Raw genomic sequence first — 144,179 nt, 5'->3', positions numbered from 1 at the left:
TTTCGTACTCCGAGTGACGGAACGCGTCTCAATTCCCCAGTCACCGACACTCCGGACCTTCCATGATGGAGTTAGGTCTTGTTGTATTTTCATGTGCATTCATTCTATATTGAGTTGTGCAATTCGACTCCTCGGCCATCGTGTCTCGATATGCGTGATTGGTGGCACGAGGATCAAGGCATGCATATATCTGTGAAAATACATTGCTATGCCCCTTTCCTGCTCTCTGTTGCAGCAAAATGAAGAATCAGCAACTTTTTAGAGTCTGGCACGCGTTTCAAGAATAACTGCTAAACAGAGGCTAATTGGGGCATCCCGGTGGATTTCTACGCAAGACAGCCCAGACATGCATCATTCATCAGCAGCAAGGCAATCCCCGGCTTGCACGCCAGTTTTACAGTTTTCTTATTTAATTTGTTAATTAATTAGGAATTTGTACATTATTCGGACTGTAATATTTGGATTGTAATATTCTTTTATTCGGGACTGTATATTTATTCGGACCCTCTGTGCGAGGGCACAACTGTAATAAGTGTGCGTGAGTGTGATGTATGTCTTCCAACCCCATGTCTTTCTTCCCTTTTATTTACCTGCTTATGATGCTTAGATTAGGCCATATTTCAATTAGCATACAGTATGATAGCATGTTTGCATTCATTCATCTGTTTTACATGCACCGGGCTCGGCGCATCATACTAACTGCATTGTATTTTCAATTCCAAGATTGAATACATGTTAGCTGTAGCATTCCATATGCCATGTTTAGAATAGCCGAGCCTGCTATAGTTGCATTCTTGCATGTGCTGCATTAGGCATTTCTGTATACTTAGGATCATACATGATTTCTAATGTAGTTTCTGTTTTGGCTTGGAGTACTCGATAAGCTTTATGCTTTAGCATCCTTGCATGCGTGTGAGTGACTGCCATGAATAGCATGCTTACCATGAGGTTATGTGCTTATATGATATAACTGCCTGAATGCCTGTGGGTGAAGGTTGGGTTACTTGAATTGGAATAAATCATCAACTATTTGTTTTAAGCCCACTAGATAGTGGCAAAATCATCTTTTTCTAAGCCCACCTGCGGGTGGCAAAATCTGCATTTTAAGCCTACTTGCGAGTAGCAAACCATCTTTCAAATAAACAAATATGAAATGTTTTGTTCCAATTCGGGCGACCCAGTCTATACTTATATGCTGTGTGCATCACATAGTAACCTAGGCTAATAACCGGAATAAGGACACACAAAGTTTTCAAAAATAGATATCATAGTTAGTAGAGGCCGATCTTTGATCGGGCGAGCGGGGGTGCTCACGAAGTGACCTTCCCCAATTGTACCCAAGTTCCCGAGCCGAGGCAACTTTGGTGATGACGGACACGTGGCCTTTGGCACCGAGTCAGGGTTTCCTAAATTTCCCATTAAAAAAACATTTAGGTGGCGACTCTGTATCTGGCAAAGCAGTCCATGTTTGGCACTTCTTTCAAAAAAAATCTGTTTTTTTTCTCAAAACGATTTGCCGGATTTGGACTCTTTGGTTCAGACTTAGAACCGTGACAAATTTGAGAGTCCTGAGCTGTAGTGACCCCAATATGAACGGAACGGGAGCTCGTTCCTCCCGGGGCGTTCGGGGACGTCTACAGATGTCCTTGTAGGTACATCCGATGATAAGTATGTTTGCTCGCCAAGTGCTCGAAGTCCTTAGTGGAACGCCACAACTTTGAGCCTTTCAAACCCTGCATCCATTTTGTCTCATTTTTGGACCATGCCTTGGTATTTCTATCCTGCAATCTCTGGTGGTCTGCCAGCCATCCTTGGAGGCTGCCGGCCATCACCTATTGTCTGCCGGCCATTGATGTGCCTTGCCTACCATCAATGATGCTTTGCCGGCCACCAGTGTTTTCTGCAGATATTTTATGCTAGTTGTGCCAGCTGCTTGCACAGATGCATGCATCTGTCCATACGTGGAGGACTAGATCTCTTTGTATAGATTTCATGTTTTCTATATATAAGGACCCCCTCTCTCATGTTTTGGGGTTAGAAAATTTTAGACTCAAAATTTTCCTCTTTCTCTACAAATTTTCTACACTTTTGCCTACAATTCCTACACTCTTGCCTATACACCCTTAATCAAATCCCCTCATCTCTGAGCTGAGGTGTTCTTGGGCTTGGTTTGAGCTCTAGAAGGTGGTATTTGCTTGGAATTGTTGCTTGGAATCACTTTTCTCTTCAAGAGGTATAATACTAGCTTCGTAGGCTTGCTTTACATACTTGTATTCCTATCTTTTTTTCATTGTTTTGGGCTGTTTTTGAGTTGTAAAAAAACCTGTTTTTATGGGCTAAAATTGGTGTTTTTGGCCATTTAAGGTTAGGGGGTGGTTCATCCCTCTTTATTCCTTGTTCACAAAGCCTTTGCACCTTTGTTTCCCATTTTCAAACCATCTTTTTTTGGGCCTTTAAACACTAATTTTAAGAGTGTTTTCAGTGGTAAAAATCAAGTTTTGAAGTTCAAAATTGGAGGGGTTAGCCTCCCCTCCTTGTGTCTTGTTTGTTAGCTTAGTTGGTGTCATGCTTTAGCTTATTTTTCTAGCTTGTTTTAGCTTTATTCCAGCATGCTTTGGGCTCTGTTTTAGGCAATTTTAACTCTGTTTGGGGTTGGTTATTGCATTTGAGCTTTGTTTTGCATAGTTGTAGTGTAATAGTCCTCACAATCTTGGTGTTTTAGATCTTTAGACACCACTTCTTTGAGTTGATTGCATGTTTCGGTGCTTTTTCATACTCATTTTTAGCATTAATCATCTCTGCAACCTCCCTTTTTCTTGGCTTTTAATTTTTCTTTGAAAGTGGTTTGAAGTCATTTGTTTGCCTAAGTGTGAAATTGAGGTTTCGTACTTAATGGTTTAATCCCTTAGGGGGTTCATTACCAACGGTATGAGACTTCTTTCATACACAAAGCAACTTGTGTTTTGAGTCGTCTTTCCATTAGAGGACTTTAATTCACCTTTTGGACTTAATTGGATTAAAGAATGGTTGGTAAGTTAAAATGAGTAACTAACAACTTGGGACTAAAATTGAGCAAGTTAATAACTTGTGTGTTGTGTGTTCAATCGAACGTTAATTGAATACAAGGGAAATTGGGACATTTTATACTCAAAGTGATGAAATATGTCAACTTTCCTAGGTCTCCATTGCCCTTGATCATGCATGATAGGGTGATGGTTCTTGCATATCTTGTTTTGCATTTATTGAGCTTGCACCTCTTGAATCACAAGCCATCATGTAATGAAATTGCTTGGATTGCTGGTTTGTGGCTTAAGATCACAACTCCTTGGATTTGTTCATGAAAAGGAGGGGTGAATTGTGCAGACAATCCTTAGGAATAATACCCTTTCTTTGCTCTGTTTGTCCTCTGTTGCAGCATGATGAACCAATGCATCAGTGGCCAACAGACCACTATCCATGGCCGGCAGGGTACCATTGATGGCCGGCAGGTGGCCGGCAAGCTCTACCAATGGCCGGCTACCCACTGATGCAAACCTCAGCAGAGTGTTGGTAAGGTGCAGCAAAATTGTTCTGGAAGTGTTCAAATGTGCAAACAGAGGCTTTCGAGAGCAAATCGAAGGTCTTTTCGGGCAGAAACCGAGCATACACATACATATCTTTCATTCACCGAGGCCAAGCAGTAATTAGTTTAGTCTAGTTACTTAATTAAATTATTAGTTGCAATTGTCTTGTAATTATTTAATTAGTTAGTTAGCTAATTAGTTCAAAGTGTTGTAATAATTAGTTAATTAGTTTAGCTATTTATTTCATTTTGGTTTGTAATAATTAACCTAATTAGTTTAAGTAGCATAGCTTAGATTAGATTAGCTTAGTTATTCATTTGGACTCTTCTTCGTGAGAGCGTAATGTAATAATAGGTATGTCTTCCAACCCCACGTCTTTCTCCCTTTTATTTAATCACTTTTGATGGTTAGATTAGGGACATATTTCAATTAGCATACCTTATGTTTGCATCCATTCATCTTGTCTTGCATGCACTGAGGCTCGGCGCATCATTCTAACTGCATTGCCATTTCAATACTTCTTTGAATACATGCTTAGACCACATGTTTTGAATTGATTCATATGTCGCATTAATAGTCGAGCCTATTAATTGCATTTTTTGTATGTGTTGCATTAGTCATCTTGTATCGTTAGGAATCATACATATTTTTGTAACTCATATCTTCTTAGCTTAGAGTACTAGGTGAGTTTTTAATGCTTTACCATACTTGTACAAGTGTGAGTGATTGTCATGATTAGCATGCTTGCCATGAGGCTAAATGCTTACTTTATATACTATTTGAATGCCTGTGGATGAAAGCTTGTTGTCTGAATTGAAACGACTCAATGAATGTACGTTTTAAGCCCACTTTGTTTGGTGGCAAATTCGCAAATTTTAAGCCCACTTGAGGTGGCAAATTCAAACCATTTTCACAAAACAAACATGAAATTGAGTTGTTCCAATTTGAGCAAACTAGTCTATACTTGCTTGTGCACATCATATAGTAAAGCTAGCCTAAAAATCGGAACAAGAGCACATAGTGCTGATAAAAATCATATCATGATTAGTAGAGGTTGATCTTTGATCGGGCGAGCAGGGGTGCTCAATTCATGACCTTCCCCCCTCGTATCTGAGTTCCCGTGCCGAGGCAACTTTGGAGATGAAAGACACGTGGCCTTTGGCTCGAGTCATGGGTTTCCTAAATTTTCCCAACCTAAAATATTTAGGCGGCGACTCTATATCTGGAAAAGTAGTCCAATTTTAGCATTTTTTATTCTAAAATCGATTTTCTAAAAGATTTGGTGGATTTGGACTCTTTGGTGTTTATCAATTTCACATTGCACTTGTGAGATTATATTCAGAACCACGGGAGTTCGAACTGTAGAGTTTTCTTTCAAACCTTCCGAAAAGGGGCTCGAAAAAGTCGAGCTACACCTGCACCTAACTGTACTTTGGCAGATGGTGAACCACACAAGAGTAAACAATTACATTGGTAATAGCAAAAACATCAACCACAACGACGACGTCAATATTAACAGGAACGGGACACTTAGGGTCAATAATCACATTCCTGCAGCCCTGGCCAACTTACTCGGGAATATCAAAAATCAAATTTTGGAAGAATTAGGAAGGCTGAAGAGCACACATCCATATGAGAGGACACATCTATTCTCCGAATTTCACAAACAGTGATCGTTGATCTTCACTGGCAAGCTCGATCCTAAGATCGCTGAAAACTAGATTCGACAAATCGAGAAGATGCTGGAGACAATAGAAATAGTTGGACATACAGACAAGATCGCTCTGGCCATTTACCAGTTGGAAGGCGAGGCAGACCATTAGTGGACCTTAATCAAGGAATCTAGGGACATAACGACTATGACTTGGGTGCAATTTAAAGAATCGTTTCTGAGGAAGTACTTTCTACACACTGTTAGACATAAAAGAATTCATGAGTTTCAATTGCTAGCACAAGGCACGATGATGATGACCCAATATCCGGCGAAGTTCGAGGAATTGGCTCATTATGCAACTCCATACATAGCCGATGATGAAAAGAATGCACGAAAATTTGAGTGGGGTCTAGACCCTATAATCAGAGAAAGGGTTTTTCCCTTGCGACTTCCCACTTTTGCGGATGTGGTGGACATAGCACTAGACGCAGAACGAGGGGTGGTAGATACCAGACAGATTTGGAGCCTGAAGAAAGAAAGTCAATCCCATGTGGGACTAAAAAGAAACAACCGAAGACATACAGTAAAAAAACTGTACTCTAGGGCACCATAGCTACAACAACAACCACAACAGCAGTACCAGAAGGAAAGCTTTCGGGTAAGATCAGCTTGGTCGATCCAGTGTTAATATTGCCAGCAACTGGGGCATAAGAAGAATGAGTGTTCCCAACTTGTCTAGTTAGGAAATTAAGGAGAAGGTATGAGAGCAAACACATAAGGGATTAGCGAGCAGAAGACATGGAGAACAAGTCAGGTCCAGCCAGTCAACAATTCCAGAGGGAATGAGGCAATAAAAGGCCCGGGCTCAATAATAATCAGAGGCCAACCGGTAGAATATTTGCACTACAAGAAGAAGAAGACGAAGACCTCACTAAGCAATACCCTGGGAGTGAGAAATACAACACATATGAACCCGAGGAACTGCAGTACGAGCCTTGAAGAATGTAACTAAGCAGTTAGAACTCCTTTGTAATGACTTTTTGTAGGTGTAAATTTCCTTTATTTAATCCAGTCCTAGAACTTTTGGGTACACATTTTGTTCGTTGCATTCATTCATATCTACAATATGTGTTAGGACATAGGAATTATTTGTGTAATTTTTGAAACTTGAAGATACCCGACTCCGACCTCATCTTAGAAATAGATTCGCTACTCGTACCTTATAAATTATCAATAGTTACCAAACAAATGAGATGACTCACCCATCTAATGGAACACTTTTATTATTTAAGGGCGATAGATTAGTTTCCATGATTCAACTTAACAAATTGACAAACGCAATGGCATCAGCAAGGGATTAATTCTTAACAAGAGTATAGATCACCAAATCGGGAATTTGGCAATACAAGCCTTCACACTGAAGCAACAACGAACAATTCAGAATTTTCAAATAACACGGAAGATTAACGTATCTCATTACATCATTAATTGGGGAGAAATTCGATTCAAAACGCTATTATTAGAATGAGACCAATGGTGGCTTGGACAAAAAGGAGAAGAACTTAAGAAAAAAAGATGACCCATCTAATTAATATATGTCGCCATAACCTACCTAGGAGTGTAAGGATACAACGTGGACCAATTACCTACAACATTTTGTGACATGAAGAACGTATGAAATTTCAAGGATGAAATTTATTTAAGGGGGTAGGTTGTGGGGCCCTGTAGCTTGACTTTTGTGCTCCTTTCGAATACGATATACCTACAATTCGGACTTCCGTGGTTTTGAATCTGATCTCACAAGTGCAATGTGAAATAGATAAACACAAAAGAGTCCAAATCCGACAATTCTTTTGGAAAATCAATTTTGAATCAAAATGCCAAAAATGGACTGGTTTACCAGATACAGAGTCACCACCTAAATGTTTTGGAGAAATTTAGGAAACCCATGACTCGTGCCAAAGGTTACGTGTCTGTCATCACCAAGATTGTCTCGGCTCGGGGACTTAGGTACGAGAGGGGAATGTCATGAATTGAGCACCCCTACTTGTCCGATCAAAGATCGACCTCTACTAATCATGATGTGATTTTTATTTATATTATATGCTCTTGTTCCAATTATTAGGCTAATCTTAGTATGTGATGCACACAAGTATAGACTAATTTGCAAAAATTGGAACATTTGATTTCATGTTTGTTTTTTGAAAATTGTTTCGAATATGTACCACTTAAAAAAGTGATCTCATATGAACATTACTCAAATTGTTCCAATTCAAGCAATTAGCCTTCATCCACAGCCATTCAAGAGTTATATCAATTAAGCACTTAGCCTCATGGTATCATGCTTGACATGGTAACAATCACACTTATGCAATATGCTAAAGCAATAAAGCTTACCCCCAATTCCCGAGGCGAGCAAAAAGAGAGAAAATAGTTGGAAAAATGTATGATCCTAACTAATGTAATATGCCTAATGCAACACATGCAATATGCAATTAGAAGTCCGGCTACTAGCATAGCATACGAATCCATTTGATAGCATGTAGTTTTAAACACGTTTTTAACGAAGTATGTAAACTACAATGCTTTGTTAGAATTATGAGCCGAACCTCATGTATGCAAAACAAATGGAGGCAAACATGGGAAATGCTAAAAGAAATATGATGTTCAAAGCTACCCATCATAAGCGAATAAATAAAAGGGAGAAAGACGCGGGGTCACAAGACATACACATTATTACATATTGGCCCTGCCACAAGAGGGTCTGAATAAATGGACTAGCTACTTAATTACCTAATTAACTAACTATTACAAACCTAATGAAATAAATTAACTATGCTAGCTAATTATTAGAAATTAGAACTAATTAACTAATTACAATACAAAAACAACTAGCTACTTTAACTAATTATTACAAATTAGAATTTAAACTAATTAATTGGCTACAAGGCAACATTAATTAACTTAAGTAATTAACTACAAGCATAATTTAACAAGCCTCGAGAGACGAGGGATGACTCATGCATGTACACGGATTTTTCCACCTGAAAATGCCTCTGTTTGCCTGCCAAAATGCTTATATTTTGCAGTCAAGGAATTGCACTGTTTTTTACCTCCGCCTCTGCTCTGTTCTGCAGAAAAAGGGAACTACCTGACTGAAAAACAAAAGTGGCCGGTAGGCCAGAAGTTGCGGCCAGCTGCCCACTAATAGTGGCCTACCGCCTACTAATGTTGGGTTTCTCCTATTGCAACAGACAACAAACAGAGCACAAATAGAGCATCGTCAGGGGATGTTTGTCTACCCTACCTCTTCTTATCATCAAACAGCTCAAAGGAGGGGTAGGCTCGATTCGCAAGCCATCAATCGATGCAAATTCATTGCATGATGGCTTATGAACCAAGGGATACAATTTCAATAAATGCACAATGAAAGACTCATGAACCTCCTCCGTATCATGATATTGATCAAGGGAAGCGGTTGACATCGACTCTTGAACCGTTTTCATCACTAACAAGTATGAAACGACTCTAGACTCAATAGATTCAATTAACATCCGATTAAACCCCAAATCATTTTATTATCCTGCTCCATTTTATTCCAATTTTAACACCTCTTTTAATTACATTTCTATTCATTAGTCATTTTAGTCCAAAATGAGCATTAAGTTCACTAATGGAAAGAAGTGTCAAACAAAGGGTTGTTTTGGGCATGAGAGAGATGTCATGCTGTTGGTAATGAACCTCCGAAGAGATTAAACCATTAAGCACAACGATCTCTATCTCAAGCTTAAACAAACAATCAGTTTGAAATGACTCTCAAAGCAAAGAACAAGCCAATAAAGAAGTGAGGTTGCAAAGGTGATTACATGTGAACACAAGTATGGAAAACAAGAAATAAATGCTATCAACTCAAATAGGTTGGTGGCTAAGGCCTAAACCACCAAATCTGTGACGACCATTACACTACAAGCATACCATACAAAGCATAAATGAAATAAACAACCTAAAATAGCTAAAAACATTGCTGGAAACAACATGGAAAAGCTTGAAAAAGTTAGCTAAAATAATGGAGAAATTAAGCTGTAAACAAGCCAAAAAATGGGAGGCTAACCCCTCCATTTTTGGGACTTCAAAACCGCACTTTCAGCCTCGGAAAGTCAGTGGTAAAAAGTTGGAAAAAAGTTGAGGAAATGATGGAAAACAAGTGTAAAGGCTTAGGAGACAAGGTTCAAAGAAGGGTGATTAACCCCTCTACCTTTAATAATCTTACATCACAAGCTTCAGCCCATAAAAATAGTCCAAAAATAGTTCAAAAACAATAAGAAAAGATAAGGAAAAAGTAGTGTAGAAATGCCCAAAATTATACCTCTTGAAGCAAGCTAACTCTTTTGTTAACAAACCTACAAGTTCTCACTCTCAAGGGCTAAGATTTGAGCTCAAGAACCTCAACAAGAAGAGCTAAATTTTTTGTTTAGGAAGTGTAGAGAGAGTGTGTGTAGGTTGCACGAGAGAGAGAGAGAGAGAGAGAGAGAGAGAGAGAGAGAGAGAGAGTGCTATGCAAGTTTTTGGCCTTAAGGAATTTTTCTAACCTAATTTCAAGAGGGGCGGTCACCTATATGCTACATTGATTCGTTACCCAATTGGCCTCGTTCATTTTGATGTCATATTTGCATTGAAATTATCTAGTTGCCGATGCGAGACCTGAAATGTTACGTTTGTATGTCACATTCAAACAGTAAATGATTTGGATGCTTGACATCTGCAATGTGTCCAAACAGGTGTGACATTGGTATTATTGTTATGAACCCATCTTAGTTGACATTATGTATCGACCATGTAACACCCATACACAATCTAAACACACATTTACGTTGGGCGCCTAAAATTGGTCTGATCAAATTATTAGATTGGTAGTAGATTTTGTTCCCCTAAAATTAACCTCACCAAGGTCTGATCATCCAAAATAATTCCAATTTCAAAATTCAAATCTCCAACCATATAGATATAATATCAATCTATGGTAACATTGGGGTTCCAATATATGGTATTATCGTCAATCAATTAATTACATAGTAATATAGGAGTAAATGTATCCATAATAAAAATACATAACTTATAGAAATATAAGATTTTATACAAAACTATATGAAGTACAAGTGTTCTAATATAATTTAGGGGAAATTACCAGGAAGTCTTGTTTGAAAAACATGTAGTCTATTTAGTCCCATAACTTTTTGCTTATACCCAAAAGTCCTATAACGTTATTATTCTTCTTCTCTGCCTCTCTTCTTCTTTGTCTCTTTTGCTCTTTGTGTTTTCCGGTGATCATTGACGGGTAACCATATCTTACTTCTTCTCTTTCTCTTTCCGATATATAGTCACCGGCAACCGACGACTACAATCGATTGGGATTCATCGACAACCACCGATGGCCAACTACTTACATCACTCTCACCGCCAATAAAGAAGATATGTTTCCGACGATGAAGATAAGTAGATTTACATCAAATCTGAGTAGATCTACATTAGATCTGGCTAGATCTAAACAAAAAATAGTTGCCAGAGTATATTCATCTCTCCATATTCGCCTCTCTCCTTCGATCTTTTTTTTTTTTTTTTACATTTTCTTTGTTATATACTTCTCTTTTTTCTGTTCTAAAGGAGAAATTTTTTAAGTTTTGAACAAGTTGTTTTCGAGTTTTAGTTACAAGTAGTGAAAATTGTAAAAATTTGTAGTATCAATTTTTTTTGGTGCTGTGTAGATTTACATCAGATTTGAGTAGATCTACATCAGATCCGGCTAGATCTAAACAAAAAATAGTTGCCAGAGTATAATCCTCTCTCTATATTCACCTCTCTCCTTCGATCTCTTTTTTTTTTTTTATATATTTTCTTTGTTATACACTTCTCTTTTTCTGTTCTAATGGAGAAAATTTTTAAGTTCTGAGCAAGTTATTTTCGAGTTTTATTTACAGGCGGTGAAAACTGTAAAATTTTGCAGTTTCAAGTTTTTTTGGTGCTGGAATGAATCATGGTATAAAAGTGTAAAATTTTACAATTTCATAACAGTCTTTAAAACCGTAAAATTTTACAATTTCATAACATGTTTTTCAGTTTGATTAATAAGAATAAATACTTAATAGATTTTTACTTTGAAACTGTAATATTTTACAGTTTCAAAACTTACTTTTCAGTTTGATCTATATTAGAGATTATTTGCTTAAACCTTACAAAAATTGAAAAATAGTATATGTTTTTTCCATTGTTGCTATTTTTTGTCGTTCTATTTTTTTTCTTTTAGTTTATCAATATTGAGCACATTTTGCTATATTTTTTCACTCTAATTTCTCCGTTTATTTTTTTTTTCCGATGATATTCTGAATATTCCGGTGAATCTCCAATAATGTTCTTAACGTTCCGTGAACGTTCTGAACATTCCGGCGACTTCCATTAACGTTCTTAACACTCCGGTGAACTTCCGACGATACTCTGGAGATTTCCGGGCAATATTCCGGCGACTTTCCGATGATGTTGAATATTCCGACGAGTCTCCGATGACCGTTTGATGGAAGTTTGACGGTAGTAGAATGTAACAGCATCTGTAAATTTGTAATAATAAAAAAAAAGATTTTTTGGTAACAATTAAAAATATATAGGACTAATTAGTGTAATTATTTTGTTTGAGAATTAGATAGATCTTGAACTTTATATATGAGACTTATTAGTAAATTCCCCTATAATTTATAATTAAATTCCCCTAACAAATACATGTGAAACTTACCTATGTCTAATATATAAGAAAATATGCTAAAAAAAAGTTGGGTCAACAATAGCTGGCCCAATTGAATAAACATTTTGGTTAGCAGCCGTGATCCATACACCCAGTGGGGGTCGCGCCCCCAGTGACGTGGCGCGCCCCCACTGGCTGAAAACTTATTAAAAAAAAAAAAAAAAAAAACAGTTTTTTTTTTTGGACCAATCCGGGGCCGACACCTCACTGGGGGTCGACCCCCAGTGGGGGTATGAAGCTTTTTTCTTTTGGTTAGTATAGTGTTACTTGGGGCGAGTTGAGATTTTGAGCTTCTTTATTTTTCGTAGATTACGCTTTGCTCCTTTGAAATTTTGCCATTTTCTCACTGTGGCTTTTTTTTTTTTTTTTTCACTTTGCCCGTTTATATTTTAATTTTTTTTAATTTACTTTAAAGATTAATTTATTTTCAAAATTAAATAAAAAATAACATATTAACAGTCACATGACCTAAAAATATTTTATTATTATATATAACTCACACCTCTAACACAAATTCAAATCTCAATACAATAATATGTTTTTATGCTACATGGCTGTTAATAGGGCATTTTCTGTTTAATTTTGCACAAGAATTAATCTTATGATTAAATTGAAAAGAACTTAAAACATAAAGGATAAAGAAAAACAAAAAAAAAAAAAAAAGAAGGATAAAGTGAAAAAATGACCAACCTTTCAGAGTGCGAAATGTAATTTTACCCTTTATATTTCAAGGTGGCCTTGGATGAGGGATTTTTGTCCACCTTGACCTTTCATTTATAAAATATAAATTTTAATTTTTATATCACTTAGGGCTTGTTTCAGAATAAATTATTTTAGTAGCTTTTTAAATTTTTATAAATTTGTATAAAAATAGAGAGAGTGATATCACAATTTATATTGACTTTTTAATTTTTTGATTAAAATATGTAATCATCAAATGAGACCTTAATTATATAATAAACTAAAAACATATAAAACTAGAAATAAGTATATATACAGAAAAAGATTCATATAATCAATCTCATTTGATTAAAATATGAAACTTTAGTTTGATTTGGTCGTGTTTAAAAAACTGTTTATGGACTCAATTCAGACATTTGCTCTAAGATTGAAATTTACTAAAGATAATACATGATGCGGTTATAAGTTTCTGCTTCCCGGGTGGATGGGTCGGACCGGTCCAGGCTCTTCAGACTCTAGCTCAGGGTGATGACTCCGTCAAGTGACCTGCATGCAAGCCCAGAGGGGAACGGGGTAGTCCCCCAGTGAACCTTCCAGTGTGAGAATTAGTAGAGTAGGAGAAAAACTGTGTAGAGAGAGATCGAGAGAGAGAGATAGCTTAACCTTATTCTTGTCCTCCTATCCTTGCTTATATTCTTTTGTTATCATTTTTCCTGTCTCTTGTGACGTGCTTTTCTTCGCCGAAAGCTTGTGCCGTAGCTTACCTTGTTCAGGGTGATGGAGGCTCTGTTCCGGCGGGGGGGGTGCTATCATAATAAATGCTGTGATGGGATGCATTAATGGTGATGTGTTGTGATAATAACTCTGCAGATCTTTGTCTGCTGATGTGGCCCGTGTCCCACCTGCCATGTGCCCAAATGCCATTGGCCCTCCATGTCTAGATGGCCTCCAGCTGTCCTGGGCTTTGCCAATCGGGTTATGCCATTGGTCCCAAGCGATGGGTTTGGGGTGGTTTACTGTGGGCCGTATGCCTTATGGGCCTATCCATGTCAATACATATGTAGTACTGCAAGTTTGACTTGACTTCCACCATGTATTCTTTTAGAAATGTAATTGCCTAACGTATTTTATAGAAGAAAACAATGCATACCTAGAAATGTTTCAAAAAATGCTTACAATGTTATGTTGACTGCATGCTCATCATTCATTTTAATTACCATTACACCCTTAACAAAATTAATATAACATTGTAAAACTGTATTTTGGACATTTTTTTTTTTATATGTTGCATTTAATTCTGAAGACATTTATTTGGATGGACATGATATAATAATTGAATTAATATATAATCTAACAAAAAATATAATTCAATATTTTCTAAAGAAAATTAAGGTTAGAATAATAGTCCATCTGTATATCAGGAGACTATTGAATCTCAAGATGATGAGATACAAAATGAAAGACTAACTAGATGTTTGGAGTAATTAATTAAATTGCAAAATTGATAAGATTTTATTATTATTATTATTATTATTTTGTAATTCTAAGTCAATTCCAACATGAGGCAAGATACACAATCCAAATTGATAATTCTAAAAATAAAAATCTTAAGAAAGATAATCCCATCTAAGTCTGTGTCCAAATGAACATAGCGTTAAGAGTCTAAAATTGATCGCCACAGTTCCATTGACTAATAATGTTAGAATAATCACGTGTATATATATGTAGGGGTGGCTATCAACCTGGTGGCTTGCCCAAACTCAAACTGTCCATCCCAACATGATATTTTCAAGGTTTGAGAAAATTATTTTGTCCCCTAAAATAGAGCCCAGTTAAGTTTTTGAACCCATTTAATTTTTGGGTCAGGCTTGAGATGATAAATTCTAGCTCATCCTGGCCCAACCAACCCATTTATAAAAATATTTTTTAATTGTTATAATATTGAGTTACATAAAAAACAAAAAAGAAAAAAAAAAAGAAAAAGAAAACTTGTAATGTATTGAATATAAAAAGTTATTTTAGTGTTCAATATGGGACAATATGAAATACAGTGTTTTTTTTTCTTTTTTTTCTTTTTTTTTTTTTTACTCGATTCACTATTAATTTTATTTTGATAATTTGAATAACTTATTTTGTAAAGTATTACATGCATATAATTCTTATAATCAATAATTATGATTTTTTTTTAGTTTATTATATTTATTTAAAAAAATAAATGACATTTTTTTAAAAATATTTGTATCTGTTGTTTTATTAAAAACAAACATGGATCACACTTCCCAAAGCACAAATCCTTATATACATGACCTAGGCACAATTCTTTCGAACAGACTAGTCAAAAAACGCATCTATCTCTCAGCCACCTGGGAAGAAAGATCCTGACATAACACATCAAATGTCCTCCACCGCCACCACCACATTCTCCGACGTAAACCGAGACATTGTGGAGGCTCACATCCTCAGCCGCCTCGACGGCCCCACCCTCGCCTCCGCAAGCTGCGCCTCTTCCCAAGTCCACTCCGCCTCCCAACAAGACCACATCTGGACCACCATCTGCCACTCCACCTGGCCCTCCACCGCCACTCCGCTCCTCCGCCACCTCATCTCGACCTTCCCCGGCGGCCCCCGTTCCTTTTTCTCCCTCACCTTCCCTTTCCTCCTCCCCACCACCACCGCTGCCGCATCTTCTCCGCCGCCGGTCCTAATTTCCGCCGTCGACATACACTACAAGAACAAGCTCATATTCACCAAAGTCCAGGAGACCGAGACCTTGACCGGGTGGTTCCGGTGCTCCCCTTTCAGAATCGACCTCTTGGACACCAAAGACGTCATCCCCACGACCGTATGCCACCCCGACAGCGACGAAGCCTGTGCAGAACTGGCGGAGGAGATAAGTCTGAGCTGGGTTCTGATCGACCCGGTCGGCCGGAGGGCGGCGAATCTCTCAAGCCAGAAGGCCGTATCGGTGGAGCGCCACTGGCTGACCGGCGAGGTTCAGGTGCGGTTCGCTTCAATCCTCGCCGGCGGGAACCGGAGGGGACCCACGTCGGGGTTGGTGCAGTGCGGGATAGTGGTGACGTGCGGTGGTGGATCGGAGGAGGGGGCTGGGATGATGCAATTGAGGGAGGTGAGTTTGCTGGTGGAGGACATGGATGGAATGCAGTTGACGGGGAAGGATAGTTTGGTAATTCTACACAACGCTTTGGAAGGGAAAAGGAAAATAAAATATAGGGAAGAGGAAGGGAGGCGGAGATACAGAGAGTATTTGGAGAGGAAGAGGGAGAGAAGAGAGAGAAAGTTGAGGAATGAAGGGACCTTGGATATGTTGTGTGCTGCCTTTGGGTTTGGAGTCACCATTTTTGCTGCTTTTTGGTTGTTCTTTATCTGCAGCTGACCAAAATTTATTTTGTTTTATTTTTATGTATGGAGTTACTTTAGTGTAGAGAAAAGGATATAAAAGAATGATAGCACTTTAAATTAATTTTTTGCAATTTTTGTAAACTACACTTATAAACAAGGAAAATTTATCAATCAAAGGTTGTTTCAAAAATTTTTTTTAATTTTTTGATCCGTGAAAGTTGATAGTTAATTGTTAAGCCTCTGTTTGGGAAGTGGATTGGCTTTTTGGCTTTTTAATTTTTTTGACTATTTTAGTCTGGGGCTAAAAAACTTGATTTGGGAGGGACTTTTTGACTTTTTGATGAGGTGTCATCTTGTTAAATGACGAAATTACCCTTTTTCATTTTTTTTTATTTTTTTATTTGGGTTTGGATTTGGCATATTTTCGGTTTTTTTTTTTTATATACAAATTTGGCTTTTTGTTGGGAAAAAAAAATTTTTGTTTTTTTGTTTTGGTATTTTTTTTTTCAATTTTGGATTTTTGTTTAAATTTATTTATTTATATATTTTTGAATTCGGCATATTTTGGTTATATTTTTTTTTAAATTTTTTTATGTTATCTTTCGATTTCGCGTATTTTGCTTTTTTTTTTTTTTGGGGGTTTGGATTTGGCTTTTTTTTTTGTGTTTATTTTCTTTTCTTTTTTTCATATGGGGTGTCGATCTGCCGACTTTTGATTAATTTGTTTATTTTTTATTTTTTTTTATTTGAATTTGTCATATTTTGGTTCTTCTTTTTTATTTTAATTTTGTTTTGTTGGGGTTTCGATTTTGCCTTTTTTGTTGTTTTTTTTTTTTGAGGGGGTTTCGCTTTAGCATTTTTTGCTTTACGTTTTTTTGTTGACAATTTTTGTATGTTGTGTTTCGATCTCCCGAATTTTGCAAATCCAAATTTTTTCTTTTTTATTTTATTTTTATTTTTTTTTTGTAGTTTGGCGGATTTTGCGTTAACTTTTTTTTTTGTTTGAAATTTTTTTATTTTGCGCTTGGATTTTTCATATTATGCTTAATTTTTTTTCCTGTTACTTTTTTTCATTTTGGGTTTGGATTTGGGGTATTGTGCTTAAATTTTTCGATTTTTATTTGGGAATTTATGTTTTTGTCTTTTTAATTTATTTTTTTTTTACTATAACTATGTTTTTTTTTAACTATGTTTTTTTTTTGTCTTCGATTTTTATTTTTAACTAAGTCTTGTTTTTTTTAATTGGTATACAAAAACTTTTTTTTAATATATTTATGTGTTTCATTTATTTGTAATTCACGTCGCACATGACAATTTGTGTATTAGTTTTCTTTCTCATTTATTTTTATTTGTTTCACCTTTTTTTGTTTTTCCAAAAGCAAAATTCGTATGGATTGTTGTTTTTTGAAGTTAGGCACGTCAGCAACTGGAAGGGGTTACATTCCCGTGGCAACTCATACATATTGTACATGATAATATATTTGAATACAGTCTGTTCTACGTGTGTCATTACGTGACGACCATACGAACATTATTTCGACTACTATATATTTCCTAGCATTCCGTTATTACGCATGTAACATAATTTGTCACGTATGTGAAGGCGGACCAATGCCATATGGGGGTCCTCATCTCCAACCATTAAACCACCCTCGTCATGTTCAACTTCTGGTATGGCATTTACTATTGTCATAGCCTCTTCCTCGTCACAGATTGGCTGAACAGTTGTTGGGTTACCTGTGTTTCGCCGTATATAATTATGTAATGCCATTGACGCACCTACTAACTGAACTTGCACATTTGCAAAGTCATACCGAGGCATGTCTCGAATAAACCCCCATCGATTTTTCCAGGCACCGAAAGTGCGTTCCACGACACTGCGTAAGGACGAGTGGACTTTGTTAAATAATTCCCTTGGCGTGTTTGCCATCGCATTTCGTGCAATACGCCGGAATTCTTGTTGGTGGTAACGGTGGCCTTTGAATGGTGCTAAGTAACCAATCCGGTTTGCATAGCCAGAATCGACAAGATAATATTTGCCTGCAGACATGACGACAATGTATGACACCAAAACCAACATTCTGCGTCATTTTCATATAACGCTTTGTCAAGAAATAAGTATTTGTTAACAAATCTAATAACATGACCATGTGTTACCTTCGTCAGGATGTGGGAAGGGGACGTTGCCATTTGTTAGTATCTCGTTGAATATGCGACTATCATGCATACTTCATTCCCATCCACAAGAAATGAATATGAAACACATGTCAAAATCGACAGCGGCCATTATATTTTGTGTGTGACAGTATTTCCTACCGAAATATGTTGCCGCATCTGGCCCCGTAACCCATGCACTGACATGTGTTCCGTCTATTGCGCCAATGCAGTCCTGTCAACATGGATCATATGTTTTGTTTCGTAACTTTGTAACAAGTGTTTCAAATTTGTCACGTGCAGTTAATAACAAAAACCATATATATTGTCTTGATTTATATGTCACTCATGCTTTGCTGAAGTACCTTGAACGGTAGGTATTTTCATCTAGACCGCACGTATGGATGTATACGATGCTAACTGTATGTGGGCCGGCAATGGACAACAGTGAACTCTTTCATGGAATTTAATACGTTATGCACGTGCCTCGACACAGTCTCCCCAGAATGTTGGAACCGTTCCTGGATTTCCCGATTTTGCTTCCCTTTCAAGACATAGATAAACATCGCAACGCTTTCTTCAACAGCTAAGCCATGTGGACGTTGCGGGACTTGTAACCCAAAATCATTTACTAATGTCTCACACAATGCGGCAAAAACTTCCTTCGGCATGCAAACATTTTCCTCAAAGTGACCCATATGCCCCGCATATAGTTCGCATATCCATGTATTTCCGATTAGTATAGAAGTGCGACATGGCGTTTTATGCATGTGTTTTTGGTACCATTCTGTCGCCAACTGGCATGCTTGTAGAAATGTGCAGTTCTGTTCTTGTTGCAGCTGGACCGCCATTTGATTAAGCATTTCCATTATTTCATCATGGTTGCTTCCATCCTAAGGATTCATCGCGTCTTCGTTGATGCAAAACCTACAAAAGTGGCAGCCTTTCAATTAGTTGGCACGTGATTCATTGAGTTAAATTATATTGAATTTTGCAATTATACAATGCCGACATTGTTTTTAATGAAAGCAATGCTGTCACCAATGTCCTTTGGAACGCATGATCATATGAATTGCAAAAAAAAAAAAGAAGCTGTTCAACGTATGCTTTACAGGGGGGCCATGGTTGTAACAACCACAAAACTAACAAAAGAACTTGCGACATATAGGCATTCAGAAGCGTGCATCGAAAACGTAATTCCCTGTCTTAAACGTAGCGACACAAAATATTAAAACGTAAACATCCCATTCATTTCTCAAAAACGAAGCACAACCATGCTTCCGGTCCGTCAACCCATGCACTTACCTAAAACTTGTCACTGCCCGTAGCTAGCAAGAAGAAGAAAAAAAAAAAGACAGAATGCAAAACATGCACACACCACCATCCTGTTTTAGTACATAGCCAACAGTACCATAAGTCTAAGTTTTAAAAAGGAAGAAAAAGGCATGCATCTTCAACACTCGTAAGACCGTAGCATCACATCCGCCTACCCCCAAACAGGTTTGCAAATGGCCTCGACGCAGTACACTGGAGCTGCTTCTGTGTAAGCCAGCCAATGATGCGGTCGTCATCAGGCTGGCACATCATGACCTCCCGGTAATCAACATTATCCATAAGTGTGGAGGCGAAGTGGAATAACGGTGTACCAATCAGGGACGGAATACTGCTCAGTTTATGCATGCACTCGGAAATAGTGTACAGTGATTCGTTGCCTGTGAGGTGCCTGACCGTGACCTGCTGATTTTTCGAACGCACCACATCTGTCATTCTGTTCATGCTCTCCACAATAACAGACGCACCACTTGTTGCCTTCTTCGACTTTGAAACACTTGTTGATGGCGTCTTTCTCCGTTTTGCCTTTTCAATCGACACATGCTCCAGTGAAGAATCAGAATCCACGTCCTGTACTCCTGTGGGTATCGGATCAGCAAATGGCTCGGCTCCCAAACTACGCACTGAATCAGATGAGTCCGTAGCAGCTTCAGGAAGGTTCTCTCCCGGGGTCCAATGGTGCTTCCCAGTAGCTGCTGCCCCCATGAAAACCGTCTCCATCAAGTCACGGTGTTCCAACGTTTTCTTCCTGAACTTCGCACACACCTTGTTGATCTGCAGACATGTACATGTGTAAAAGAGGTTGACGTTATATTTCATATTCATAAATTTTATTGAAGTTGAATTAAGAAGTAAAAAATGTACTGGTAAATGAGAAATATGAAACTTGTTTCTACATGTACTTACTGATTCCATCTTGTCCCACCACTCGTCAGGTGCCTGAAACAAACCGGTGTCATAGTCAAAGCCTATCCCGGACACTCGCTTGCTTGAATCCATCAACTTCGTCCACGCTTGCCACTCTTTCTTCAAGCTCATGTACTTATTCTTCAACTGTTTAAGTCCATGTTTTTTTCCTGTTTTCCTCTGAAATTTCCTTGACAACGACTTGTACCCTGCCTGGCTGAGGACTAAGAATGGCCGATTTCCTTTACTAATCTCATTTGCAATCAACTGGAGGAAAACTCGGACTGAGTTACTGTCCCATGAGGCCTTGTGGCTTAGCTGAGTTTGTGTCTCTTCAAGACTGGTTGACTTGTCACTGACAACGCCTTTGCTTTTCGAGTGGTTACGAGGCGAAGTACGTATGGAAGCCATTACTAATGTACGGTTACAAAAGATTACCATCACAAATTTGGTTGTTATATACACACGCACAACAGATGACACATTAAAAAAAACAAACACAGATATATGATGCTGAAGATGAAATTTGCATATACCCATTGAAAACACTTTTTACGTACGTACACAGGTTCCATGGAAGTTAGTAGTGGACATAAACATGATAGTTAGTATTACGGCTCCCATATGCGACAACATAATACCATCGTACTACAAACATACTAACTACATACTAACAACATATTCAACACATACTAACGTCTTTGTACATACTAAGAACATGGTAACGGTGCTTACATACGGCACAACAAAATAACAACGACAATGCAGAGCACATACACAATGGTCTTAAGCACACGCAAGGATTGTTGAATGTCTATGACATCAGCCCGCAATTGCATGGCAATTTCATCTCCGACTGATGCATAGCCTTGGTTCTCATGGCTTCGTTCTTCACACCAACCAATCCAACTGACACAAGGCTGATGAGTGAAAAGTATGGAACTATTAGTTTCATGGGTTGTTAATGTTCATTAAGTTATGACCGGTAAAGATTGGGTCACTCACCACAGGGCGGGGACATACAAAGTAGGAACGCCCTGGATTCTTGGTGGACCTAGAAATCCTAACAATACACGGGCCATATCCACAGGCACACATTCGTCCTGGCCATGTACTGGAAGTTGCAGTAGAGGTAAACGACGCCATGCTACGATTTAATATAAAGTAAATTGACATGAATAAACATGAACACGATTGCGTACTCAAATTAATAAATCTATGTTGTAATATATTTTGATAATATTTTTTATGATAGGCAGCAAAATGGATTGGTGAGAAAATATTTGTACTACATTTTTTATGATAGGCAGCAAAATGGATTGGTGAGAATATATTTGTACTATATTTACGTTTTTGAATATATTTATGATAAAATTTTTCATACTTACATGTAGTCATATCTGTTTAATAAAACTTTTACACTCTTTATTGTTTACCTCTAAATTTGTAATATATAATATTAATACATTAGTAATATATGTCTAACATTTGTTTAAGATATATTGGAAATAAACTATTTATTTAATATATTTTTAATATAAATTTGATATATTTTGTAATTTGTTGGTAATATATGTACATAATATATGTAGCTTCCTTTCCAAATGTAGTTGGAAAATAGTTATGGTGCTAATTAATTTATTTTTTAGAAATGAGAATTGACCATTTCGTGTTGAGTTAAAAATAAACGCAAAATAATACATCTAATCTGTAATATATTTTCAATATATATATTTTTTTATTTAGAAAACGTTTTGGAATATATTTATGATATAGTTTTTCATAATTACATGTAGTCATATCTGTTTAATAACACTTTTACACTCTTTATTGTTTACCTCTAAATTTGTAATATATAATATTAATACATTAGTAATATCTGTCTAACATGTGTTTAAGATATATTGAAAATAAACTATTTATTTAATATAATTTTAATATAAATTTGATATATTTTGTAATTTGTTGGTAATATATGTACATAATATGTGTAGCTTCCTTCCCAAATGTAGTTCGAAAATAGTTATGGTGCTAATTAATTTATTTTTAGGAAATGAGAATTGACCCTTTCGTGTTGAGTTAAAAATAAACGCAAATTAATACATCTAATTTGTAATATATTTTCAATATATATATATTTTTTATTTAGAAAACATTTTGGAATATATTTACGATATAGTTTTTCATAATTAAATGTAGTCATATCTGTTTAATAAAACTTTTACACTCTTTATTGTTTACCTCTAAATTTGTAATATATAATATTAATACATTATTAATATCTGTCAAACATTTTTGTAATATATTTTTAGTCAACTGTTATTTTTCTATATTTCTAACATAAATTTCATATATTTTGTAATTTGTTGTTAATATATGTACATATATCTACATTCCTTCCCAAATGTAGTTCAAAAAATATTTACGGTGCTAATTAATTTATTTTTTAGAAATGAGAAATGAGCAGTTCGTCCTGAGTAAAACATATATGCAAATTAAGACATCTAATTTGTAATATATTTTCAATAAATTTTTTTTTTCATATTTTGAAAATATTTTTTGAATATATTTATGATATAGTTTTTCATAATTAAATTTTGTCATATCTGTGTAATAAAAGTTTTACACGCATACATTTTTAACTCTAATGTATTTTTAATAAATTGTTTGTTTAATATATTTCTAATATAAATATAATATATTTTGTAATTTGGTGTTAATATCTGTAGATAATATATCAACCTTCATTCCCAAATTTAGTTGGAAAATATTTTTTATGTAATTAATTTATTTTCTTGAATTGAGAATTGACCATTTCGTCTTCAGTAAAAAATATACGCAAATTAATACATCTAATTTGTAATATATTTTCAATATATTTTTTGGCTCTTTTGAAAACATTTATTCATATATTGATGATAAAGTTTTTCATAATTAAATTTTTACATATATGTGTAATAAAATTTTTACAGTCTTTACCTTGTAAATCAAAATTTCTAATAAACATTTCACATATATTTTTTTAATATCTTCGTAATATATTTTTAATATATTGCTTAATTGATTACAATTTTTAATTTTTTTCTTTTTGGGCCACAAGTTATATATATTTTGACAATTTGTTGTTAATATCTGTAACTTGTAACCCAGAGTTGGAATTATTTTTTTTATGTAATTAAAAAAAATTTCACAAATGGGAATTGAGCATTTCTATTACGCAACAATCAGGGGAATTGAGCATTTCACAAATGGGAATTTCTAATTTCTGTTAAGCACAAATGGGAATTGAGCAACTCAGAAATGGGAACAGCATTTCTTATTTATATAAAAAAAAAATGGAAGATCTGCATTTGAAACTATAACCGAACAGATATTTCAATTCTACACCATATTTGCATTTCCGAACTTGTTTAAACAACGGTGCCTTCATACATATGGCCCAAATTTGTGATTCTGAAGCTCTATAAATCAGACCAACTATTTGAATCAGATCAGATATTATATATATATATATATATACAAATCTGCCCCAAATTTGTTGGATGCGAACAGATTTCGAACATCACAACAGATCTAAAAGAGGAGATTTAGGGATGAGACAGATCGGTGGCCGGTCTGTGTATAATGTAAGTGTAATCAACCCAATAACGACCGTGAGCCAATAGATCGGCCATGAACCGATGCTGTTATGAACATAAACTACGCAGATGGGAAGAAGAGAAAACAAATCAAATAGGCCATAGATCATCACCTGCAGATCGGTTTGAGTGTGAGAGAGTTGGTTGTTGTTCGCCGCCGCGGTTTCGATCTCCGGTTGCGGTTTCGTCTGCCAAGGTCGGTCCGACCGCCTCCAGTACCTCCGTTCTTCTTCTCCTCTGCTTTGCAATGGGTGTGTATGAGCTCTAATGTGAGCGTCTGTTTGCAGATGGACAGATTTTAGCCTCTCGGGGCAATTCGGTAAATTCGCACGAGACAGCCTCGCCCAACACCCGCTCAATTCCATTTTGTCGTGACTTGGCTAATTAGCCTTTTTTGTCGTGACTTGGCTACTTTAGCCTGGGATTGGCTTCCCAAACAGACGCTAAGTTAGCAATTTGGAAGAATTAAAACTCACATCTATATACCTTCTAAGGATTGTTTTGAGAAATTGGTAAAAAGTTAGTTTTTGACTTTTTATCAAGTTTTTTGACTTTTTTGAAAGTGATTTGAGAAGTTGGTAAAAAGTTGATTTTTTACTTTTTAGTTTAATATTTATTTATAGTGCCAAATTAAATTAAAATGATCAAAATACCCTTATCCAACATAAGAGATTTTTATTTTTATTTTTTTTTCCGTAGGCCCTAATTTGTAATTTTAGGATTGCGTTTTTTGGCACTTCCCAAATGAATTTTGTTGCGTTTTTGGCAGTCACATTTTTTAACATTTTGTCTAAAAACGTGGCTTTTTACTATATTCCCAAAATGACACTAAGAAAATCTTACCATCCTATTTCATTTCTCAAAGTGAAACTCAAGACCTCTTCTCTATTATTAATTTATAATAAAGTTTATATTTTTAATTATTAATATTTATAAAATTTATTACATATTTTTAATTATTTTTTAAAGCTATCTCTGGTGTGAAATTTCTCCCATAAGCAATAAGGAAATAGATTAACATGCTGAGAATAATTCCTTGCTTTTTTATTTTATTTTTAAGATGGGCAGAATAATTCCTTGCTTGAAGATCAGAATATATATTGCCTCCGTTTGGGAAGTGGGTTGACTTTTTGGCTTTTTTGGCTATTTTAGCCTGGGCTAAAAAGCTTGGTTTGGGAAAGGCTTTTTGACTTTTTGGCTTTTTTGACTTTTTTTGTGAGAGAAGAGTGTAATGATTATGGGTTGGATGTGATGTTTTGTTTTTTGTGGTTAAAATAGCCTATTTTGTCTTTTGTGGCTAAAATAGTCAAAAAAGTCCCAAACTCTTCTTGCCAAACGAACCCATTGTGAATTAAAAAAGAGACAAGTTTAAGTTTTTGGATTTATAACTATGAATGGTGAAATTATCTTCGTATATAAAAAAAAAAAAAAAAGTAAGATGATGCGTTCACTCTTTCATTTCGTAAAATGAAAGAAATTAAAAAAAATCAAAGTCAATAATCACCTCTGACGGTAGATCAGGACAACCCTCCAATAATCAAGTTAAATATTGATCAAGCATCATACAAAGGACTTGTTTGTGAAGTGGTTATTTTAGAAATTTTTTGATTTTTTAATTATTTTAATAAGTTATTTTAGTTTTTATGTTTGGGAAGATGAGATGAATTTTTAGTTGAGTTGTGGTATTAAAAAGTCTATTAAAATGATATTTGAATTTAAAATGACAAATTTATCTCTAAATTATAATTTTTTAAATTGATGTAAAAGAATAAAATGATAATTTAGTTGTTGATGATGACTTTTGAAGCTGTAACAATGTAGGCACAGCCTACACTGTTCGGCGCTAAACTTTTTTTATTTTTATTTTTTAAAAAAATTTTAAACAATTTTACTTTTTCACTTATTTCTTATTTATTATAATAGTCTCAACCCATCACTCTCGAACAGCGCCGAAATAGGAAATGAATATATGTAAGTCTTTTTTGGTTACCTAAGAGTATGTCCTTCTTGTTTTACCTGACTTTCTGACTTTCCTTTATAGCTGATTGGTTCTCATCGTGATGGGTCCATTTCTGATCAAATGGTCCTTATGTCAGAAGTCACTTCTGTTAGCGGCCAAATTATTTTCATCGTAGGCCATTAGATCTCTGCTCATTGAATGGCCAAGATGATGTCAGGGCATACTAACCAAGCTGAATTGCACACTGCTCGTCGGATGGAAAAATGATCGGACGGTGCTTTCCCCTGTCAATGCCAGTCTAAGACATAGCCCACCTTCTGTGTTCCTCATCATTGGATTAATACACATCTAACGTCTTTGCTTTTGAGATAAAATAAAGTTGGGACTACTAAAGTACCAGCTTTAAGGTTACGTTAATGGGGTGGTATTACTATAGGTTTTATTTTACGACAATGCTACGTAGCTCAAATAAAGTAGCTCAAATGGTCAAAACGACGTCGTTTTGAGTACAGAACAACATAAAAATGGCCAAAACGACGTCGTTTTGGCCATTTGAGTCACTTTTGAGTCACAAAATTTGAGATACGAGTCATTTTCCTTTATTTTAATATGATAACTTGACTTTTAAATTTTTTTTTTTTTTACATTATCAGCTCATTAAAATTAATATTAACGCTTCTTAATTAATGATCTATTCACCACTGTTTGACATGTTACGGCCCGACCCATCATTTTACTTGAGTAACACCGACTAGGTCTGTCCTTATTTTTACTCTCCACACCGCCTAATGCTAATAAATGAAAAATAGTCTTATTAATGGGTCTCAATAATAAAAATAAAATATCAAAATATTTATAATTTCAATACACATTTTACCAAAAATATAATTATATTTCTTTACCAATTATCATTTATTATATTATTTCATATTCTTTAATTATCTAATACAAAATCATAATACCCTTCTGTTGACTTTTTTGGCTTTCGAAGGTTAGTATTATAATTTTAAACGTGTCAATAAGGATCAATCAGTCCTTACAGAAGATTAATTGTCAACCAATTATCAGATGATTATTTTTTAGTTCTTTCAGCCTCAACGAAGAGAACTTTTACTGGTGACTTTGTTTAGGAGAATTTAACAAACAACAATTAAATAAAGAACAATTGTAGCATTTCATTAAGTAATTCAGTCTCGTAGAGGTTTACAGCAACAAGCTATTTGAAACAACTCCTATGAATGAAGTGCAGTGCAGAAATTTGAAGTACAGAAATGTAAAGAACAAGAAATGTAAAAACTAGAAAGAAAATAAAATAGATAAAATTGCTTTCTGGGTCTGAGTTCGGGGGATTCTTTTTGGAACCTTCTCTGCTATTTACACTTCTCAATGATAACCGTCGAATTGAGGTTCTAACCGTCGAATCATCCCTCCATGATCGCTAATCATGTTTTCTCACAGTTAGCTCCACTACGCCATGTCTGCAGTTAGGCTTCCTTCCTGATTTTGAATTTAAATATATGAGTAACCGTTAAAGCCATGCCATCTTGCATCTCTTTCCGGATCCAATGCTATGCAGATCCACAATAACCAATATTAACTGTCACGTGTGTGATTACAATTGAAGATTTGAATTGTCTTCTCATATTGCCCTCATCTTGCCACATGTTGAATTGTGATTGGCCTGTACAAAATATGTTGCCAACATTACCCCCCGCACTAATATACCCAATACTTAGTAGATCAAGGCATTTTATCCACGTCTTAGAATGTGCATGGGCTTGGCATTTTTCTAAAAATGCAACCGTCAGTTATCAATGAAACATTTGCATTAAATTCTCTTCTATCCTTTGAACATTTCCACTATCTCAGTATTCGAAAAGACTGGTATAGCTTTCATGGCCAAGTAAACTGTGACGCCCCGAATCTACACTATTGGTTGCAGTCAAGGGAGAGTCACTAGTGAGTCCTATGGTCAATAACCAAGTAAGATCTCAGATTGCCGGAGGAGTCAAATTAGCCTCCCTTCTAAGTCCGGCTTTCTTAAGCAGCACACTACCCTTTTGACAGATCTTAAAAGGTATTGACACAAGGTCTCATAAGCAACGATAAGGTTCATACATATAAATATATAGAACATAAGTACATAACAACCTCGAATATTCTTAATTCCAAAGACTTGTTCCATTACATTACATCCCAAGAGAAACTTAAATCTTCATATGAGTCATACAAAATATCGAAAGGAATTTCTAACTTTTCTAAGATAGCCAAAAGTCTTCGAAGGTTTCAGGTTTGTCGTCTCTAGCTATAAGCTCCTCTTCGGCACCTGGCATGACACGCCGTGAGCTTTGAATGCCCAGTAAACACACACACACCCCCATCCCTTTTTCCCAGTCCAATACACAATCACAAATATAACATCAAATAGTAAAGCATGATACTCAACCAAATAAACAAAGGGTTACAAGTTAGATGTTAGTAAACTAGAAATCCCCCAAAGATATTTCGTCCTCCCAACCACAAGAATTGGACACCAGACTATTCGGAACTCCCCCTTTTGCTGCTTTGTTGCAGAACTAACCTCGGATGCCTACCAACGGTTATATACCGCGTAGCGCCGACCGCAGGGCCTCAAAACGGATAGCGAAAAGAAAAAGTTTTATCTCCTGAATCCAACCTCATCCTTCCAGAAAAAGTTTTATCATCCTGAGTGTCCCATCCGGACCCATCCTTATCTCACCATTCAAACCGTCGCAAGGAGTCCGAATACGTCCGTTCCATTCCAGGGTTTACGCGACAACTGCTTGCGCAAGACTTTAACTTTCAAATAGGGAACGCATCCCAAAAATCCATATATCACATATTCTCATCTTTTCATTACTCAAGTGCTCGAAAACCCAATACCCTCCCAATTAGGTTTCCCGTTGAGTTAAGTGTTTTAAAACAAGGTTAGTCCAACTTAACCAGATAAAAATGTCCACACAAGCATGCATCCATAAGGTAAAGAAGATAAGGACATAACATAACACATACAATATCATGCCAAGATATGATCATAAGCTAATAAACATTTTTATGAATACAAGGGCATAAAACGTCCATGCATAACAAATTTTCCAGATTTAGCATCACATAAAGATTAAAATGAAAGGACTATTTTAGATATTCCACCGGGCTTGGTCTTCCTATGGTTCGTAGAGAATTTGATCTAGTTTCTAGAACATTTTTCGGAAATGGGATTACTTTTCCAGATTTTAAGTTATTTAGAAAATGGTCCAGTGCTGTCCAGAATCTGTCCAGATCCGTCGACTGTTACGAAAACTTGATTTTATTGCAAATTGCTTAGTGTTTTTTGGTGAAACCAATTTTAGTTGAAAGCTAACTCCTTAAGGAAGGTTTTGACATAAAATAGAGGTCCAAAATAATTTTGTACATTTTTCCAGAATTTCTGAAAGTGGGCTGCAAAAACAGATTCTAATGTAGACTGTCCAAAACATGAAGATTTGTGAGAAAAGGGTTCCACCAAGGGAAAGTTTCATTTCCTTTGTGAAGAAAATATGCTAACTATCACATGTTTAACTCAGAAAATTTGTTTGAAAGAGTGCTCTTGAAAAGTTGAGAGATTGGTACAAAAGAAAGATGGTTTTGTGCCAAAATGGGAAAATACAAGAGAGATGGAATCAATGCTTAACTTTTAGCATTTTTAACACAAGTAACTCATCAATAACAGATCTAAAAACATTATTTAGAACCCTTAGAAACATGTATTTGAAAAAGGAAAATGAAAGAGAATGTTGTGTTGTGGCTTACTTGCTAATTTTGCACAAGAAGGCTCTCTTCTTCCTCCCTCTTCTTCTCTTAGACTTTTCTCTCTTACTCTCCTCCCTCTCTCTAGCCAAAATGTGTGTGTGGGTGTGGTGTTTGTGCTTGCCAAGCTAGGGGAGGTTGGTATTTATTGACAAGTTTTGATGCAAAAAGTCCTAAAAGCCCATTAGTTGGAAATGGATGGAAATGTTAGAATTTGTTTGAAGTTTAAAGGAAAATGGATGGTTTGGGAGGATTACCCATAGGTTTAGGAAACAATTGGTTGATTCTTAGTTAGAAGAAAACTAGTTTTGAAAACATCACCCTAGGTCTAGGGTACTAGGTTGTGTTTTCTAGAATTTCATGATGGTGATTCTTGGAAATTGGTTTCTCACTTTCTCCTAGGAAGGCTTGCCATAGGAAAGGGTGAAGGGGCTATTATTTTAATGATTTTAGGTATTAGGGGCACAGTTCTCAATGTATACATATATATAGATTTCAATTGATTGATGGTACTAATAGTATTAGGGTACATGTACTATTTTTTGGGTAATTCTTAATAAAAGAAATGAGGGCTTGGAATTAAACTCATGTATTGGAACCTTATTTATGTATTTAATTATGATCTAGTTAGGTTTAGGGCTAATTTAAATACTCAAAGCAAATCTTTATTGGTACCAAAGTCATTATTGCTCCAAGATTCAAGGGATTTGTTTGTACTAAAGTATAATGATGATGGCTAGTCATGTCCTCGAGATTTGGGGAGATTTCCCTATTTATTTTGTGTACAAATCTTGGAAATTGTAAAACATAATGTTAAAAAAAGTTTTTAGGGTACAAGTGTATATATAAATATATAATGGTACTTGTTTGAGGTCAATTTGTGATTTAATAAAAATGTGAGGGCTTGGGCTCAATTAAAATATCTATTTCAAGTGAAGAGTTAATAAATTAGTGTTTAGGAAAAATAATTCGGTTTGTATTATCTTGCTTTGAATTTAAAGGTAAATAACTGAATGAAGACTGTAAAAACTAGAAGTTAGGGTTTAGAGAAATTAATCTAAAATTTGAGAGTTAAATAATTAATATTAGAGTGTTATGATTTTAAGCTTCCAGGGTCGATTAGGGTTTGTATGGGTTCGTCCGTGATGCGTTTTCGACTCTAGGGTTTAATTTGCGAGCAATCAATGAGTTAAGGGCTTTATTATAGTTACTCAAAATTTTGGGACCTAATAAGGTTTACAAAAGTTAGGGGTCTTACACAAACATTTTCTTACCTTGATCAAGCATATGAAGAGTTGTTTGATAATGTTTTTGGTCCTTGAAAGAACCTCCATGCATTGATTAGCCACATTTATCCACCTTCCTATATTCAAGTCAAGAAAGCTTTTGCAAACTATTGACCTTTGGATTATGAACCTATTGTCCACAATTCTTTAAACCAAAATTTTTCAAACATGGATATTGGAAGCTTTTCTTCTTACCCACAGCCTTCTGCATGGGATGAGGCTGCAGATTCTTCTTCTTCTGAGGCTTTTGGTTGGAGAAGTTGGCCAGAATCTGAGGAGTCCAAGTTAAGAGAGCGAATCAATCATCACTTTGTCGAATTTGTTGATCCTCTAACTTTCCCTCCCTTTGCTCGGAGCTCGATGGTTTATCCATATGTACCCATCAACCGCCGACGCCGTTTGGAAGAGAATTTACTTATAGCATGGTACACATCCTCCATGCCTACGAAGATAGTATAAGTCACTCGTTGTCCAGAAGAGGCACAAGGGTACAACCCGTCGTTCTTAGCCCGGAAGGCAAAACTTTGCTCTTCTGACTGGCTTGACTGCGTCAGTATCCTCCAGTTTCCTCCTTCTTTCGAGATGGAAGCTCTTGCACTTCCTCTTCCACAAAACCCTCTCTGGATAGAAGAACTGAGACTTACTCTTTTTTAGGACCAATTTCTCCCCTTCTACAGCCCTTCATCTCTCCCTACTATATTTGAACGATATCAAGCCCAGCTTCTGCTTGCAGCCTTTTCTTACTTGCCCTTTAATGTTCTCGAGGGTGATGTTCCTCTTAAGAACTTTCGATAGGCTTGTGATGTTATGACCCGGGGTCATGTCCTCAACCACATCGCCCAAGCAGAGCTCCAGATGCTTTTAGACCAACTCCCACTGTTTCTTCATTGGCATCAAATTTTTGTGGCCACCATTCGATCTTTGGACCAAATCTCAACCTGTCGAGTTCATACCCGGTATGAAACAGAGAACCTTATCGACGAATATAACGATTTCAAGAATAAAAACTCTACATACTGGGATGACTTGGACATGGATGAGATAGAACAAGGGTTGAAAGAAACAGAGTTTGAAATAAAGGCTGAAAAACTTTTTTATCAAATAAGAGCATATCAACTTCAACAGCCTAGCCTGGAGAAGATAGAAGATAGAATTAAAAAGGAACAGAAGTTCATTGATCACAGTTGGAACAAATTACATGACCTTGTCATTTACTCTATTCCCTATTTTTATGAACTTGAATATGTAGCCAAGAAAGGCTTCTGATGTAATTGCTTTTGTCTTAATAAAGTTAAGATGTCTTCTCTTTATTTGACATGGTCTGATTTTATTCTATTTGTCAAAAAACAAACAGAATCAGGGTTTCAAATTCACCAATTTTGTCCTTCAAAGCTTGATTCGATCATATCCAATGAAATACTGGAAACCCAATTTGAACTTTTCCAACATATGGAGTGCAATTGATAACCTTTGCCTTAGGTCTCTTTTCAGAATCAGAGCTTCAAATTCAACAATTTTACCCATCGAAACTTGATTTGATCATATCCAATTCCCCAACATATAGTTAATACAATCAAGCAGTTTCAAATTAACTATTTTTGCTTCGAACAAACAGTCTACACTTTCCAAAATATGATAAAAAAGTGATTGCACTGTTTACCCCCTCCTTTAAGGATTGCACTGTTTTATTCTAAAAAAGTGATTCCTTTTGTATACTACTATACCAACTATTGGTTTGAAACCTAGAACAAACAAATTCTAACTGTAAGGTATTTCAAACTTTGCTTTAAAAGATTTTACTCTCATCAAGAAACCTAAAGGCAGGTCTTTAATCCTTTTGAAGTAAACAAATACCTGGGCATTCATGCACTCTTAGGTGTTCGAAGTCAACTTCCTGCTTTCGAAGCTGTTTGTCACTAGATTTTGGTGCCAAAGCTTGGCTTCGAAGCCAAACATTTTATTTTGAAGCCAATATTAGTATTTTAGATTTGTTTCCCTCCATAACTATCAACATTGAGAGGAACTTTTCGCACCCGTACCTTTAGTACCCTTTTTTTTTTTATGAATTCTGCCCACTTAAAACAACTGGGTGTTTTTCAGACAGAAAGGTTTAAAAATCCTTTTATTTTGCGTTTCTAACTCACTTGGTCGCCTAACACACAAACCCTTCATCTTCATTGGCTTTCTCTTTCTCTTTACTCTCTTTCTCAACTTCGTCTTCTGAAAAAAAAAAAAAAAAAAACTCCTGTCAATGGCTTCTTCTTCCTTGAAAATACCGGTTGTGGAGCGTGCAAGTCCATCTGTAGCCTTAAAAGGGATCATTAATGAAGAATATGATAAATATAAGGCTGGTGAGAAAAGTGCCATCAACGGATGCATGTTCATTCCCCGTCACCATGAGCAACAAGAATATGTGCTTGGGCCCATTTTTGAGGAGATTTCCACTGAGCTTCCAACTTTGTATCCACGTCTTGAAGCTCATTGTCTCCTTTATGAAGGTGTTTTTCAAAATGTTTTTCTCATTGGCAATAGACGTAAAGTCATTTTTCAAAGTAACATTTTCTATTGTTAAAACACCCACATCATTTGAAAGAGAAGTAACTAATTTCTTTAATTTAGAATTCTTAACACAAATATTTCTAAATATGTTATGTAATTCATTGAAAGCACTTTCAAGTTCTACATAATTAGAGATTACCTTATCTTGAGTGGATTATTCTTCTCCAATAGCCATGAGACATAGGTTGGCTACTCCATCATTTTCTCTCCAAATGGCTTCCTTTGTACTGCCATCCATTATTGAAAGTTCATGAGCCATGAGTGAGCCTAGGAGTTCTTCAATGCCTAATTTTGTTAGGTCTTTTGCTTATTGGATAGCTGTAACCTTAGCTTCCCATTCATTTGGCAAAGACCTAAGTATTTTTCTTACAAGCTCATCATTAGTATAAGATTTACCAAGAGATTTTAGAGTACTAATAATATTGGTAAGTTTATAAAACATCTAAAAAATAGATTCAAATGATTCCATAGTAAAGAGTTCATAATCATGAATAATCATGTCAATCTGAGACTTTTTTATTTGGCTAGTTCCTTCATAGGTGATTTCAAGCTTATCCCAAATCTCTTTAGCAGTAATACACCCAGAAATTCTATTGTACTCATTTGCATCTAGTCCACACATAAGAATAAGCTTGGCTTTAGCATTAGTTTGAAGGATTTTATAATCACGCTCATCAAATTCATTCTCAAGTTTAGGCACACTGATATGGTCTGCTACCTTGGTAGGGATTTTAGGACCTTTAGTGATAATGAGCCACAAACCATAATTGGTAACTTGAAGATTGAAAGTTATTTTTTCTTTCCAATGAAAGTAATTACTACGATTAAAGAGAGGTGGCCTATTGTTAGCTTGTCCTACAAGAGAGTAAGTAGAATACATGGTTGCTATGGATCAAAAACTCAAGATTGTTAATTCTAAACAAGAACCCCAGGCTCTGATACCAATTGTTATCCAAAAATCAACCTAAGAGGGGGGTGAACTAGGTTTATACAAATTAAAATTAATAATACCCCAATAAAATTAACTACTAGTACAATAAATTATTAACGAGCACAATGATGAACTTAGCAGTAAATGATCAAGCAAAATAACAATACTAACATACAGGGTAACTAAAATGATTAACACATGAATATTACATAGCTATAGCAGTAGTAGGAAAGTAAAGAGATTAGGGAAGATGAGACAAACAGATTTATAGTAGTTCGGCTTCAACCAAGCCTACATCCACTCCTCAAGTTTCACTTCAGATTTTCCACTATCTTCTAACTTCACAGGGGTGCTAGCAACCTCTTTACAAATGGAGCAATACTCCGCGGATTTTACATAAATTTCACAAGCCCAAACCCTTGCAAATCTTAGGTGATTCACAATCACTCTCAAGATTTCAAGAACACAGTGTTTGCAGTACTTTTACAAGATGAAATGGTATTTTTGCTTTTAAAGAAAGCTTACAATAAATATCTCTCAAAGATAGATATATAAAATGAAGCTTTGATTTTTCTATAAATCTCACACAAGAAAGATAAGCTTAAAGCTATAAGGCTCAGTATATAATTTCTGAGAGAGGATGTAAACAAAAATTGAAGAACACTTCTCAGAAAATTTTTCAGAGAATAGATGTGAGTGATTATAGATAAAAGAATATTTTCTGATTTTTCTTGTCATTTGTTTACATTAGAGGCTTTGGTATATATAATAAAACTTATAGCCGTTATAGCCGTTGTATTTATTTGAATTTATAGCCGTTTATAGTCGTTGTACTCCATCATTACTAATTTGAATATCTTCCACTCTATCATTACTAATTTGAATATCTTCCACTCTATCATTACTAATTTGAATCTCACACAAGAAAGATAAGCTTAAAGCTATAAGGCTCAGTATATAATTTCTGAGAGAGGATGTAAACAAAAATTGAAGAACACTTCTCAGAGAATTTTTCAGAGAATAGATGTGAGTGATTATAGATCAAAGAATATTTTCTGATTTTTCTTGTCATTTGTTTACATTAGAGGCTTTGGTATATATAATAAAACTTATAGCCGTTATAGCCGTTGAATTTATTTGAATTTATAGCCGTTTATAGTCGTTGTACTCCATCATTACTAATTTGAATATCTTCCACTCTATCATTACTAATTTGAATATCTTCCACTTAAACCTTTTGAACTGCTGTTGTGCTGATCTGTTTGAACCTCTATTTTGGACTGTTTGAACTCCTGATTTAATCAAATATTAAATACATTCTAACAACATTTAGGATAAAGGTTTAGGTGAGAAATAATGAAACAAAATAAATTTTTATTTTATTAAAACATAAAATCATCAAAATAAATGTTGATTATATTTTTCTCTTTCAAATAAATCATCAAAATAAATTTTGATTCTATTTTTCTCTTCCAAATAAATTAAAATATAATTAAATAAATCATCAACATAAATAAGTCTAAAAATTTTATTATAAAAAAACTAACATTTATTTATTCACCAATTTAATAAATAAATGAGTTAAGTGGTCCTATTTAGGCATAGATTAAGACAATTCTCTAATGATGAGGTCATGATCAAACTGAGATAAATGTTGAGTCAGTTAGATTAATTATGTCACTTCTAGTGTCTAAAACAACTATAAATTTTCAAGTCAACTCTTATATATTTTATTTTAAAAATAACTAACATATATTTATTCACCAATTTAATATATAAATGAGTTAAGTGGTTCATACTTAGGCATAGAGTAAGACAATTCTCTAATAATTAGGTCATGGCCAAGTTAAGATAAATGTTGAGTCAATTAGATTTTGTCACATTTTGTGTCTAACACAACTATAAATCCTCAATAATTCTAAATATAAATATAAAAATTAATCAAAATTTTCATTTTTTTTAATAACAATGCATAAACATGTATATATTTATTATTTTATTATAAAAAATACTAATGTATATTTATTCACCAATTTAATAAATAAATGAGTTAATTGGTTCATGTTTAGTCTTAAACTAAGACAATTCTCTAATGATTAAGTCCAAGCCCAGTTGAGATAAATGTTGAGTCAATTAGATATGTCACTTTTAGTGTCTAGTAAATATTTTGCAAACTCTTATATTTTATTATAAAAATTAGTAATACATATATATTCAATAATTTAATAAATAAATAAGTTAAGTGGTTCATGTTTAGATATAGGCTAAGACAATTCTCTAATAATTAGGTTATGGCCAAATTGAGACAAATGTTGAGTCAATTAAATTATGTCACTTTTAGTGTTTAGCACAACTATAAATCCTCAATAATTTTAAATATAAATATAAAATTATATCAAAATTTTCATTATTTTAATAACTATGCATAAGCATGTACATATTTATTATTTTATTATAAAAAAATACTAACATATATTTATGTACCAATTTAATAAATAAATGAGTTAAGTAGTTTATGTTTAGGTATAGACTAAGACAATTATCTAATGATTAGGTCATGGCTAAATTGAGATAAATGTTGAGTCAATTAGATTGTGTCACTGTTAGAGTCTAGCATAACTATAAATCCTTAAGCCAACTCTTACATATTTTATTATAAAAAATACTAACATATATTTATTCACCAATTTAATAAATAAATGAGTTAAGTGGTTCAAGCTTAGGCATAGACTATGACAATTCTCCAATAATTAGGTCATAGCGAAGTTGAGATAAATGTTGAATTGATTAAATTATGTCACTTTTAGCATCTAGCACAATTATAAATCCTCAATAATTTTAAATATGAATATAAAATTTTATCAAAGTTTTAATTTTTTTTAATAACTATGCATAAATATGTACATATTTATTATTTTATTATAAAAAAATACTAACATATATTTATCTACCAATTTAATAAATAAATGAATTAAGTTGTTCATGTTTAGGTATATAATAAGACAATTATCTAATGATTAGGTCACGGTCAAGTTAAAGATAAATGTTGAGTCAATTAGATAGAGTCTAACATAACTATAAATTTTTAAGCCAACTCTTACATATTTTATTATAAAAAAATACTAGCATATATTTATTCATCAATTTAATAAATAAATTAGTTAAGTGGTTCATACTTAGGTATAGACTAAGACAATTCTCTAATAATTAGATCATGGCCAAGTTGTGATAAATGTTGAGTCAATTAAATTATGTCACTTTTAGTGTCTACCATAGCTATAAATCCTCAATAATTTTAAATATAAATATAAAATTTTATCAAAGTTTTAATTTTATTTTTAATAACTATGCATAAACATGTACATATTTATAATAAAAAACACTAATATATTTTTATTCACCAATTTAATAAATAAATGAGTTAAGTGGTTCATGTTTAGGCATAGATTAAGACAATTATCTAATTATTAGGTCATGACCAAGTTGAGATAAATGTTGAGTCAATTAAATTATGTTAGCTTTAGTATCTAGCACAACTATAAATTCTCAAGCCAACTCTTATTCTTTTGTATTTGTGAATGATGTCATAGGAGAAACTATAATTTTATGCCTAAGTAGACATATTTTTAAATTTTTACAAAATAGGCAATGGGTAGTTAATAAATTGACAAATATAATTTATTATATTATTGGGCTATCTTTGACATAAAATAAACTAAATTGCAAAATTTATAAGACAAAATGCATTTATATTTCATTGTAAAAATAATTTTTGTAATTTTATTGCACTTTTTTAAAAATACATTCTACCATAATTTGTTTATTTCTTATAAATAAATTTTATATTATTATTTAATTTCAAAATTAATTGTTAATTATTGATTTAAACCCGTGCATAGCACGAGTATTATGGTTTATAAAATAATTTAATTACACCCGTGCTATGAAAATCCATTAAGCAAAGGTGAGTGAGAGAAAAGAATAAGAAAAGGACCAATGTGAGATGCCAGAACTAGCAATTGTAAGAATCTAAAAGTTGTACTTGGTAGGTAAATGCTGATTTCACGAAAGATAAGAGGATAAGGGTCACTAATAATTCATTGTTTGTCATTTTTATTTTGTGATTCAATTTTTTTATTTAAACAATTTTTTCTAGATTGAGTTTCAAAAAAAAAATTTTATTATTACTATTAGTATTATATGGCATACTAAAATATTAAATAATAATAATAATAATAAAGTTTACGATATCATCTAATATATGGAAAATTAAACTTATGACACCCTTAGAAAATAATAATGTATTTATATTTTATCATATGTGTAGTTTTTATTCTAAAAAATAGAAATTAAAAAGTGTAATTTTATAATTTATCATAATTTATGTTTAATTTTTTCTAATTACATTATGATTTCATGTTATTGTTATTTAGAACTTAAAACATAGCATTAATGGTGGGAGAATGAAAAAAAAAAAAAAAAGAACATAAGTGAAATTGTGATAAAAATAGTTAATATTTAATTAATTTTACTTTTTACTGTTTAATATTAATTTTAAAATTAATTATTAATTATTTGCTTTAAAACGTGCATAGCACATATATTACGCTAGTATATATATAGAAGGGAAAAAAAAAATCACATAATCAATCTCATTTGAGTAGAATATGAAACTTTAGTTTGATTTGGTCTTGTTTAAAAAAATATTTATGGCCTCAATTCAAACATTTTGCTCTGAGATTGAAATTTACTAAAGATAATACATATGTAGTACTGCAAGTTTGACTTGACTTCCTCCTTGTATACTTTTAGAAATGTAGTTGCCTAACATATTTTATAGAAGAAAACAATACATACCTAGAAATGTTTTAAAAAATGTTTACAATATTATGTTGACTGCATGCTCTTCATTCATTTTAAATACCATTACACCCTTAACAATATTAATATAATATTGTAAAACTGTATTTTGGACATTTTGTTTATATGTAGCATTTGATTCTTTAGACATATTTATTTGGATGGACATGATATTGTAATTAAATTAATAATTCAACAAAAAATATAATTCAATATTTTGTAAAGAAAATTAAGCTTTAGATTAATAGTCCATCCGTATATCAGAGGACTACTGAATCCGAAGATGATGGGATACAAAATGAAAGACTAAACAGATGTTTGGAGTAATTAAATAAATTACAAAATTGATAGGATTTTATTAATCATTTTTTTTTTTCCGTTACCCTAAGTCAATTCAAACATGAGGCAAGATACACAATCCAAAATAATTGATAATTCTAAAATTAAAACTCTTAAGAATGATAATCTCATCTAATTTAGTGTCCAACCGAACATAGCATTAAGAGTCTAAAATTGATCACCGCACTTCCATCGACTAATAATGGGGCCGTTTGGTGTAGCTGTTAAAACAGATTATAGATTATAGCTTAACAGATTATAGCTTATGACTTTAATCAGAAGCTGTTAATCTGTTTGGTGTAGCTGTTGGATTATAGATTTAAGTTGCTGAGTAGTGTTTGTTAAATAAGCTGTGAAGTAGCTTTTTGCTGTGTAAATGTCTTTTTTACCCTTGTTAGTTGTAAATTGAATTTTTCTAGACTTTTTGCTATTAATTACATATTAAGAGATCATTCCAACACCAAATTAACATAACCCTATCATTTTTAAATAATAATACAATGAAATAAATATTACACAAAAATAAATTTATTATATTTTAATAATTATTTCCTTGAGAAATTGACATTAAAATCTCATATCTTCTTGAATCCATCTCATAATCATCATTACGAACTGGATGCCCATGTCGGTCTTCCCCTACCACTGCTTCCTCGTCAACAGGGACATACTCAATATGTTTATCATAAGAGTCAAATGGAATATCCCTTAACTTAGTTCGTCTAATGAAGTTGTGGATCGCCATAGTAGCACAAACAAGTTGTCGTTGACAAACAAAATTATAATTGCATGGAATATCTTTCACAAAAGGCCATCTTGCTTTCCAAACACCAAATGATCTTTCTATTACGCTCCTGAGTGATGAATGTGTTTTGTTGAATTTTTCATGTGCAGTTTGAGGAGGCCGATGGTCAAATTGAGCTAAATGATATCTCTCCCCTTTGTACGGTGCAAGATAACCCTTTGTGTTTGGATAGCCAGAATCAACCAAATAATACTCATCTACAAAGTAAAATATGAACTCATTACAAATATAACTAATATAGAATAAATGAATAAATCTTAATTTGTGTTACATACATACCTCCTTCTGGATATGGAAAATTATTGTTTGGATTCCTAATTGTATCCCAAAAAATTCGCGTGTCATGTGCACTTCCCTCCCAACCAGGCAAGCAAAATGTGAAACACATGTCAAAGTCACACACTGCCAATATGTTTTGTGTAGCATATCCCTTCCTACCTATGAAACGGGGTAAGTATTCTGCTTCCACATGAGCTTTGATATGTGTTCCATCAATTGCCCCAATGCAATTCTACATACAAAAAATATCAGAAAATATTTTTTTTAAGAGAGAGAGAGACAGAGAGAGAGTATTTGTAGTTACCTTAAAATGAGGGTAATATTTTCGGCTATTCTTTATGTACGGATGAACCCCATTTCTCTGCCAAGGCTTCACCCAATCCACGGACATTTTCACACACGCTTTTAAAACAGAGTGGAAGTATTTTGAAATAGTTTCACCCGATAATTGAAATCTTTCTTGAGCATTTCTATTGTTTGCATGTTGACCAACAATAAATACAAAAATAGCAACTTGTTGTTGAACCCCAACTTTTTTCCCACTTTGTAGTTCATAGTTAGTCTCTAATAAATTACACAATTGATAAAAAACATCCCTGTCCATTCTAAAATTTTCATATATTCTTGTAGCATTACCATGTTGCAATTCTAACATCCATTGATGTCCTGTGAGAGCAGATGTCCTACATGGTTGTTTATTTAGGTAATTTTCTGCATAAATTGTTCCTGCCACTGCTGCTGCCATTAAGTAGGGATTCCCATACGGGTGATTTGGTTGTTGTGAAGATCCAGCGACATTGTCATCATTATCATAATCACCATCATTATCATAATCACCATCATCATTGAAATTGTCCATCTTTATACTGTATAGAAATTAAGGTAAAAAATCAACACCTATTCCTATTGTATAAGGGTAAATGTTATGAATACAATATAAAAGTAGGAGTTTCTACCAAACCTAAGTAGTTTCAAAACTTATTTATCATGCAAGTTGTTATGATTTATTTTTAAAAAATGACTTTAGGTAAGAAAATGTATTTTCAATTCAAGACATCACCTAAAGTCCTGTTTTCAAAGTACTTTAGGTAAGAAAATAACTTAGGATGCTAATTATAATAATTAGAATAATATAATATGAACTCTTCCATGATTACATGAACTCTTCCAGAATAATTTTATGCATAATATAATATGAATAATTTTATGCATAATATAATATGATTACATGAACTCTTCCAGAATAATTTTATGCATATGATAAATAATTTTATGCATAATATAATATGCTAATTACAAATAACTTAGGATGCTATTTATGTATAATATAATATGAACTCTTCCAGAATAATTTTGCCAGATCCCCATACATCATTCTCACTGACCCATGCATAAATATAGCCTACCTAGATCATAATAATCATATGCATAAATTAATTTAACACACAAAATAATAGAATATAGACACAAAATAAAATTAAACAAACATCAGCTGAATACCTGCAAAGATTGAAATGCCTCTTGGTTGTTTAACAATTCGGAATGGCAAACAAGTTCACCATCACACTATATATAGACAGTGTAATTGCAATATTCATCATTTAAATAATATCTTTTTAAAATTGCTTTTCAACTTGCAGGCAAATGGACAAAATCACAACTTGCAAAATCACATGACACACAAGTGGCCAAATACAACTTGCAATAATACTTCCTATTCCATCCGTGAAGGCACAACTTGCAATAATACTTCCTATTCCATCCGTGATAGCACAAATTAAACATAATTCACTGAGGCAAACATAAATATAACATCAAGCCAAATTAATTAAAGATAGTCCTAATAATGTTTTTTAAAATAATAAAAAAAAAAACACTCCCACACATTCGCACAATGAACTAATCACGAAAACCAGGAATGCGAGCCTTTTCCAAAGCAATTTCGAGATTAATAAACTTCAAACGCAACACATCATTAGGCAAAGCCATGAAAGACTCACGAAGTGAGGGTTTCATGAACAACCTTGCAGCCCAAATTAAAAGGTCATCGTCTTCACTAACGCCAGAGATTGTGCTAATCTTAGCCAAACACTCAGTTATTGTGTGCGGATTTTGCATAGAAGCATTCTGTGTACCAGTTGAAGATGATGCCTCCACAGCATCGACAATGCGATTAAGTGTCTTACTCAACTCACCGGCAACCGATTGTTTTTTGTTCCCCTTTTGTTTCTTTGATGGACCCTCTTTTTGGCGACGACATTGGTTGCTCAATTCAGATGGATGAATTTCCGTATCAGTATCATCACCAAGTGGGGTGTGAGATCCCTCAGTGTCAAGAAACACTCCAGAGCTTGGAGTGTATGCCCACTCACCAGTTGCAGAAACATCAGAGAATAGTATGTCCATGTCATCGGCCAATGTCAATGGCTTCTCACGAAATTTGGCCGCATCAGGATACCTCTATAACAAAATATGGACAAATATTACAAATATATAAATTATAAAGCTCAAGTACAAGTGACCAAGAAAAAAAAAATTAACATAATTCACTAACCTGTAGCTTCAAATTCCACCAATCATCAGATGCCATGATAGCTCCAGTCAAGGGATCTAACCCCAGCCCCGTCTCACCTCTCAATAGATTTTTCCAAAGACCCCACTCCTTTTTTAAGGTATCCCAACGATTTTTAAGCTGAATGCGAACATATGACTTTCCAGTAGCAATTTTGAACTTGTTAATAACTGCTTCCCAACCAACCCTATCTAAGTGCGTACCAGGTCTGTGACCTGCTTTCACTTGCTCCACACAAAGTTTGACAAAAATTTCAGTAGATTTTGTGTCCCAATGTGCCTTTAAACCTTGTGAGGGTTGGGAGTTTTGGGAAGCTTTTCCTTTACTCTTTGTAGTTGTTGGAGATTGTGATGGTGGTTGGGAACTCATTTTCTATTAAAATCATGATTCACCAAAGACAACTCTTTCAGAAATTTGATTTACTTTAAAGGGCCAGTTGAAATAGTCAAAATTAGTCCTTATGTAAAATCAGGATGATATTACCTATTCTATATATTTAATATGCTATATAAAATCAAAATTAGTTCTCTTGTTCATAATTTAATATGCTATATATTTAGTATTTATTTTCTGTTAGTAATCTTTTATATCTAAGATATGAGAAAAGAATATAGTTCGAACTACCTTCTCTACTCATGATCATCATTTATTTTCCAATGATTATATTGCTGTTGTATGTCACATGTAGTATTGAGTGCTCATATCTAATTCATGATGCTCTAGTAAATCTAACATTAGACACAAAACCCAATTTGACATTCTTATTAAAAGAACCAATGCATGTTTGACACACATGATTATTATTCATATTTATGATATGTGTTGTATTAAACATGAGAGATGTTCTAGTTAGGCATTAAATTCTGAAATTTATGAAACCAAAACACATCCACTCTGAAATTTATGAAACCAAAACACATCCACTCAAGTCATTTATGAAACCAAAACACATATTTATGATATGTGTTGCATTAAATTCTGAAATTCTGAAATTTATGAACCAATGCATATTTATGAAACAGCTCTCAGAAATTTAAAACAAACAGACAGATCTAAGACAAGGACAATTAAACAAATAGCCCCAAAAAATTGATGAATTAGCCAAATTGGGTGCGCACATATGCAGTTGTGTGTTTTCTTTTATCAAAGAAAATTTAGTTTAAGGCATCCAGGCCTCTAGATGTGGAGCTTGTATGATTTATTTGGAGGATATTTGCTTTCACAAGGATGAGTGAGTTGTTTTAGAGCAAATGAGAGTGTCCTCAAATTTGTGGTACGCATAATTAGAAATAAATGAGAAGCTAAATCAAAACTACATTAAGAATGTATTATCAAAAAAATAAAAAAATCATCAATAAAATATGCATTAAGAAAATGTGGATATTCACAGGGGAACAGATTTTTGTTACCAATGTACTCAGATTTTTGTTATCAATTTTTTTCCTTCAATGTTGTTGTTCCTTTATGTACACATTGGGTGAATTTTCGGAGAAAGATATAGTTAAAAAATAAAAAATAAAAAATTTTAAGCTGCTGCTCAATTCGTTCTATCCCTTCACAATTGTCACCCAAAACAGAGGAAGAAAATGCAAATATGGTCTCTGGTTCTCAAAAAGTAGAAGAAACAAAAAAAACTTGTCTAAACAAAGTGGTTGGGAATCCTGGTAATGGAAAAAAAAAATCCTACAATTTCAATTTCTTGCCTATTCTAACAAATATTTTCTCGTATACCAAACACAGAAAGCTATAATCAACATCATAGGCTCCACCACCAGCCACCGGCAGAAAATACACATAATCAATAATTCTGTGATTAGTTTGTTATATATAATCAACATTAATTTGTTTGTTATATATCAAACATAACCAAAACAAAATACTAATGGCTTCCAAGTACATCTGGCTCAGTAAGCTGTGATGCTGAAAGATACACACACACACACATACATACATAAACATGCATGCCGCCGAGCAAGAAAAAGAAAAATCAAATATGAAGGTAACGAACCAGAGTCGGAAACGAATCAGATCCGCACGTCGCCGGAAGCAAACCAACGCCGGAAACAAACCAGAGCTTCACGCCTCCGGAACTGAACCAGATCGCAACTTGCTGCTGCGTTGCTGTGTTGCTGCTGATCTCTTGCCAAAGACAAGATTAGGGCAAAAAAAAGAACATATATAGGTGGTATAAGGGTAAATCTTTCAAAACACATAGGACATTTAAGTCAAATGCCTTCCGCGATTTACTAGCGAGAATCTGAAGCTGGTTGAACCAGCTTTTGAAATTTCAGCTTTTTTCTCCTTGCCAATAATCTGTAGAAGTTGAAGCTGAAGCAGATACCAGGCAACCAAACAGCTTAAATTAGCTTTTTTTAAGCTAAAAGCCAAAAGTTGGGCAAAAAAAGCTTCACCAAACGGCCCCAATGTTAGAATAATCATGTGTATATATATATGTGTGTGTGTAGGGGTGGTCATCAACCTGGTGGCTTGCCCAACCTGTCCATCCCAACTTGATATTTCCACGGCTTGAGAAAAATATTTTTCCTTATAAAATAAGGAAGAGATAAGTTTTTGAACCCATTTAATTTTTGGGTCAGGCTTGGGATGATAAATTCTAGCTCATCTTGGCCCGAACTGACCCTTTTATAAAAAAATTAATTTTAATTTTTATAATATTGAGTTACATAATAAACCAAAAAAAAGAAAAAAAAAAAAAAAACTTGTAATGCGTTGAATATAAAAGTTATTTTAGGGTTGAACTTGGGATAATTAGAGTGTTTTTTTTTTTTACTCGGTTCACTATTAATTTTATTTCGATTATTTGAATTATTTATTTTGTAAAGTATTACATGCATATAATTTTTTAAATCAATAATTATAATTTTTTTTCAAGTTTATTAAATTTATTTTTAAAAAATAAATGATATATTTTTAAAAATATATTTATCCTTTATTTTATTAAAAACAAACATAGTAATATAAAAACACAGTTATCAGATAAAAAGTGCGAGTCCGGATCCTCTGCCGTGTTTGTCTGCAGCTCTTCCTGCGGTGTTACCAAAACGACGTCGTTTTGATATTTTTTATTTGTTTTTCCTTTCCTTTCCTTTCCTCCTTTATTGTTTGCTCTGAAAGGTCTCAAATGTTTGTTTGAGAGACCACAACAGAGAGGCGAAGACAGGTGATCGGACGGAGGTGAAACAACATCAGTCGGCGAGTCGGCAAACTTTGGGTTTGATTTCTCATGTGTTTGATTTCTTGGGTTTTCTGCTCAAAAAAAAGATTTCTTGGGTTGAAGAAAGTTGTGAGCAAGAAAAAGCTAGGGCTTGCTTTGAAGGGTATAAATCTTTGAAACTTGCAAACGAGATTGACAGAAGAAAATATTCCCACTGTGTGGTTTTCTTTGAGGATATCTCTGGTACATTGAAGCAAGAGGCACATTGAAAAGCCCCCAAGTTGTAGCCCAAGATCTATAGGGAGCAGTGAGTTCCCCAACCCAATAACCCATGAAGTGATTTTGAGTAATTCAAGGTGTGAGCTCAAAATTATTCGTTTCGGGGGAGGTGGTGGTGGTTTGGGTTTGATTTCTTCTTGGGTTTGATTTCTCATATGTTTGATTTCTTGGGTTTTCTGTTCAAAAAAAAAAAAAAGATTTCTTGGGTTTGATCTTTTGTGTATGATTTCTCATGTGTTCCTTTTATTAATTTTCTCAATGGGTTTGATCTTGACTCATCTGGTAAGATTTCCAATATTATATTGCCAGTGATGGGAATTATTTCACCAGAAAAATATGTTAATATGTTTTTCGGCTATTGCAGAAGGGAATTACTTCACTAGAAAAATAAGAAATGGTTTGGTGATGATTTTTTTTTTTTCAAATTCATACCCGTTTCTCCAAAGTTGAGTTGAGTTGAGTTGAGTTGGAAAGGAATTCTACATTTTCTCGGAAAGCAAACAAATTTGGGCCCACTAGTGCAGCTTGAACTCTAAAACGCCTAGTGAAGCAAACAAATTTCGTCTCTGTTCTTGCTCCGTTAGGTGTGTTAGGGTTCTCAGCCTGTGAAAGAAGAAACTAAGGGAAAGGGACAGAAAACAAAGCAAGAGGAAAGGGCAAAAAAAAAAAAAAAAATACCAAAACGACGTCGCTGTGGTAGCGTCGCAGAAAGTGCTGCGCAACAGACAAACACAGCAGAGGATTCACACTCAAAAAGTGCAGGCATTGGTGAAACACGTGGATCACACTTCCCAAAGCACAAATCTTTATATTACATATAACCTCAGTTGCGATAGAGACTCCCACAACACAATTTTTATAATTCTCAAAATAATTTAGATTATTTATGTCACTACTAAAAATTTGAAAAAAAAAAATCAAAACACACAAATAATTAATATAGAATAATGTTTGAGAGCCACAATTTGTGTGGCTCAAATGGCTCAAAACTGTCAAAACGACGTCGTTTTGGCATATTTCGTGCTCAAAACGACGTCGTTTTGACAATTTTGAGCCATTTGAGCCACAAAAATTGTGACCCTCTACCATTACCCATTAATATATCAACAAAAGTAGGGTCCAACATTTTTCATATAAGCTAGGCAAAGCGGAAATCTTGGGAACGCACTAGTTAAGAAACGCAACTGTCTGTCAGCCCCCTTTGGGGAAGAAAGATCATCACATAACACAACAAATGTCCTCCACCACCACCACATTCTCCGACGTCCACCCAGACATTGTGGAGGCTCAAATCCTCGGCCGCCTCGATGGCCCCACCCTCGCCTTCGCAAGCTGCGCCTCTTCCCAACTCCACTCCTCCTCCCAACAAGATCACATCTGGACCACCACCTGCCACTCCACCTGGCCCTCCACCTCCACTCCCCTCCTCCGCCACCTCATCTCAACCTTCCCGTGCGGCCCCCGTTCCTACTTCTCCCTCTCCTTCCCTCTCCTCCTCCCCACCACCACCGCCGCCGGTCCTAATTTCCGCCGTCGACATCCACTACAAGAACAAGCTCATATGAATCGAAGTCCACGAGACCGAGACCTTGACCGGGTGGTTCCGGTGCTCCCCTTTCAGAATCGACCTCTTGGACACCAAAGACGTCATCCCCACGACCGTATGCCACCCCGACAGCGACGAAGCCTCTGCAGAACTGGCGGAGGAGATAAGTCTGAGCTGGGTTCTGATCGACCCGGTCGGCCGGAGGGCGGCGAACCTCTAAAGCCAGAAGGCCGTATCGGTGGAGCGCCACTGGCTGACCGGCGAGGTTCAGGTACGGTTCGCTTCGATCCTCGCCGGCGGGAACCGGAGAGGACCCACGTCGGAGTTGGTGCAGTGCGGGATAGTGGTGACGTGCGGTGGTGGATCGGAGGAGGGGGCTGGGATGATGCAAGTAAGGGAGGTGAGTTTGCTGGTGGAGAACATGAATGGAATGCAGTTGACGGGGAAGGATAGTTTGGTAATTCTGCACAACGCTTTGGAAGGGAAAAGGAAAATAAAAAAGAGGGAAGAGGAAGGGAGGCGGAGATACAGAGAGTACTTGGACAGGAAGAGGGAGAGAAGAGAGAGAAAGTTGAGGAATGAAGGGACCTTGGATGGAATTGGGATCCTCCCCTTCATTTCGGTCCTTCATTCCCTTCTTGTAGGGCCTTCGGGCCCACTTTGAGGCCCAATTTTGATAATCCGAACCGTTTATATTTTTAGATTTATTTAGTATATCATACCTGTAAAAAATCAAGTTGATCGAATATCATAAAGTATGTGTTTGGAAAACTGTTTATTAAAAAATAGTTTGTAGTCCCAATTTTCTGAACGCATACTTTCTGATATCCGGTCAACTTGATTTTTTACAGGTATAATATACTGAATAAATCTAAAAATATGAACGATTCGGATTATCAAAACTGGGCCTCAAAGTGGACCCGAAGGCCCCTGCAAGGAGGGAATGAAGGAGGGGGCTCAAGGAGGGGATCTGGACTCCCTTGGATGAGTCCAGATCCTCTCCAGCCAGGTCTCTCATGCCTTTCTTCCGGGTGACGGTCCAGATTAGGCCACGTCACCTCACTCAAAATATATGGCTCAGATCACCTTAAAAATAAAAATAAATAAATAATTTCCAAAACCAAATTTCAGTTCTCTCTCTCATGGCTGTTTCTTGGATTATCCATGCCATAGCCATAGCCATAGCCATAGCTCTTGTTCTTCTTCTTCAACAACAATGTATTGTCCTTGTTGTTGTTTCAAGCAATTAACAAATGGGTCTTAGAAATTACATATTATTTCATTTTCTGTTCTTTTTTTGTACTTTGTTTTCAATTTCATGTTCATATTGTGTATATGGAAAAGAGACGACATGATGAGACTGAACTCGTTACAGATTCACACCATGAGATTCTTTCATATATTCTTTGATCTCTGGCCTCTCTTTGGTGGAAGGGTATTGGTGGGTTGGGTGGAGTGGTTGCCATTGATGGATTTGGAGATTTGCAGAGAAGGTAATTATGGGTTGAGTTTTTTTAAGAGTTTGAAGCAGAGAGAGAAAGAAGAAGAAACAGAAAGGGTGGGAAAGAAGAAGCTCACAACTACTGGTGAGAGAAAGGGAAGAAAAATAGAAAATAAGAATAGAACTAAAATAGTGTATATATATATTTGTATGTATGTATGTATGCATACATCAAATGTAAAATTAAGAAGGGAGAGATGGAGAAAGGAAGAAGATCAAAAGCAGAGCCTCCATGGAAGATTAGTCAAGAGGAGGTAAAGGGAGAAAGAGGGAGGAAAGAGAGAGAGGGCTTACATGTTTTGCCTCAGGTTTTTGTTTTTTTTTTTTGTTTTTTTTTTTTTTTAAAGTTGATCTGAGCTGTATATTTTGAGTGGGGTGACATGGCCCAATCTGAGCCGTCACCTGGAGGAAAGGCAGGAGAGAACTGCTGGAGAGGGTCTGGACTCACCTTGGATATGTTGTGCGCTGCCTTTGGGTTTGGAGTCACCATTTTTGCTGCTTTTTGGTTGTTCTTTATCTGCAGCTGACCAAAATTAACTTTATTTTATTTTTATGTAAGGCTTATTTTGGCAACATAGTTTTTAGTTACTTTTTTTGGTTAGTAACAAAAGTTAAAAGTTGATTTTTTTGGTTTTTTTTTTTATTTGGGAAGTTGGTTTTTAGCCAACGGTAAAATTACAATTTTATCCCTTATGGGTCAAAATGTATTACATAGGTGAAGTTGTAAATATTTTAAATAAATTGGGATAATTTAGTCATTTTATTATGATTTGACATTATAAATAAATATTAATCAAAAAAGTCAAAAGTTACTTTTTACCAACTTCCCAAATTATTTGTCTAAAAAAATCAAAAACTTATCTTCCCAAAATAAGTCTAAGAGTTACTTTAGTTGTAGAGAAAAGCATATGAAAGAAAGATAGCTCTTTAAATTAATATTTTGCAACTTTTGTAAACTACACTTGTAAACAAGGAAAATTTATCAATCAAAGGTTGTTTCAAAAACTTTTATTAATTTTTTGATTGGCGAAAATTGGTGAAAATTGGTGTTTAGTTGTTAAGTTAACAGTTCAAAAGAGTTAAAACTCACATCTATACACTGTGTAAAAAAATTTTACCTTCAAATTTCACTTCTCATAGTGGAACTCAAGATCTCTCCACTACTATTGATTCATGATAAAATTTATATCTTTTAATTATTAATATTTATGGAATTTATTATATATTTTTAATTATTTTTTAAAACTATCTCTGAAGTGAAATTTCTCCAATAAACAATAAGGAAATAGATTAACATGTTGAGAATAATTCCTTGCTTTTTTATTTTTATTTTTAAGATGGGCAGAATAATTTCTTACTCGAAGATCAGAATTTATATTTTGAATTAAAAAGTGACACGTATAAGTTTTTAGATTTATAATTGTGGTGAAATTATCTTTATATAAAAAAGGTAAGATAACACGTTCAGTCCTTCGTTCTGTAAAACAAATAAAATAAAAAAGCGAAGTCAATGTTCACCTCGGACGGTAGGTCAGGAAAACCATCCTGCTCTACCTGACTTCCCTTCTATAGCTGATTGGTTCTCATCGTGATGGGTCCTGATGATGTAGCGTGCTTCAGATAGAACGGGTTGAATTGATTCACGCTTTCTAAACTAATATCTGGAGTTTCAAGCTTATCTGAAGACCTGTGCAAGAGTTCAACGGGGAACGTAGAGTCCCCCGGCGAACCCTCCGACAAGCAAGTTAGAAAGAGAGGTAGAATGTGGAGATAGATTAGAGATAGAAAGGTTAACCTTCTTTTTGTCTTTGACATCTGCTTATATCCTTTGGTAATCATTTCGTTGTCCCTTCCGACCTGCCATCTTGGCCGAAAGTCTATGCTCTAACTTACCTTGTTCATGGTGAGGCCATCCTGTCTCGACAGGAAGGGGTTATTGCAATAAATGCTGTAAGAAGCTTCATTAATGGCTGATGTGCAGTGCAATAACTTTGCAGGATCTTTGTCTGCTTATGTGGCCTGTCATTCACCTGCCACGTGTCTAAATGTCATTGGTTCTTAATGCATTGTTGAGCTTCAGCAACGCTGGGCTTTAGTATTTGAATTATGCATTGGGCCCTAAGTGGTGGGCTGTATCTTTTATGGGCTTACCCATGTCAGTAGTCCCACATTCCCAAGTGCAGCTTTAGTCCAACGAAGGGAATACGGTAGAAAACGATGGTTGTGAGAGATCGACGGAGCGAAGACCGACCAAGTGGTGGGCCGACGGCGATGGGTGACCACGGAGGGGCGGCCGGGTGGAAGGGCTGACCATGAGGAGGGTCGACCGGGAAGGGTGACCGAGTGGAGGGACCGACCATGAGGAGGGTCGACCGCGAAGGGTGACCGAGTGGAGTTCACGGTGACCGAGTGGAGGGACCGACCATGAGGAGGGTCGGCCGCGAAGGGTGACCGAGTGATGGGACCGACCATAAGGAGGGCCGACCGCGAAGGGTGACTGAGTGGAGGGACCGACCATGAAGAGGGTCAACCTCGAAGGGTGAGTGGTGTGGCGTGGGGCTCGATGGGTGGCGGGGCACGTGGTGAAGTGAAGTGGAATGGACAGGGAAGGGGAAAGGAGCAGTGGATCGTGGGCGTACACATGGTGGAATCCCATGATGGAGAAGGTTAGGCGTTGGGCAAGAAATGAAGTGATAGGTCAACATAGGGTGTTAAAAAGATAGTTTTGGCGGATTTTTGAAAGTTTTCAAATTGGCGAAATTTAATTGTGACCCTTGGAATATAGGCAAGCCTTGGGCTTTTGGTATTATTCGTTTTACCTATCTCTTTGCGAAAAACCAAAACATCCCAAAAATAAACTCGTTCGTTACCAGTGATACGCCTCTGCAACACTTTGTGAACTTTCTTATGCCCGCATTCGAAGCCATTCGTAGACACACAAGAGAAATGGCCCAAGAGGAAGTGGCAAATGCAGGGTTGATCCGTTAGGCGACGACGATACGATGGATTTGGCAGAACAATATTGTACGGAGCGAAGGGAGGGAAAGATAGCAAGTCAGGCGCTGCGGGCTCGTCTTAGGACAATGATTGCAACCGTGAGGCCTATTAGTTAAGTGGAGTCGGACCACTGGCACACCAAACCGGATAGATCCATACTTACGGCAGAGGAGTTGGAGGGAATGAGGAGGAAGTATCAAATTCTCTCGGAGATAGGGCTGAGGCTGCCCACGTCCAAGGAGAGGGCATTGGATGTGCGGCTGGACGAGTTCAGCCTCTACGAGGAGGCGTTGCGAGGAGGTTTGAGGCTACCTCTCCCACAAGTTGTGGTGGACGTGTTGAATAAGCTGGAAGTGGTGCCAGGGCAGTTGATGCCGAATGCCTAAAAAATACTGATGGCGTGTGCGAGTTCCTGGCAACAAGCAACTGGAGGAACGATAATGGCAGTGGAGGAGTTCTTCTCCTGCTACAAGGCCTCCGGTCAGCAGGAGACTTAGGTGACTCTACAAGCAGTAGCGGGCGAGGTCTGGTGGCAGGTCTTCCATCTTTGGTGAAGGGATGGAGGTCGAGATGGTTGTTTGTGACTGCGAACGGTGGAAGGGAAGTTCGGACAACGTGGAAGGTTCCCACCAAATCGGTCGAGCCCGAGTTGGATAGGGCGGCCGAAGACCGAGTGAAGAAGGTGAGGGAATGGAGGGATGAGAAGGGAGTAAGGTGGAACGAGCTGGTCCTTCTGTCAACGTTGTTTGCCCTGAACTTGGGATCGCAACCATTGGAGAGGATCCGGCAAGGGAGGAGTTAGAGAGGCAACGAAAGGCGGAGGAGGAGGAGGAGGAGGAGGAGGAAACGAGATTGCTCACTCGAGCGAACAAATATAAGGAGACACAACTGGGGCTTGCTCTGAAGTTGGTGCCGAAGGAGAGGATTCGACCTCGTCCTAAGCCTTTGGGGGACAAGAACCTGATTGAGTTTGCCCCATTGCCACAACCCATAGACCCACTGAAGGAGAGAGGTAGACGAGAGGTTGAGGTAGGACTGAAGAAGTCGTAGAAGAGGAGAGTTGCCATTGAGAGGGCTAAGGATGCGCCCAGTTTGAAGAAGATGAGGATTGGTGGCGAGGACACCCCCAAAGTGGGATCGAAGAAGGCGGCGAAGGAGATGGAGATTGGGGCGACTGTCCCTGAAAAGCAAGTTGAAGATGGGGTGACTGGCCTTGAGGAGGGAGCAAAACAATAGCCAAAAGGGGGGCCTGCTCCCCAAGGAAAGGGAGAGGGGGTCAAGTTAAAGACTGCTATCTACCACGCGCCAGCAGCGTCTGGGCAACTGGAAGGAGAAGGAGGCCCAGCCAGGACTACTGCCGACCGGCTTTTGGGCGTGGTGGAGGACGCGGTAGTGCGTTCGATGGCCAGTTTTACTGAGGCCGAACTGCTAAGGGGGTTGTGCTCTGCCTAGATGGAGGCAACTGCCTTAGCAGGAGCCCTACTAAACAAGGCGGCGGCTGCAAGAGGCAAAGTGAGGCCACTGAAGGCAAAGTTGGAGGAGGTGGAGTCCCAACTTGAAAGCTTGAGGAGGGAGATTGCAGGGTGGAGGAAGATCGCGCGGGGTGCGTGTGTCAGGGGACTGGAAGAGGCCCATAAGGCGAAGAAAATAGAGGTGTTGGTGATGATGTAGAGCAATGTTGCCGACTGTGCCCATGCTGAGCTGCTCGCGACCAAGTTAAAGTTGGAGACGGAACGCCGCAAGGTGGTGTTGCTCGAGTTCCAGCTGGTTGGCGAGCAGAAGAAGCTGGAAGAGGCCCAAAAAGCCTGCATCATCGCCAACGAATGGTGGGGGACAAGGCCATGATCTTCATGCTCGGTTGATCAAAGGAAAAGAAGAAGCGGATCTGAAGATCGTTGAGTTGGAGAGGATGTTGGCAGACGAGCGGGCCAAGTCAATGGAGGAGAAAGCGGGGTTGGAGAAGGCTTTAGAGGAAGAAAAGACCAAGTTAGCCTCTAAGAGGGCAGTGTACCTCGACTTTGTGTCGCAGCAGTAGAGAAGTTCAAGGGGTTCGCTGACTTCCAGATGGCTATCGATGCTGCGATCGCCAGCAACTTGGGAAGAGAGGGGTCTGGGGGGGCTGGCCCGTCGGGAGCGACCGCTGGGAGCAGGAGTGAAGAAGAAGTGATCCAGAGCTTCCAGCGGTTGGACTTCTACAAGCACGATATGGTTGAGTTCTGGGACAGTCGATGGAAGACTTTCAAGCGCAAAGTAGAAGAGTTGTTCCCAGACTTGGACTTCAACAACGTAAGGATAGACGAAGACGATGTGGCCTAGACCCCCCTAGACGAGGGTGTTGACGAAGTGGACCTTGCCTCAAGTGAAGATGAATGATTGGTGTGAACAAAATGTGTAAATAGAATTTTGGTTGTTTTTGTTTTTGTTTTGTTGTCGTTGTTGTTTGTTTTTTTTTTTTTTTTTTGGTAATTTCTGTAGTAAACTTATGTATAAGTTTGTGAATAAATAAAATTTTGAGTTATGTTTGTCACACTGTGGCTTTTATTTTTGTAAATCTGAGAATGGTTATTCAAATAAGGCTTGTGAATAAATCGTAGTGAAAATTGAGAAGTAGGGAGCCAATCTAGCGTGTGAGAAAATTATGATGCAAACAATGTTAACAGTAAGAATGTTGAAATGTAAAGGTCTTAAAGTGTGAGAGTCTTGAAGTTTTAAATGGTTGGCAAATGAAAGCTAAAAATGTAAAGAATGTTAAGAGGCGTAAAAGCATGGACCTGGAATTGGACCAAGTATGACAACTATGCTACAAACATGAAGTTGTAAGAATACTTGAGCCATAATTAACTCAGTCTGGCTGAGCCCTTCGTGCTAAGTCTGGCTGAAGCTTTAAGTAACTCAGTCTGGCTGAGCCCTTAGTGCTCAGTCTGGCTGAGGCTGTAAGTGACTCAGTCTGGCAGAGGCTGCAAGCAGGGTGTTATTGAAACACCACATAGATAACTGAGATATAAGATTGTTGTCTTTTAAGGTGCATCCCATTTGATCATAAATTTACACCATGTGAGAATAAAATAAGAACATTCAAGTGCGTAGATTGTCAAAAAGAAAATACAGCAATTGATCAATACAAAAATAGGGCTTTACTGAAAATAACACTTTAAGTGCTCGGCGTTCCACGGATGTGGGAGATTTCGACCTTCCATGTCCTGGAGTCGGTAAGTGCCCGGACGAGGTCTGGTCTTAACAACGTAAGGCCTCTCCCACTTGGCTGCTAACTTGCCCTTAGCTGGATTTTTGGTGGCAAGAGTTGCTTCGCGTAAAACAAGGTCCCCCACGGCGAACTCCCTCGGTCGGACTTTGCGGTTGTAGTGTGTTCTCATCTTCTGTTGATATGAGGCCCATTTGATAGCAGTGGTTTCTCGGAGTTCTTCAATCAGGTCTAGGTCGGCTCGACGCAGTTCTTCAGTGAGTTCGGGATTTGGGTGCAGAACCCACGGGGTAGGCAGACCGATTTCCAATGGGATGACCGCCTCAGCGCCGTATGTTAAGCGAAAGGGGGTCTCCCCAGTGGGGGTTCGTGCTGTAGTAAGGTACGCCTAGAGTACGTTTGGTAATTCCTCCACCCAGAGTCCCTTAGCAGCTTCCAGCTTAGTTTTGATGATCTTTAGAAGAGAACGGTTGGTAACCTCAACTTGGTCATTGGCTTAGGGATGACCTGGGGATGAGAAACATGGCTGGATTTGAAGTTCGGCACAGAATTTCCTGAACTTGGCATTGTCAAATTGTTTACTGTTGTTAGAGACGATGGCTTGAAGGATGCCAAATCGGCACACGATCGACTGCCAGATGAATCATTGTGGTGTTCCGCTCGGCAATTGTGGTAAGGGGTTCCATCTCCACCCACTTAGTGAAGTAATCAATGACAACAATTGCGAATTTGGTTTGGCCTCGGCCAGTGGGCAATGGGCCAACTAGTTCGATCCTCCATTTGGCGAATGGGTAAGGGCTGCAAAGTGTGATCAATTCTGCAGGAGGAGCATGAGGGATGTTGGCAAAACGTTGGCACTTATCACATTTAAGCACGAATTTAGTGGCATCTTGGTTGAGAGTAGGCCAGAAGTAACCAGTGCAGAATATTTTGTGGGCTAGTGACCTAGCACCCGAATGATTACCATAGACCCTCTCAAGGACTTCTCTCATCACGTAGGTCGCTTGAGCAGGGTTGAGGCATCTTAGGTATGGGCGTGAAAAGCCACGTTTGTACAAGAGATCGCTGGTAAGGATGTAGTTGGATGACCGGACCCTAACTTTGGCGGCCTGGTGCTTGTCGTCTGGAAGTTCCCCCTTTGTAAAAAATAGAAAGATGTCGGCCGCCCATGGAATAGGTTCGTTTTGAAGGAAATGGACTTGCTGCTGGTTCGGGGAAATGGCAGGGTGAGCCAGATATTCGAGGCGGACACCATGGCTGAGGTTTGATTGGTCGGCAGAAGCTAACTGAGCCATTTCATCTGCCTTCGAATTTTTCGTCCAAGGAATGTGCTTGATGTGGAAATTATTGAAGAGGCGAGCAAGGGGGAGTGCAATATCCCTATATGCCCGCATTGTGTCTTCCTTGGCATTGAATTCCCCCATGATTTGTCCGACAATGAGCTGGGAATCGTTGAACACTTGGATATGGTTGACACCAATGTCTCTGGCGAGGCGTAGACCTGCGATGAGTGCCTCATATTTAGCCTCATTATTGTTTGCGTCGAATAAGAAACGGAGAGCACACTTGAAATAACCACCCTCGGGAGCGGAGAGGATGAGACCAGCCCCGCTGCCTTCTTTGTATGATGATCCGTCGACGTTGAGGGTCCAATAGTGGGGGTCTTCTGCCTCAGTATGGGATTGCGGGGGCGGGGGAACCGTGATTGGAGTGGGGTTAGTGAACTCTAGGATGAAGTCGGTGACAGCCTTCCCCTTGATCGTCGTTCGAGGCCGGTAGGAGATGTCAAATTGGCTGAGCTCGACTGGCCATTGCATAAGTCGGCCGGACAACTCTGGTTATTGCATTATCTTCTTCAACGGTTGGTCAGTGAGGACGACAATGGGGTAGGCCTGGAAGTAAGGTCGGAGTCGTCTTGAGGCTATGACCAAGGCTAAGGCCATTTTTTCAAACAATGGGCAGTTTTGTTCTGCTCCCCTGAGAACCTGACTGATGTAGTAGACCGGTCGTTGAACAGAGCTGTCTTTCCTGATCAATGCTGTACTGACAGCGGTGTTTGACACGGCTAAGTAGAGGAAAAGGGGTTCACCCGTGACTGCCTGAGAAAGTAAGGGGGGTTGGCCATGCACTGCTTCAATTGCTGAAAGGCCTCTTCGGATTCTGTCGTCCACTCAAAAGTTTGCCGAAGAACTTTGAAGAAGGGGAGGCACTTGTCCGTTGCGCGAGAAATGAAGCGGTTGAGGGCGGCGACTTTGCCAGTATGCCTCTGAACCTCCTTAACCATTCTAGGCAACTGCATTTCTATCAAGGCCTTGATCTTTTCGGGGTTAGCTTCGATGCCTCGCTGATTGACCAAAAAACCAAAGAATTTCCCAAATCCTACACCGAAGGTGCATTTCTCCGGATTGAGTTTCATTTAATACTTTCGTAGGGTGCCGAAGGTCTCTCGCAGATCGGCTAGATGATCAATGGAGAACTTGCTCTTGACTAGCATGTTGTCGACATATACTTCCATGTTCTGGCCTATCTGGTGATGAAAGACAGCGTTGACGAACCGTTGGTAAGTGGGCCCGGCATTTTTCAACCCAAATGGCATGACACAATAATGCTAGGTTCCCTGGTCAGTGATATAGGAGGTGTGTTCCTGGTCAGACGGGTGCATCAGAATTTGGTTGTACCCAGAGAAGGCGTCCATGAAGCTGAGCATTTGATGGCTGGTCGTGGTGTCAACGAGCAGATCTATGCGAGGAAGGGGATAACTGTCTTTGGGGCAAGCTCGGTTAAGGTCAGAGTAGTCGACACAGAGTCGCCGTTTATTGTTGTTTTTACAGACCAGGACCACATTTGACAGCCATCTGGGGTAGTCCACATTTTTGATAAACTGTGTTTCAAGGAGCTTATCTACTTTGGAAGCGATAAGAGTGTTGCGCTCCGGGTGAAAGATGCGCTGCTTCTGGCGGAAGGATCGGAAGTGGGGCTCAATGCTGAGATGATGGGTTATGAAGGAGGGGCCAATACCCGACATGTCGGAGTGGGTCCAGGCAAATACGTCGTTGTGCTCAATCAGGAAGGCAATAAGGTCGGCCTTTGCTTGGGGGGACAGTTGGTTACCGATCTTGGTAGTTTTTGTCGAGTTGGTGGGATCGATGGGAACCTCGATAAGCACTTCCACTGGTTCCCCCCTGACCAGCTCATCCTCGTCCCTGACGTTGAGCCCTTCAATGATCATAGCCTCCTTTAGCTTGACCTCTTTAAGTGAAGCGACGTAACATTCTCTGGCCACGGTCTACACTCCCTTTACTGTGCTGACCCCTAGGTCGGTGGGGAACTTGACGGCAAGATGGAAAGTGGATGTGATAACTTGGAAAGCATTTAGGGCAGTGCGGCTGAGGATGATGTTGTAAGCAGAGGGACAGTCGACGACGAGGAAGGTGAGTAACTTTGTGGTCTGCCGTGGGTATTCTCCAATTGTGATGAGAAGATCGATGGAGCCGATGGAGGTCACCTAATCTCCAGTAAAATTGACCAATGGGGTTTGGAGAGGGGAGAGACTTTCTTCCCCGATCTTGAGCTAGCGGAAGACATTAAGGAAGATGATGTCTGAAGAACTGCCGTTGTCGACGAGAACCCGTCTGACCTTGTAATTGGAGAGAAGGACAGAAATGACGAGAGGATCGTCATGGGGGTAACGGGTGCCTGTGCAATCAGCGTCCGTAAAGGTGATAGGCTCTGTCCACTGCTTGGGCTGTTTAGAAGGTCGGTCCAATGTGACAACTTCTTTGTCTGAGCCCTGCCTTATTTTTCTGAGTTCTGTCCGCTGAGTCGAGCGAGATGGTCCTCCATAAGCAAGCCGCCGACAATAACTCTGATCTCTCCAACAGGGGGGGTGGGGTTCCCTTGTGCCCGGGGTTGCTGTGGAGGGTGATCATGACCTTGATTAGGTTATGCGGGTTGCCGGGGAGGGTTGCGTCGGCTGTTGTTTCTAACAGATTCAGTCCTTTGCCTCTACTGAGGGCGGACTTCCGTGAATCGACTGAGATGTCCCTGACGTATCAAGCCCTCGACCTGGTCTTTGAGGTTAACACACTCCTCCATGTTATGGCCGTGGTCTTGATGAAAGTGGCAGTATTTGGACTGGTCTCGCCGGGTGGAAGGAGACAGTGATGGTTGGGGCCATTTTAGGGGATAATCTCATTGAATTTGGTTCAAGACTTGTTTTATGGGGGAGTTGAGGGGTGTGTATCGTTCGAACTGGCCGGGCGGTCGGGTTGGTGTCGACCGGTCAGCTCAGGGTGGTCGGTCGGTATACTAAGGTGTTTGGTTATTGTACTGGGTGTTTCTGGTTTCTGAGTCCTTTCTCTTCTCTTTGGGGGTCGGGTTTTTGGCTGTAGGATCTTGGCGGGCGGCTAGGGAATCTTCGGCGTTCATGTATTTTTGGGCTTTGGAAAGTAGGGTTGCCATGGAGGTCGGGGGGTTTTTGGAGAGGGAGAAGAGGAAATCAAATGATCGTAGGCCGGCCATGAACACCGTGAGGATGACCTTGTCATCATTTTCCGCTACCTGCAGGGCTTCAGTGTTGAAGCAGGTGACAAAGCTGCGTAGCGACTCCCCTTTAGTCTGACGGATGTTGAGGAGCTGGGTTCCCGGACGCCGCTGGCGCTGGGCTCCAATGAAATGGCTGAGAAATGAGTCACTGAGCAGCTGGAAAGTGGAAACAGGGTCTGCTGGCAGTTGACTAAACCAAAGTCGAGCTGACCCCTTGAGTGTTACGGGGAAAGCCCGACACATGATTTCATCAAGGAATGCATGGAGGATCATGAGGGTTCTGTAGGTCTCCAAGTGATTGACTGGGTCTGATGTACCGTCGAAAGAGTCGATCGTGGGCATTTTAAACTTAGGAGGTAGAGGTTTGTCCCGAATGGAGGCAACGAATGGTGAGTTGCTTGTGGTAGATGGTTTATTCAGTATATTCTGCATGACTCCTTGGAGCTGGAGCTTCATGGCTCGGAATTTTGCGTCCCAGAAAGGGACGTTGTCACCTCTGGACTGGAGCGGAGGCTGGACGCTACTGGCCTGTCCCTCGGGGGTGGGTGCCGGGGCCGATGGGTGTGGGACCCGAGGTAGAGGGTTCATATCTGGGGAAGGGGGTCGCAAGCCTTCCAAGTTGGGTGGATGGGGCTGCTGGATAGTATGGCTCAGGGCTCGTTCTTGGTTGGATGGAATATCTGGAGGTGGTGGAGGAGGCATAGGAAGGTTTCTTTGGAGTAGAGCATTAATCAGCGCTTGGTTTTGCTCGGCCAGGCGGTTGATGCTGTTGGTGAGCTCGGTGAAATACTGTGGGGTGTTGTTTGGATTGGGAGGGTCGGCTTGGTGATCGGCAACATTGTGGTGAGAAGCCATGGATCTAGTCGTGACCATCCACCTTAGTGGGCGCGAGGAAGAGGTTACTAGGAAACGGTCTCCAACGGCAATGAGCACAACTGGTGCGCGCAACAGCAAGGATTCCCACAGACGGCACCAACTGATGATGTAGCGTGTTTCAGATGGAACGGGTCTGACTGATCCACGCTTCCCAAACCAATGCCCGGGGTTCGAAGCCCACCTGAAGACCTGCACAAGAGTTCAACGGGGAATGGGGAACGGGAAGTTCCACAGCGAACCCTCGGACGAGCAAGTTAGAAAGAGAGGTGGAATGTGGAGATAGATTAGAGATAGAAAGCTTAACCTTCTTCTTGTCTTCAACGTCTGCCTATATCCTTTGGTAATCATTTCGTTGTCCCTTCCGACCTGCCATCTTGGCCAAAAGTCTATGCTTTAGCTTACCTTGTTCATGGTGAGGCCGTTCTGTCTCGACGGGGAGGGGTTATTGCAATAAATGCTGTAAGGGATTTCATTAATGGCTGATGTACAGTGCAATAACTTTGCAGGATCTTTGTCTGCTTATGTGGCCTGTCCTTCACCTGTCACATGTCTAAGTGTCATTGGTTCTTGATGCCATGTTAAGCTCTAGCAACGCTGGGATTTAGTATTTGAATTATGCATTGGGCCCTAAGTGATGGGCTGTATCTTTTATGGGCTTACCCATGTCAGGTCCATTCATTTTCTAATCAAATGGTCCTTCTTATGAGTAAGGATTCCTTCCTTGCCTTCTCTACATCACTCTCTCCTTACAATGGTCAAGATTCATCTTAAGAAAATCTAATGGCTCAGATAACTTTACTTAAAAAATTAAAAATTAAAAAATAATTTTTTTGAAATGATCTACACCATTGAATTCTCTTCAAATGAATCTTGATCATTACAAGAAAGAAATGATGTAGGGAAGGTAAGGAGAGGATCCTTGCTCCCTTCTTATGTCAGAAGTCACTTGTGCTGGTGGTCAAATTGTCTTCATTGTAGGCCATTAGATCTCTGCTCATTGAATGGCCAAGATGATGTGGCATAGTAACTAAGTTGAATTGCACATTGTGATGTTTGGGAAATTAGTAAAAAGTTGATTTTTAATTTTTTTTTAATTTAATGAATTTTTTTTGTGGGTTGAAAACTGATTTTTTTTTATTTAAGTAAAAAAAAATTAAAAAAATCAAAAAAATTAACTTTTTTAGAAGTTCTCAAAACACCCCACTGCTCGTCGGATGGAAAAATGATCACACGGTGCTTTCTCGTCAATGTCGTAGCCCACCTTCTGTGTTTCATTATTGGATGAGTACACATCTGACGTCCTCACTATTTTTGAGGATATCCTTCTAGAAGGATGTCTTTGCTTTTGAGATATTACGGCCTGACCCTTCATTTTACTTGAGTAAGGGGGTTTTGGGGTGTCTTCAATAAGTGTACTTTTTGATTTTTTGGACTATAAAGTTGAGGAAAAAAAGATGATTGTTTGGGTTAACTTTTTGACATTTTATGAAAAAATGTGTATTAAAAAATTATATAAATTAGTGTGTAGGAGAAGATTAGGAGGGTGAGTTGGACAACGGTACCATCTGGGCAGATGAATTGATGCTAAGAAATGATTGGCTACTTTTCGGACATTGCACTGGATGGTGCTGTTCGGCCCGTGGGGGCCATCACGGGTCCCGTTTTGATAATCTGAACCGTTTAATGTGTAAAACTCATCGAGTACTATATGTCTATAAACAATCACGTTGATCGGATATCGATAGCTATCTGATCAGATTAGTTTTTTTTTCAACCGTTACTATAACACCATCATTTTTTATACGAAATTGATTTGATCACATAGTTAGCGATATTCGATCAATGTGATTTTTTACAGACATATAGTACTCGGCGAGTTCTATACATTGAATGGTTCAGATTATCAAAACGAGACCCGTGATGGGCCTCCACGAGCCAAACAACAGTGTGTTAAAATTACACCCCAACTGTGCAATTTTTCTTAAAAAAAGGCAGCCCAGATGTGAACCGGTCACATCTATCTTGTAACTTTTTATGTAGAATTAATTTTTTAATATTTTTTTAGTGAATAGTAATAACTTTTTAACTTTTTGAATAACTTTTTGACTTTTTGTCTTTTTTTGGACATGCCAAACTTGGCCTAATACTATCGACTGCGGCTGACCTTGTATTTTTACTCTCCACAACATCTAATGCTAATAAATGAAAAATAGTCTTTTTAATGGGTGTCAATGAGAAAAATAAAATATCAAAATATTTATAGTTTTAATATACTTTTTACAAAAAATATAGTCATACTCCTTCACTAATTATCATTCATTATATCCCTTCATATTCTTCAATTATCTAATATAAAATCATAATACTTTTCATATTTTCCACTAATCATAATACCATGGAAGAGATCGTACTCTTAAAATATTCAAAATATTTTTTGACATTTCAATACATGTTTTACAAAATTTTTTCAATATTAACAATGGTGTTTAGAATTGTTTTTAGTTTTTTGTAATGAAAAATAGATATGGTCCATCAACAAAAATTTTATAATTAATTGCATCCCATATAATTCTTATTTCTAATGAATATAATTTTACGAAAATTGGTGATAAATTCAATTTAAGGAGGGTATAAGATATAAAGTTTGTGAGAAGTACATACTTTATAAAATAGTTTGGCAAGAAGTCCTGTAAGACATTTTGTTTCAACTTTTATAGGTTTTCATTGTGAATGAGGGTCTTCGGGTGGTAATGACACGTGTCTGTAAATCAAAGCTGAAATTGGTAAGGTTTATGTTAATGGTTGGTGGGCTTTACAGAAGGCGGGTCTATGTTAGTTGCTTTATAGAATATGCAACTCCACTACACTAGTGACGATACATACATACATATATATATAATATATTTATTTGACAAAAACAAAACAATATTTGGGAAAATATTGTTTATATTGCTTCTCTATTTCTTTTAATTTGGTAGCAATACTTCATGTGTAATATGATTGGCTTTTGGCATTACTACACTGTTTGGCCAATCACTGATTGTTGCCTTGAAGTTCCCAAATGTTACTTGGATTTTAAAATGTGCGATGTGTTATTGACATATAATGCACATTGGATTTAACCAAGCACATTCTGCAGCAGGGTGTTTAAAGAAATCTTGAATAACAAAATTTAACATGTGTATATTGGAAAAATGATCTACTTTTCTTTTATGAAGTAATTTGCAGATTAGCTAGAGTTCAAGTTGGTTTCTCTGTTCATTTCATTCATTTTGACTTGCTTGGTATTTTGAAGCATTGCTTACTAGCAGAAATCCTTAATCTCCATAGTGATGTGGTTGTTTAATATTCTCTTTTGAGTCGAAATTAGACAATATCTCCTAGAGAAACACCTCTATCTAGTTTATTTTCTTTTATTATATTTCCTTCTCTTATTGAAATTCTTATTCTTCTCAATTTCTCTCATAATCAGATTTTCTCTTCCCATCTAGATAACAAGCTTAATGGATGGTGTTGTTTTTATAACATTCCTTTCTCAAATGAAATTTGAATTCATCGTTTGTTTCTTTCCATTCACTTGGATCTCTTCTGTTTCATCAATTTTGTTTGTGAGCTATGGCCCAAGTTTAGTCCTAAAGGTGTAGTCGATGGACAACATGTGGATATAATGTCTATATATGTTGTAATGTTACATATTGTAATATAATATATCTACTTGTAGACATGCTTGTATTTTAAATCCAATTTTCAATGCAATTTCAACAAGGCAAATATCCCTCTTCCTGAACCTCAATATTGGATTGCTTAGGAATCTATTTAATATATTACATTAATCAAATGATAAATTACATTTGAATTTCAAGCTTCACAAGGTTGAAATACACTTTTGCTTTTAGAAAACGGGTTGTACCTAGTACATACGTTTGCTGGTTATAATAAAGTCTGAGAGAGGTAGTAGATAGACAGTCTTCCTTCCACTGATGATTATACAGAATCATAAACATAATTCTCTCTAGGTTCAAGCCGCCACTCGCTCTCATAATAAGAATTAGGCAATCCCAACCAGAACTTTAATGCCTCGGCCGCTCTCTTCCTCTCACTCCTCTAGTCTTGCCTTGCTCTCGAGGCATGCTTGTTTATAAACAACCTCGAATGCATCTCCACCAATTTAGTGCTTTTGCTATTGCTGCACTTAGTTGCTGCTACTGCACTTAGTAACTGCTACTACTGCAGAGTTGTTTTTGCTGCTACTGTGCTGCAAAACCACACTAATTTAGTAGCTCAAACCATATTCCACACTTTGGAACACTGTAACAGAACACGGTTTCTAGATTCAACTTCACTTTTACAGAAAAGGGCATACATTACTAGAGCACCATTTTTTTTGTGCAAATAGTAAGCTATTTTCACCCTCCATTGCCAGGTGAACTAGCCAAAAAACTGGGTTTTGGAAGGGGCAACATTAAACCATAATAGCTTTGGCACAAGCAAATTGGATCCATGTTGGTCTTCAGCCCACCTTCTGATAGCAGCTATAGACCTTTGAGTTGAAAACATGGAAGCAAGATCAAAGAGTTGAAGAAGAAATAGCCAACCAAACCACAAAACTGATACAATAGACAAATTATAGGGATCATATGTATAATTTGCCCAATAAAAAAGGATTGTTTTCATATAAATTACATCCTGGCCCCGTTTAGGAACAGGCTAATTTAGTAACTTTTTGGCTATTTGGCTAAAATATGAGCTAAAAAAAACTAGTATGTTTGGGATAACTTTCTGGTTTTTTACAAAAAGATGTACAAAAAGTAGAGAGAAAAGAGAATTTTTGATTTTTTGGTATGGGTTGTTGGCTTTTTGGCTAATTTAGTAACTTTTTGACTTTTTGGCTAAAAGGGAGAGTTCCCAAACGAGGCCTAAACATAAAATTTATAGAGGAAACACCATAAAATAATCCCATATATGGGCTTGATTTGCTTTGCTTCTCTGAAGTGTCAAGAGTAATTAAATCCAAATTTAGGCCTATAATTAGCAAATATTTTATTTGGTTAATTTGTTTTTCCAAGTTTTTAATGGTATGCTGAATTGATATTCCATCTTTCACAAAGCTGATAAAAGATTAAAACAGATGCTGCCTTTATCCCTTTTGTCTTGCTCACCCCCAATTGCTTTGTTTGAATTTGCTCAAACTTTTCTTTTAAAAACTTTAATTTGAAATTTTTTGGCTATGCTTTTCCATTCAAATTCAACTTCAAGTTCATAAAAGCATGTTCTGTTTGATTCAAAGTAAGGACATCAAATCGAATTTTAACTCCATTCAAAGAAACGATCAAGTTCCATTATTATAACATAAAATTCTTTGCGTGATAATAATTAATTTGTCGTTCCTTTCTTTTTTATTTCCTTTAATTTATCCATATGTTTACAGTTATGTATGGATCATAATATATGTACATACATTATGTAATGTTGCAGACAAGCATTTATGAAAGTGTTAAGAAGGCAGTCTCATAGAGACGCAAATAAGAAAAAATGAAAACTTGATTGTTTCTTCTGTTGCAACCATATGATCACCCCGATCATTGAGTTACCTCCTGCGTTGCTCTCGTATATGAATTATACTAGTTTTTGTCCTTGCATTTTTTTTTTCTGTCAAAAAGACGAACTTCGTTACATAGGGGTGGGAATTGAATCCCGGGTAAAGGCCCAATCACCGGGCTATCTAAATGCTCTTGAACTATATATACACTAGTTGAAACTCTTAAATTGATGTAATGGTGCACACACATTCCATATTATGTTCACATAATATTGTTCATATCTTGTTCAATCAATGAATGTCATTGAGATATTACCAAACGTAGCCACCCTATCCCCAGTATTAAGACGACCAAGAATAGCCAACCAAACCACAAAACTGGCCTTAGGGATTCAGTAAGTGCCCTAAAGACTACCAACCCAACCCACTTTAGGACTTTTAACCCTCCATTGCTTCCAAGAAGAACCAATGCTGAATATACCATCGTGCCTAGGGAGCCAAACAAGTCTATCAGAGTTCAAATGAGAGAGAGAGAGAAATCAACAGGAGTAGAGCTGATCATCTCCCTAATTTCCCATGATGATGTAATAGGCCAAGACCAACCAGAACTAGAAACAATGGAGCTGACCTTAGTCTGACTATTTAGAGCAGAATCATAGATAATTCTTGCCCCAAATTTAGCCAAGAGAGAGCCCAAAGGGTGCCAATTATCATGCCAGAGGAAAGTATCAGAGCCAGCCCCAATAATAGACTTTATAAGGGGAAACAAATCATCTCTCAATTTCAGTAGTTTCCTCCAAATCCAAGAAGGGTCACTGGGAGATTTAACACTCTAGAAACTATTCCCTTTAACAAATAAGATTTCACTCAATGACACCACATGGGTTGATCACCCCCCAGCAAGTAAAAACCAAACATGCTTAGCTATAGCAGCTATGTTCCACACCTCCACAAACACATATTCCTCTATTGTTATGTTGAGAGAGAGTTTTTAGCATATCAAATACGTTCCCCTCTATAAAGGAATTCATAGCCAATACTTGCCCCAAATGGAAATCTAATAACAACAAGATGGTGTGGGAACATACTTGATATGCTCATTTTTTCCAGTTAAGAGTCATACAGATACTAATTAGAAGTTTAGTATCCAGAGTAGAAGATAACCAACTCAATGAAGCAAAATTTAGTAACTGAGGTACGCTGAGGTTTCTATATGCTAAGAAACCTTTAAAAAATGAAAATTTTAAGACTAAAAAATTCCACCTTTTATAGTTTTCCTAGTTCCTAGCTTGTCTTAGCAACCGAAAGGAAATTCAGCACAAAGCTATCTATGTAGTTGTAAACATGTCAAAAAATATCAGAAACAAACAAACAAGACTCCCAAGGTAAATAAGGACTAAGAGTTTTAAGACAGCCGAAGAAAGCATAAAACAAAGCAGCATGTGAGCCAAGAGTCCAGAAAAAGCAGTAGGCACCACTCTATATTAGGTATGCAAGCACAACTAGCTAACACATCAATGAATTTCATTATTTCAGATGCCTCACCCCTTATCTAAAAGTTAATCCTTCCGTGATCCTCCAGGCTTCTTAATAATCTGAATGGACTCTAAGTTTGTGTTGCCCTGCCATTTCAGGAAAATGATAGTTAATCAGTACAAATAATAAAGGAAAAAAAATGTGAACTAGAACATGTGACTAGAAACATATAATTAGAGAAGATGTCTGAATAAACAAAGGAGATCATACATGAAACGCAAACCTCCATAATCAAAGGAAAAAAAAAAAAAACAATAGAAGTAGAGAAACAAATTACACATGCACAAAGAAAATGACATTCACACAAAGCATCGATAGGAAAAGTGGGACTTAAATTTCTCTCACAAATTCAAACAAGTGCAACTAAGGAGTTCAGTGCATCTGCAGATACTAGATGGAAACTCCTCATAAAGCCTTAACCATATGGGCCTACACTGTAAGGAAACATATTTTAAAAGCCAACCCAAGGACAACCAGAATTCTACTTGTGGTTAAGGTATGGAAGTAAAGAACATGGCTCATGCTTGGATCCATTCTTGGGCCAACATTTCTTGAGGCCTACTACTCATTTTCATGCTTCTTATGATGAATAATATACATAGACTAAGAGTCTATCACCCCCAACAAGTAAAAACCAAACAAGTTTAAGCAAGAGCGCCATTTGTTACAAAACAAGTCTAAGTAAGAGCAGCAAGTGCAGGCCAAGCTACAGCCAGAGCCGCAGCCTGAGCTGTAGCCACAGACCAGGTTGCAAACTCAACTTCAACAAAACACCAGGCTGCAGTCCAAGCCACAATGGATGCAGCCTAGGCCACAAACTCAAAACAGAGCAATATCAGCTACAGCCTAGAGCATGTCTTACATTTGTTAATGCTTTTGCTGCTGCTGCTGCTGAAAATACATGCACTTAGTTGCTACTACTATTGCTGCCTTAGTTATTGCTGCTGCTGTAGAGCTGTTTTGCTGTTGCTGTTCTGCTGCTGCCAGTTATTGCCTCTTTTGGGAGGCAAACCACCTAAGTGAGTTAGGCAGCCCACTTTGAGCCCTGGGGCATTTCCTAGCCGTGTGTGAAGCCTGCACCTCTCCTCTTGGGTATGAAACATTCAATATAAATGATAATATTGAATAATGAATGCCTAGATTTACTTACCCAAAAAAAGAATGCCTAGATTGTTTAGACTTTGTGGAATTATTATTATTTTTTCTTTTTTTTACTTTGCAATTATTCATAGATCAGATAAATTATTTGTTATAAGATCCTGCATTTTTTTTCCAAGTTTGCTTAAGGCATTTAATGTTCTATCAAAGAAATTGTGCCTTTTCAATGGCATTACTTTAAGGTTATCAATTGTGTAGCCTCTAGTTTATTGTTTTATATTCTAATTTCTTTGTTGATATAGGTATTCAAAAATACATTTAAAATGGACAAATATTGAATGTTCAAGGATAGAAGATCAAAAGACTATGATAATGAAGTTGAACAATTTCTTAATTTTTCTATAATCCATGCAAGTGATCTTCAATCCATACGTTGTCCTTTTAGAGTCTGTGGAAACTTGAGAAGCCAACCTATTCGAGAGAAATCATATCTTTTTCAATGGAATTGACCAAAGTTGTACCACATGGATATGGCATGGAGAAGCAGTCACCAGTGGGGCATCACCATGTTTAAATAAACAAGATTTTTCCAAACAACAATTTGACATGTCTTTCATAGACAAAGTAACTGAAACAATAAAAATGGTTCAAGATGCATACAATCATTGCACGGCTGATCCTGAAGTGTTTAAGAAATTACTTGAAGATGCGGAAAAACCATTATATCCGGGTTGCGCAAAGTTTACCAAGTTATCTGTATTGGTTAAACTATATAACTTCAAAACTACGAATAGCCTATCTCACACTGGGTTTTCAGATCTACTGACATTGTTGGGTGATATGCTGCCAATGAACAATAAAATACCATCATCAATGTATGAGGTTGGGAAGACATTTGCTGCATTGGGAATGGGATATGGGAAAATACATGCATGTCCATATGATTGCATACTCTATAGAAAGGATTACAAAGATGCAACTTCATGTCCTACATGTGGTACATCAAGATGGAAGTTGAAGAAGAATTCCACTGAAATAAGAAAGGATGTGCCTGCAAAATTTTTATGGTATTTTCCACCTATCCCCAGGTTTCAAAGGATGTTCCAATCAGCAAAAATAGTGAAGGATTTGACATGGCATGCTCATGAAAGAGATTCTGATGGCACAATGTGTTACCCTACAGATTCTCCATCATGGAAGTTAGTGGACCACAAGTGGCTAGATTTCACTGCAGAGCCAAGAAACCTTCGATTAGCTATTCTGCAGATGGAATGAATCCACACAGTTCCCTTAGCAGTAGGTATAGTTGTTGGCCAGTTATAATGATTACCTATAATCTTCCACTGTGGTTATGTATGAAGAGGAAATTTATGATGTTATTATTGTTAATATCAGGTCCGCAACAACCTGGTAATGACATTGATGTTTACTTGGCACCACTAATTGATGATTTGAAAATGTTGTGGGAGGTAGGTGTTGAAGCTTATGACGTTTATAAAGAAGAACACTTCAGACTAGAGGCTATATTATTGTGGACAATTAACGACTTTCCAGCACTAGGCAATTTGAGCAGTTGTACTGTAAAAGGGATATTATGCAAATCCAATTTGTAGTGAAGGAAAATGTTCTCATAGATTAAAATATGGTAAGAAGAACACATATGCTGGCCACAAAAAATTTCTTCCATGTTACCATCCATATCGAAGGCAAAAAAAAGGCTTTTAATGGTGAGCAAGAGTTTGGATTAGCACCAATACCATTAACTGGAGAGGAGATATTAAATAAGGTTGAAGGGCTTGTAACCATATGGGGAAAGAAAAATAAAAAAGCATTAGATGTTGGTGGTACAAAATGTTGGAAGAAGAAATCATTATTCTTTGATCTTGAATATTGGAAGTACTTACATGTTAGGCATAATTTGGATGTTATGCATATTGAGAAGAATGTGTGTGAGAGCCTCATTGGTACGTTACTTAATATTTTAGAAAAAACGAAGGATGGAATTAATTCTCGCCTTGATCTTGTAGAAATGGGTTTGCGTGAAGAATTGGCACCACAAATTGGGGAGAAGCGAACATACTTGCCTCTAGCATGTTACATATTGTCTAAGGAGGAGAAAAAAATAGTGTGTACAACATTATTGGAATTGAAGGTTCCAGAAGGATACTCTTCAAATCTGGGAAGTCGTGTATCAATGCAAGATTTGAAACTTTATGGTCTAAAATCATACGATTGTCATGTATTGATGCAATAGTTACTACCTGTGGCAATACGATCCGTGTTACCTAAACCACTACAAGAAAAAGCACCTTTGGCGACTAAATTTTTAGTCGCCAAAAGTCCATTTTTAGTTGCCAAAAAGCAGCTCTTTTGCGACCAACATTTTAGTCGCCAATAGTGATTTACACTTTTCAAAATCATACATTTAGCGACTAATCTTTTAGTCGCCAACACTCACTGAATCGCCGACTAATCCATTTAGTCGCCAAAATAAAGACTTTTGGCGATTAATAATTTTAGTCACCAAAGGTGCTTCTGTGAAAAAAAAAAAAATTACCAATTTTTTTGCTTCTTCTGAGATTCGAACCACGGACCTTCTACTTTGTACACCTTTACCAACACACTCCCTCCACTATGCCACCACAAGATCACATGAATATATATGCAATATATATTATTTATATAGTATATTGACCCGTATTAATTTAAAACTATATATATAAATATAATTATTTTTATTTAATATTTAATTTATGTAAAAAATAAATTAATTATTAAAAAAAAGGTAGCCACTTTTGGCGACTAAAGTTTTTTTTAGTCGCCAAAAACCTTAGTTTTGGCTATTACCAATAATTTAATCGCTAAAAAAATTAATTTCCATCTAAAAATAACCACTTTCGGCGACTAAACTGATTTTTAGTCGCCAAAACCGCCACTTTTGCCGACTAAACTCAATTTTAGTCGCCAATTGTCCACTTTTAGCTACTAAAAATTTTTTAGTAGCCAAAAACCTTTACATTTGGCTACAACATTTTTTTTTGTTGGTAAAACACCTACAATCGGCGACCAAACCATTTTTAAGTCGCCAAAGCCTATACTTTTGGCTACTAATCTTTTTTAGTCGCCAAAAACCTTCACCTTTGGCTACTAAAATTGTTTTAGTCGCTAAAACCCATGTAATCAGCGACTAATCTGATTTTTAGTCGCCAATAAGTACACATTTGGCTACTAAACTGTTTTAGACTTTTGGCTGCTAATTCAATTTTAGTCGCCAATTGTCCTACTTTCAGCGACGAAATTTACATTTTTGGTCGCCAAAACTACTTTTTGTTGTAGTGAACATGTGAGACGTGCCATTATCAAGTTATGTTTATTTTTCAATGCTATTTGTAGCAAAGTGGTGGATGTGGGAAAATTAGATGAGACTTAAAAAGATCTTGTGGTCATATTATGTTTGCTTGAAAAGTACTTGCCACCTTCGTTCTTTGATATCTTGGTGCATTTGACAGTGCATCTTGTTAGAGATGTTCGACTTTGTGGACCAGTTCACTTTAGATGGATGTACCAATTTGAGAGGTTCATGAAGATCTTAAAGGGTTATGTTCGTAATCGTAATTGTCCTGAAGGTTGCATTGCTGAATATTATATTATAGAATAAGTTGTTGAGTTTTGCGTAGAGTACTTATCTGGAGTGGATGCAATCAGGATTCCTTCTATGAGGCAACAGAGGTGAGTTGAATTCGTCAGTACTTATGATTTCGATATCCTTTACCACTCGGGAAAAGGAAATGTGGTCGCAGATGAACTTAGTCGACAACATGGGATTATAGCCTCTTTTGATGATTCAAGAATGGAAGTCTTTGGAGTTAATTTCGATGCATGATGTTTAACCAATAGAGAGTGCTGAGAGGGCATACATTGGTAGTTTGACCGTGCAGCCGAGCTTCCTTTGCAAGATTAGTTGAGGCTATGGTGGCGACAAGAAATAACTATGATCGTAGGACATGTCGTTTGAACTTCTTTTGTTTTTCTTGAGCTTAGGGTTGTTAGTAGTTTATGTATTTTTTTTTTATTTTGTTTATAACCTTAGTATTGGGATATTTTGGCATGGTTTGTAACCATACATTATTTAAGTTATTTTGATTACGTATTATTACTTTAATGTTGGAGGTATTGGTTAGTTATTAATTGTGGTGGATGGTTTGGTTGGCATTTAGTTTTTTTTTTTTTTTGTTTCACCCCTAAGCTTTGGATGATGGAATATTATTGGGGTTTAGTCCTAATTAAATATTTAATTGTCCGAATTTTGGGGCGTGACACATGACAGTTGATGATATAGAAATTGGAAGGCCTTTATCAAGTGGTTATGTTGTTACTGTTGATCGTAATGAATGGGAGTAAGCACATCGTTATGTGTTAGAAAATACAAGTGACATTCAACCATACATTGAGTAAGAATATTTCATGTACATTTTTTTACAATTGTATTCTCACAAGTTAGAGATTTATCTCATAATATATTGCTATGTTCATGATTTGATAGGGAGCATATGGCTTGGTTGAAGCTAAAATATCATCGTCAATCACAAAGTCAAAAATGGCTACAAATTGAGCATAATAAAACATTTATGTATTGGCTTCGTGAAAAGGTAATGGGGTAATTCAACATTTATTATTTTCTAATACCGAATATTATTAAGAAAAAAATTAGCTAACTATTCAACCATATATAGGTCTCAAAGGAATTAAGTGGCCAAAATAATATCTCAAATAACCTGAAGTGGATAGCACAAGGACCTTGATTGGATGTTATAAAATTCTCTGGCTATATCATCAATGGTTGTCGTTATCACACAAAAGATCGGGATAACTCTCGAGTCAGCCAAAACAGTGGAGTTAGTTTAGTGGCAACAACAATGCAAGTGACAAGTTACAAGGATAAGAACCATGTGTTTACGGATATGAGTTACAATGGATTTATTACTAAGATATGGCAACTTGACTATAATATGTTCAAGATTTCGGTATTTAAGTGTGATTGGATTGACAGGACAAAGGGAATTAAAGTGGATGAGTTAGGTTTCACATTAGTTGAGTTAGGGAGGATAGGCCATAAAGACGATCCCTTCATTTTGGCTTTCCAAGCTAAGCAAGTTTTTTATGTACAAGATCAACTTGATCCGAGATGGTTAGTTGTGCTAGAACCTCCTCAAAAACAATATTCCTGTGAAAAGGATGATGAGTTCAATGATTTTTGTATAGAGTATCATGGCTTTACAAAAGTTTTGCTAGAAGTTGAATCATTAGATATGGTTGATGATTCATTGTCATCTTACATGAGAGGAGATTGTGAGGGAACTTGGCTTGATGATCCATGATGAAATAAAAAAAAATGTCTTTGTAAGAATGTATGTCTAAGTGTTGTATTTTCATGTTAAAATGTTTGACTTATATTCATTTTATTCATGTCTTTATATTTAATTGTCTAACTAGTTGACCTTTTTTTCTTAAATTTCTTTTTATCTTATTCACAGGATGGATACTTCTCATGTCTTGCCTACTGATGGAGAGGATACATGGTTACTTGCAACAGAACCAAAATCTAATAAAAGAAAAGGCAGAGGTTCGACAACATTACTAGATGTCATAAAGGATAGGAGTTCTGGTGTATGAAAAGCCATTGACTATAACGAGAATGGTCAATTGATTGGAAACAATTCAATCAAATGTTCAAGCTATCATGGGGTGTTGGCTCGCATAATGGTTCCGATATGCTATAAAGACTGGTTTGAGGTGCCAGGTAAACTGAAAGAAAAACTATGGAGTTGTGTGGAGGTAAGTAAGACACTTAAACTTGTATTTAAGTGCAAACAAAATTTGAATTTTATAACATTATATTTTTTCGCTACTCAGTTAACATACAAAGTGGATGAAAGAAGTAAGAAAAAAGTGTTATCTTCAATTTGTTCAAAATGGAGGACATTCAAGAAAGAACTTACCAAGTACATACGTGAAAACAAGTCCAATCCCGAGATCATATCAAACCCACTAGCAATTTATGGATTCGTTGAAAAAGACATTGGGACTCATTTCTTGAAGGGCGACTATCAGAAGAGTTTGAGGTAAAAATAATCAAACTTTAGTTATTTAAAATGTCAGTATTAAATGCTAGACCCATCAAACTTTGTATAGTTCTGTAATAACAGTGGCATGCCCCTTGTAATCTTGTAAATTTTCTATTTTATTTTATGACTTATTCACCCAAAAAAAATATTAAATGCTATACGTTTGGATTTACTTTGTATGTTACATTTTTAAAGATTTTGAGCCAGGTTCAGAAATAGAGATGAAGTCAAAATAAGTATGACCATAGAATTAGTCGAAAGGGCTATGCTCGCTTTCAAGAAGACTATGTAAGTGGTTATAAATTTTATAATTTAATAACAATTTTGATATGATTATTTTGAAAAATTGATGCATGTTTGATTGATAGAAACGTATGACCGGATCTACTGAAGATTTGGACAGAAGCATTCTATGGAAAAAGGCTCGTCAAAATAAAAATGAAGAATATGATGACAAGACAATTATGGAACAAGCTGCGAGAATTGTAAGATATTTGTATGTATTGATTGCATTTATTTTATACTACCTCAACTGTTCATCTTTCTTATATAGTAATGTAATATTGTAGGATTAGTTGACCAAACAAAAAAGTGATGGGAGTTTAAAGACTGAAGGATGCAATGACATTCTTACTATGGCATTGGGTACTCCTGAATATTCTAGTCGAGTAAGGGGTGTAGGAAATTCTGTCACACCTAGCACCTACTTTCACTTGCCTAGACGTGGGAATCAGTCACATTGGGAGAAGAAATATAATGATCTTGAGGCAGTGGTGGTACAATTGCAAGCTAGGCTTAGTACAGTGGAACAACAAATACCATATACACTAGAATCTGAACATGTTAGCTCAAACACCTTGAGAAATGGTTATGAAGGAAATTCTCAACGTGATTTTCTTTCAACAGAAAACAGAGTGAGAACTAAAGATGACATTCCACCCCAAGCTCTTACCCAAAATATTAAAGGTGTGTAGCATTTAGAACACCTAAAGTTGTTATATTTTCTAATACTGTTAGTGATTTTATTAGTGCTTTTGTTGTTATCTATGTATTTGTTATAGAGCAAATGTTCAAACACGTTGAAAAGTGGTGGTAGAGGCAATTTTTAGCATGATTCTATCTTAGCAGAAAATAGAGTGAGAACTAAGGACGACATTCGACCTCAAGATCCTAAACAAAATAAGCGAAAGGTGTGTAGTTTTTATATATTGATGTTATAATTTCTAATATCGTTAGTGATATTCTTAGAAGTTCCATTGTTAACTTTGTGTGTTATAGGGCAAACCGTGTAAACTCGCGGTAGATTCCATTGAAAATATTGTTGCTCATGGTGCGGTGTATGAGAGAATTGAACTCAATGAAGCCATTCATACGGTGCCATTAGGAGAATCCAATGTACGTGTGTCTATTGAAGTTGTTATTCAAAAAGATGCCCCTCTTCCTATACCTATCCTAGATGAGATGCTTATTGTTGGAGAAACAGTGGGATTTTTTGTTTCTTGGCCCAAAAATCTTGTATTGGTTGGTGATGAGGTAAAATATTCAAACTTAGAAACTTTATTACACTTTCTTAAAATTAAAGTTGACTTATATTTGTTTATTTTGAAAATTTTAAACTTAGGGAGCTTCAATTAATATTGAATGTGGAAAATATCAAGAGTCCATTCAATCTTTTGTTTCATTAGTTGAGCATATCAAGTATGATGAAGCCATAGACATTCCACTAGAGAAAGACATATTTGGGGTGGAGATCAATATCCAACTTCAAAAAGTAGACATGGAGTACATATGTCATGTAAAAGAATTATCTGTTACATGTATCATGTTGTACATAAGGTAAGGAAAATTTGCTACATCAATAGCTATTTCTGCAGATTTTACGAACTACGAATTTAATTAACATTTGTTCCTTTTATTAGTCATCTCCATCAGGTATTGAAGGCTTCCAATTGGAGGAAACAATTTGTATTTGTTAACCCTTGTATTGTTAGTGGAAAAACTATGGCTGGGGAGAAATCAAAATCAGTGTTGCTTGCAAGAAGTTAGAGGAGGCTATGCTAGAACAATTGATTTTAATTCTTTATAATATTGGGTAATTATCTAAAACTATTTATTTCATGTGTTCAAATGATAATAAACTTATTAAGCTCATACTTGTGACTTTTTCAAGTGTAAGTACCATTGGATATTGTTAGTCATTGATCTAACATTGATGATTGTGTACTTGCTTGATCCGATTAATTCTAAAATTAACACAAGCCTTGAAATTGTAATAAACACGAAATTTTGGCTGGTTCGTACATTTTTAAGCAATTTGGGTTAGCCTAAAAATATTTTGACTTTTGGAATTTCTTTTATAAAGTGCTTTGAAAATTTATGAAACTACCCAAAGGAGGAGGGCCAATCCAGTTTGGAAAGTAGTTCAGGTAATCAATATCATTTTCTCTAATTTTATCATACTTATATTTATGCTAATGGTTGTTCAGCTTGATCATAACACTTTATATGTAGTTTCTAATAATAATAAAAATGCTTTCATGTAGTCCCTGCAACAACCTACAAACGTTGAATGTGGGTTTTATGTAATGAGGTATATGAAAGACCTCATTAGAGATCAAAGCATCCTAAGAAAACAAAATGTCAGATAAATTCTAAACTTTTATTACTATTATATTCATGGCACTTGTACATTTTCTTTATTATCTAATTGTTTCTAAATAACCTCCTGCAGTTCAATGGAAAAAAGACTTGCACGGAAACTGAACTTGATGAAGTGCAAGTTGAATGGATTAATTTCGTACTAAAGAATATGAGTTGAAATCCAACATGTAGTATGATATAACTTCCGTTCTTTAAATTGCTAATAAACAATTTTTTTAGTTGGCAAGGAATATATAATCACTTCAAGAACATAATAAATTTCATAAAATGTGTAAATTTTACTACATACAAAAGCAATTGTACAATGAAAGATAGTAAACTCAAGTACATCCTAGGAAAACTCACAACCTTCACAAAATATCACTCTTACACTCAAGAGTTTGAGATTGCTTCACACTAGATCAGTCTTGCATATCAGTCTTGTATTGCATGATACCCAATACAATGAATATAAGGATGAACCCAATTCGAAATATGAATTGTGGGGAAAAAAAAAAACTAATAAATTGATCACAGGAATACCAGTTATAGTATGGATAACATTTGAAAATGAGTAATTTGGATTGGTCGAACCTTTGATTGATCTCAATTGCTTCTCTTTCTATCCACTCTCTATTTATATTTTTTCTTATATGAAAACAGATACACCAACACATAATTGTTAAAATCTTGGTGGAATTGCTCAATACTCAAACGCTGGAATTGTGGGGGATTGTTCATTTGTTTGTTCTTTTGGAGTTGACCTATCTTGACTTGGTATATGCTTTTCTTTCTCTACCTTGATCTGAGCTTTAATTTTTGTTGGGATTTAGTTTAGTTTACTCTCTCTGTTGATGTGTTTCCATAATAAGTTTTTGATAAAAATCTTTTCAAGGCTATGATTTACTAATATGTGTTTATATATACTATTCAATCATGCTTCATAGGCTACAGGAAAACCAGTCTTCATATAAAGGGTGAGGGTAATATTGATAAATCCAAATCCAGTAACTTGTTCTCTTTTGTTATTTCATAATTGGAGAGTGAACCAATTATGCAGTTCTTTTTTCTTTTATTTATTTATTTTTAATTTCAAATTAGTTGGATTACGAATCAATGGAGTCGAGTTAAGTTGAGTTCTTGTTCGCCAGAAGCTGAATTCAGAAAATTACATTCTGTTTAGAGTGATTTGGTGAGAAATGAAGAGGGAGGAGGGGGGGAGGGGGAACTCTTTTTGTTATGTTTGGTTTATAATTTTGGATTTGTTGATTCTATATATATTTGGTTTTATGACTTTAAAATATCTATCCATACACTGAAGATTTTCATTTTAGATTTATTGATTCTATTTATATGTCATATTTATATATGGTAATACAAACATTTTATACTAGTAACAATCAAAGTCGTTATTCCTTTTCTATTAATGCAGGGGATGAAGAGTCAGTGTGATGAGAAAATGTCCGATTTTGTCTTTTGTAAGACAAGAATAGTCTTTACAACAATAGTAACTTCATTCATATGCTTCTAGTTGTTTATGAATTAATTTGTGTTTTTATTTTTTAGGTCAGAAATTTCCTAGAGAGATGCAAAATATGGTCAAAGAATTCAAGAACTTAGTTTTTTCAAGTTTTTTTTTTTTTTTCATTTTTTAATATATGTAATCACAGTTAATTTTTTTTTATTAATTCCTTTGTATATACTTTTGAACATTTAACTTTCATTTATGAAATATATGACGTTATTCCATTCAATATATGGTTATGGTTCAAAATATAGTATATAGTGTGTATTACATTCTTCAAATACGCATACAAAAATAATATTGATTATTCTTCAAATATGTTGAATTCTTGTTTTTGTCACAGGTTTTATTAGTTATTAATCACACTTATAAGATATGATCTAAATGTTATTAATCACACTAGATGTGATCTAAATGCTTTTAATCACACTTAAAAGAAGTGATCTAAATGTTTTTAATCACACTTAAAAGATGTGATCTAAATATTATTAATCACACTTAAAAGATGTGATGAAGTCATTTTTTAATGACACTTAAAAAGTGTGATTAAAAATGACCCCTTTTAATCACACTTCCAAATATCACACTTTAATAAAACTTAAAATGTGTGATTAAAAAACATACATCACACAAAAAAAGTGTGATCTTTATCTATATTTGTAGTAGTGATCCCTTGACTTCATCATTTTTTTTTCTATTTGACTTTTCATACTATCTGTTCAATTTTTTTGTCTATATGTTCAAATTTATATCTATATGTTCAACTTTTTTAACTACCTGTTCAATTTGTTTCCCCATCTGTTCAATTTTTTTGACTAAATTCTATCTACTTGTACAAATTTTCCCTTAAATTCTATCTATCTGTTCGTTTTTTTCTTTCTATTTGTGTCAACTATTTTGTTTATCTATTGCAATCATCATCGTCAACATCAATTTTTTCCAGATCTGTCTCATACATACACAATCACAAATATACATACATACACTCACACACACATATATATATACACACACTCAAGATATGCACACCCATAGATATACAAATAAAACTCAAATTCAACATAAACAACAAACAAGAACTACAAAATAATAATAATAATTTGAACAGATCTACATGTGAAAAATATGTTCAACAACTCAACCTATTTGTCACAAAAAAAAAAAAAAAATGTCAGATCTGAGAAATCTATTCAAGTTTTCTTTACTCTTTCTTCCAATCTATTTCCCTTTGTTGCCTTGTATTAACCTAGATCAACAAAAATCATCTATACATACAAGTTAATCTATATTTATATATATTGAAAAATCCATAAAATGATACATATAAACAAAAACATCACAATTACATATATATACACATATAGATAGATAAGTTCGTAAATGACTTCGATTTCCAACAAAGTAGTTTGACAGTCCTCTCCTCCTTTGTATAATCAACCCAAATAAACAAACCATTTGAAATTAAAACCTAACTTAAAAAAATTAGCTTCCTTGGAAGAATCTCTTTCCAGCAAAGAATCTCTTCCTTTGAAGAGAGATAACTTCTGTCGAACTTGCTTTGTATTTCACGTTCGTCATCATCACTGTCGTCAGGCACTCCGATTGACAAACTCTCCGAAGAGATCGCGGAGCTAACATATGCCTCAATCTTATCTTGCGTCGGATGGTCCATAACATATACCGCCTATCGCTGGAGAGGAAGAGAAGATGTCCGAACAGGTAAAACAAAGATATCAAACATCAGAGACATCTTCGAATCTGAACGCCATCAACGTCCGAACTAGATCTGGAACTAGATACATGTTGGTGTTGATTTCCAACCACACAACCAGAGGGGGAACTTAGCTGGAGAGCACCAGCAGAATAAATTAAGCCCAACAACCTTCACAAGAAGATAAGAATTTGGCGGTGGTTTGTCCACTCGGGGGCACTCCGACGATCAAGTCAGTAATCGATATCTCTCAAAGATAGCAAATTGTGCTTAAACTCACAAGAAAAAACTTCCCTTCGACAAACGAGGTGCCTTGCTTTTATAACCTGCAGTGACCTGATCCCTTTAAAAGCCTCACTTCAATGGACTCAGGCTCAATGCTTATCCTGACCCTTAGCTAGATAGAGATAAAATCTTCTTGATCCTTATCTTTATCCAGACTGAGATCCTCCTCTATTCTAGGACTCTTGTCCCTTATCTGCTTATCTCAGATTCCGGCATCTCCATAGATAACCTCGGCCTAGCCAAGATCATCTCGGTAATGTGACCAAGCCACGTGGCACCTCGGCTGACACTTTGGCATCACTTTTGCCATGTGTTGTTATTCACAAAATACATCCCCACAACTACCCTCTAGGTTCTACTACCTCGGCAACTTGAGGTGATAGAACCTACATCGTTTGTCAATATAGTATGTTGGCTTAAATTCACCCTTCTCTTCGACTGAGATCATGACTCGTCGGCTTCATATAACCAGGAATCAACTGTCCACTTTACCAAGGATCAAGAACCGAGAATCAAGTTCTTTATGCGTCTCAACTGAGATCGCTCCTCTGGCCAAGGTCATGGCCTTATTATTTCAAGATTTCCAAGAGTTCTAACTACACATGAGCTGTCACGTACGGTCTTTTCAACCATTTCCTCCATGCGTCCTTTCCTCATTAGTTCATACCTGACACGCGCTATTAGGTCGCGTCGCTTCTGTTCACGCTGCCTGACAAGCACGTCGTCCAAGGCTAATTCATTATGTTTTCCCGCCTTTTCGTTTTTTTTACAAAACTCCGTCCTTTATTTTTCCGTCCTTTCACTTTTGCAGTTACAACTTCCCTCCACTCTTAGACTTTTTCTCTCTAAAGTTTTTCAATCCGCCATTGTTGTTTCTTCGAGCTTTGTAACTGCTCCGTTCACCTCCTCCGATAAGTTTCTCATTTGTTCGTTTCTAGTCATTCAAGTCGTCTGACTCCGGCGACTTTCATCCCGACTTTTGTTTCCCCAGTTTCAACCGGTAAGTTACTAATTTCTTTCTTCCTCTATTCAGTTCTTTATTGTTTTCTTAACATGTTTCTTCTTCGCATCTGCCACATGTCTATATTGTGTCTGTCGCCATTGAATTCATTCTCACAGTTGTACTCTGTTGTTATTTGCATGTTCTGGTCATCATGAATCATTTCTTGTTTCTTGAATTTTTGTTGTGTTTCGAGTTGTACTACTAAAATGTCAATTGTGTTTGCCTGTTGTGATTCTTGCATATTGCCTTGCACTCACCTACTCTATTGCTTTCTTGATTCTGGATCATTTTCTTCTCTGTTTTTCTTGCTTGTTTTCAGATCCTTGGCCTTTGATTCTTATTTCAGTAGTTCTAGGCTTAGGATTTGCTTTAGGACTCATATCCTTAGGAAAACTGAAACAAATTCCCCTTAGATCTTCAAGAATCCCCACCCTAGTGCTCTCTAGGGCTTAGCTGAGGTCTTTTTCTCCAAAAACCCTTCACAAAATACTTTCAGCTGATATTATGGGGATGTTTAGGAGAAGGGTAGATACTGTAGACACCCCATTTTTAACCGACCTCAAGACTTAGACGTTATCGCTTGTGCACTCGATGATTATGATTGCATTTGTTCGCTTTGAGTGCCCGAAGTCCTCGGTGGAACGCCCTGTCTTTGTGCCTTTAAAGCTTGTCCATTTTGTGCTTTCTTTTGGACCAAAACCTTGTTCTTTCAAACTTGGAACTTGTGGTGACCTGCCGACCACCACCATAGGTTGTCGGCCACGGCTCATGGTTGTCAGCCATTGGTGTGGCCGGTCGGCCACCAGTGTCTTTTTCCAGATATTTGTTGACAGCCGTGCCAGTTGTTGGCACATTTAGCTATATCTCCGTACAGGTGTATGGTAGGATGTTTTTAAGCTAAAGGCTTGTTTTTCTATATATAGGGGGGTTCCTCCCCCATTTTTGAGGGTTAGCAATTTTGGAACAAAATTATCTCTCTCTCTCTCTAGATTTCTCTCTCTTGCAATTTTATCCACATTTGCTCACAAATGCTACACTTTTGCCTATACACCCTAGATCAAAGTTGCTTCTCTTTGGACTAAGGTTTTTTGAGACTCTCTTTTAGCTCTAGGAGGAGGTTTTGGCTTGGATTGTTGGCCAAATTGTGTCTTCCCTTCAAGAGGTGTAACACTCTCCTTTTATACTTGTTTTGTACACTTGCTTTGCCATCTTTTACAACTGTTTTGGGGCTGGTTTTGAATTGTCAAAAATTCTGTTTTTGTGGCCTAGAAGTGTTGGTTTGAAGCCATTTTCAATTAAGGAGTGGTTCACCCTTCTTGCTTCTTAGTTTGAAAAGCTTCTCTACCTTTGTTCACTACTTTCAAACCAACTTTTTTGGGCCTTTCAACCACTGAATTTCAGAGGTTTTTCAGTAGCAAAAAACTCATTTTGAAGTCCAAAATTAGAGGGGATAACCTCCCCTCCTTGTGTCTTGTTTGCATGCCTAGTTAGCCTTATATGTTAGCCTATCTTTCTAGCAATTTGTAGCTTAATTCCAGCATGATTTAGGCTCTTTTTTGGACTGTTTTAACTCTATTTTTGGCTGGTAAAGTCTCTTGGGTCCTATAATGCATAGTTGTAGTGTAAGTCTTTTCACTAGTTAGGTGTTTTAAGGCTTTAACCACCATTGGTTTGAGCAGATTGCATGTTTTAGTGCTTTTTCTTACCTAATTTTAGCACTTATAATCTCTGCAATCTCCCTCATTTCTTCACTTTTTCATTTGCTTTGAGGGTTGTTTCAACTTTAGGATTGTTTAAGCTTGAGATTGAGGCTCATGCTTAATGGTTTAATCTTCTTTTGAGGGTTCATTACCAAGGGCATGAAGCTTCTCTCATGCCTTAAACTATCCCTTGGTTGACACTTTTTTCACCTTAGAAGACACTCACCAATGGACAAATTGATTAATGAATGGTTTGGTAACTAAAATGTGTAAACAAAATTGGCAAATAAAAGAGGTAATATAAGCATTCTTTTGTGTTGCATTACATGTGTTCAAATTATATGTTAGTTTGAACACAAGGAAAATGGAACATTTCATACTCAAAAGTGATGAAATGTGCCATTTTCCTAGGTCTCCATTGCCCTTGATCATGCATGATAGGGTGATGGTCATTTGAGTCTTGTTTTGCATTCATTAAACTTGTACAAACTTGGTTTTTTGGCCATCATGCATTGAAATTGCTTGGTTGATGGTTTGAGAGCTAAGAGTATCACTCATTTGAACTTGTTTGATGATAAGGAGTGTAACAGTACAAACAAACCTTCAAAAAGTACACTATTTTGCTTTTTTTTTTTCTTTTTTTTTTTTTCTCTCTGTTGCAGCAAGGAAGTCCAAGCTAGTGGTGGCCGACTAGTAGCCGACCGACCACCATCAGTAGACGACCGGTCACCATTGTTGGCCGACCGACCATCAGTAGTGGCCGACCGGCCCCCCTGTCGGCCACCTATGCAAATTCAACAATGTGTTCTTGAGGCAAAACAGAGTTGATCTGGAGAAGGAGAAAGCGTAAGTGCTTCTGTGCAACAGAGGCTTGCAGTAGCAAAACAGTGGCCTTTCGGGTGAAAAATCGAGCATGCATGCATCTCTCGTTTCCTGAGGCCTTTTAGTTAACTTGCTTAGTCAATTAGTTGTAGCTAAATAATTAATGGTGTATTAGTTGTAATTAATTAGCTCAGTTGCTTTGTAATTAATTAGTGAAGTATTTAGCTAATTTGTTTGATTTGTAATATTTAATTAGCTTAGATAAATAATTATTTAATTGTTTTAATTAAATAGCCTAGAGTAAGCTTGTTATTCATTTGAAGTGTTGTAATAATTAGCTTAATTAGTTTAGTTTAGCTAGCTTGTTAGCTTTTATTCATTCGGACCCTCCTTCGTGAGGGCGTAATGTTGTAACAAGTATGCATGCGTGCGTGTGTGTATGTTTTCCAACCCCACGTCTTTCTCCCTTTTATTTACCCGCTTTTGGTGGTTAGACTAGGGACATGTTTCAATTAGCATACCTTATGCTTACATCCATTCATTCGTATTGTATGCACCGAGGCTCGGCGCATCATTCAAACTGCATTGTCATTTCAATACTTCTTTGAATACGTGTTTAAATCACATGTTGTTCAAATTGATCCATATGCCATATTAGTAGCCAAGCCTATTAAATTGCATGTTGCATGTGTTGCATTAGGCATCTTGTATAGTTGGGAATCGTGCATTATTTTCTAACTTATATTTCTTGGCTTGGAGTACTAGGTGAATTTTTATACTTTAGCATACTTGCACAAGTGTGAATGTTGTCATGTCTAGCATGATTGCCATGAGGCTATGTGCTTAAATACTAAACTGCTTGAATGCCTGTGGAAGAAGGCTTGTTATTTGAATTGGAATGATTCAACAAATGTGCGTTTTAATCCCGCTTTGTTGAGTGGCAAATCATGTTTTAAGCCCACTATGTTTGGTGGCAAATCCGCAATCTTTAAGCCCACTTAAGGTGACAAATTCAAACCATTTTCGCAAACAAACATGAGTTGAATTGTTCCAAATTAAGCAAACTAGTCTATACTTGCTTATGCGCATCACATAGTAAAGCTAGCTTAATAATCAACAAGAGCACGTAATGTTTATAAAAAATCATTTCATGATTAATAGAGGCCGATCTTCGATCGGGCAAGCGGGGTTGCTCAATTCATGACCTTCCCCTCTCGTACCTAAGTTCCCGAGCTGAGGCAACTTTGGTGATGGCGGACACATGGCCTTTGGCACGAGTCATGGGTTTCTTAAATTTTCTCAAAATAAAATATTTAGGTGGTCTGTATCTGGCAAAATAGTCAAATTTTGGCACTTTTTGATTCAAAATCAATTTTTCAAAACAATTTTCTGAATTTGCACTCTTTGGTGATTATCAGTTTCATATTGCACTTGTGATATTAGATTTAGAATCGCGGGAGTCCGAACTGTAGGGCTTCTTTTTAAACCTTCTAAAAGGAGGCGTGAAAAAGGTGAGCTATAGTTTCTTGCCACTCTTTTGGAGATTTAGAGAACTTGACTCGAACTCATGATATGTTATTTTATCTACACTTATTTGTTTATTTGCATTTGCATTTGCATCAGTGCGCCTAAGTCACTATGTTTGCCATCTGCTATTCCTGAACGGTTTGTCGGAGGCTTGCTTGAAAAAGTTGCCAAAAGGCTGACCGGTTGCGGGCTCTGCCACGATGGGAACACAATCCTTGGATCTGGACTACCACTGTACCGTTTGATCCTCCTTTCACTTCTCGGTGATAGGTCTGAGAGGTATATTAGGTAGTCTTGCTGAGGTACCCCTTTTGACCAATCGACCTAGTTGTATATCGGAAGCCATAGAGACTGTTCACAGGTTGCTTACCCGAATGCAGGAATTGTGTGAAATCGCTTGTTTTGCGTAGTGAAACCCCTAGTTCCTGACGAAATTAGGACAGCGTAACCCTACCCCATCATAGTGGTGTTTTGGCTCTCACTTGCTTAATATGTGCTTTTAGAGTGAAATTCTACAGGAATGTATGTATCAGTTGCAAGTCTGGGTATCAGTTTTTGGGAGGTAGAATTTAGTATTGAGCATGGTTCTACGACTTTGATTACATCAGTGTACTGATTAGAATATGAGTAGAGGTACTGTGCGATTTTTGATTTTTGTTTTCCGTTTTGCTTTATTTCCTTTTGCAAGGTAGTTTTTCATCATTGCTTTGGATGATCCTGTTACCCCCCAAGCCCTTTGGACCCGAGTGAGATGGATTTGCAGATCCGGGGATCTTGTCAGAGGACAGCCAGTGTTTGTTCCACTCTCACCGGTTACTAGACGGAGGAGGATCAAGCAGAATTCACCGATCCAACAGTCACCTTTTACTTCACCTGCGCCCAGTCAGGCCCCAGTCTTCTACTTCTACTTCAAAAATAGAGTATTCGCTAGTTCTGATAACTCAACATCCCCCAATCAGCATGGAAGATATGCTTCATCAGCTCCAGCAGACCATTGAGACTATGCAGCTAGATACTGCCTGCTAAGCTGAGGTCACAGCCCGCCAAGCAAAGGTCGCAGCCCGCCAAGCAAAAGTGATAGATAAGCTTCAGCAATAGCAACCACAACCGGCTGTAGCCTCTGTATCCTATGCACCCCCAGTGAGTATGCTGACACCTGGGGTCACAATTAATGTTCAAGAGAATATGGGCATTTCGACAGATCCAATCCCACCTCAGACCTCCAAGGCAGCAGTTTACCAAATGGAAGCACCATTTGAATTCAAGGTTGACCCCACTACATTCAAGGTCAACAAGCTAGAAAAGCTCTTTAAGCAGACACAGGGTGTGAATTCAATCCCTGATATCGAGGATGGCTACACTGACTCCGCAGTGACTCTGTCGAACAGATTCAAGATGCCGCATATAGATCGGTTCGATAGCTCTGGGGATCCCATGGTCCATTTGCGTTTATTCTTTAATATCCTATGACCAATGGGCCTCACCAGACTTCAGAAGCTGTCGCTTTTTGACCGGACCCTGTCGGGTATAGCGGCCATCTAGTATGCAAAGTTGGAAGATTCCATGAAACGGAACTAGGAGGAAATGGCTAAGGCCTTCATCACACAGTACTCCTATAATATCCAGATCGAGGTCATTACCCGTGATCTTGAAGCGACTCGTCAGGAGCCGAAGGAGGGCTTCTAGATTTTGTAACGAGATGGATGGCCAAGGGCTCCATGATGACTATCCAGCCGTCTAAAAAGGACCAAATCAGAATGGTGGTCCGTAACTTGCAAGGAAGATTATTACAAAAGATGATAGTCTTACCTTTGTTTACATTTGCTGAGCTCCATGAAATAGGGGTTCAAATTGAGAATGCGACGAAGCAGGGGTTGATAGACAATGAGAAAGAGAGGCCCTTTACACGCAGCTCCAATACAAACACGAGCGGTAGCACTTCTGCACGACCTTCGGATGTGAGCATGGTCACCACCACACCCAAAACTTCCAATCCGTTTGCCAATACATCCAATACAACTCCACAAACCACAACCAGCTAGGCCTAATCTCAAAGGGTCTTTACTCCGCTCTATATGTCTTTATCCAAAGCCCTAGGGGTCTTGATCAGAAAGGGGCATTTTAAACCACTAGGGCCTCGCCCTAAACCTGATCCTCTCCCTCCGAGACATAACCTAGCCAAATACTGTGCTTTTCACTAGCAGCACAGTCATGACACTCATCAATGCTATAGGTTGCATCATGAGATTCAAGATCTCGTTGACAATAAGGTGATAGCATCTCTCGAAAAACCCAACGTCATTACAAATCCTCTCCCACCACATAACCAAGTCCCTCCACCCTAGCATATAAACCTCATCCACACACTGGCCGTCCCTTATGACCCCAATATATATATCATCCCTTTCCACCTACCTAAGTCGGCGTTGTTCATCCCTGAGAGCATGAACCTGTACATGATGAGCATATCTACACTCCAAACCAAATCAGTGGTGGTGACAGTGGAAGATAAAGGGAGGTCAGCCTTGGTACAGAATATTAATCCGCTGCCCAAGGGCTCTGAGGACTTATCTGAAGAGGTGTGTAACCCGTGCTTTTATATTGTCCTAGTGGACCAAGTTAAGCCAGAAGTGGTGTTGCCGATTGGAGGTCAGTGTAGTTCGAGTGGATGGGCCAAGTCAAGGCTTAGATGATCTAGCCGAGCTAGAAGAAGACATAGACAATTTATAGTTCTTTGATGAGCAAGATCAAGGGGACGTGCATATTGATTGGTTCGATCAGAACGAGTCGACAGACAATTCTAGGTGGCTAAGTGATGAACCCGATATAGATGAGGGAACTGAATTGAAGCTGGAAGAACAAAAAGCGGGAACCACTACAGTGGTCGGAATGGCCGAAGACAAGGGAAAATTGCCGAAGAGCATCGGTGTCAAGAATTTAGCTGAAGAACTGGGCACCGTGAGCACCACTGATATAGAGCAAGAGGCCTCATTGAAGTGGTTTGAGAAAGAAAGGGATCAAAACAAACTAGAAGCTGGAATAGCTCAACACCCTACGAGGAATGTTTCTGTTAAGAGAACCCTTAGACTGAAACCGAACGATTGCTTGTCGGTTGTCGGAGGTATATGGTGGGAAAATGATGATCTGCATCTTGCCCACACTGACGAGGAGTGGGGCGAAGATCTTCATGACAATACTTGGTATGTGGAAGAAGTCGACCACATGACAAGAAGCTGTCGATATTTTAAAACACCACATCTGGACCAACCTGAGGCATCTGGGAAGGATAAAGAAGTTAAGAAACAGAAGGAAAGACAGTTAGAGGAAGAGGTTGTGCTGAAATAGTTGAAGAAGATTCAAGCTGATACATCTATCTGGGTTTGCTTATGGCTTCACGAGTGCACAGATAGGCTGCACTGATGGCGATGGATAAAGCTAAGTTGTCTATCGACACCACCCTAGAACAACTGGTGGGATTAGTCTTCTCGGGAGGCACCGTGCTAACTTTGATCTTTTTAGACAAGGAATTACTGCCAGAAGGCTCTGCACACAACAAGTCTCTATACATATCCATAGAGTGTCGAGAAAAGTGGATACCAGTGGTATTAGTCGACACCAGGTCATCAATTAACATCTGTCTTTGTCGTACGACTTATGCTATTGGTTTAAAACCGGCCGATTTTGTGCCTACAGCCCAGGTGATCTGGGCGTATGACAATACAAGCAGAGAGGTGATGGGGTAGTGCAGATTAGAGTACAGGTTGGCCCAGCTCAATAGGACATTGAGTTTCATGTCCTTGATGTGCCAGCCACTTTCAATCTATTGCTTAGAAGACCGTGGCTGCACTAAGTAAAAGTCGTCTCCTCCACCCTCCACCAAATGCTGAAGTACCCCCATGGGAAATGGGTGGCCACAGTTTTCGGGAATTCATCTATACATCCTCCGCCAGAGGTCACTACACTTGTACTGGAGATTGTGCATGGTGAAGAGGATGTTTTCCTTTTGGGGTTTACCTTGGCTGAGGCTCGAGTAGTTCAGAATATCTTGACCATTGATGAGGGCTTATATGTCAGCGCCCAATTTTTATACCTCATGAACAAGCTACAGCACATGCCCGGAATGAGATTAGGAAGAAGTGGCCAAAAAGACGTTACTGTATTGGCCGATGTGCCTCATAACCCTCATGCCTTTGGTCTTGGCTATACACCCACCAAAGAGGACTGGGTGAGGAAAGAGAAATAGATGGTAGGAAGAGCCAGAGTTAACTAGATTGGAAACCTCTACGAGCTAGTGCACTGACCTATCCGGGGAACCCTAAATGGTTATTTTGTTTGGGAGGGTGAAGACTTCCCATTCTGTGGTTTCCCCGAACCTTGGTTCAACTCTGAGAAGCAGCGGGTTCCTGGCTTTGAAATTTTCTTTGGCTTACAGCTGCAAGACAATGATACAGAGGAATAGACTGAACTAACCACTGAGGCTGCAAAGAGCACAAAAAGTGACTCCGACAGCAATGAGTCTGGAGTAGGAGCAGCACTGGCATGTCTCCTTTCGGATCCTCAGATCAAGTCAGAGAGCTTGGGGGATAACTTGACCACTTCCATGATCGGGGACCAACCGGGTGCGAACCCTTCTAACAACATCTTGGATGTATCTGACGCACCATCCCTCATTTGGCAGCTAGAGGAGCGCTACCTGTCTAGCAGTTTGGAGTCAAGTAGTGAACCAGAATCTGATTCCACAGAGTCTGTGGAGTCAGAATCAGATTTCGGTTCTTCTGAGTTTGGGTCTAGTATTCCTGGGGTTAATAACCCAAATGCCAAGGTTTTGTCCAGGTCGTCATTTTCTTTTTCTTTTTAGTCAGTTGTGATCGAGGAATTGGATGAGCTGGATCTTTTGAATGAGAATGGCACTACAGATTCTGAGTATTTCTCTGTGCCTCTTGTTATTGCATCGATCAAGATTTTCAAAGTTTTGATGAAAACGATGAGGAAGGAATTCCTCTGGTTTTTAAAAATTTGATTAATCGAGAAGAGAAGATGCTTGAAAAACCCCTCTCTGATGAAATCATTACTGTTAATGTGGGTACTAAGAAGGATTCGCGTTTGGTCCAGATCGAGTCCATGTTGTCTTCGGAGGAGCGCAAGCGCTTCAGCGCTTTATTAAAAGATTTCAAAGATGTTTTCGTGTGGTCCTACGAAGACATACTTGGAATCGATCTTGAGATTGTATAGCATCGGATCCCTCTTGACCCTCAAGGCCCGACCCATCAAACAGAAGTTGCGGAGAATACGCCCGGATTGGGTTTTGAAGATTAAGGAAAAGGTCACCAAGCAGACAGACGCAACATTCTTGCTAGTATCTAAGTATCCAACTTGGTTGGCCAACATTGTTCTAATGCCAAAGAAAGATGACAGAATTCAGGTGTGCATGGACTTCAGAGATCTAAACAGAGCCATTCCGAAGGACGACTTTCCTCTACCGCACATTAATGAATTGGTGGACATCACCGCAGGCCACACGTTGCTCTCCTTCATGGATGGATTTTTCGGGTATAACCAGATTCTGATGGCACCCGAGGAAAAAGAGAAAACTACTTTCACTATACCGTGGAGAGCCACCTGCTACAGGGTGATACTGTTTGGGCTGAAGAATGTCGGGGCTACCTATCAACAGGCTGCAACCATAGTTCTACAAGATATGATCCTTAAAGAGGTCGAGGTGTACGTGGACGACATGATTGTCAAGTCCAAGGAAAGATAGGGCCACTACACCACCTTGAAGAAATTCTTTCAACGGATCAGAGAATATCGGTTGAGGTTGAATCTGCAAAAATGTACTTTCGGTGTAACAGTAGGGAAAATGCTGGGTTTTTTGGTCACACAGATGGGCATCGAGGTAGATCCTTCCAAAATCAAGGCCATCCTAGAAATGCCACCACCAAGGACTAAAAAGAAGGTGTGAGGCTTTCTGGGCAAACTGCAATTCATAAGAGAGTTTATTTCTAAATTAACCTCGACTTGTGAACCACTATTTGGTCTCCTGAAGAAAGGAAATAAATTCCGATGACCGATGTCAATTCGCTTTCGAGCAGATCAAGTAGTACCTTTAGAATCTGCCTATGTTGTCGCCGCCAGAGCCGTGGAAGCCCTTGATTTTGCATATGTTAGTAACGGACACAACGATGGGATGCATGCTTGCTTAGGAATCTGAGGATAGGGTGGAAAAAGCCATCTATTACCTGAGTAAGAAAATGCTAGAATACGACACTCGTTACACCCCGCTGGAGAAAGCTTGCCTAGCCTTGGTATGGGCTACCAGGAACTTGAGGCACTACCTGTTAGCTCACTCCGTAATTCTGGTTTCAAGATTAGATCTCATCAAATATCTCTTTAAGAAACCAGTGCTTACGGGGTAAGCTAGCTCGTTGGTTGCTCCTTTCTGAATTTGATTTGAAGTATGTTACTCGCAAGTCTATCAAGGGGAGAGCCATAGCGGAGTTCTTGGCAAATCACCCAGTAGAAGGGGGTGAAACGGTAGAATACCTGTTCCCGGATGAAGACATTCTGTAAGTCAAGGAAGAGATCTAGACAGTCTACTTTGATGGAGCGTCTAATCAATATGGGTATGGGATAGGGGTGTTGCTGATAGCACCTGACAATTCCCATATACCCTTAGCCTTCAAACTCCAGTTCAAGGTATCTAATAACGAAGCAGAATATGAGGCGTGTATTGCTGGTTTAGAAGCCGCCTTGGAACTAGGGGCAAAAAGGTTGGACATCATCGGGAACTCAAACCTAGTTGTGTCTCAAGCAAAAGGAGACTGGAAGGTCAAAGAAGAAAAGATGAAGATCTATCAAAAGGAACCTAGTTCTGACTCCTAGGTTTGAGAAGCTGACCTTCACGTATCTATTATGAGAGAATAATAGGTTCACTGACGCCTTATCAACTCTATCTTCCATGATAGACATCCCGTTTGGAGTCTAGATGCGTTCTATCATTATTGAGCAGAGATATACGCCGGCCTACGAGTTTATCGCCGCAATCGATGAAGTGCAAGACCAAAACCCTTGGTTTTATGATATCTGAAACTTCTCGAAAAAGGAGGTTTATCCACTAGGGGCGAATGCCAAAGATAAAAGGGCAATACATCGAATGGCCGCTCAATTTATCATCTACGGAGGTAAACTGTACAAGAGGGGTCATCTGGGAATACACAAGTTGTGTGTCGACGTAGAGGAATCAAAGCGCCTAATGGAGGCCATCCATGGAGGAGAGTGTGAAGCGCACATGAACGGAGTAATGTTAACCCAGAAGATTCTTAGGCAATGTTACTATTGGTCTACTATGGAGGAGGATTGTATCGGTTTTGTTCGGCGATGCCATAAATGCCAAATTCATGCTAATCTCATGAATATTCTGCCGTCGAAGCTGTACAACATGACTTCACCATGGCCTTTCTCAGTCTGGGGAATCGACGTCATTGATGCAGTCACACTGAAAGGGTCAAATGGGCAAGAATACATTCTCGTGGCAATTGATTACTTCACAAAGTGGGTGGAAGCTCAGTCTTATGTAGTGTTGAAGGCAGCGCATGTGGCTAAATTCATCCGAAACAACATCATTTTGCTGTTATGGAGTCCTAAACGAGATTATTTCAAATAATGGCTCCTATTTCAAGAAAGAAGTGATCGACTTGTTGGAGAAATACAACGTGGCTTTTCATAAGTTATCCACATACCAGCCGCAAACCAATGGAGCTGTTGAGGCCGCCAACAAGAACATCAAGCATATTTTGTAGAAGATGGCTGAGACCTACAGGGACTGGCCAAACAAATTGCAATTTGCACTCTGGGGTTACAGAACTTCAATTCAGACGTCTACTGGGGAAACTCCTTACTCTCTTGGTTATGGGATGGAAGCTGTTTTGCCGATCGAAATAGAAGTCCCATCGCTGCGGGTCATGACTGAATGTCAAATAGCAGAGGTAGACTGGTAGCAAAGTAGGTTCGAAGAACTGATGTTGTTCGATGAGAGATGGCTGAAAGCACTGTACCATGTTCAGGGTTATCAACGCAAGATTGCTAGGGCTTTTAACAAGAAGGTTAAGTCCTGGAATCTCAAAGAATGGGATTTGGTACTGAAAGACAACCGAGCTCCCATCCATGACCCTAGGGGCAAGTTCAGATCCAATTGGACTGGTCCTTACATCATCAAAACTATCTGGTCGGGTGGAGATGTTATTCTTATGAACCTAGATGGCCTAGAATTTTCCTAACCGAAAAACATGGTCAAGTTGAAGAAATATTATCCCTAAGAGGCTCGCTAGGCTAAAAACCCGGAAGGGCGACCTAGGCAAAAGTTAGAGCACAAAAAATTAGAAAAAAATAAAAACTGAGTTCGCAAGGTTGAAAACCCTAAAGACCGGCCTTGGCAAACGTTAGAGCACAAAAGGAGAGCGTTAATACTCGAGTGAACCTGAATCGAACTACGTAAGGCCTGATTCCCATCTTCGGGATACATAGGAAACTTCATTCTGAAGTTCGACCGTAAACACCTCCAACTCAACTGTCCTGTCCATGTGTTGATCAGGTCATCTTTGTCTCTTCTTCATATGAATGTTCGGTTGTGATCCTCTCTGAGAAATGGTTACAGTGCTAAGCAGTATTATTCAGTCAAGGGGCAATTTGTGGTCCTTCAATTCGGGGTTGTATATCTCGAGGATAGATTCTGTGTGTGTCAAGTGGTGAAGCTTATCGAAAATGGTTTTGAAAAGTTTTGATAAAAGTTGATTTTTGCTCAAAATTTACCTTTTACAACTTAGACCATTTTTGGACCAAAAGGAAAACTTTCAGTGCTCACAACTTTAATTTCATTGGTTTCAATACAAAGTTCTCTAACTCTCGATACAAATCAAAGCTGCTTTTATTACATGCATAAAACTTGAAAAGTAAGATCAAAGCAATAAACTTGGAGCATAGATGAATCAGGTGTTCTTGCGTCCCCCGTTTGTGTTTGTGAAAGCTTTTGATGCTAAAGTGGGCCTGAATTGTGCCTCATCTTCGAGCCAAGTCAGGCACTCGTTAGAAGGTGCGCAGTTGAAACTAGGGGCAGGAACCGGAAGCTCTCTTGTCTTCTAAGCAGTGAGGTACCAAGCCAAATGCGAACCTCGGATGGGGAATGAAACCGGGTATTCTACCCCCTCCTCTGGGCAAGTCTGATCATGTCCAAATTGACGCCTGAACCAGAACGAAAAGTAGAATACACAATGTGTTAGGCCAATTAATTCAATCCCAGGTTGCCGAGTCATGCGGTAGCTCATTTCGGGCAGATCAAGCCAGGGGCAATGCCAATCAATGTCAATAGCAGACCTATTGCATATCCAATGGCACCACCATCCTTCATTCAGGAAATTCACTAGTTGTTAGTGGAAAAAGTATGCTCAAGCTGAGTATGCTTGGCAAGAGTCCACTACCTTCAGCTGGTCCATAAGCCATATCTGGGGAGGGATGAAAGAAAAGAGAGATTAAAGAATAGGGAGATGTATGTTGAGAGAAAAGTGAGAAAAGGGTTTTGAGAGAAAAAATAGAGCATGAGTGTCGAGAGATATGAGAAACACATATTAGGAAGGGTGGGAAACATTACCTGAAGAAGTAGTGGACTCCTCGCGAATTTGGTGGTCTCTCGCCGATGAAAGGCGTCTAAGCCCATCAAAGTATCGGCCAATGCCAAACCAATGCAACTCTTGCCCTCTTTCAGGCCTTGCGCCACTTAAATTAGCTGAATGCTAGACCCTCCAAAACTAGGAGAAATAAGGAAATGTGCTAGCATGCACAAACGAAGGGCATGTTGCCGAAAACCCTGCCAAAGAAGATTACCTCGATTGCTGACTTCAGAAAATTGATGAATCAAACTGGGAATGTTCATCTCTCCGTTGTGAACCAAGGATCGAGCCTCATGCAAAGTGAGCCCGCACATCCATCCCAAAGCTTGGATGTGACCAAAATGGGGCTGAGGCAAGATTTCCTCATCGCGCTGGGACTCCATTAGCATTTGAAATTCTTCGATTGTTGGGCATACCTCTTGTCCCCGAAGCTAAAGACATGTGTATTGGGTTCCAACATCCAGCCGCGGCATGTAGGAACGGAAAACAAAGTGGAGTACGACTCAGCGAGAATAGTGCATTTATGTCAAAATCCCAGAAATTCAGCTTTTTTCGAGCCATCTACAGTTGCAATCCAATTCGAGAGTTTTTCGGCAAAGAATGGTTCCATTTTGTGAAAAATTTGTAGCTGAAATGAAGAAATCACAAAGCTCAACCTGTTGTAGAAGGTAAGGTAGTGAGTGGAAGCCAGGTGGCAACAATCTGGAGGTTCCTCACATTGATGGCGGACCGGCCATTAGTGATGGCTGACAGGCCACTTTGGTAGCCGACCGACCATCACTGGTGGCCGACAGCCTCTATTCATGGCCGACAATCCATTTGACAAGCTTGCCAACCACCTGTGTGCTTAGAATGCTGAAAGCATGTGTTTTGTTCTGTTCTTTATGTATTTTAAGGTCTTGTTTTGAGTCCTTTTAGTTTTAGCAAGTTTGTTGACTTATATTTGAGTTGTTTTTATTGTTTATCGAGTTGTTTTGTTTCGTTTATCAAATTGTCACTATTTTGATTATCGAGTTGTATGTTGTGTTTATAATTCCAAGTGTTGGTTGGTTCATTACCCAATTAAGAAAGTTGTGCCAATACCATGTTCAAATGTTGTTATCAAATTCAATCTCGTTTTCATGTAATGCGGTGCTCATGATGCAAAATACAACGCTCTTTCAAAAATATATTGGTTTTCATTCCGATCATGGTTGTTTTTTTTTTTACAAAAGTGCAGTACAAGTTTCTAAAGAAAATAAAACCTGTCCGAAGCTGTACATATGCTAACGCTACTAACAAAAAGAAGCTAAGGAAGAAAAAAAAAAAAAACTATAAGAAAATCAGCGCCAGTCGCCTCAAGCTTGTGACGCCCTCTTCGTCCTCTTCCTCGGAGGAAAGGACTCTGGGTCACTGTCTCCGTAAGCACCATTGTCTGATTATGAGCCAGAGTCTGAGCTGGTACCATCTCCACTCTCTGCCTCTGAACTTGCCTCGGCATCAGCACCCCTACTCTCGGAACTCGAGTTGCCTTCGTCTTTACTTTCAGAAGACTCAGACTGTGGACTCACTGCCTCCTCGGAGCCACTCGTCTCGGCGTCGTCATCGCTCAGAATGGGCTCTGGAGGACCACTCTCATCTTGGGTGCCTCTGGCTCTGCCTCGGCTGCGTGTCGGAGTCTCTCTCTCTCTCATCTTTGCTGCTGCAGGAGGCACCATTAGTGCAGATGCTGTAGCTGCTGTCGGTGTTGTCGGTATGGGTGGGACCTAAAAAGACAGTTGTCATATGTCAGCCACAGTATGCGTATCAGATGCAAGTATGGTGTGCTGAACGAGTATATGCAGAGGTCAGGTATAGTGTATGAATATAGTATGGAAGTGCAATGTTTTAGACATAGTGTATCAGTGCAGTATTTCAGACCTAGTGTATCAGTACAGTGTGGGGAAGTTTTCAGTTGAACTATCAATTTCAATGTGTCAGTGGAAATTTGATGACTGGAATGTAAAAAAACTGAAGAAATGACCTGAATGCCGTGGAAGACGAGCAGTGCCTTCCTTTTCAATATCATACCTTCAAATGAGGCTAGTAGCTCCAGCAGATCCTCAGTGTATCCTGGGGGTGCCTACAAATGCATTGGGAAAGATCAATGTCCAGAAGGAGCAAATATTAGAAAAAGATAGGAAAACTAAAAAATGTGGTACATACCGGGAGTGCATCATGAGCTCTGACATGTCTATGCCCCGTTGCAGAAGGCTCAATCGGGATCTGGTATGCCTCCCCAGTATACCGCCAACATGTGAGTGCAGTAGGCACCTCTGTCCAACCGGTCCTCTGCCTCACCTGGGTAGCCCCTCTACCATGCACCCTGGTCACCTTGGATACTCTAGCTCTCTCTCTCGCAGCTGGAGCCCTCGCCCTCTGTGCCTGAACTCCGCTCCGCGCGCAAGTTCGCGAATCGTTGTTCTTAGCTACTACAGTTTGGACTCCTGTCACGGTTCTAAATCTAATCTCACAAAGTGCAATGTAAGACTGATAAATCACCAAAGAGTCCAAATTCGGCAAATAGTCTTGGAAAATCGATTTTAATCAAAAAGCGCCAAACATAGACTACTTTACCAGATTTTAGAGTCGCCACTTAAATATTTTATTTTGAAAAATTTAGGAAATCCTGACTCGTGCCTAAGGCCATGTGTCCGTCATCACCAAAGTTGCCTCGGCTCGGGAACTTGGGTACGAGAAGGGAATGTCATGCAATGAGTACCCTCGCTCGCCCGATCAAACGATTGGCCTCTACTAATCATGATATGTTATTTTTGAAAACACATGTGTTCTTATTCCGGTTATTAATCTAACTTACTACGTGATGTGCACAGCATACAAGTATAGACTAAATCACTCAAGTTGGAACAAAACATCTCATGTTTATTTGTTTGAAAATGGTTTGAAGTTGCTACTCGCAAGTAGGCTAAGACGCGGATTTGGCCATCCTTAAGTAAGCTTAGAAAACATGGTGATTTGCCACTTCAAGTGGGCTTAAAACTCGCATTTTGATGAATTGTTTCAATTCAAGTAATGAAGCCTTCATCCACAGGCATTCATGCAATTAAACACATAAGCAGTTAGCCTCATGGCAAGCATGCTATCATGGCAGTCACTTACATACATGCAAGGATGCTAAAGCGTAAACACGCAATTGTACTCTGAGCCAAAACATAAGCTAGTTAGTAATCATGCATGATCCTAGCTATGTTAAGAATGCCTAATGCAACACATGCAAAAATGCTACTAAGATAGGCTCGACTATTCTAAGATGTCATGTGAATGCAACTAGATAACATGTATTCAAATTGAAATTGAAATACAATGCAGTTGTATGATGCGCCGAGCCTGGTGCATGCAAGACAGATGAATGATGCACGCATGCGAAGCATAAGGATGCTAATTGAAACATGTCCTAAAACTAACCATCGAAAGCGGTTAAGTAAAAGGGAGAAAGAAATGGGGGTTGGAAGACATGCATCACACACACGCACACTTATTACAACAGTTGTGCCCTCTCGACGAAGGGTTCGAATAATAATCTAACTGGCTAATCTAAGCTAATTAAACAACCTATTACAAAACAAAGCTAATTAACTAACTAGTTATTACAAAACAAGCTAATTAGCTAACTACACTAGCTAATTAAATACAAATGAATAGCTAATCGCCTTAACTACTTAAGCACAAAAACCAATGCATTAGCTTGCTTAAGAAAAGCAACTAAGTAAAGCAAATAGAAGGGGCCTCGGAGCGAGAAGCGCATGCATGCTCGGTTGCCTCGTTCGGAAATCCATCGCCATGCCCTAACTTGTCTCTGTTTGCAATTGTTCTTAGAAAACTGCACAAAGCTCCAGATAGCTTTTACTCTATCATGGGAACCTCCAGGAGCATTGTCGACCACTTATTGGTGTTGCCAACCACCTGCCGACCACTTACATTTGCTCTAGACCAGAAAAAGTGGTCGGCCAGCCACTTTTACTGGTCTGTCGACCAGAAAATTCTACACTCTTCCATTTTGCTGCAACAGAGAACAAGAAGGGGCATGGCAATGCATTTGCAAGCTATGTGTGCACAACCACTCTCCCTATCATTTCATGATCTCAAGGGAGCGCGGTTCTCGACTCTCGGGCCACCAACTGAGCATCGCAATGCACGATGGCCGAGAAGCCAAGATTGCACATTTCAATGTCAATGAATGCACAAAAGACGAATAAGAACCTTAACCTCTATCATGCATGATCAAGAGGGTCAGCGACCGAGAAATGAGACACGTTTCATCACTTCAAGTATGAAACGTCTCTCGTTTTTCGTGTTTGGACTAACACTCTATCCAAACACATGCAATGCAACATGATCAACTTATCAAAGCTAAAGGCATGCAAACAATGCTAATGCAATATGAGCATGCAAACACAATGTAATGCAACATGATCAACTTATCTATGCTAATGGCATGCGAACAATGCTAATGCAACATGATTAACCTAGCAATGCTAATGGCATGCAAACACAATGTAATGCAACATGATCAACTTATCTATGCTAATGGCATGCAAACAATGCTAATGCGACATGATAAACCTAGCAATGCTAATGGCATGCAAACACAATGCAACATGAGTGTGCAAACACAATGAAATGCAACAACATGCAAACAACATGCTATATGGACTGAAACCAAATATGGACAGACCTCAATCATGCCCAAGACAATGGCCAAAATGCTAAAATGATGGCATGAGATGCAAGACAATGCATGCACATGCATTGGCCCATTAACTAAGCATAAGAGCACAACTCTCAAAAGCGCTCAAAGAGTGACAAATGTAAGAGTGTAGCCACACTATAAGCACTGAAATCATGTATGAAATGATGCCAAATCATCCAAACAACATTAGCATAGCATGCTAGGAGGCCTAAGGCACAAGGCTACCAAAAAGGACTACACAAGAGGCATGCAATGCATGGCACAAATGAATGAACCAACCATGGACAGAGCTCAAATAGGTCAAAACAAAGACCAAAACATGCTAAGATGGAAGCTCAAAGGTCTAGGCATGCATGCATGCATACAAGCTAGACCACAAGCAAGGCAATAATGCACAACCCTTGAAAGCATTCAAAGAGTGAAAGAAGTGGAAACATGGCAATGCTATATGTTCTGAAATAGCATGGTAGATGATGCGAAATCATGCACATGTCACAAATGAAGCATGCTAGGAGACTCAAAGCTTGAAACTAGCATAGGCACTTGCACTATAGCTATGCAATACATGAAACATATGGCCAATACAACCCAAAACAATCCTAGAGCATGCCAAATCAAGGCTAAAACGTGCACGGAGTGTAGCCAAAACAAGCTAGCATGAAGAGCCAAAACAATAAGCATGCAAGGCCAACAAGGAGGATTACACTACACCTACCAAAACCAAGCATGAGATGACTTAACCAACATAAATAAGAGTTGTATCATGGCAAAATAAGACCCAAAACACACTGAAATGGTGGCTCAAAAGCCTAGGCATGATGGCATACACAATGGCTTGTATTGAAGGCATAAAGCACCAACCCTCCAAAGCATTGAATGAGTGAAAGATGTGAGGGAATGACCACACCACATGCACTGAAATCACATACCAAAGGATGCTAACACATGCAAATAGTCCAAGCAATGCATGCAAGTGACTTGGAAACCCAAAGCTAGTGAGCTAGAATGCACTAGGGCTATACAAAGCATGGCATGCATGACCAAAACAACATAAATCAGACCTTAAGCATAGAAAAACATGAGTAAAAGCTTCTTGGAGTAGAGCCAAAAGCATACTAGAATGATGGTCAAAAGCATGATGCATGGTAGGCTAGCATGCAAGATTGCACTACAAGTGTGTGAAGCATGCAAGAGGCTATCAAACCAAGTCTAGATAGAGCTATAGCATGCTAAAACAACACCAAAAACTTTCTGAGATAGGACCAAAACATGCTAGCAAGACATACTAAAACATGAGGCATACAAAGCTAGTTACCAAGATACAAGGAGAGGGGATGACCCTCTCCTATTTGGGACCTCAAAGCACCCTTTCCACCACTAAAATTCCTCTGAGTTTCAGTGGTGAGAAGGTCAAAAAGAGGTGGTCCCAATAGCTTAAAAGGAATGTACAAAACAAAGCCAAACAAGGCACAAGAGGGGATAGACCACCCCCAACACCAAAGAGATCTCAAACCAGCATCCTAAACACTTGAAATCAGAACTTTTTGTATTTAAAAGTTAGGCCTAAATTAGCATGCAAAAAAGGCGAAAAGCTTAAACAAAAACCAAGGTTTAAGGGGTTAGAAACTTACCTTTGTAGAACAACTTCAAGGCTGCAACTCCAGCAGCCTTTTTGAGCTAAAACGAATCCAAGAACACCAAAGCCAGCTTCTAAGTGCCTCAGCTCCAAGAGTATGGTGTTTCATCATGTGTTTGTGTGCAAAAGTAAGAAGAAAATGGACTTTTAAGCACAAAACAAGAGAGAAAGGAAGAAATATAGAGATAGATGATATGTATAGCTCAAAGCACTTTTTTCTGAACTTGGAGAAGGGAGAGAGGGCCTCCCTTATATAGAAAAACAAGCCTCAAGCTTGTTGAACAAGCTTGAAGCTAGATGCATTGTTTCTGTGCTCACCAGCTGTCACAGTTGGCACCAAAATATCTACCGGAAAGCTGCCGACCACTTGAAGTGGTCGGCTAGCTACATACACTAGTCGGCCGACCACTTAAAGTGGCCTGCAAGAAGACCAAGTGGCCGGCAAGGGGGGAGAGGTGGTCTGCACCAAGAAAGCAAAGTGGTGGCATGGCTGCCGACCACTTTTGGTGGTCCAAAGGCCACCAAGACCAGTTGGCCGACCAGAAAATTGGTTGGCGAGGAAGAAAAGTGATTTTCAGGGAGAGAAACTGGTCTCCAATCCTCATTCCACCCTCCAAGTAAGGAAAACAAGGTTTGTGCCAAAAACAAACCAAAAAGGATGCAAGACAAGAGTCCGGGGGTCGAGGCGCGCAGCCGGAAGCGTCGAAAACTAGCCTACGGGCACCAAAAGTGGTCTACGAGGGAAAAGTGGTCTACGACCACAAAAAGTGGTCTCCAAGACCTCTATGTCTCTCTAGACCAAGGCAACAAGGCATGGTCCGAAGACCAGGCCAAAAGGAGAACGTTAAACGGTTCCGAGACAAGGCGCGCGGCTGAAGGCTCGGGAAATCAAAAACTAGTCTGCAAGAGGGAAAAGTGGTCTATGACCACAAAAAGGTGGTCTACAGACCTCTCTCCTCCTCCATGGAAGGCCAACAAGGCATGGTTCAGAAATCGAGCCAAAACATAAAGAGTTCAGAGGCCCGGAGGCAAGGCACTCAGCCGAAAACTTCGGAAACTCGAAACAAGCACAAACATGCGTGATCATCGAGCGCTCAATCGATGATGTCTGAGTCTTAAGGTCGGTCAAAAATGGGGTGTCTACACTCTCTCACCTCCATGAACACCGGTGAAAGGAGGTATGAGTTGTGTCTGGATGAATGTCGTATAATCCCCCTCCCCACGAAAGTAGTCGGCCTCCAAGCCCTCTGTGAACTGAATCATCTCTTGGAAGGTGAGTCTCTTTGTAGCTCTCATAGATGGCAGGAGCGGTATGGGAACTACCAGCTCAGGTAATCCCATGGTCTGGCACAGGAATCACTCACCTAGAAACGAGGCTCGAAAAATCGGGTCCTCGAACAAAAGTAGAAAACGAGAGGCCCCGCAAGCTCCGGCGTACTCGTCTATGACTCCGGCCAGCATCGTCGCCCAGGGCTGCCAGTTGATCTATAAATAGAGAATGCACAGATTCTCAATGGCCATCAGATATCAAAGTATGAATCACAGCCCATGTAGAATGAAAATAACTGTGACTTTTGAGTTACCTTTGCTGCGGTCACTATGTCGAAGTACCGAAAGAAGAACGAAAAGGTCTCCCTGGTACTCCAAAAGCATCTGTCATCGTACCGATGAGAGTATGGAACAATGGGGGGCATCTCCACCTTCGGCTCCGAAGCGAGGGTCGGGAAATATGCATACACCCAAAGCTATAAAGGAAGGGGCAATAATGAGTATACAATGTGTGTGCAGTATACATAGAATGCAAAATGCAAAGCAGAAAGCATAGAAATAGAAAGCAGAAAATGTAAAACAGAAATGTAAAGCGTACCTCCCAGACTCGTCAGTAGCCTCCAACTCTATCTCTACTCCCTCGGGATGTCGAGCTCATATAGCCGTACAATGTGGCTAAGCCTACTCCTCCCCAATCATAAAGTCAGATCTGAGATAAATCCACCAAGACGCTCAGAAGATACAATCCTACAGTGTTCGCCCTGTTCGCGAACAAGGTGGTGCGGAAGAGAAACATCAAGAAGCCTCAGGCATAATGCTTGATCTCCTCTAGGGTCTCTGGCTCTCCCACCCGAAACTGCGCCATAAACTAACTGTATCCTACCATCCCCGGTCGGAAGTGAGGCGGGCGTGCCCCTAACAGGTAGATCTAGGTGGCCTCCCACTCGCCCATGTCCATATCATAGGGAATCGAGTGACCCCCTACCTCCATGCCTGTGAGCATGGCGAAGTCAAAGAGAGTCATCGTCATCTCCCTAGCTGTAGAGAAGTGGAAAGAGTTTGTGGTATCCTACCACCTCTCTACTAATGCTCCAAGTAAGGGCCGACTCGCGATAAGGCATGACAGCCCCATGCAAAATAAGCCAAAGCCGGCCTTGTTGATGATGTGGCGAACACCGGCAGGAAGCTCCGTGTACTAGTCCCTTGCGGACGTGGCTCCATAGCCTCTAATAAAGTGAGAATCCTTTTTTGATCAGAACAGTGAAATATAGTAACTTGAGGACAAGCAAATGAAAAGGAAGTGTAAGAAATACAGTACAAGAGTGTGGTTAGGGCAAGAAATTCAGCAAGAGGCAAGAAATGCAGTGTAAATAGTACGGTTGAAGCAAGGAATGCAGTTAAAGCAAGAAATGCAACGTATAGTGAAGAAAAAAAGGAGAATACAGTGGATACCTTGGTGGCGCCATAAGACAGATGGGAGTCCGGCACTCGTAGCAAGAGGTCCTCTGGTACATCTCGCGCGAACCCTCTGAAACCCCAGATACTCTCGGGTGGCAGTACATGGGTCCAAGGATGATATGTCGTCGGATTAAAGGGTTGATTCTTGGGTGGTAATAACACTAGCTTAGGCTCCGCCTCCATCCCTGGAGATAACTGGGATAGGATCTCCTGGGAAGCTCCATCGTGAGGTATGTCGTCTGCCATCTAGAAAGAAGATGCGAAAATGGTCGAAAATGAGAAAAATAGGGGGAAAATGTCAAAAGTCAACCCTAAGAGAGAGAAAAGGGAAGAAAAAGTCAAAGCTCGTAAAAGACACCAAACCTAAGAAGAACTTGAGGGCAACAAGCCTCAAGTGGTGACACTCCAAGAAAAAGAACTGAAATCAAATTTCTATCAGTTCAAAACAGAGTAAACTAAGAGGGTTTAACGAAGAAAATGTGAGTGGGGCGTTGGAAAACCCGTGTAAAGCTCAAATCTAGAGAGGGAAAGTGTCTAGAGAGAGAGGGAGGATTGTCGTCGTTGGAGGAGTAAGGAAAAGAAGTATGGGTTAGTGTATATAAAGACCTGTGGTGAAAAGACCAAAATGGCCCCGATCTGCCATCGATGGCCGACCGGCCACCACTGGTGGCCGACATGCCCCATTTGTGGCCAACAATCTTCAAAGGGTGGCCGACAGGTGGCCGACACCCTCCCCTGGTGGCCATCCAGTGCCCAGTGCTCCTACACTGAATCTTGATGCTGTTTTTGTCCCTGTTTCCAGAGAGGTGCAAGGAAAGGTCACTGTAGAGTTCAAATTCTCTCTATGGAAGCTCGAAACCGTGTTTTCAGTGATCGTTGTTCATCACTTGTTGGATTAGGTGTATCCTTTTTGCATATCGTAACTTTTTCGAGAGGTAAATCGGAAAGTTGCTGTTGAACTTGTTTCGGTAGAATACACTTTCATTCTTGCATTGACTATGCATCTTTTCATTACGTATGTAGAACGTGCATTTCACACATGCTGTTAATCGTGCATAGCACATGCATTTTGTACTTTGCACAGAACATGCTGTTAATCGTGCAAAGAACATACATTTTGTACTTTGCATAGCACATGCTGTTAATCGCGCATAGAGTATGCATTTTGTACTTAGCATAGAACATGTTGTTAATCGTGCATAGAACATGCATTTTTGCATGGAACATGCTGTCAATCGTGCATAGGAGATGCATTTGGTACTTGGCGTTGAATACGCCTTAATGTAGCATTTTGCCTCGATTGTTTTCTTTACATAGAACATGCATTCTTAATGTATCGCACTTGTTGAGTTCCTTTTTTACGTAAGTACGATATTATATGTATGGTTCATTTGAGCAAGCAAACGATATTTTATGTACGGTTCATTCGAGCAAGCATATGATATTGTATGTACGGTTCACTTAGAGGAGTTCCAGGTAAGATCATTTATGCCCTTCAAAATGGATTTATTCATTTTCTCCTCTCGCGTGAGATGCGTTCGGACGTATTCACTTTTTCCTCTCACGTGAGACGCGTTTGGACGTTTTCACTTTCTCCTCTCACATGAGACGTGTTTGGACGTATTCATTTTCTCCTCTCACATGAGACGCGTTTGGACGCATTCACTTTCTCCTCTCGCGTGAGACACGTTTGGACATTTTCACTTATCCTCTCGCGTGAGACGCGTTTGGACGTTTTCACTTTCTCTTCTCGCGTGAGACACATTTGGACGTATTCACTTTATCCTCTCGCATAAGACACGTTTGGACGTCTTCACTTTCTCCTCTCGCATGAGACGCGTTTGGACGTTTTCACTTTCTTCTCTAGCGTGAGACGCATTTGGACGTATTCACTTTATCTTCTCGCCATAGACGCATTTGGATTTATTCACTTTCTCCTCTCGCGTGAGACACGTTTGGAAGTTTCCACGTCCTCCTCTCACGTGAGACGTATTTGGACGTTTTCACTTTCTCCTCTCGTGTGAGACGCGTTTGGACGTATTCACTTTATCCTCTTGCGTGAGACGCGTTTGGATTTATTCTCTTTCTCCTCTCGTGTGCGACGCGTTTGGATGTTTTCACTTTCTCCTCTCGCGTGAGATGCGTTTGGACGTATTCACCTTATCTTCTCGCGTGAAATGCGTTAGGATCTTGGTTGAAACCTTCGGTGTGCTCGACGGTTGTGTTGCTTTTCCCCTTTCCTACGCATCACGTAGTTAAGCTTGCATAATTTTCTTACATTCTTTCTGCATGAAATGTGGTTCGGCTCATGATTCTCACGCGTGGCGTGTTCGTTTACTTATTTCTTTCCATGTTTGGGATGTTGTACCTTGTTTCGGTTTGTTTGAATGTGGCAATTTCATTGCATCGCATTTGCATTTAAATGCTTCATTGTTCAGTCTCATTGCATGATCATAAGTTATGTTCTTGCGTTGTGCATATCATTTGCATCTTGCCCCAGAACTACGCTGGTTTGATTCCTTGCAAAGGGATACGTATGCAGCCTATGGGCGTAGCCGTTTTTGTCTTGCTTGTTTGCTTGTCCAAGTCTTCGGCCTTGTCAAAAATGGATCGTCTCTGGGCTTTGACATTCACTTCCGTCGTCTCATGACTTCCGAGTTTTGTCAAAGAGGGGCAACTGTAGACATCCCATTTTTGACTGACCTCAAGACTTAGACGTCATCTCTTGTGCATTAGATGATTATGATTGCATTTGTTCACTTTGGGTGCCTGAAGTCCTCGGTGGAATGTCCTATCTTTGAGCCTTTAAAGCTTGTCCATTTTGTGCTTTGTTTTGGACCAAAACCTTGTTCTTTCGAACCTGGAACTTGTGGTGACCTGTCAGCCACCACCATAGGTTGTCGGCCATGGCTCATGGTTGTCGGCCATTGGTGTGGCCGGTCAGCCACCAATGGTGGCCGGTCGACTACCACGGGTGGCCGATGGCCTCTAGTGTTTTCTTCCAGATAATTGTTGACAGTTGTGCCAGTTGTTGGCACATTTAGCAGCATCTCCCTACACATGTATGGTAGGATGTTTCTGAGCTCAAGCTTGTTTTTCTATATATAGTGGGGTTCCTCCCCCATTTTTGAAGGTTAGCAATTTTGGAATAAAATTATGTCTCTCTCTTGCAATTTTATACACATTTGCGCACAAATTCTACACTTTTGTCTATACACCCTTCATCAAAGTTGCTTCTCTTTGGACTGAGGTTCCTTGAGACCCTCTTTGAGCTCTAGGATGAGGTTTTGGCTTGGATTGTTGGCCAAATTTTGTCTTCCCTTCAAGAGGTATAACACTCTCCTTTTATACTTGTTGTGCACACTTGCTTTGCCATCTTTTTCAACTGTTTTGGGGCTGGTTTTGAACTGTCAAAAAATCTATTTTTGTGGACTAAAAGTGTTGGCTTGAGGCTATGTTCAATGAAGGGGTGGTTCGCCTTTCTTGCTTCTTAGTTTGTAAAGCTTCTCTACCTTTGTTCACCACTTTCAAACCAACTTTTTAAGGCCTTTTAACCACTGAATTTTAGAGGTTTTCAGTGGCAAAAAACTCATTTTGAAGTCCAAAATTGGAGGGGTTGGCCTCCCCTCCTTGTGTCTTGTTTGTATCCTAGTTAGCTTTATTTGTTAGCCTATCTTTCTAGCAATTTGTAGCTTAATTCCAGCATGATTTAGGCTATTTTTGGATTATTTTAACTCTGTTTTTGGTTGCTTAAGTCTTTTGAGTCATGTATTGCATTGTTGTAGTGTAAGTCCTTTCACTAGCTTGGTGTTTTAAGGCTTTAACCACCATTGGTTTGAGTTGATTGCATTTTTTAGTGCTTTTTCTCACCTAATTTCAACACTTATAATCTCTGCAATCTCCCTCATTTCTTCTCTTTTTCATTTGCTTTTAGGGTTGTTTCAACCTTAGGGTTGTTTAAGCTTAAGATTAAGGCTCATGCTTAATGATTTAATCCTCCTTTGAGGGTTCATTACCAATGGCATGAAGCTTCTCTCATGTCTTAAATTATCCCTTGGTTGACACTTCTTTCACCTTAGAAGACACTCACCAATGGACAAATTGATTAATGAATGGTTTGGTAACTAAAATGTGTAAACAAAATTGGCAAGTAAAAGAGACAAGATAAACATTCTTTTGTGTTACATTGTATGTGTTCAAATTGGACGTTAGTTTGAACACAAGGAAAATGGAACATTTCATACTCAAAAGTGATGAAATGTGCTATTTCCTAGGTCTCCATTGCCCTTGATCATGTATGACAGGGTGATGGTCATTTGAGTCTTGTTTTGCATTCATTAAACTTGTACAAACTTGGTTCTTTGGCCATCATGCAATGAAATTTCTTGGTTGATAGTTTGAGTGCCAAAAGTATCACTCCTTTGAACTTGTTTGATGATAAGGAGGGTAACAGTATAAACAAACCTTCAAAAAGTACATTGTTTTGCTCTGTTTTCTCTCTGTTGCGGCAAACAAGTCCAAGCCAGTGGTGGCCAACGGCCACCACTAGTAGCCGACCGGCCACCATCAGTAGCCAACGGGTCACCATTGTTGGCCAACCGACCATCAGTAGTGGCCAACCGGCCCCCCTGTCGTCCACCAATGCAAATTCAACAGCGTGCTCCTGAGGCAAAACAGAGTTAATCTGGAGAAGGAGAAAACATAAGTGCTTCTGTGTAACAGAGGCTTGCAGTAGCAAAACAGTGGCCTTTTGGGTGAAAAATCGAGCATGCATGCATCTCTCATTTCCCGAGGCCTTTTAGTTAACTTGTTTAGTTAATTAGTTGAAGCTAAATAATTAATGGTGTAATTATTTAAGTAGATTAGTTAATTCATTCATGTTGTAATTAATTAAGCTTAGTTGCTTTGTAATTAATTAGTTAAGTATTTAGCTAATTAGTTTGATTTGTAATATTTAATTAGCTTAGATAGTTAATTATTTAGTTGTTTTAATTAACTAGTCTAGAGTAAGCTTGTTATTCATTAGAAGTGATTAGCTTAATTAGTTTAGTTTAGCTAGCTAGTTAGCTTTTATTCATTCGGACCCTCCTTCGTGAAGGCGTAATGTTGTAATAAGTGTGCGTGCATGTGTGTATGTTTTCCAACCCCAAGTCTTTCTCCCTTTTATTTACTCGCTTTTGATGGTTAGATTAGGGACATGTTTCAATTAGCATACCTTATGCTTGCATCCATTCATTCGTATTGCATGCACCAAGGCTCGACACATCATTCAAACTGCATTTTCATTTCAATACTTCTTTGAATACGTGTTTAAATCACATGTTGTTCAAATCGATCCATATGCCATATTAGTAGCTGAGCCTATTAAATTCCATGTTGCATGTGTTGCATTAGGCATCTTGTATAGTTAGGAATCATGCATTATTTTCTAACTCATATTTTCTTGGCCTGAAGTACTAGGTGAGTTTTTATGCTTTAGCATACTTGCATAATTGTGAATGTTGCCATGTCTAGCATGCTTGCCATGAGGCAATGTGCTTAAATGCTAAACTGCTTGAATGCTTGTGGATGAAGGCTTGTTGTTTGAATTGGAACGATTCAAAAAATATACGGTTTAAGCCCACTTTGTTGAGTGGTAAATCATGTTTTAAGTCCACTTTGTTGAGTGGCAAATCATGTTTTAAGCCCACTATGTTTGGTGGCAAATCCGCAATCTTTAAGCCCACTTGAGGTGGCAAATTCAAACCATTTTCGCAAACAAACATGAGTTGAATTGTTCCAAATTAAGCAAACTAGTCTATACTTGCTTGTGCGCATCACATAGTAAAGCTAGCTTAATAATCAACAAGAGCACATAATGTTTATAAAAAATCATATCATGATTAGTAGAGGCCGATCTTCGATCGGGCGAGCGGGGGTGCTCAATTCATGACCTTCCCCTCTCGTACCTAAGTTCCCGAGCCGAGGCAACTTTGGTGATGACGGACACGTGGCCTTTGGCATGAGTCATGGGTTTCCTAAATTTTCCCAAAATCAAATATTTAGGTGGTGACTCTGTATCTGCCAAAGTAGTCCAATTTTGGCACTTTTTGATTCAAAATCAATTTTCCAAAACGATTTGTCAGATTTGGACTCTTTGGTGATTATCAGTTTCACATTGCACTTGTGAGATTTGATTTAGAATCGTGAGAGTCCAAACTGTAGGGCTTCTTTTCAAACCTTCCGAAAAGGGGAGTGAAAAAGGCGAGCTACTGATACCCCGACCAAATTAGAGTATTTTAGGCAAGTGTTCTTTATCCCAGCCGACGTTCAAATCAGATTGGCTGGGGAGGAAGACTCAATTATGCCTGGTCAGGACTACATGCCATTCCTAGTAGTTTTTGTCATTGAGGGCAGAGTTAGGTTTCCCCTTGACATCCTTTTTGGAGAGGTACTTCATTATTACAAACTCAACCCCATGCAACTGGTTGTAAATTCCTTTAGGATCATCAATGGCATTGCCGAGCTAGCCTGCCTTCAAAATGCCAGAATTACCCTATCTGACATCCTGTATTGCTACACTATGTGTGGCCTCAAAACCAACACTGGCTACACATATTACCTCAAGTCGAGATCTACACAGTACAAGCTAATAGCCGATATACCAGACTCCAATAAGGGCGCGACCGACAACCACCTGATTGTCTCAGGCAATTGAGAGTTCGCGTCAGATGATAAGCTCCATCTTTTCCCCTTGCACCATGAGGTTTTTAGGGATGACAAGGGTAAGGACTTAGTCCCCCCCCCCCCAAAAAAAAAAAGTCCCCTCCGTACTACCTTACTTAGCAATCTTTCTATTCTTCTATTCTAATGTTCTCTTTTTGCTTTGCAACTCTTCCCTAGCCAGAAAAAGAACTTCCGCCATTCCTATATGCCAAGAAAGGATTTGGTTCTCCTTCTCAACTTACCAATTGAAGTCCGTAAGGCTCTACTCCTCCTCAACTACATCCCGACATATCGAAGCTTGCTGTCCGACGTCCCTCGAAAAGGCAAGTCTCCTCCATCTACCATAACTCCTCTAGCTGCTTCATCTCCAAGACCAGATCAGGCCTTCACATCTGATCCTGCAAACCAGCCATCAACTTCTGCCCCCCAGTTAATTCTCCAGCACAGCGCTAGTGCCGATGTCGAGCTCCTGCTAACGCCCCTATTGGAAAAACTCGAAGTAGAAGACACCGAGGTCTTGAGTTCTCGGAGATTGATCCCTCAAACCGGCCTATTGCCCTTCCAGCAATTCGTTTTGGCACCAAGGTTACCGTCGCTGCAACAATCAACAAGATGGGCAGCAAACCAGCCATCATTGAAGATTTTCTCTCCAACATTCATGGGGTTGTGATTGTCCAGTCCTCCTCTTCTCCATCCTTGTCCAAACCAAAGCCAAAGAGAGTGAAGAAGGCTAGGGCCAAGGCAACAGTGACACAGGTTGACTCTGAGGACACTGTGCCAATCTCTAATCTGGTCGAGATCGAGAAGAACTCAACTCCTGTCGAGAAGAGGCCAGCCGAGGCCGCTACACCTAATACCCCACCACCAAAGAAGCCGAGGTCTGATCGCCCAGAGGATAGCGGCATCTTTCCCCGCAATTAGACCTGGATGCTCGAGGTCATGTTTGGAGACCGACCTTTGACAGCTGCGCGATAGTGTGATCGAGAATGTTGAGGTCAGCGCCACCCTATCAACTGTCGTGCTCCTACTAGTAGACATCCATCATATAGTCGACCTCCACGAGTATGAGTACTTCGACTTGATGATGCAACACTCAGTCTTGATAAGTTTCCTACTTTGTTCTTTCAAGCTTTCCAACACTTGGCCAAATTTTTACTAATCTATTTCATTTTTTGCAGGCCATCTAGCATGCACACTCGTATGTAGTCAAGATCAAGATGACGAGGAAGGAGTTGGTGAAGAAAACTCAAAAAGCTACCAAGCTCCTGTCACCATTGAATCGTGCCGACACTAGCAACCAAAACCTACTGGACCGGGCCAAGGCTGCCAAGGCTACGCAATGCCAAGTTGAGGCCAAAGCCAAAGCTGCCAAGGTCATTGCTGAAGCTACCAAGGTCGATGTTGAGGCTGCTAATTCCAAGGCAACAGAGTTAGAGGCCAAGCTCAAGGAGGCTTATGACTCAAAGAGGCCGAGGTTAAGGCGGCCAACAAAAAGGCTTTTAAAGAAGGCCAAACTGCTGTCCGCAATCAGCACAGAGAGCAAGTCAATCTAGCTTGCAAGCAAGGTTATTACCTCGGCTGGACGACGACCCTCCACCAGTTGTCTATCCCCATGGACTCCCCACTCAAAGACATCAACCAGATCAGTGTACCCTTCCCTCCCTCTTCAAAGGACTCTGAAGATGAAGCCGAGGACAAGGACGCCGAGGCTAATGATGCTGATGAAGAGGAGGAGGCTACTGTTGGGGCCAAGTCCCCCACTCTGAATAAGCAAGTCTTGGACTTGACTTAGGATGAAGAGGACGAGGTCTCCAATAGTGCCTCCCCTAAGAAGACAACATCTAAGCCCAAGGTCCATACGGCCGAAAAAAGCCTTGATGAGACCTTGCTAGAAATTGATGACGAGATTGAGGCCGAAAAATTTGCCCAGCTGGCTGCTGAGGCTGAAACAACGCCGATTGCCGAGGCAAGACAGTCTAAGGAAAATGCTGGAGACTCTTGTACTTAGGATATTTTTCTTTTTTTCTTCGAACTTTTTCTACTTTCATTGCTTGTTATCTTTTTTGTTTTGTGAACAATGCTTGCTTTTGTTTGGCCGATGTGCCTTCTGCTATAATCCAAAACTTCATTTTTCAATGTAAGTCATCTTTTTCTCTAAGTGTTGAATGTTTGTTTCCTTATGTTTTATCTGTCTTCACTATTTTGTATGCTTTCTATCATTAGAAAACCTTTTCTAAGTATACCTTCACTGTGTAATCACTTCAGGTTGGAATATCTTAGACAAATATCTCCTTGAATAAAAACCTTTACCGTTTTCCTCGGCCAACACTTAAAAATTTAAAAATATTTTTACAAGTGTTGGTTCTTTACTTTTACTTGTTGTCTTCAATCAGTACTTCATTTTCTTAACCCTTCCCAGTTTTGACAAACTGTTTGGTTATTTCGGGTAACAAATACGTCGAGTATCCCCTTATTTGGTTACCTCGGCTGACTCCAACTTGTAAATTGTTGTCAAAATTTCAACAAATGTCAACCCTAATTCTCATTCTTGCTTCTTGCCCCCTAATGTGAACCTAAGTACCACTTATGTTCACATTAAGCACGCATCTCTGTTTTTTTGCAGAAGTCAAATTCAAACAAATCTTAGCCAAGGTTTTCTACCTTGGTGTCGTCTATTAATCTGACTAGTGCAAACTTATTTTAACTCTACCGTCATGGCAAGTCCAAGTTACTTATCATGTTTCTTTCGAAAACATCGTCAACTTAATTCAACTCTATCGTATGGCAAGTATAATTTAACTCTACCATATGATAAGTCTAAGTTATTCAACATGTTTCATTTAGAAACATCGCCAACTTAGTTCAACTCTATCGTATGACAAATATGATAAGTCTATGTTATTTGTCATGTTTCAATTGGAAACATCGTTATAAGACTGTTCAGTCCTATCGCACAAACTTCAACAATTTATTCATAGAAACTAGTACTTTATTAAAACTTCGGCTAATATTACATAAATCTCAAAAAAAAAAAAAAAACAAAAACTAATGATAGAAAAACTTCAGAGTACAAGTGTTCCAGGGTCGTGCCAACTCTTTTCCATCAGTGTCTTCAAGTTGATATGCCCCATTGCTGGCAACCGAGATGATTCTATAAGGACCCTTTCAGTTTGGGCCAAGTTTGCCCTCCCTAGGATCCTTCTTATTGCTGAAAACTTTCCTCAAGACAAGGTCCCCAACCTTGAACTCTCTTGGGTTGACCTTTTTGTTGTACGCTCTAGCAAGTTGCTGCTGCTGGTAGGCCCCCAGCCAAATTGCTGCTCCCTCCCTTCTTTCGTCCAAGAGGTCCACATCTCAGGCCAGGAACTCCACTCTTAGGGTTCTGATTCCAGGGATGCCGACCTCTAGTGGGATTACTATTTCAGTGCCATATGCCATGGCAAAAGAAGACTCCCCAGTTGATATTCTCGACGTAGTCCGATATGCCCAGAGCACATTGGGCAACTCTTCGACCCACTTTTCCTTTGGTGCTTTCAGCCTCTTCTTGATCCCATCCAAGATGGTCTTGTTAGACCCATCTCTACACACATTGCTTCATATTATGTGATAAGGGATTCTACACTTGGTCCTGTCAAATAATCAACCATGATTGTCCTTGGTTCTTCCGACTTTATTGCACTAGCCATGTTAGCCAAGGCATTGGCATGACTGTTATCATCTTGGCTAACCTATTGTAGTCGGTAATCCTGGAATAGTGCTATCAGCCTGACAACCTCTTTGACATAGGCTATCATCCTTTCATCGCGAGCTGCATACTCGTCTGTGGCTTGATTCATAATAAGCTGGGAGTTACAGAAGACCACCACCTCATCGGCTTCCATTGCCGCTGCTAGCCTTAGTCCAGCAATCAGTGCCTCGTACTTTGCTTCGTTGTTTGAAGCCTTGAATCTTAATTGGATTGATTGCTCTATCATTCGCCCCTCTGGCGATACCAGAACTACTCCTGCCGCCGCTCCTTGATGTTTGAACTTCCACCAACAAACAGGTGAAATGAGTCGCTGATGTAGATGTTGCACGGTTTTGGTTTCTCCTCCTCCTTCTGCGTTGTTGGTGTGGGGTTCTTTGGCCCTCGTTGAGTTTCTTCTTGTTCTCCCAAACATCCTAAGCCACGGCGTACTAGAGCCTGCATTAAGATTGCATCAGGAGTGAACTTGGCCACTAAGTCGACCAGAACCTGGCCCTTGATTACTATTCTAGGTCTGAATTCCAAGTCATATTGGCCCAGTACCACTGCCCATCAGGCTATTCTGCTTGTTGGACTTCGATGTTGCAACAGGGACTTCAAGGGATGCTGAGTTAGCACCACAATCTTGCAGGCTTGGAAGTAGTGATTCAATTTTTTGGAAGTTATCACCAGGGCTAGTGTTAACTTCTCCAAGGACAGGTACCTGGTTTCTGCACTTGCTAGGGTTTTACTCACATAGTATACCACCTTTTGTTCTCTGTCATCTTCTCATATTACCGCTGCACTCACTGCGTGGTCTAAAACTGCCAAGTATAGGAATAATTCCTCCCCAGGTATTGGATTTGACAAAACTGGAGCTGTTATTAGGTACCTTTTCAAGTCAACTAAAGCAACTTCACACTCTTCTCTCCATAAGAAATCTGTGGCCTTCTTCAACCAATGAAAAAATGGTTTACATTAGAACTTTGGCTGATAAATCTATTCAGGGCTGCTGCCTTGCCGATCAAAAGTCGGGCTTTTCAAATCAAGGATAGCCTTGATCTGATCTGGGCTTGCTTCTATGATCCTCTTGGTGACCAAGTATCTCAGGAACTTACTGGACCCGACTCCAAATTGCACATTTCAAAGCATTGAGTCGGAGCCGATATGTTCTTGGGATATCAAAAATTGCCTTCAAATCGGCCAAATGGTTCCCAAGTTCCTTGGTCTTCACGACCATGTCATCAATGTTGACCTCTATTGTCTTCCCAATCAAATGATTAAACATCTTGGTCACTAACCGCCGGTAGGTTGCTCTGCATTTTCTAACCCGAAAGGCATTACTCTATAACAATAGAGTCCTTTCGGGGTGATGAATGTTGTCTTCTCTTCATCTGGGGCGTACATTGTTATCTGATAGTAGCCTCTATATGCGCCCAAGAAACTCATCCTCCCATGCCCTGAAGTGGCATCTACTAACTGATCAATCTTAAGCAGCGGGAAACTGTCATTGGGGCAAGCCTTATTCAGGCTGGTGAAGTCCACACAAACCTTCCACTTACCGTTCTTCTTTTTCACTACCACTGTGTTGGATAACAAGTTTGGATAGTGTACTTCTCGGATGGCTTGGGCTTTCAGCTGCTTATCCACTTCCTCTTCAACTGCTTCCATATGTACTAAGGTTGGCCTCCTTACCCGCTGGATGACAGGTTTAGCCGACATGTCGGGGTCGACGCCTAGCATCTCATGGGGCATCCAAGCAAACATTTCTATGTTTGCTCACAAGAAATCTTCTGACTCCCTTTCCTCTTCCTTGGCTAAGCTTGAGTCGAGAAGGAAAAAGAGTTCTCCATCATCTTCCTGGACCAAAATCTTCTTCAAAGCCTCCTCACTCTTGTCGGTTGGTTCTTTGCCGACATCATGGAAAACCTCCATGTCCTCATCCTCAATTTCAATCTTCTCTACTTCTCGCACATTGCAGGTGGACATCATTACTGCCATGGAGCAATTTTTTTCCTGCACCTGATCCCCTCTGACCTCCTCAATTCCATGCTTCGTTAGGAACCGCAACAGCCGATGCAGCGTTGAGGGAACATCCCTTATTGCGTGCAACCATGGTCTCCCCAAAATAACATTGTAAGGGAAGGGAGTATCAATTACTGTAAACTCCGTACTTACCTTCTTTGTGCCTGTCTGCACCTCCAAATTCATGGCTCCTAGAGGCCACGTCGGCGTTCTGTTGAATCCAACCATTGTGCTATTAGATTGTTCCAGGTTATCTGGGTGAAGGCTAAACTCCTTGTAACATCTAACATACATGATGTCACAAGAACTGGCTTGATCAACCAGTATGTACCTCACCTGGCACACTCCAATCTTCAGTGTTATCACTAGGGCATCGTCGTGTGGATGCTACATCATATCCAAGTCTACCTCAGTAAAAAAAACCACTGGCCCCTAATACTCATTTGTCCTAGGCTTCTTTTGCTGGACCTAGTACACATCCTGTAGGTGATTTATCCTTTAAGTTTCCGAACATACATCATTCTCATTGACCTTCGAGTGAATCACATTGATCACTCGAGGTCCATTTGCTTGCTATGGTGGCGGTGGTGGTGCTGCCGGTGCCTAGGGTAGCCTTGCTTGCTCTTCCTTTGCTCTGGCTTCATCTACTAGGTCTCTTAGGTGTCCTTGTCTGACCAGACCCTCCAAGTGTGTTTTCAGAGCCCTACATCCTTGAGTCAAGTGCCCATCTTCATTATGGTAAACACAATGCTTCCCAAGGCCCATTTCCATAAACTCACCCGGGATCTTCTCTGGTGCACCGTAATATGGTTAGTTCCTGATCCTTTCCAGAATTTTGTAGATCGGGATTCTGAATATAGTGGTGACTGCCTGGGCAACTCTCAACCCTGTTTACTGCCTATTAAAACAAGTATTACCTCGGCCTCGCTTTGGTGAGCTGTTTTTCTTCTCTTATTTTGGTGCCTTCGCCTCTGGCGTGTCCTTTCCGGCTTTGGCATACTTTTCGATTCGTGCCATGAGCTCCTCCATACTTTTTGGTATGGCTTTTGAAAGTGATTTTCGAAACGGGCATTCATCCTCCAAGCTGTTTTTGAAAGATACGACTGCCAGCCCTTTGTTACATGCTAGTATTTGGTTGAACATCTTATAATACCTTTTGGCATGAGCCCTGAGGCTTTCACCCTTATGTTCAGAGCCAGTAGGGAGTCTACCCTCAGTGGCTATAACTTGTTTGTAACAAACCTGACCACAAACATCTCGGCTAGGCCCTCCCAACTTTTCACAGTTTCTTTCAGCAACTTAAGAAACCAATCCGACGTGATCTCCCAAAAGGATGAGGGGAACACCTTGCACAGTAACTGCTCATGCTCGCTGTATAAAGCCATTGAGTTTAAATGTAAGCAAACATGAAAGTTCGAATCGGACTTACAGTCACAAATCTGGAACCTTGGCATGTGGAATCTCTTTGGGGCCTCAGACCTATCTAGATCCACTGAGAACGACATTCTCGGGTTGACAGGGGGCGTGACCTTGACATTGGGTCGCTTCCTCTGGAGGTCATCTTTCAGATCCTCCTTCGTTCGACCGGGAGCTCGACTATCAACAGATTTCAGTCTTTTTTGCGCACAGTTTCCAGTGCCATTGTGTGTCCTCTTAGACTTCTCCTTATTCACTGTATCAAAGCAAAGGCCCTTCCCTGGATATGCTGAGGTTCCTTGGCGTACGTCCCTTTAGTTCGTGGTGTCTTCTGTGACTCACCTCATACTGACTCTACTCACCCAATATCCCATGAAGGCCAATGTGAGCGCTCATTTTCCTTGCCATGCTGCGGGACTGCTAGGATTATTTGATGCCCCCCTTTCTGGGTGTCTGTCTTGGCCGCTGGTACTAGTGTGTCTTGTAACGGGAATGGTGGTTGCATCACATTGTTCTACATCATGAAGTTGACAACCGACGCTATTCCTTTCATCTTGCCGTCCTTCCTCAGGCATCTATCCTTCCATACCTACAGGTCACTTTCGTTGTAGTACTCATCTCAGCTAGTTTTCTTCGAGGCATTCCCCTCTTTGCAATGTCCTTCTCCCCTGGATTCGGATCCTGTGCTTCTTCATTACAGTTTTCTTTCCCGACGTTTGGATCTGTATGTTCACAACTCCCACTCTACATGTTCACAACTCCCACTGTTAATGTCATCCCCAATTTTTTCTTCCTGTCCGTTATTGGCCATCTATTCTCCTCAAGTTCCCACAGACGGCGCCAAATTGTGGGTGTTGATTCTCGACCACACAACCAAAAGGGGAACTTAGCTGGAGAGCATCGGAAGAATAGATTAAACCCAACAACCTGCAGAAGAAGATGATAATTCGGGGGTAGTTCGTCTACCCGGGGACACTCCAACGATCAAGTTAGTAATCGATATCTCACAAAGATAGCAAATTGTTCTTAAACTCAAAAGAAATAACTTCTCTTCGACCCACGAGAGTGCCTTGCTTTTATAACAAGTAGCGACTTGATCCCTTTAGAAGCCTCACTTCAATGGACTCAGGCTCAATACTCATCCTGGACCTTCAGCTAGATAGAGATAAACTCTTCTTGATCCTTATCTTTATCCAAACTGAGGTCCTCCCCTGTTCTAGGACTCTTGTCCCTTATCTGCTTATCTCGGATTATGGCATCTCCGCAGATACTTCAGCCTAGCCGAGATCATCTCGGCAGTGTGAACAAGCCACATGGCACCTCGGTTGACAATTCGTGTCACTTTTGCCACGTGTTGTCATTCACAAAATACTTCCCAACAATACCTATGGTCGGAGACAAGCCCATTGTCGCCTGTCTCTACTATGTAGACAATTGGAGACCAATCACGATCCAACATGACTGAACTAGAATGGCCTGATGTTTGAACAAGTAAAGTAGGCTCCAAGGGTCGTGGCTTCTAGAACTTCGGCGGCGGTGGTGGTAGGGAAAGAGGAGAGTAATTATTTAATAATTTCGGAGTATAAACATGTGTTATTTTTATAGTATTATGATTGATGGAAAAGATGGGTAGGTGGAGTATTGTGTTAGGTGATTGATAAATATAAGAGACATATTGAATGATAATTGCTTAAAAAATATGGAATGTGATATTCTGAGAATATTCAATAATTTTCATACATACTATACATACATACATATATATATATATATATATAAAGCTATTGTGGTTATTTTCTAAGAAATTGTCCATATAAACTTAATGTTTTAATGGTCGAACCTTTAAAAAATTTAAATTAAATTTAGATTTATTGATTGCCTCCTATAATTTTCATCTGTATTTTATTAATTTTTACTTTCTTGTTTTTGGATGATGTTGATTGTTCGGCTCCAAATCAAGTTGACTTTTCAACGGCACTGTTTTTGTATACGGAAATTTATAATTATATTTAGGTGAACATGTTTTTTTAATAATTTTTTAATTTTTTGATTAAAATATGATGTAAAAAAATTAAAATATTTAGAATGACTTTTTAATTTTTACGAAAAAATATGTAAAAAGTAGAGAGAAAATGAGATCTTTGACTTTTTAGTATAAATTGTTGACTTTTTAATTTTTTTGTAATATTTTAGCTTTTTAACTAAAATCACCACTTACCAAACGAGACCTTAATTTTTTTTGTTTTAACTTTCGAATGCTTTAGACTAAAACCTCTAAAAAGTAGAGGAAATTATAATAAAAAAAATTAAAAAAACTAAGTTGGATTGTTATAATAAAACAAATTTTGAGATTTTAATTAAAATAATTTTAATTCTAATGTTTTGATTTATTTTTAATTTAAATCATCAATTTATTTTCATTAAATAAAATCAATAAAAATGATATTTTAATTATTAAATTCAATATATGTATAAAAAAATTTAAAATATAATTTTCATTTGTTTTTAATAACTAAAATACTATTTTTTTTTCTATTGATTTTACTCAACGAAAATAAGTAAATGATTTAAATTGAAACGAAATTAAAAAAGAAAAAAATTAGAGTTTAAATTGATCAAATTAAAAATCATGATTTATTTTATTATAAAGGCCAAAGATAGAAAAACTTCAGATTGTAAGTGTTCCAAGGTCGTGGCAACTCTTTGTCACCGATGTCTTCAAGCCGATATGCCTATTACAGGTAACCGAGATGATTCTACAAGGCCCCTCTCAATTTGGGCCAAGTTTGCCCTCCCTAGGATCCTTCTTGTTGCCAACCACTTTTCTCAGGACGAGGTTCCTAATCTTGAACTCTCTTGGGTTGACCTTCTTGTTGTAAGCCTTAGCAAGCTACTGCTGCTGCTGGTATGCCCCCAGCCAAATTGCTGGTCTCTTCATTCTTCTTCCAAGAGGTCTAGATCTCGGGCTAGGAATGCTTCATTGGTTCCACTCTCCTCTCCTTGGGTTCTGATTCCAGAGATGCCAACTTCTAGTGGGATTACTGCATCAGTGCCATATGTCATGGCAAAAGGAGACTTCCCAAGTTGATTTTCTCGACGTAGTCCGATATGCCCAGAGTACATTGGGAAACTCTTCCACCCACTTTCCCTTTGATGCTTCTAGCCTCTTCTTGATCCCATCGAAGATGGTCTTGTTGGATGCCTCTGCCTGTCCATTGCTCTGGGAAAGCTGGGGGTAGAGTAATAGTTTTTAATTTTGTACTTTGCATAGAAGCTCTTAATTAGCTTACTATCAAATTGGGTGCCATTGTCTGCCACAATGGCTCTTGGAATCCCAAACCTGGTAATGTTGTTCTTCCAGATGAAATTCTTCACATCAATATCTCGAATCTTTGCAAGGGGTTCAGCCTTTACTCACTTTGTGAAGTAGTCAGCTGCTACCAACAGAAACTTCCTTTCTCCAGTTGTCTGGGGTAATTGCCCAACAAGATCCATGCCCTATTGGGCGAACGGCCACGGGCTGGATACTAGATTTAAATCAGCAGCTGGCTGGTATATCAAAGGTGCAAACCTTTGACACTTTTCACACTTTCGTACATAAGCTTCAACAACCTTCTGCATGTAGGGCCACCAGTATCCCTGAGTTATGGCCCTATGAGCAAGTATCTGCCCCCGGCATGGCTTCCGCGTATACCTTCATGGATCTCGTATAGAAAGTCCTCGACCTGGGATGGATGCACATATCTCAAGAGAGGCTTAGTGAAGGACCTTCTGTAGAGATGGCGTTTTGCTGATAAGTAGAACCTAGCCAACTTCAGTCTTATTTTGTGTGCTTCCTTCTTGTCTGGTGGCAGCCTGCAATCTCTGAGGAACACAACTATGGCATCCATCCAGCTTGGACCCATCTCTACACACATTGCTTCGTATTCTTTAATGAGGGGTTCTACACTTGGTCCTATCAAATAATCAACCATGATTGTCCTTGGTTCCCTCGACTTTATTACACTAGCCAGGTTAGCTAAGGCATTGGCATGACTTTTATCATCTTGGCTAACCTGTTATAGCCAGCAATCTTGGATTAGTGCTAGCAGCCTGACAACCTCTTTGACATTGGCTATCATCCTTTCATCTCTGGCAGCATACTCACCTGTGGCTTGATTCACAATAAGTTGGGAGTCACAAAAGACCACCACCTCATCGGCTTCCATTGCTGTTGTTAGCCTTAGTCTACCATCAGTGCCTCATGCTTTGCTTCGTTGTTTGTCGCCTTGAATCCCAAATGGATTGATTGCTCTATCATTCACTTATCTGGTGATACCAGAACCACTCCTGCCCCCGCTCCTTGACGGTTTGAACTTCCACCAACAAACAGGCGAAAATAGTCGCCGATATAGATGTCACAGGGTTTGGTTTCTCCTCTTTCTTCTGCATTGTTGGTGTGGGGTTCTTTGGCCCTAGTTGAGTTTCTTCCTTCTCTCCCGAACATCCTAAGCCACGACTTATCGGAGCCCGCCTTGGGATTGAGCCAGGAGTGAACTCGGCCACAAAGTTGGCTAGAACCTAGCCCTTGATTGTTGTTCTAGGCCTGAATTCCAAGTCATATTGGCCCAATACCACTGCCTATCTAACTATTCTGCTTGTCAGATCTCCATGCTGCAACAAGGACTTCACGGAATGCTCAGTTAGCACCACAAGCTTGTGGGCTTGGAAGTAGTGATTCAACTTTTTGGAAGCCATCACTAAGGCTAGTGTTAACTTCTCTGTGGACAAGTACCGGGTTTCTACACTTGCTAGGGTTTTACTCGCATAGTATACCGCCTTTTGTTCTACCTCATCTTCGTGTATTACCACTGCACTCACTGTGTGGTCTGAAACTGACAAGTATAGGAACAATTCCTCTGCAGGTATTGGATTTGACAAAACTGGAGTTGTTGTTAGGTACCTTTTCAAGTCGGCTATGGAGACTTCGCACTCTTCTGTCCACAAGAAATCTGTGGCCTTCTTCAACAATTGAAAAAATGGTTTATATTTATTAGAACTTCGGTTGATAAATCTACTTAGGGCTGCTGCCTTGCCGATCAAAATCTTGACCTGCTTGGCTGAAGACGGGCTTTTCATATCAGGGATAGCCCTAATCTGATCTTGGCTTGCTTCTATGTCCCTCTTGGTGACCAAGTATCTCTGGAACTTACTGGACCAGACTCCAAATGCACATTGCATTGAGTCGGAGCCGATATGTTCTTAGGATATCAAAAACTACCTTCAAATCGGCTAGATAGTTCCCAGGTTCCTTGGTCTTCACGACCATGTCGTCAATGTAGACTTGGTCACTAACTGCTGTTAGGTTGCTCCTACATTTTTTTACCCGAAAGACATTACTCTATAACAATAGAGTCCTTTTGAGGTGATGAATGTCGTCTTCTCTTCATCTGGGACATACATTGCTATTTGATGGTAGCCTCTGTATGCGTCCAAGAAACTCATCCTCCAATGCCCTGAAATGGCATCTACTAACTGATCAATTTTAGGTAGTGGAAAACTGTCTTTGGGGCAAGTCCTATTCAGGCCGGTGAAGTTCACACAGACCCTCCACTTGCCGTTCTTTTTCACTACCACTGTGTTGACAACCAGGTTAGATAGCGGACTTCTAGAATGGCATGGGCTTCTAGCAGCTTGTGCACTTCGTCCGCAACTACTTCCATACGTACTAAGGTCGGCCTCCTTGCCTGTTGGATGACAGGTTCAGCTGACCTGTCTACATTGAGCCTATGGCAAGTGACCTTGTGGCTGATGCCAAGAATCTCATGGGGCGTCCAAACAAACATTTCTATGTTTGCTCGCAATACATCTTCTAACTCCCATTCCTCCTCCTCGGCTAAGCTTGAGCCGAGAAGGAAGAAGCGCTCTCCATTATCTTCCTGGACTAAAATCTTCTTCAAAGCCTCCTCACTCTTGTCGATTGGTTCTTTGTTGACATCATTTAGGACCTCCATGTCCTGGTCTTCAATTTCAACTATCTCTACTTCTCGCACATTGCAGGTGGACCTTATTGCTACCATGGAGCAATTTTTTGCCTACACCTGATCCCTTCTGACCTCCTCAATTCCATCCTCCGTTCGGAACTGCAACAGCTAGTGCAACGTTAAGGAAATAGCCCTCATTGCGTGCAACCATGGTCTTTCCTAAATAACATTGTAAGGGAAGGGGATATCAATTACTGTAAACTTCGCGCCTAGTTTCTTCATGCCTGTCTGCACCTCCAAATTCTTGGCTCCTAGAGGCCACGTTGGCATTCCGTTGAATCCAACCATCAGGCTGTTGGACTGTTCCAGGTCATCTGGGTGAAGTCCAAGCTCCTTGTAACATCTAACATACATGATGTCACAAGAACTACCTTGATCAACTAGTATGTGCCTCACCTAGCACTCTCCAATCTTTAGCGATTTCACCAGGGCATCGTTGTGTGGATGCTGCACCATATCCAGGTCTGCCTCAGTAAAAGAAACAACTGACCCCTAGTACTCATTTGTCCTAGGCTTTTTTTGCTGCACCTGGTACACATGTTGTAGGTGCCTTACCCTCTAAGTTTCCCTACGTACATCATTCGCATTGATCTTTGAGTGAATCATATTGATCACCTGAGGTCCCTCTGCTTACTGTGGTGGCGGCGGTGGAGGTGGTGCTGCCGGTGCCTGGGTTAGCCTTGCTTGCTATTCCCTTGTTCTGGCCTCATCTACAAGGTCTCTTAGGTGACCATGTCTGACCAGATCCTCCAAGTGTGTCTTCAGAGCCCTACATCCTTGAGTCAAGTGCCCATCTTCATTATGGTAAGCACAATGCTTCCTAAAGCTCATTCCCATAAACTCACCAGTGATCTTCTCTGGCGCTCTGTTAAATGGTCGATTCCTGGTCCTTTCTAGAACTTTGTAGACCGGAATTCTGAATACAGTGGTGATTGCCTGGGCAGCCCTCAACCCTATTTCTTGCCTATTAAAATTTGTATTACCTTGGCCTCGCTTCGGGGAGCCGTTTCTCTTCTCTTGTTTTGGTGACTTCGCCCCTCGCGTGTCCTCTTCTACTCTAGTATACTTCTTGATTCGTGCTATGAGTTCCTCCACACTTTTTGGTAAAGCTTTTGCAAGTGATTTTCAAAGTGGGCATTCATCCTCCAGGCCGTTTTTGAATGATACGACTGCCAACTCTTGGTTACATGCCGGTATTTGGTTGAACATCTCATAATACCTTTTGGCATGGGCTCTGAGGCTTTCACCCTCACTAATGTTAACCAATTTGACGCGATCTCCCTAAAGGACGAGGGGAACACCTTGCACAAAAACTGTTCATTCTTGCTTTACAAAGCAATTGAGTTTAAATATAAGCCGACATGAAAGTTCAGATTAGACTTACTGTCATAAATCTGGAACCTTGGCTTGTGGAATCTCTTTAGGGCCTCAAACCTATCCAGATCCATTGAGAACGGTGTTCTCGGCTTGACCGGGGACGTGACCTCGTCGTTGAGTCGTTTCCTCTGGAGGTAGTCTCTCAGATCCTCCTTCGTTCGATTGGGAGCTCGACCATTAACATATTTCAGCCTTTTTGGCCCGCTGCTTCCAGTGTCATTGTTCGTCCTTTTGGACTTCTCCTCATTCACTGTATCAAAGCAAAGGCACTTCCCCTCGATATGCTGAGGTTCCTTGGCATATGTCCCTTTGGTTCGTGGTGTCTTCTGTGACTCACCTCTTTCTGACTCTGCCCACCCGACATCCCATGAAGGCTGATGTGAGCGCTCTTTTTCCTTGCCATGCTGTTGGACTGCTAGGATGGTTTTCTGCCCTACTATCTGGGCATTAGTCTTGGCTGCTGGTACTGGTGTGTCCTACAACGGAAACGATGGTTGCATCATGTTATTTTGCATCATGAAATTGACAACCGACTGTAGGTCTGCCAACTTGTTTTCCATTCCTTTCATCTTGCCGTCCCTTCTCAGGGATCTATCCTTTCATACCTAGAGGTCTTTTTCGTTGTAGTACTCATCTCGACTAGTTTTCTTTGGGGCATTCCCTTCTTTGCCGACGTCCTTCTCCCCAAGATTCGGATCCTGTGCTCCTTCATTACGATTTTATTTCCCAACGTTTGGATCTGCATGTTCATAACTCTCACTGTTAATGTCATTTCCATCCTTTTCTTTCTATCTGTCGTTGGCCATCTATTCTCCTCAAGTCCCCACAGACGGCACCAAGTTATGGGTGTTGATTTCCGACCACACAACCAGAGAAGGAACTTAGCTGGAGAGCACCGACAGAATAGATTAAGCCCAACAACTTGCACAAGAATATGAGAATTCGGCGGTGGTTCGTCCACCTGGGGACACTCCGACGATCAAGTCAATAATTGATATCTCTCAAAAATAGCAAATTGTGCTTATACTTACAAGAAAGAACTTCCCTTCGACCCATGAGGGTGCTTCACTTTTATAACCAGTAGTGACCTGATTATCTTTATCCTTATCTTGATCCTTATCTTTATCCAGACTGAGATCCTCTCCTGTTCTAGGACTCTTGTCCCCTATCTGCTTATCTCGAATTCTAGCATCTCTGCAGATAACCTTGACCTAGCCGAGATCATCTCGGCAACGTGACCAAGCCACATGGCATCTCGGCTGACAATTCGGCATCACTTTTGCCACATGTTGTCATTCACAAAATACTCCCCACAATACCTATGGCTGAAGACAAGCCCATCACCACCTGTCTCTACCACACAGACAATTGGAGACCGATCACGATCCAACATGACTGAACCCTAACGGCCTGACGTTTGAACAGGTATAGTAGGCTCCAAGGGTCGTGGCTTCTGGAACTTCGGCGGCGGTGGTAGTAGGAAAAGAGGAGAGAGAAATCTAAAACCTCAAGAGAGAGAGAGAGGAATGAGAGGAGAGAGAGATAACAGAGCGAGGAGAGAAAAAAAAGTTTGGTTTTGTTCCATCAGCCTCTGCACCATGCATACGCTTAATTATTTAATAATTTCGGAGTACAGACACGTGTTATTTTATAGTATTATGATTGATGGAGAAGGTGGGTAGGTGAAGTATTGTATTGGGTGATTGAGAAATATAAAAGACATATTGAATGATGATTGATTAAGAAATACGGACACGTGATATTCTGAAAATATTTAATAATTTTCCATACATACTATATTTATATATATATATATATATATATAAAGGATAGTGTGGTTATTTTCTAAGAAATTGTCCTTATAAACTTAATGTTTTAATGGTTGAACCTTAAAAACAAAAAACAAAAAACAAAAAAAAAATTAAATTTAGATTTATTAACTGCCTCCTATAATTTTCATCTGTATATTATTTATTTTCACTTTCTTGTTTTTGGATGATGTTGACTTTTCCAAGGCATTGTTTTTGTATATTGAAAATTTATAATTATATTTATTTTTAAAAAAAAAACTTTCGAAGGCTTTAGACTAAAACCTCAAAAAAGTAGAGGACATTACAATAAAAAAAAATTAAAAAACTCAGTTTGATTGTTATAATAAAATAAATTTTGAGATTTTAATTAAATTAATTTAAATTCTAATGTTTTGATTTATTTTTAATTTAAATCATCAATTTATTTCGTTAAATAACACTAATAAAAAATAATATTTTAATTATTAAATTCAATATAAGTACACATAAAAATTTTAAAAGATATTTTTTCATTGGTTTTTAATAACTAAAATACTTTTTTTTTTCTATTGATTTTACTTAATTGAAAAAAAAAATTAGAGTTCAAATTGATCAAATTAAAAACTCATGATTTGTTTTATTATAAAGGTCAAATCTTGATTATTATTATTATTATTATTTGGTAATTTTCTCAATGTAAAATACTAAAAAGTAGCAAATAATCTAGGATGGCCATATTGCAAACACAATGATAGGATGCATTGTTGTTTGTGCGTGTTGAATTATGACCTCACAACTAAATTGGATCTCTTCGTTGAGATTCTAAAAACTAAGCCGAAGAGCAATTGCAGAAATAAAGAAGTCCAACACCTGCACATAGAAAAACAACAAGACTTGTAGCTCGTCCGCTCAGGGGCACTTTGACAATCAAGTCAGTCAACTTATCAATTAAAGATATCAACTCAAAATAACACATTAGTTCAGAACATACCTTAAACCCACGAGAGTGTCTACCTTTTATAATCATTTGTACCTTACCTTCCCTAAAAGTCTTACTTCATGAGACTTTATCCTTTACAAGGAAATCACTTATCCAAGACTCTTTCCATTTAGATTAGGATCAACTCTCTCAAGAGTCCATCCATACCCAAACAGGTAGTCAAATATCAACTAGGGCTCTTAGTCCGCATCCGAATATCTCCAATTTCGATATGATCGCATCGTATCTCAATAACCTGGATCATCTACGTGGCATCTCGGCTAACAATCTAGGCCATGTGGACAACCCTAAAATAATGTTCCCACAATTGTTCCCCAGGTTCTATTACCTCAACAACTTTGAGGTGATGGAACCTACTTCGTTTTACCTCCCAATATGTTGGCTAAATAACATGCTAGAGGACATCCTTCCGACCGTGACCATATCACTAACTGAGATCATGACTCGCTAGTTCAAGAACCCCAAGGTCAGAATATTACCGTCAAAACAAACATATTGACGTGTCACCGCCTCATTGGTTCTCACACGCCTCATCACTGATGTAAACTGCCTGACTTGATGTTAACTAATGTCAGCCATCACACAGTTACTAAGAAATTTGAATCATTCCACTTTGCCACCCCTTCAAATTCACGAAAACCTTCCACGTTCTCTCTCCACCTTTTCACTTCTTTATTCTCTCTCTCTACTCTCAAACTCTCTCTCTCTCTCTCTCTCTCTCTCTCTCTCTCTATCTTCATTGATAACCGTTCGAGCTCCTACTGCTACAACTACTCCATTCATCTCTTTCAACAACTGAATCGACTTTCTGCTCCGATCAAGAGCTTTGTCTTGCTTCGACGAACTTTAATCTGGGGTCCATTTCTTCATTAACAATTTGTAAGTCCCCTAATCCCTTACTTTTCCTTTCAATTCCATTGTTCTTGAATCTGTTATTCAATTTTTTTCAGTCTTCTTATGAATTTCTTACATATTTGCCTATGTCATCGCACCTTTAGACTTAAATCTGCGTTTGAATAATTGGAAACATGCTAGAAAACATAAAACCTAGAGAATTTGTAATTCATTGACAAAATATCTAGAATCTTTAAACTAGAACATCAACAACACCATCTTTTCTTCACCATGGGTATGCACAAGTGAAGAGTACACATTGTTACCAAAATCCATAATTTTCATCAAGAATTCCACATTTCGGATGATGTCCACATCGGTTAGCTGGCGGGGATGACTCCATCATACTTGGGAAAGCCTGCATGTACGTAGTGTCCTTCGTAGAAGGCAGAATCAAGTTCCCCCTTAACCTTTTATTTTGAGAAATGATGCAATTTTACAAACTAAACCCGATGCAATTAGCCATAAACACATTCTGAATCATTAATGGCATTGCCGAGTTACGTCACCGACATAATGCTTCAAGGACCCTGTCTGATGTCCAATATTGTCATACCATATGCGGTCTAAAATCCAAGAGTAGCACAACATACTACCTTAAACCTAGATCAACATCCAACAAAATGATAGCCAACCTTCTAGATTTCAACAATGGTGCTGGAGATGACCACTTGATTGTTTTGGGCAATTGAGAATTTTCTCTTATAACAACCTTCGCATTTTCCCTTTGCACAGAGGGATCTTGGGAGATCATGAGGTTAAATCTTAGATCTTTAGATCACTTATTTCTCAATCGCTTAAAACCATCATCTCATACTTAGTCAAATTTCTAATTCATCTTTCTCTGTTTTGCAAAACTTCCTCAGCCTTACAAGTTTATCCACAAAGTCTACGTTAAAAGACCAGACTTTACCAAGCTCCTTGATTTGTCTATCCAAGAATAAAATGCTGCACTCCTACTCAACTACGATATCCACTCCCCGATGTTCCATTAAGAAGCCGAACTCCACCATCAGCAACCACCTCGAGAAGTTTCGCTTGCCTAAATCAAGGCTCCACCTTTAACCCAACAGATCAGCCATCCATCTTGGCTTCCTCTCAACACGTTCCACCTGCCCAATGTTAATATCGACGTTGATAAAGTGATTACTTCGTAGCTAGAACCTGAACCAAGAAACAATGAGGTGTCACATTTCCAGCATACGATCCTGACAACCCTTCAATCATACTTGCAAAAATCATCCACAATGTAACCATCGCTACCACTGCCGATGAGATGGCCTGTTGAGCTGTTGTTACCGAAGACCTCTTGGTAGTCATCGCTAGCATCATCAACATCCAATCCACTCCTTTCGCTTCCTTAGTCCAAAAATTGAAGAAAGTTAAGAAGGCCAAGGCAAATGCTAAGCAAACTATAACACTAGCATTTGAGGACAAAGATCCAAATGGCTACTGAGGAGCGGTCTACTTTAGGATCAGTTAAAGCTTCTACCGAAAAATACCTGAGGTCAGTTGGGCCTGACTGATCAAGGGATGCCACTCTAGATGACACTTGTTCCCCTAAGATCCACATTGGTGACCGACTACTGAAAGTTAGAGATAGCACCTCTAAACACCCCGAAGTCGTTGCTGCGTTCATTATTAGGTTACTATTGCTATCTGACATAGGTGCAATCAATGACCACAACAAGTATGAGCACTTCGCTCACATGATGCAATACTTTGTACTAGTAAATTTCTTAACTTGTGTTGTTTATTTAACACTTATAACATTCTTCTCATACTCATTACTTTATTTCCTTTGCAGTCTGTCTAACATGCTCATTCCTTTGCACTCAAAGCCGAGTTGATGAAGAAGGATCTGACTAAGAAGACTCAGGAAGTGGCAGACAGCCTTCGTCGACTTAATGACTCTAAAAATAAAAGGAAAAAGCAAATAAATACAGTCAAGGTTGCTAAGGTCGCAATGCAAAAAGTCAAGGTTGCTGCCAAGGCCGTTGAAGTCGAAAAGAATCTGGCCGAGGCCCTGGTAACCAAGGAACAAGAGATCAAGGACGCCGACATCAAGGTCTATGCTAAGTGCTAAGACTTCATCCAAAACAAATACAATGAGCAACGAACACTGCCTGCAACAAAGGTTTGGCTCTTGAATGGGTAGCTGCCCTAAATGCTACCGGTGTCCCTAAGGTCTCACCTCACCAAGATCTGAAAAACCTACCTTTGCCTTTCCCTCCTCCCCCTGCCAAAGATCCTGAAGCCAATGAAACCGATGGCTTAGAGGAAGAAGAAGAAGAGAAGGAAGCAGACTAGACTCTTGCTAGTACCAAGTCTTCAACACTTAACAATGACATCCTGGACCTCACAGAAGATGATGATGAGGTCAACAAATGCACTCCATCTGAAACCAGCCAAGCTGACAAGAACATGGTCCAAAAGTCAATTGAGGAGATTATCAAAGAAATAGATGAGGAGATCGATGTCGACATTGAGACCGACACCTCCTCCATTAAGGCAACTAAGGCCCTCCCATGTATTGCTGCTTAATCGGAAGTCCAGGCTGAGGGTCAACGAAAAGCATAGACTCATGATTTTTTTTCTTTATTTTTGTCTCTTTTCAGTACTTTTTTTTGTTTTTGAGCATTGATCTTCTTTTGACTGCCTAACGTGCCTGATGCTATAACCAAAACTATTCTTTATGAATGCCATCTTTGTTTCTTGTCCAAGTGTTGTCTTTATGCTTTACTTCTACTTGTTGCATGCCTTCTCTACTTTTGTCTTGCCAAATATTTTTCTAAGTGTAACATCCTTGATCCATACATCATCTTAGATAATTCGATTATCTCAGATTATACAATTTATCATCTTAGATTAACTCATAAAATTGTTTGAAAATTTTACCAAGTGCCACTTTCAAATCATGACTTAAATCATAACATAGCTCATGATCTTGAGTAACTCATCTCTGCTCTCTAACCCCTAATGTGAGAGTAAGTTGCACTAACTCCCACATTATGGAGTTGATATCATGTACTTCCCTAGATCCTCTTGATCTAAGCATCCTTGACCAATGTCATCACATTTAGCTTATCTAAATAAAACACTTAAGGCTTAACCTTAGTGTACCGATTTCTTTGGTACTCGTTACGTCGTCTATATGTATTTCTAACTTACTGGGTCTGTAGACCGACATTACTACCCCCTGGCAGGATCTTCGTTAATTTCGTCATGTTTCTTGTTGAAATATCCTTTGAACTTAGTTCTACTCTACCTTCTTAGTAAGTCTAAGTTAAACGTCTGGTTTCTCATTGAAACACCACATCGGCCAAAATCTATCCTAACTTTTTGTCAAAGTTACATATCAAAATCAACAATTGAAACAAACAAATTAAACTAAACTTTTATTAATTAAAACATCGGGCTAAAAACTTCTGAATTATATAAAAAAGTAAACTACTAATAATAAAAGAACTTCAAGTTGTTAGTATTCCAAGGTTTTGGCTGCTACTTGCCATCACAATCTTCTAGCCGATATGCTCATACACTAGCGACCGAGGTGATCTTATACGATCCTTCCCAGTTTGGACCAAGTTTGCCTTCCTTGGATCCTTCTTGTTGCCAACAACGTTCCTTAAGACGAGGTCGCCAACTTTGAATTCTCTGGGGTTGACCCTTTTGTTATAAGCTTTTGTAAGTCCCTGCTGATATGCTCCCAGCCGAAGCACTGCTTTGTCTCTTCTATCTTCAATCAGATTGAGATCTCGGGCTAAGAATGCCTTATTTTGCCTATTCTCCACTGCTTGAGTCTGGATTCCTGGGATATCGATCTCTAGGGTACTCATTGCTTCTGTGTCATAGGCCATTCCAAAAGGGTTTCTATAGTAGATCTTCTCAGCGCAATCCGATATGCCCACAGTACATTAGGCAACTTTTCTACACACTTTCCTTTTCCTGCCTCCAATATTTTCTTGATTCCATCTAAGATGGTCTTGTTCAATGCCTCAGCTTGGCCATCACTCTGAGGAAAGCTAGGTATTGAATAGTAATTTGTGATATTATACTTAACACAAAAGCTCTGTATCAACTTTCTGTCAAATTGAGTGTCATTATCTGCTACTATGGCCTTTGGTATACCAAACTTGGTGATGATGTTTCTCCAGATGAAGTTATTGACATCCACATCTCAGATCATGGCTAAAGGTTTAGCCTCTATCCACTCGGCAAAGTAATCAGTGCAACTAGAATAAACTTTTTCTAGCCAATAGCTTGTGACAGTTGCCCAACTATATCCATGCCCTATTGGACAAAAAGCCAAGGATTGGACATTGGATTCAGTTCTTTGGCAGGCTTGACACTTCTCACACTTTCTCGCATATGCCTGGACGTCCTTCAACATCTAAGGCCACCAGTATCCTTGTGTGATTGCTCTATGGGCTAGTGACCTGCCCTCATCATGGCTTCCATATACTCCTTCGTGTATGTTGTACAAAAAGTCTTCAACTTGAGAAGGGTGCACACATCGCAATAATGGTCATGTGAAGCACTTTTTGTAAAGGTGACCTTCAGCTAACAAGAAGAATCTTGTTGATCTGAGACTTATCTTGTGTGTCTTCTTATTGTCCTCGGCAATCTTCCATCCATTATGCATACCACAGGGGGATCCATCCAACTTGGACCAAGCTTCACACACATTGCTTCATACTTAACAATCGACGGCTTAACATTTAGGCCCAACAAATAGTCAATCATGATGGTTCTGGGATTGTCTGTCATCATGGTTAAAACTAGGTTAGGCAATACGTCGGTATGGTTATTATATTCTCGGCATACTTGCTGGAGACGACAACTTCTGAACTGTCCCAATAATTAAATGACCTGTTTCTTGTAGGCTGACATTCTCTCATCTCAGGTAGCATACTAGCCCGTTGCTTGGGAGTTACAGTACACTACCACATTATAGACTTCAAATGCTGCTACTAGCCAGCTAGCCTCAAACCTACAATTAATGCCTCATATTCAGCTTCATTGTTGGAGACCTTGAATCCCAGCCTAATCAACTGTTCGATCATCTGTCTTTCTGTCTGGTGAAGTCAAAACAACTTTGTCGATCAGAACTTCCATCAACAAAGAGCCGAAAGGATTCACCAATGTAAATGTTACAACGCTTTAGTTTCTCAAAATTCTTCTTCTAGGTTACATCCTCCCCGATAGTTTTTAAGAGACCGAATCACAACTTGTATATCTTTTGGTCCCACTATCCCCTGAAGTCCAAGGTTCGTCTGTCTGGGTCTCGGAGTCGAATTTAGAGTAAACTCAACAACAAAGTTAGCCAAAACATGTCCCTTTATTGTTGTCCTTAGTCTGTATTCTATATTGTATAGAATCTAGAATAACAGCCCATCGCACTATTTTCCTTGAATGCTCTCCATGTTGTAGTAGAGACTTCAATGGATGCTTAGTTAACACTACAATTAGATGGGCCTGAAAGTAATGATTTAACTTTTTTGCTGTTATCACCAATGCAAGTGTTAACTTTTTCAATAGCAAATACCTTGTCTCTGCACTGACCAAGGTTTTACTAACATAGTAAACCGCCTTTTGCTCTCACTCTTCTTCTCAGACAACTACTATGCTTACTGCACAATCTGATACAATGAGGTACAAGAATAATTTTTCCCCTGGTAATGAAGTTGTCAATAGAGGTGGGGAAGTTAAGTACTTCTTCAGGTCGGCCAAGGCGACCTCATAAGCTTATGTCCACTTGAAATTAGGGGCTTTCTTCAATAGCTGAAAAAAATGGTTTGCACTTACCAGAACTTTAGCTGATGAATCTACTTAATGTCACTGCCTTGCCAGTCAAAATTTATACATCCTTTGTAGTCTTTAGACTCTCTCGATCAACAATGGCTTTGATCTGGTCAGGACTTGCTCGATCCTTCTTCTTGTGACTAGGTAGCCTAAGAACTTAGCTGATCCCCCTCCAAAAGCGCACTTGGAGGCATTTAGCCAAAGTTGAAATGCCTTCAAGATCTCAAATACCTCTTGGAGGTCAGCCATGTGGTCTGCTAACTCCTTGCTTTTCACCACCATATTGTCGATGTATACTTTTGTAGCGCTTGACTTCCTTCGCGTGCCCCCCTTTCGGAAAGGCGCAAATTGGTCTCCTACAGTTCGGACTCCTGTCACGGTTCTGAATCTAATCTCACAAAATGCAATGTAAGATTGATAAACACCAAAGAATCCAAGCCGGCAAATCATTTTGGAAAATCAATTTTGAATCAAATAATGCCAAAACTGGACTGTTTTGCCAGATTACAGAGTCGCCACCTAAATATCTTATTTTTGGGAAATTTAGGTAACCCTGACTCGTGCCAAAGGCCACGTGTCCATCATCACTAAAGTTGCCTCAGCTCGGGAACTTGGGTACGATGGGGGAAGGTCATGAAATGAGCACCCCCGCTCGCCCTGCTATAGTGATATGTTGTTTTATAAGCCTCATGTGTTCTTATCTGATTATTACCTAACTTTACCATGTGATGCACACAGCATACAAGTATAGACTAAATCGCGAGATATGGAACAAAACAACTCGTGTTTGTTTTCGAAAACGATTTGAAAATGCCTCCCTCAAGTGGGCTAAAGCGCGGATTTGCCACCCTCAAGTGGGCTTAAAACATGATTTGCCACTTCGCAAAGTGGGCTTAAAACTCACATTTGATAATTTGTCCCAATTCAAGTAATAAAGCCTTCATCCACAGGCATTTATATGCAGTTTAGCATTTAAGCAAATAGCCTTATGGCAATCATGCGAAACATGGCAACACTCACACTCACGCAGCTATGCTAAAGCGTAACACTCACAGTGTACTCCAAGCCAAAACAAAAGCTAGTTAGAAAGATGCATGATCCCTAACTATACAAAATGCCTAATACAACACATGCAATAATGCAATTAAATAGGCTCGACTATCTAAGATGGCATATGATTTGCAACATTTGATAACATGTTTTGAAACACGTATTAAAATAAGTATTGAAATACAATGCAATTTGTATGATGGGCCGAGCCTGGTGCATGTAAGACGAATGAATGATGCAAACATGCAAGCGTGAGGCATGCTAATCAAAACGCGCCCTAATCTAACCACCGAAAGCAGATAAATAAAAAGGAGAAAGACGTGGGGTTGGAAGACATGCACACACGCACGCACACTTATTACAACATTGTGCCCTCTCGAAGGAGGGTCCGAATAAATGAGCTAAGCTACACTAAGTTAAGCGAATTATTACAAATCAACTAATTAACTATTCTAGATAATTAATTATTACAAAACTGAATTGAATAACTAGCTACACTAAGCTAATAAATTACAAATCGAATTAATTAATTAAACGTTTAACTAATTAATTACAAAACGACTAAGCTAATGAACTAATTTCGCTAAGCAATTCACATGAACGGCCTCGGGAAGCGAGGGAGATATGTATGCTCAATTGCATCCTCCTAAAAATCCACCACCTTGCCTCTAGATGCCTCTGTTTGCACATCTTTGAACCTCTGAAAATTATGCCAACCTTCAGATTGCTTCTGTTCCATCTCAAGAACACATTGATGGCTGATCGGCTTGAATTGGTGGCCATCGGCCACTACTGATGGCCGGTCGGCTAGTACTGGTGGCCGGTCGGCCACTGCTTCCCTGAATTTCCTCCTTTTGCTGCAACAGAGAGCAAACAGAGGCATGACAGTGTATTTGCAAGAAAATGTGTGTATTGCCACCCTCCTTATCATTTCTCAAGCTCAAAAGAGTATGGCACTTGGCTCTCAAGCCACCAACCAAGCATTTTCAATGCATGGTGGCCAAGAACCAAGCTTGAACAATGTTAATAAATGCACAAATAGACTCAAAGGGACCATCACCCTATCATGCATGATCAAGGGTGATGGTGACAAAGGAGATTGGCCCATTTTCGTCACTTTAAGTATGAAATGGGCTAATCTACCTTGTGTTCAATATAACGTCCGATTGAACACAATGCAATGCAAACAACATGCTTATCTTGCACAAGTTTTACTTTGCCAATTCTTGTTTACACATTTTAGCATTACCAAGCCATTCTTTAATCAATTTGTCCAAGATGATTGTCCTCTAATGGAAGAGGGGTCAACCAAAGGGTAGTTTAGGACATGAGTAGAGATCATGCCTTTGACTAGGAGGAACCCTCAAAGAGTGTGAAAGCCATTTGAGCACAAACTCTACCTCATGCTTAAACACAACCTTAAGGCCAAACAACCCTCAAAGCAAATTAAAAGATGAAGAAATGAGGGAGGTTGCAGAATTTCAGTGCTGAAATGGCATGCTAAAGACACTAAATCATGCAAGCAATGCATGCAAGACATGTTTAAAGCCAAAAGCATTAAGGCTAGTGAAGAGCACTACACTAGAAGCATGCAATACTAAGCTTAAATGAGTAAACCAACTCTGGATAGAGCTCAAACATGCCAAAATAATAGCCAAAACATGTTGGAATTGAAGCATAGAAAGCAAGAAAAACATGCTCATTTGTTGGCTCACAAGCAAGGCTCAAAGCACAACTCTCAAAAGCAATAAAAGAGTGATATATGTAAGAGTGTGACAGCGATATATGCACTGAAATTACATGCTAAATGATGCTATATCATGCAATCATCCCAAGCAAAGCATGTTAGAAGCCTCAAAACACAAAGCTAGTGAAGGTAATTTACACTACAACCATGCATAACAAGCCTCATACGACCAAGACCACTCAAAACAGAGTTAAAGCAGGTCAAAAAAGTCACAAATACATGTTGAGATCAAGCCATGAGATGGTATAAAAACATGCTCACATGTTGGGCCATCAACACTTGCAAAGAAGACACAAGGAGGGGAGGCCACCCCCTCCTATTTTGGATCTCAAAACCAAGCTTTTGCCACTGAAAATCCCCTAGATTTTAGTGGTTAAAAGGCCAAAAAGGTTGACTTAAAAGCTTTGAAAAAGATGGCACAACACTTAACAAATAATCAACAAAGGAGAGTGGACCACCCTTAACTCCAAAAGGGCCTTAAACCACAATTTTAAAGCCTTAAAATCAAAGGTTTTTGTATTTGAAAAGTAGGCCTAAAACAATATGCAAAGGTGGCCAAACTAGTATACAAAAATAAGCTTAAAAGGGGTAAGTGGTCACCTTTGAAGCACAGCAGCAAAAACAACCAACTTTCTGAGCCATAACTAAGCTTAAGAGCTCAAACCAAGCTTTAAGGAACCTCAGTTCCAAGGTCAAGGTGCTTGGCTAAGGGGTTGTATGCAAATATGTAAAGAAAACTCACTTTCAAGCACAAAATATAAAGAGAGAGAGAGAGAGAGAGTTCTAGAGAGAGAGATGGGGGGAATTTTGCTCACAAAATTCTAAACACCAAATATGGGGGAGAGACCTCTCCTTATATAGAAAAAGCAATCCAAAGCTTGCTTCAATCCATCCATACACGTGTATGGAGGATGCATTCAGGGACCAACTATCACGACCCAAACCCGCCCCTATAGGTTTAGCATCGTAACCAGCCAGTAATCCTTGGATTATCGAAGGCCTCTGAACAGATTAACAAAATTAAGGGGCTAGCGGAAGCAAATACATAAATATGATTGTCCAATGAGCTGTGCTGACTTATATGAAACAGAATAATTAAAACTTTATATACATATCCGGTATTCAACCATACGTTATACCCACACACATTACAGTATTTTAAGTACAACCAACAATATAAATCAAGTCTTATACATATACAGAACCCAAAGGACTGAACATAGGACACTTCGGGAACCTCTACATGAGGCACAGTGGTTGGCTGACAACAGAAACACAGCACCGGGCAAAAGCCTTCGGGCTTGAACCCCAGAATGTTCACCTATATACATATATATACAAATAGTGAGCTAAAGCCCAGTGAATAACATTAAGGTAAAGGAGTTAGTGAACGAAATCTGAACATATCATAAGCAGAAAACAGATCAGCGCATAATCATTCTCATATCAAAACAGAACAATGGTACATCCTATAGAACACATCACAGAACGTCTTCTGACGAGAGTAATCGGTTCCGGATACCGATTAAACACATATCACCACAATGAAGTGGCTAACGAGATCTTGTAATTACTTGTATGTCATGGACCCGCATTTTCATGCCGTCCCCCATGACTTGGGACTATCTATGGATGCCATAATAGATTTCAAACATGGAATATTCATTCACGAAAACATATATCATTTTAGAAATCATAGCTTATCACATTTCATTTGGAACATAATTCATATAAACGTATCTTTACGATAATGTTACTCACAGTGGTTCCAGTAAGTGGTCAATCAACTCTTGGACGTTGACCTACAAACACAAAGGCACATAACACAAACGTATCTTATCATTACACATTCATGTGGCCAATACGGCTTAGCTTTCATTACGTTGATTCATGATCATTCTTAACACATTACTTAACACACACACCCTTGCAGCCTCAGAACTTAGTACATTCTTTTCTTAGTGTGTTTCTAATCCATAACCTCATTACTATGGCTTAATTAAGGCTTATGAATGCCTTAGATGCAATGAGGATGCCAAAACACGCCTTGGAACACTTAGGCAAAATTTCTGAAAATGAGGTTCACACTCGAGCGTGGCTTTCCCCGCTCTAGCGGGAATGCAGACAATGGAGCTCCACTTGAGCATGAACTTCCCCGCTCGAGTGGACTGTAAAATTCGGCAAAAGTACTGGATGCACGAAATGTCTGCTCGAGCGGCAAATCCCCCGCTCGAGCGGCCTTCAAAAATCTGGGTTTTCCAGAACAGGGTTTTGAGCTCCAAAAGCAATTTCAATGGCAAATTTGTGCATGGCTTGTTCATAACCTTGCAAAACTTATTCATAAACATGAATGTATTATTTTCATCAATTCTTTTTCGTCAAAACCCATGAATTTACCAAAAGTAGAACCAAAACTTTCATGCATGTAGAACACACAATTCTTTTCTCCAAAACTCATGAATTAGTAAATTTGAGCTTATCAACTCCATGCATGTAATTCAAAACATGAATTTCAATGATTAAACATGGTGAGTCTAACATGCATGCACCAAATAACTCCCAAAATAAGTTAGATGCTCCAAATCAAACTCAAATGACAACCTCTACATATATATACACATGCAAGTGGAAGTATAGTCAAATCCTCCATCCTCTTCACAACCATATGTAAATTACATGCAAATGATCCTAAGAACTCCATGAATACATCTTTACAACACAACTTCTTCATGAATTATGGGTTAGATGCTCACTAAAAGCCCTCAATTACACAAGATCCTTGCCAAACTTGAGCTACTCTAGCAAAATTCTTCACTTCTTCCTTGAATCCACACACTCTCTCTCTAAAATGGAGTCTCACTCTCACTCTAGAATGTATTCTCAGATTTTTGCACTAAGGGGTAAAAGAAAGGAGCTCAAAATGAGTTTAAGGCCCATATATAAAGCTATGATGTCAAAAATGCATTAATTGGATTATTAAGCTAGCCAAACGTAACTTAACGAATCAGACTGAATCAATTTTTAATAAAATTTGCCAAATGATTCTAAAAATTCCAAATAACACATTGGTGTAGTCAATTTCGGTTTCGGATGCCGATAAGGCTTTCAATTTTCATATCAAAGCAGAATTCTAAACAGATATTTTTACAAATGACAGATAGAAAGCCAAACCTCATGCAATTTACATAATAATCCCGTAATTTATTTTATTCACTTAATTAACATCCTTAATTACTGATTAGTAGCTAATTACAGGTCGGGGTTATTACACCAACAACTGGCACAACTGACACATAAAATATCTGAAAAAGTAAAAAAATGGCAGGTAGGCATAGGCCCTGGCCGATGGGTTGTAGGGCTGGCTGATAGGTCACCATTTTCCCCAGAAGCAAAGCTACAAGACACTTCGTCCACAGCCAAGCACAAAACATACAAGTTTCAAAAGCTCAAAGGCAAGGCACTCCGCCAAGCACTTCGGGCATTCAAAACGAACACAAACATGGATGATCATCGAGTGTTCAAACGATGACGTCTAAGTCTTGAGGACGGTCAAAAATGGAGTGTCTACAACTTCCATTGTTTTTCCAATAAGGTGCTTAAACATATTGGTTACCAACCTTTGATACGTTGCCCCTGCGTTCTTTAGTTCGAAAGGTATGACTTTGTAACAATACAGTCCTTTTGGGGTGATGAAGGCGGTCTTTTCTTGCGTCTGGTCCGTACATTGCAATCTGGTCATAACCTCGATATGCATCTAAGAAACTCATTCGACCATGCCCCGAGGTAGTGTCAACAAGCTGGTCTATCTTAGGCAGTAAGAAGTAGTCTTTTGGACAAGTCTTGTTCAGACTTGTGAAATCCACATAGACCCTCCACTTCTTATTTTTCTTTTTGACCACCACTGTATTGGACAACCATATTGGGTAATGGACTTCTCGTATCACTTGTGCTTTTAGTAACTTCTCTACCTCTTCTTCCACCGGTTCCATGTGAATCATGGTGGGTTTTCTTACTCTCTGGATTACTAGCTTTGCCGATCTATCCACGTTCAATTTGTGACAAGTTACTTTGGGACTGATTCCTAGTATCTCGTATAGTGTCCCAGCAAACAACTCTATGTTTTCGCCGAGGAAGGCTTCTAGTTCTTTTTTTTTCTCCTTACCCAAAGTGGAGCCAAGAAGAAAGAATCGTTCCTCATCACCTTTATTAACTAGGATCTTCTTTAGTGGTTCCTTAGTGGTTCCTGACTTATATCCTCTAGTTCCTTGCTGACATCTTCCAAGACCTCTTGATCTTCCTCTTTCACTTTAACTGATTTGACATATCGGATACTACAAGTAAACTTCATTGCTTCCATGGAGCATCTTTTCGCTTGTACCTGATCTCCTCAGATCTCCTCGATCTCAAACTTTGTTGGAAATCGAAGCAATTGATGCAAGGTTATAGGGACAACTTGTATCACATGAAGCCAAGGTGTCTACAAAATTGCATTGTAAATTGATAGGGTATCAATCACAGTGAATTCCATCATCATTGTTTTCGTACCAACTTGTACATTCAAACTCACGGCCCCTAGTGGCCATTTCGATGTACCATTGAACCCGACCATCAGGCTATCAGAAGGTTCCAAATCTTTCTTCTTAAGGTCAAGTTCCCTAAAACATCTAACATAAATGATGTCGCAGGAACTGTCTTGGTCAATAAGTATTTTTTTCACTTTACATCCTTTGATGAACAACATAACCACCAATGCATCATTGT

The 144,179-nt window shown here is 38.8% G+C and overlaps 5 protein-coding genes and 2 pseudogenes across 7 annotated transcripts; 3 read left to right on the top strand and 4 right to left on the bottom strand.

Moving 5' to 3' along the window:
* The first annotated feature begins 14,915 nt into the window (after positions 1 to 14,915).
* LOC114320230 (putative F-box protein At2g36090 pseudogene) lies at positions 14,916 to 16,238 on the top strand (annotated as a pseudogene). Its single transcript, XR_014342426.1, has one exon. The product of XR_014342426.1 is annotated as a putative F-box protein At2g36090 pseudogene (transcript).
* Positions 16,239 to 19,678: 3,440 nt separating this feature from the next.
* On the bottom strand, positions 19,679 to 20,851 carry LOC145800599 (L10-interacting MYB domain-containing protein-like). The gene is made up of 2 exons (XM_082890304.1): positions 20,441 to 20,851; positions 19,679 to 20,308 (listed from the first exon to the last, which is right to left on the bottom strand). The coding sequence occupies exons 1-2, from the start codon at positions 20,849 to 20,851 to the stop codon at positions 19,679 to 19,681; spliced, it is 1,041 nt and encodes a 346-aa protein (XP_082746430.1).
* Positions 20,852 to 34,132: 13,281 nt separating this feature from the next.
* On the bottom strand, positions 34,133 to 34,570 carry LOC145800598 (uncharacterized). The gene has a single exon (XM_082890303.1). The coding sequence runs from the start codon at positions 34,568 to 34,570 to the stop codon at positions 34,133 to 34,135; it is 438 nt and encodes a 145-aa protein (XP_082746429.1).
* Positions 34,571 to 42,714: 8,144 nt separating this feature from the next.
* Positions 42,715 to 45,682, bottom strand: LOC114285879 (L10-interacting MYB domain-containing protein). Of its 2 annotated transcripts, XM_082891987.1 has the most exons (3): positions 45,485 to 45,682; positions 43,459 to 43,848; positions 42,715 to 43,364 (listed from the first exon to the last, which is right to left on the bottom strand). In XM_082891987.1, exons 2-3 carry the CDS (start codon positions 43,843 to 43,845, stop codon positions 42,804 to 42,806), a joined length of 948 nt encoding a protein of 315 aa, XP_082748113.1. In that variant the 5' UTR covers positions 43,846 to 43,848; positions 45,485 to 45,682; the 3' UTR covers positions 42,715 to 42,803. The 2 variants fall into 2 exon arrangements, with proteins under 2 accessions (XP_082748113.1, XP_028084762.1); XM_028228961.2 differs by lacking the exon at positions 45,485 to 45,682 and having other exon boundaries at positions 43,459 to 44,005.
* A 2,366-nt stretch (positions 45,683 to 48,048) lies between these two features.
* Positions 48,049 to 53,776, top strand: LOC114289071 (putative F-box protein At2g36090). The gene is given in 4 exon segments (XM_082890302.1): positions 48,049 to 48,433; positions 48,435 to 49,098; positions 49,911 to 49,969; positions 53,338 to 53,776. Coding segments are annotated over 4 exon segments (1,431 nt in total). The 5' UTR covers positions 48,049 to 48,164.
* Positions 53,777 to 70,093: 16,317 nt separating this feature from the next.
* LOC145800597 (uncharacterized) lies at positions 70,094 to 75,148 on the top strand (annotated as a pseudogene).
* A 48,228-nt stretch (positions 75,149 to 123,376) lies between these two features.
* Positions 123,377 to 123,940, bottom strand: LOC145800596 (uncharacterized). The gene is made up of 2 exons (XM_082890301.1): positions 123,833 to 123,940; positions 123,377 to 123,787 (listed from the first exon to the last, which is right to left on the bottom strand). Exons 1-2 carry the CDS (start codon positions 123,938 to 123,940, stop codon positions 123,377 to 123,379), a joined length of 519 nt encoding a protein of 172 aa, XP_082746427.1.
* Positions 123,941 to 144,179: the final 20,239 nt, after the last annotated feature.

Source organism: Camellia sinensis, chromosome 10 (assembly GCF_055761805.1).
Source record: "Camellia sinensis isolate YWXY chromosome 10, ASM5576180v1, whole genome shotgun sequence".
NCBI classification, from domain to species: Eukaryota; Viridiplantae; Streptophyta; class Magnoliopsida; order Ericales; family Theaceae; genus Camellia; species Camellia sinensis.
Note: the sequence above shows the minus strand (reverse complement) of the source record. Positions and strands in the feature narration are given on the sequence as shown.

What these genes read in the sequence shown, in the direction of transcription:
- LOC114285879 (XM_082891987.1), bottom strand. Translation starts at nt 43,845, where the DNA reads ATGAGTTCCCAACCACCATCACAATCTCCAACAACTACAAAGAGTAAA. An exon ending in GGTGGAATTTGAAGCTACAG is followed by an intron (nt 43,365 to 43,458) that starts GTTAGTGAATTA and finishes ATTTTGTTATAG; the next exon opens with AGGTATCCTGATGCGGCCAA.
- LOC145800596 (XM_082890301.1), bottom strand. Translation starts at nt 123,940, where the DNA reads ATGGAAGCCGATGAGGTGGTGGTCTTTTGTGACTCCCAACTTATTGTG. An exon ending in TGATAGCCAATGTCAAAGAG is followed by an intron (nt 123,788 to 123,832) that starts GTTGTCAGGCTG and finishes TGGCTATAACAG; the next exon opens with GTTAGCCAAGATGATAAAAG.
- LOC145800599 (XM_082890304.1), bottom strand. Translation starts at nt 20,851, where the DNA reads ATGGCTTCCATACGTACTTCGCCTCGTAACCACTCGAAAAGCAAAGGC. An exon ending in GGTGGGACAAGATGGAATCA is followed by an intron (nt 20,309 to 20,440) that starts GTAAGTACATGT and finishes ACATGTCTGCAG; the next exon opens with ATCAACAAGGTGTGTGCGAA.
- LOC145800598 (XM_082890303.1), bottom strand. Translation starts at nt 34,570, where the DNA reads ATGTATTCTACTTACTCTCTTGTAGGACAAGCTAACAATAGGCCACCT.